Genomic DNA, 144,179 nt, shown 5'->3' on the forward strand with positions numbered 1-144,179 from the left:
GCACCCCCATCCTCCAAAATGAATATTAAATCTTCACGATCATCATATTCATTCTTGAGTACTGTAAGCTTAGTGTTTACTCCCATCCATATGTTGAAGCCCTAAGCTCCCAGTTTGATTATACTTGGAGATAGGGCTTTTAGGAGATAATTAAGGTTAAATGAGGTCATAGGTTGGGGTCCTAATCTGACAGAATTGGTGGTCTTATAAGAAGAGGGCTTCCCAGGTGGCTCAGTGGTAAAGAATCCACCTGCCAATGCAGGAAATGCAAGTTCCATCCCTGGGTTGGGAAGATTCTCCAGGGAAGATCCCCTGGAGAAGGAAATGACAACGCACTCCAGTATTCTTGCCTGGGAAATCCCATGGACAGAGGATCCTGGCGGGGTCACATGGGGTCCATGGGGTCACAAAGAGTCAGACACGACTTAGTAACTAAACAAGAACAACATACTGAGAGGGACAGAGGAGCTTCCCTGCTGGCTCAGTGGTAAAGACTCCACCTGCCAATGCAGGGGACACAGGTCTGATCCCTGATCGGGGAGAATCCTACATGCCATGGAGCAACTAAGCGCGTGCACAACGACTGAGCCTGTGCTCTAGATCTTTTGCTCTGCAACAAGAGAAGCCACCTCAGTGAGAATCCCGGGCACCACAACTGGGGGTAGCCCTCAGTCACTACAGCTAGGGAAAAGCCTGTGCAGCAACGAAGACCCAGCACAGCCGAAGATAAATACAATTTTAAAAAGAAAAAAAGAAGGATAGAGATCTCTCTCTTTCTCTCTGTGCACCCACCAAGGAAAGTGTTTGTGAGAACACAGCAAAGGAAGTGGTCCTGTGCAAGCCAGGAAGAGAGCCCTCATTAGGAATTTAATAGGTCCACACCTTGGTCTTGGATTTCCCAGTCTCCAGAATTGTGAGAAATAAATTTTTGATGTTGAGGTCACATAGTCTATAGCTTTTTGTCATGGCAGCCTGAGCAGACTAAGACAGGTTGAAATAGGAAGCATGCCCAAATGGTCTCTGATGATGGAGGTTCAGTGCTGGGACTCCTGGAACAGCATGAGGAGCCCCCTGTCACCTGGGCAGCCATTCTTGGTCACAGAGCTTCCCAGACAGGGATGATCTATAGGCTCATGGAGAAATAAAACAAAGGCTCAGCATGGATTGGATTATTGCCTACTCTTTAGCTAGTATTTACATTTCCTGGTTGAGTCCATTTGTCACTGTCCAATACACAGTGTCCTTCCTAGGCAGTTGGACACCAAGCTCTTTTTGGCCTCCTTCTGGCTAGCCCATTCCCATGGGACTTTGGCTCCAACCAAGTGTAGCCAGAGTAGTAGGGTTTGTTTCACCTGGCAAGAAATAGAACAGCTTTATGCAGAACAAACCGCAAACGGCCTATTTCTCAGAAAGGGGCTGTGGGCTTAAAAGGCACTTAAGAGATTCAAGGGTTTCTTCTTAGTATAGAGCCTGGACCTTTCTATAACAGAGCTTGAACACCCCATCCTATAATACTTGTACCAGTTTTCTGGGACTGCTGTAAAAAGCAGCATAAACTGAGTGGCTTTAAGCCAACATGAATTTATTCTCAACATGAATCAGCCATAGGTATACATATGTCCCCTCCGTCTTGAACCTCCTTCCCATCTCCCTCCCCATCCCACCCCTCTAGGTTGATACAGAGCCCCTGTTTGAGTTCCCTCATGTCGAGGTGTGACAGAGAACAACAAAATTCTGTAAAGCAATTATCCTTCAATTAAAAAACAAATAAATTAGAAAAAACATTTATTCTCTCACCCTTCTGGAGGCCAGAAGTCTGAAATCAAGGTGTCAGCAGGGCCACACTCCCTTTGAAGGATCTCAGGAAGAATTTCTTTTGTTTCTCCAACCTTTTGGTGGTCTCAGGCATTCCTTGGCCTGTGGCAGCATAACTCTAGTCTCTGCCCATCTTCATCTCAACATGGACTTCTCTGTGTGCATTTCTTGTGTCCTCTTGTATTCTCATGAAAACCCCGGTCACCACTATTATCTAGCACAAAAACCTCATCTTAACTAATTATATCTTCAAAGATCCTATTTCCATATAAGGACACGTTCTGAAGTTCTGGGTAGGTGTGACTTTTTTTTGGAGGGGGGAGCTATTCAATCCACTATGTTGCTTTAGCTAAGATTCTTCAGTTGCAAATTACAAAAAAAACAAAAACAAAAACGCTTGAGCCGTATTATGTAAAAAAAAAAAAAAAAAGATTTTATCTGTAGGACACAGGAGTGTTTTACAGAAACAGTAAAATAGTCAGGCCGCAGGAGGAAGATCCCAGAGCTGTACAGCTATCAGAAGTATTAACCTCTCTCTTCTCATTGCAGTTTCTCCCTTCCTATAAGCCTTATTCTCTCTCTAGGCAAGCTTTCTCTACATCTCCATACTCTCAGCAGGCAGCCTATGGCCAACCTAGTATGCCCGAGTTGACATTTCTGTTCAGATGACCATTTCTAATTGGATAATCTTGGTTCCAATTCTAAATTCTCAGAAGAGAGAATCTAATGGGTCCATCTAGGATTCAGTGTTCAATCCTGATCCGATCAATTGTAGGTAGTGCGTGGAGTGATGTGACAAATCCAACATGGGGAGTGGAATCATCCTGCTGGATGGTTAGGTGATGCTTGCAAACTGTGGTGCTAGAGACGACTCTTGAGAGTCCCTTGGACAGCAGGGAAAGCAAACCAGTCAATCCTAAAGGAAATCAGTCCTGAATATTCATTGGAAGGACTGATGCTGAACTGAAGCTCCAATACTTTGGCCCCCTGATGCAAAGAGCCGATTCACTGGAAAAGACCCTGAAATGCTGGGAAAGTTTGAGGGCAGGAAAAGAAGTGGGCAAGAGAGGGTGAGATGGTTGGATGGCACCATCGACTGAATGGACATGAGTTTGAGCAAACTCCAAGAGATAGTGAAGGACAGGAAAGCCTGGCATGTTGCAGTCCATGGGGTAACAAAGAGTTGGACATGACTGAGTGATTGAACAATGACAAAGAGAAAGAAAAGTCTGTGAGCTGGGTAGAAAGCACAGAAAAAGTCTGTACTTATGCTTCATAGCGTTTAACAGCATACAAAGTGTTTTCATGTATACTCAAATCCGATTCGTGCAAGTTCATCTGAAATAGGCATAACTGGCATTCTGCCCATTTTACAGATGTAGAAACTGACACAGAGAGATGAGATGACTAGCACATAGAGATGGTCAGTGTCAAAGACCAGACACAACATTATGTTGTCTGACTCCTGGCCTGGTCACCACACAAGACAGAAATGTAACTGACTTTGTAGTTTTTATTGCAACCAAATACCACTTATGCATAGTTATTACCCAAAATGTACTTTCGGAAGTAAAAATGTAATAGTCTGATGTTCACAGCCATTCTACCCTTGCTTTATTCATCCGAAGTTTTTCCCACTTCTCATTTTCCTTCTTCTTTTCCACTCCACAGTCTCTTCACAATTCTAACCCTCTCCACATTATTATTCTCAGAAAGTTTTCACTAGGATTTATATACTAAAAGAAAAATGGAAATCATCTTTCTTTTAGCATTTGAACTCAAATCCCTCCTTTGCATTTTAGAATTTCCTTCTTACTGGCATCCAATCAATTCACAGTGCTTGGGGAAATGGGGCTGTTATGGGGTGTAACATTTACAAAGGTGTAAACCTTTGAAATTCTTTTATTTATCTGATATTTTCTCTGAGGCTTGCTTTCCACAGTCACTGGTTCAAGCTCCCTCTTCTCATTTTCTCACTCATTGGATTCCCCAATCCGACAGCCTCTTAGTGAGTGGTTTTGCTTACTGTTCACTCTTAATTACCTTGTTTAATCCCCTAGAACTTTCTATTTCTGTTTTATATTCACCTTCTTTCCATTACCTCAGGAAAAAAAATCATTCCTGCTCTCCTTAGAGGTAAGAGTTTTCTCTCCTAAAGCTTCCTAAGGCCATTAACCTCACTGAAGTTCTTCTTTCTAACAATTAAACATTTTTTTCCCCCCAACAACTTTGTTTTCTTTAGTTTGCATTTTTAGCTTCTTATTTTTTTTCCCTCGGAGAAAATAAATAAATAAGCCAACAACCCAAGCCTTTGACAGGTCTTGCTGCCCTTTCAGTCTTTGTCATACATACATACTTAAGAAATCAGACTTCTTAAATAATCCGTGTTTGCCCACTATCTTCATCTTGCCCTCCTCATCCCTTCCCTTTTTTCGGTCTGATATCCCTTTCTACCACTTTGTTGAAACTTCATTTCTCTTTTGTTGAATGTCCTCCATTCCTCTCCTCACTGACCATGTTTTCATTTAAATAGTCAAACATAATAGCTGCTTTAACATTCTTGTCTGTGAATTCTATGCATCTCTATCATTCCTGGGTCTGTTTCTTTTGAGCAATTTTTCTCCTGGTTATAGGTCACATATTTCTGCTTCTTGGCATGTTTAGTAATATCTTACTGGATATTGTGCATTTTACACTGTTGAGTGTCTAGATTTTGTTGCTTTTCCTTAAAGATTTGTGTTTTATTCTGACAGGTAGTAAAGGGTACTTGATCCTTTGGGGGCTTACTTTTAAGCCTTTTTAGGGCAGATATAAAGTAGCCTTTCTTCCAGGACTAGTTTACTAAGACTCCTAAAGCATGGCCTTTCTCTAGTCACTATTGAATGTTCCTAGTGATCATCGAGAACACTCCTCTCTGGCTAGTCAGAACTTGAGCAGTTTTCCTTGTGTAAGCTCAGAAACTGTTCAGCTCACAGCTCCTAAACCTCTTTACCAAACTATGGAGTTTCACTGTATTCAGCAAAGATTCAAAATGAGCCTAAACAGATTTCTGGAACTTTCTTTCTAGGTAGCTTCCTCCTCCCTGCAACTCTGCCCTACAGCTTCCATCAGCTTTAGGTATCCTGAACTCCGACCTTTGCCTCCTCAATTCAAGACAATCATTGTGGTTTATATGGGTTCCCTACTCGATGGCCAGGCATGTGTCTCAGGGCAGAAAGTCAGGGCCATCTTGCTGCTGCTGCTGCGTCGCTTCAGTCGTGTCCGACTCTGTGCGACCCCATAGACGGCAGCCCACCAGGCTCTCCTGTCTCTGGGATTCTCCGGGCAAGAACACTGGAGTGGGTTGCCATTTCCTTCTCCAATGCATGGAAGTGGGAAGTGAAAATTGAAAGTGAAGTCGCTCAATCGTGTCCGACTCAGCGACCCCATGGACTGCAGCCCACCAGGCTCCTCCATCCATGGGATTTTCCAGGCAAGAGTACTGGAGTCGGGTGCCATTGCCTTCTCTGAGGGCCATCTTAGGGCCATCTTTTCTCAGGGGTCACAGTCCCACAATGCCTGTTGTACAAAGTCTGAGAACAAGTTGTTTCATATATTTTTTTCCATTTTCCAGCTGTTCAAGATTAATTACAGTTTCAATGATTTCATTTGGTCAGAAGTTGAAGTGTCTGAAATTGCTCTTTTGAAGAACACCAGTGATTGCTTCTAAGTAATTCCAACATCTTTTCCTTATTCCTCTTGTTCCTGGGGCAATATTTAAGTCACTGTCTTCTTAAAATTCTCCTCCCTTAAACCATCCTATCTCCTTTATCATTCCTTCCCTATTTCTCTTCTCCAGAGGGCCTTGTGATTAGGCAAACACAGTTATAAAATAGATCATAGATCAAACTGGCAATTTCCAGTTTGATCAGGGAACATGGCTGCAGGAGCCTAGGCAGTTGATCTCTAGGCAAATTCCCACAGGGAGCATTTAATAAACATTTGCTGATTGATTTGGGGTCTACTGTACCCTTATCCATTAGTAGGACAGTTAAGAGTTGACTGTGTTTCACATGTACATATTTCAGTATGAGTGCTATTATTTACCAATGTCTTTTGGGGGAGTTTTGAAAGTTTTTCTAGTCTCAAGAAAATATGGTTGCGTAATTTGAAATTCAAATTCAAATGATCAAGAATGTAATCTTTGCTAGATTTATCATGTCCTGTTTCTGTTTTGTTTTTCTTGATGGGTCTATTTCAACTTGTGCAACTCTGTCAGTCCTTTCCAGAGCAGACTCAGTTTTTCCTTCTGAGAAAATACTTGTTTCTGTTTTGCGTAGTTTAGCAGTATGCTAACATTTTGGTTAACACTTTGTTTCTTATCTTGGATAAAATTATTGTAGGTTAATATACTCAATTATGTCTTTCATTTATCCTGGTTAATGATTCCAGACCCCTACAGGTAGAGGTATTTATGAATTCAAGATGATTATGCTGCCACTGACATTGAAGCCTCATTTCCCCCCTTAAGGCTATTTTTATTAATTATATATAACTCCTACACATGTTCAATAGAAGACAATTTAACTGCATCAAAAATTGTCTGTGATTAACAGAATAATGCTTAAAAAATAATATAGTATCCACATCTGTCAAAAGAAAATAATTTGGATATTGCAATCACTTGCTATAGCTTTCATTAATATTAGATGACATTAAGATAACCAAACATCAAACAAAGGATAATTATGTATCTTTCATTTATTTTTCCAACCCTCTTTAAAGGAACTTGCCAAACAGGCTTGATGCCTTGAGAAGTAATGCCACTTAAAAAAATCATTGTCGAGTTCAAACTGACTATTTAATGTTTAAAGTCAAGGACAGTTAAATATTTACTTATCCTAGGAGTTCATTTACTGCCCTTGAGACCTTGTTTCCCCTCCTTTAAGAGTGTTTAAAAAATGGAGAGGCAGATTTTTGATAAATGTCCCTCACAGATAATAATTTACTTAAAACAAAAAGCTTTAAAATAAAATCAGGTGCATCCTTGCCTATGTTTGAAAGAGAATTCAAACTCAAGTGGCATCCACAAATATACAATATATGTATTTCAAATTTACAATAAGAAAACTGATTCTGAATAATAGAATCTTTGTCTTACCCTAGAAAACTGAAGTTGAGGAAAGGGTATATGCTTACTAAGTGGAAAGAAGGGAATACAATTCCAGAGCAGCGTGAGTGAATAAAAAGGAAGTTGATCAGGGATAGAGAAATAGCAAATGCAAAGTGGTCCTTTAGGGAATTGGCTCTGGCTTCCCCAGAAAACAGTGTGTTCCTTGGTCAAGCCATTTGGAATCATGGTGCCCAGAGTGGTCCATCGAGGTGGAAGGGGAAAAGGAAGGGAGTGCTGGCTCCTGTTTTTCTTCAATCAAACTAGACCACACCAACCTCAAAATGATTGCTGCAGCTCCAGTCATTACATCTCCACAGAGCAACATCCAGAAACAGAGGAAAGAAAGAGACGATAGAAACTTTCTTCTCAAGCATTTCCTTCTTTTCAAACAATTCTTTCTTGGAGGCTCCTTGTATGCATCCTTTTATACCCTATTAACCTAAAGTGGGTTGCACATCCCAACTTAGATCAATCAGTGAATGCTGCTGTGTTTAAAACAGATGACCAACAAGGTCCTACTATATAGCACAGGGAACTCTGCTCAGCGTTAGGTGGCAGCTCGGATGGAAGGGCAGCATACATATACATGCATGTATATGTATGGCTGAAACTCTTTGCTATCCACCTGAACTATCACAACGCTGTCAACTGACTGTTGTTCAGTCACCAAGTCGTGTCCAACTCTCTGGGACCCCATGGACAGCAGCACACCAGGCTTCCCTCTTCCTCACCTTCTCCTGGAGCTTGCCCAAGCTTATGTCAATTGAATTGGTGATGCCATCCAACCATCTCATCCTCTGTCACCCTCTTCTCCTCCTGTCTTCAATCTTTCCCAGCATCAGGGTCTTTTCCAACGAGCCAGCTCTTTGCAGCAGTGGCCAAAGTACTGGAGCTTCAGTTTCAGCATCAGTCCTTCCAATAAGTATTTAGGGTTGATTTCCTTTAGGATTAACTGGTTTGATCTCCTTGCTGTCCAAGAGACACTCAAGAGTCTTCTCTAGCACCACAGTTTGAAAGCATCAATTGGAGTAATTGGCTGTACTCTCATATAAAATAAAAAGTTTAAAAAAATCAGTGGATGGAGAGATAGAGATTGTCATTATTAACTTCAATCAATCAAGATATATCCTCCATGGCTGAGTATTTTTTGCACATACTCAACTGCAGATCAAAATTGGCCTCCTTCTTGACCTTCTTGCTTCTAGCCAGTATGCTCTTTCTAACAAACATGTCGGTGATGTCACTGTCATGCTTGACATTCTTCTAGGGCTTTTCCTCATCTATAGGCAAGTCCAGGTTCCATGACCATTCATATTTCTTCATGTTAACTCACCGATTTCATCTCCTCTCACTCTGCAAAGGGCACTGTGTTTCAGAAACATGGAATTAGCTGGAGTTCCCAGCGTACATCATGCCTGTTGTTACCTCCTGTGTTTTCTGTACTGTCTCTTTTGACTTTCCCCATTGTCTTCACAGCAACTACAACTTACTTTCAAATTTAGACTTAAATGCACCCTCCTCAGAAAGCCTGCCAAGACATTCCTCCTTTTCTCTCAATAGCATCACTTGTATGACATTGATAGCCTTGTGGTAATAATGTATTTCTTCCTCTACCCCCTTAATCTGACTGGAAATCCCCAGGGCTTATCTCAGCATCCAGAATGCAGAAGCCACTTGAAACATCTTATTAAATGGAAGGTTCCTGTAGATGTATGTGATCAATCTCAACCAGGTCTTTATTTGTTTAATTAGTCACTTGGTGAAGCCTGACACCAGGGACTATCACGAACACTCCCCACTCTCCCAAGGCCCAAGTGTGGTCTTCACTTCCCTCATCCTCAACAGGTAAATCTCTATTTCTTAGAGTCCATATATGACATGAAGTTCAAAATTTTTAATCTTCCCTCATTTGCCTCAACCTCCATTCACAACATTTAACATTTCTCTGTTTTCACTCTCTTCATCGCTGTCACCTGAAAGGAAAAGGTGTCTGTTTTGCCTAAAGATCTCATGCCTCTGACCTGCTCCTTGGACTTCTTGCTCCAGAATCTTTAATCGTCCCTTTGACACCAGCTAGCACTCCAGTCTCTAAGTCACCCATCAGACTGGTTACTCTTGCACTGCCTTATATACAGAAGACTCCTGTCCTGTGGTCAGTGTCTTCAAACCTAGTAGAGGTTGCTAGAACTGGTGGCTCAGAAACCAGATGCAATTGATAGAAAAATTCCACTTGACTCCCACAGAGTTTTTCCATTTGGAAAATTTAATTAAAAAAAAATAAGGCTTTTGGTCTTCTCTGTAAAGATCAGACAGCTGGCTGCCCTGGGCCAGCCTTTCCACGTGGCAACAATTGTCTAGGTACAGCTGCTGTGGATGGGGCATGTGATCAGTAGGTCATCATAGTCTCCTCTGACTCTCTTTGCTTACCTGCCAGGGCTTATCTGGTGGCTCAGATGGTAAAGAATCCACCTGAAATGCAGGAGAACTGGAATCGATCCCTGGGTCAGGAAGATCCCCTGGAGAAAGGAAAGGGTACCCACTCCCATATTCTTGCCTGGAGAATTCCATGGACAGGAGAGCCTGGCAGGCTACAGTTTATGGGGTTGCGGAGTCTGACATGACTGAAGTGACTTAGTACACACAGTATATCACCTGCCAGGTCCTTATAAGCATTTGAGTTTGCAGTCCCTTGCTGGAGTTTGATTTTGTCCCTGTCTTTCACCTGGAAGTTCCCTCTTGAAAGGAAGGGATTTTCCTGGTGATCTGCTAGTGATGAGATACAGCAGTGGATGCTCCATCCTCATTGTCCTTGAAGTTTCTACATCTCTCTATCCTCTCAAGAGACCACATCCAGTTTGGCTTTCTTAGCACATAAGCTCCTGGTTCTATTAGCTCCATAATGCCAGTTTTGCTGGCCATTTTATTTCCACCCACTACGTGAAAGCTTTTCCTAAAATTCCTATTATTTTCTATCCGGGTCCCCTTCATCTCCAAGGGCTCATCAAGTCATGTGACTTTTGTCATCTATCCCTTTAATGTGAAGAGCTGCCAAATATCTCTCTAACATCTCTTTCTCATATTCTTTTCACAGATCTCCAATGATCTGCTGGAAACATCCCCAGGATGTATTTTCAGCATCTCAGTTTTAATACATCTGAAACACAATTCATTATCTTGCCTTCCACCCCTCCTTCCAACTACCCAGGTGCTTAATTAACTATTGATGGAGTTTTCACGGCAATGCAGTTTGCAAATCACTCCACCCCTTTCCTTTGATATCCAAAGCATTTCTTCAGGTCCTCAAAACTTCTGGCCTTCCAACTGGCCTCCCTGCCTCCTGCCGCTCATTCCTATCTCATTCCTACACCCTGGCAAAATCATCCTTCTGAAACAGTGCTGTGACTATGCCCTTCTACTGTTCTGCATTCTGTAGCTGAAAGAATGAAACATGCAGTTAGTCAAGGTTCCTGTCCACATTCTTCTCAGCAATCCAGTTATATTTAAATCTCAAAGCAATGACAGTCCATCCTCCCCACACCATGCTTTTCAGAAACTTTTAGTAGTTCGCAATCCAGTTATATTTAAATCTCAAAGCAATGACAGTCCATCCTGCCCACAACCATGCTTGGTAGATCAGAAACTTATAGTAGTTTGCCATCTTTTGAAAAAGAAAATCTAAAACATGACTTTCAACCATTCAAACTCAATTAGGTTTGAATTAAATTTAATTTAATTTAAACTCAACCTTACCTCCCAACCGCTTCCTGACACCTACCTAACGTCACCTGGACAACCTGAAATTCACCAGACAGCTTGAAGGTACCTCATGCTTTCTCCCTTTGCTGATGCAGGTCCATTGTTTGTAAGGTTCTCCCCACACCTTTCCAGGCCCATCTCATACGTTTCACTGATAATGCCACTTGTCACACACATTATTACTTTGTATTTATGGCCAGGTCTTCTCTGATGCACTGTCTTGTATGCTCCTTGAGAGCATCTTTCATCCCATTGGAGTATTTGGCACATGGCACCATTTCAATCAACAAACATTCAGACAAGTTTTCTATAACAGCAGACACTGAGCCAGATGCTGGCATACAAATACAAGATACAGCCCCAGCCCTGATGGATTTCTCAAGTCTGATGAGCACAGTCGAGGTACACGCAAAGGAAGGAGGGATTTATTCATGGAGGGATGACTAAGAATGGGAAAGTGAGGCCTCACAGGATACGATACTTGAATTGAGCACCAAAAAAAAGAATAGTTAGAGAGGTAGGTGGGAGAAATGTTTGCAGTGAAACTTAGTTGAGTTCAGTCACGAGGTTATGTCTGACTCTTGAGATCCCATGGACTGTAGCCCACCAGGCTTCTCTGTCCATGGAATTCTCCAGGCAAGAATACTGGAGTGGGTGGCCATTTCCTCCTTCAGAGGCTCTTCCTGACCCAGGGATCAAACCCTGGTCTCTTGCATTGCAGGCAGATTCTTTACTGACTGAGCTACAAGGGAAGTGAAACTTAGGTCAGCCATATTTAAAACTTATTGGCAATAATGATGCTGTTAAGGTAGCAAGGTTGAAGGGTTAGCCCAAATATATTTAGATTATGTGGGTGGTACTTAGATATAAAACAGATGAACCAGAGTTAAATGTCGCTCAAGAATGGATTCTACCAAGGGAAATACGTGGAGGAAAAACCAACTGAAGTCACTCTAATTCTTGGTTGTTGACTCCCTCCAACACATACATCACTTTGTTGATAGGTATGTATTTTAGATCAGCAGTTATTTATTATTGACACTTTAAAAAGAGGGATGCTTCTGCTACTGCTGCTAAGTCGCTTCAGTCATGTCCAACTCTGTGCGACCCCATAGACGGCCTCCTACCAGGCTCCTCTGTCCCTGGGATTCTCCAGGCAAGAACACTGGAGTGGGTTGCCATTTCCTTCTCCAATGCATGAAAGTGAAAAGTGAAAGTGAAGTCGCTCAGTCGTGTCCGACTCTTAGCGACCCCATGGACTGCAGCCTACCAGGCTCCTCTGTCCATGGGATTTTCCAGGCAAGAGTACTGGAGTGGGGTGCCATTGACTTCTCTGAAAAAGAGGGATAGAGAATTGTCAATCAAGATTTGGTGCAGATCAGAAAACAAGTAAACTGCCTTATACAAATTGCAAACAGAGTATCTATAGTCCAAAACTGACTTAGATTTTGGAAGTCTTCCATCCTCCAAATAGGACTAGAACAGCATTATCACCTGCCAAGGCTGAAGTCACTGCTACTATGGCTTCCTAATGCAAGACAATCACCAGAAACGTTTTCAGACTGACCTTTGATTTCTTCACTAGAATACACAGCTTTATTTGACTAAGATAAACAAAAAGTCAGAAACTTTAAACATAACTGACTTTACTTGACCATCTTAACTGACATCTCTTTCTATATGAGAAAAGATTCCCCATCAGCACTTTTTAAAAGGGACATCTGGCTTCAAAGCTTTTACTATTTTTTTTTTCCTGTTGCAAAAATATTAAGTAAAGTATTTCTGGGGAGGCATGCAACAAAAATGCCAGCATCAAACTAAGCCCTGCTGATTTGCACTGGGACTGTTTCCACAATAACAAGTGGTTGCTGTTATTTTTACAGAGACGCCAATAAATAAACAGTCCTAGAAACACAGCACATGGACAATGATTGATAAAATGAAATAGTTCCCCTCTTTAAAGCTAGTCCTAAAACATCACAGAATTCCTAGTGGAGAACACAGTAATTGGACTTGAAAAGCAAAGAATTTAGTCACAGAAGTTTTAGCCTCCCACCCACGCAGCCTTTATACTTTAGTAGTTGGTCATCCTTTCTCATCTGCTCCAAAGCTTCGAAGGTATTCAGCCAAGATCTGATAATTCAGCCCTGATCAAACTAGGATCTAACCTTCCATCTCCCACCGAGTGTATTCTTACCATCAAAATTAAGCAATGGAAGTCGGTCACTACACATAGCCCTGAGAGGGGAGTGGACTGTCATAGGTACCTTGTGATATTGAATCCAGACCTTTTGGTGAAGCCCGCCTAGGTCATCTGATGGTGGTGGGAGGGTTGCAGGGAGGTGGGCAGGGAACGTGACCCATAGTGCGTATCGAGCTGCCCTTTGAACCACATCAATAGAAATCTTTCCTTACTTGTGATAAGTGCCTCCACACACTGATAAGCACCATTTGGAAATCTTCACCACTCTGATAAACATCACAAGGCCACTGTGAGTGTTACTGCATTCTGGGTCTTTCTCTGGGATCAGAAATCACTTTGCAATAAGCCTCTCCGGCAAACTCCAGTTCCCTAGCTAGAAGACTGTAAATATGACAATCCAGAGAATTTCTTCTTTTTTTTTCTTCTATTGCTTGCTAGATAGCAAATTAAACACACCAGAGGATTGAAAAACCTTAAATTGTTTGTTGTTATGTTGTTTTACTGGCAGGAGAACAGCTGATTACCCAGTTGAATTCTTTGTCCCTGTTTGCTCTTTGAAGCACAGTGTACAGGTGAGGCTTAGTGGGGGCATCCTTAAGAAAGCATGGAAACTGGATACGCTCTTCTTTCACTGCTGGGGGGACTGACTGAGGCCTGGAAGGTGCCAGGACTAGAGGATCGGACTGCCTTTGGCTTCTAAGGCTGGTGTAATGGCTCTGTTCTCACAGAAGTGCTGACAGAACATGACAAATAGAAAACAGATGTGAACTGACCTTCCAAAAATGTATTTCAAGGCTTCTTAATCTTTGCTGGAAGTGAGAGTGAGAGGTGCCACCTCCAGGCAGGGATGCACATGACATTGAGAGGAGGGCTGCTGCTCCCGCCTGGGGCCCCCAGCCAGTCCCCCTCCCCTCTCTCACCCCTCCCTTCCTGCACTGACTTTCAGACATCTTTCCCCTCACAGTCTGTTTCATCTATGGCCATCTCCTGGCCCCCGCGCTGTTCCTCCACTTGTCCCCCCAACACATGAGATCTTGGCTTTTATAGATATACCACCTTTTACCAAGCACTGAGGCCACTTCACTCCCAATTTTGCTTTGAAACCATCACTGTCACTGGGTTCATTACTAGCTTTATATATTTTTGTGACACTAAGTGTTGGTTTGGAACCGCTGAGTACACTGGACTTTTGTCCACTTAGAAATCCTGGAATAGAGGGGTACAAAGACCAGCTGGGGAAACAAGTTCTCCTGTCCCTCCCTTACTGCCTTCAGGGCCCCTGGCTCTGAGGGCAAAGTACCACTCCTTGTGCACGTGATGCGGGCTTGAACCATGCATGATTCTATGGGTTTTGAATCGCTCTGCTTATGCTCTTCATGGACATCTGTCTGCGTCCTGCAGGAATCTGGGTGGGATTTCCCAAAATTTTGCCCTTCTAAGAGCTACAATACTTAGTCAAAGACCTTTATTCCTTGACAAGTTGTTGATATCTCACAAAACAGTTTATGGCAACATTGTCCCTGAGAAAGAAAGTCACGTAAATTCATTCCCAGTGACGCTGAAGAGCAATCAACTGCATCACCCTGGTTAATCCCAAGCTAGTCTGGCTTCAAAGTCTGGTCACTTCTCAGTGGCCCAAGCTAGCTCTGACCCTGGAAATCTGGGGCATTATCTGCTCAAGAAGTCAGTGCATTCTCCTACTTTTAGACATCATGTGCCAAGACATTCCTATCTTATTTCGAAGTAAACCAAATAGAAAGTTCTGGACAGAAGTGGATTGAGTTTGTGGAACTCAAACATTTGAATCTTTTTCTATTCCAGTATCACTTAAGACTAAATCATTTGTTCAATTTGTAGGACAATCAAAAATGCACTGTTTATCAGAATATACCAGACTTCCATGTTACATTGGACAGGTACAGTTCAGTTCAGGTCAGTTGCTCAGTCGTGTCCGACTCTTTGTAACCCTATGAATCACAGCACACCAGGCCTCCTTGTCCATCACCAACTCTGGGAGTTCACTCAAACTCATGTCCATCGAGTCAGTGATGCCATCCAGCCATCTCATCCTCTGTCGTCCCCTTCTCCTCCTGCCCCCAATCCCTCCCAGCATCAGAGTCTTTTCCAATGAGTCAACTCTTCGCATGAGGTGGCCAAAGTTTTGGCGTTTCAGCTTCAGCATCATTCCTTCCAATGAACACCCAGGACTGATCTCCTTTAGGATGGACTGGTTGGATCTCCTTGTAGTCCAAGGGACTCTCAAGAGTCTTCTCCAACACCACAGTTCAAAAGCATCAATTCTTCGGTGCTCAGCTTTCTTCACAGTCCAACTCACACATCCATACATGACTACTGGAAAAACCATAGCCTTGACTAGACGAACCTTTGTTGGCAAAGTAATGTCTCTGCTTTTGAATATGCTATCTAGGTTGGTCATAAATTTCCTTCCAAGGAGTAAGCGTCTTTTAATTTCATGGCTGCAATCACCATCTGCAGTGACTTTGGAGCCCCCCAAAATAAAGGATAGGTACAGTGGAGAGGAATTCCGGGATCACTTCACAAGTCAAAAAACAAAAATCTAAACAACAATGGTATTTTCTTTTTTGTGGTGGGGGAAGGGGGTTGGTTTTGCTGGGTCGTCGCTGCACGCAGGCTTTCTCTAGTTGGGGAGAGCGACTTCTCTCTAGCTGCAGTGCGAGGCCTTCTAATTGCAGTGGCTTCTCTTGTTGTGGACTATGGGCTCTAGGTGCATGGGCTCCAGTAGTTTGACTTGTGAAGTGACTCTCTTTGGGGGACACTCATGAGAAGAACTTCATGCTCAGATGTGAATTGGATGGGAAACGAGTCCTTTGGTTGTTGTTGTTGTTTTAATTAATTTATTTGGCTGTGGGTCTTAGTTGCGGCCCTTGGGATCTTCATTGCACTGCTCGGGCTTCTCTCTAATTGCAGTATTTTGGCTTAGTTCACTGCAGCATGTGGGATCCTAGATCCCAGACCAGGGATTGAACCCGTGTTCCTTGCACTGGAAGGTGGATTCTCAACCACTGGACCACCAGGGAAGTCTCTGAGCACTACTGATTTAAATGAGATTGCATAGCAGGGATCACATCTGCATAAGGTATTAAAGAAACTGTATAGATAACTTGTTTGTTAATGTGTAGGAATAGCTGGAAAAGAAGATTGATAATGGAAAACTCCATTTACCTAACTTTATAATGCATCCCACCTCTAACAAAATGAATCAGCTTCAGTGTCACTTTCTCCTTTCATCCTTTCGTATGTCCCTATCACCCTTTTATATAACATCCCCATCATGCCCACCATCTCTAAGGGAGGCAGTCTGCAGCCCAACACCATGAGTTTGAATTCTTATCTTGCCTGATTGTGCAAGTTCGGGCTACTCACTTATCCTCTTGGTGTTTGACTTTCCTCACCTTTAAATGGGGACAACAGTGGCACCTGAGCTCTCGAGGTACGTCCATATTAACTGAGAAAATACCTCTCAAGAGCTTAGAGCCAAGCTGACTTGCAGCAAGCCCTCTGTCCATGTTAACGATTACCATTAGATGTTTACAGTAGTAGGGGAGGGACTGTTACTAGGCTGGTCACCACAGCATTCTGGCATACAGCCAGTATCTATGAATGTTTGCTGAATAAAATAAATCTCCAGTTGGACAAGCATAGCACATCCTCAGCCACCAAACCCAACCACCATCATCTCTTGTCTGGATTCTAAAATAAGCCCCTAATCAATGTTCCTGCTTCTCTCCTTTCTCCCCTGCAGTCCAGTCAGAGGGGTCTTTTCAAAAAATAAGTCAGATCAGGTTGCTTGTCTGGTCTTCATGTCCCTTGGAATAACAACTAAAGACCTTGTAAGGGACACCAAGACCCTACATGGCTTGGCTCCCTATTATCCACCTAACCTCATCTTCCACTCCTTTCCCCTTGCTCCATCGGCTCCAGCCACAGTGACCTCTGGGGTCGCCTTGAACACACCAGGAATGTTTTTGCTTTAGGGAGTTTACCATAGCTGTTCCTTCTGCCTGGACCACTATTTCCAGAGACATTTGCTAACTAAATCCATCTCCTCCTCTATGCCTGGCTCTAATGCCACCTTCTCAACAAGGCCTACACAGATCACCTATTTAAAATGGCCACCTCACCACAAGAAAGAAAGAAAAAAGGAGAGGAAAGAAAAAAGAAAGAGGGCAGGAAGAAACTTTTGGAGGTGATAGATACGTTTATGATATTGAAAGCAGTGATAGTTTCATTGATCTATACATATCTCCAGACTCATCAAGTTTCATACTTAAATATGATTAGCTTTTTGTATGTTAATTATACCTCAATAAAGTAGTTTTTTCAAAAGCAAAAAAAAAAAATTGCCACCTTATCCGCATGCACCCCCAACACTCCCAACCCCCTTACCTTGCCCTGATTTTTTCTAACTTAACACCTGACTTACAGCTCTAGTTAACTTATTTATCATTACTGTGCTTAGTGTTTATTTTCTGACTTTCTCTTTTAGAATGCTAATGTCACTAGCAGAAGGACCTTTGTTTATTCGTTGATATATTCCCAAGTGCTTAGAACAGTACCACATGGCACACACAATAAATACTCTTGAATCAATGGTTCCAAATGCACGCATATGTACAGCTGTGTATAGTCTTAGTTTGTAGTTACTATGGGATGGTAAGGTTAACAGCAGACCAACCCTTCCGGGTGAGAAAAGCAAAGACTTCACAGAACACCCTAGATAGACAGATTTCATCTAAATGGATTTTTTCAACAGAAGGGGCATGGTAAAAGCCCCATGTTTGTGGAAGCTCGACATTATCTTTGGCAGTTTGGATGCTCTGCCATCTAGTGAGGCCCCCACATCTGGTCTTGATGGAACGTCCTGGTTAGTTATCAGATATGCCCAGTCGCTCTGGGGACTAGCTTTTTAGTTTAAGTCTCACCAAAGACAAACGGTTTCACACTGGCAGTTTTACTGAAATCCTCCTCAGGCTGTCTCTGTCCTCCTGCGGCTCAAAAGAGCATTCTCCCTCATAGTTGGTCAATCTTTTTCCCTATTGATTACTAAGAACAAAGCGATCATTTCTTAAGTCATGATTACAATGCTCATTTTGACTGAGTATTTCAGTCCTATTCTAACTATTCTGGGGTACATGCAATAATTTTTGTCCTACTTATATTGCAAATAAACTGTAACAGGAATATGTTATTGTATAGAGTTTACGGGGCAGATCTGGGTTCAATATAAGAAGATATAATAAACAGGTTAAGTATAGAATGGGCTGACTCTTAATATAAAACATTTCTTAATCATTGGAGATTATTTATATGAGATGTCCAGAAAAGGCAAATCTATAGAGACAGAGAGGAAATTAGCAGTTACATGGGGCCAAACGTGGGAATGGGGAGTGACTGCGAGTAGGGACAAGGTTTCTTTTAGGAGTGATGAAAATACTCATCACAACTCTGTTAATTTACTAAAAATCACTGAATTAGACACTAAAATAGGTGAATGTTATGGCATGTGTCTTAGTTTGCTAAGGCAAGAATACCACAGGCTGGGTGGCTTAAACAATAGACATCTATTTTCTGATAGTTCTGGAAGCTGGAAGTCTGACAACAAGGTGTCAGCGGAGTGGATTTCTTGGCAGGGCTGTAAGGAAAGAAGCTGCTCCGAGTCTCTCTCCTTGACTTGCAGATGGCCATCTTCTCCCTTTATCTTTGTACCATCTTCCCTCTATATGCCTGTATCCAACATCCTCTTCTTATAATGACACCAGTCATGTGGGTTAGGGTCTACAGTAATACCTCATTTTAATCTAATTACACCTTTAAAGACCTTATCTCCAAATACAGTTCCATTCTGAGGTACTGGGGATTAGGACTTAACCTATGAAATTACGGGGTGATGTAATGGGGACACAATTCATCCCATAACAACATGTAAATTATGCTTCAATAAAGCTGTTTTTAAAACATTAATATATCAATCAACCACTTACTAGGTTCTAGGTTCTGTGCCAAGTACTTTACATAAATCATTTCATTTGATCTTCTCAATAACACTATGAGGTAAGCATAATCATGCCCACCTGAATCATGAGTAAAGTAAGACATGGGTTTGATCCCTGGGTCAGGAAGATCCCCTGGAGAAGGAAATGGCAACCCACTTCAGTATTCTTGCCTGGAGAATTCCTTGAACAGAGAAGCCTGTCAGGCTACACACAGTCCATGGGGTTACAAAGAGTGGGACACAACCGAGGAACTAACACTTTCACAAAAGTTAGATACAGGGAAGTTAAACAATTTGCCTGTGGTCACAAAGCCAGTAAGCAATGGAACCATGATTCAAACCTCGTAGTCCGACTTTAGAGCCCATGATTTTAATCCTTGTGATAACAAATGTGCTGAGCAATCAGGCCCTTTAAATCATTCCTCTGATATTGGTTTTATAATTTCAATTATGCAAGAGAACACTGAGGCTCAAGGAAATTAAGCAAACTGCCCCAATTCAGACAGTCTGTAATTGGGCTTTCTTCAAAACCCAAGCTGTTTCTAAATATTATGGTATTTCTAATTATGTGTGACTGTGGTTCTCACTGTTTCTGATAGGAGATCTCTAGAGCAAGAAAAAGCTTCCTGGCACACAACAGATGCTCAATAAATAGTTGTGGAATGAATGGAAAGATATCAAAAGGGCCTGGTCTGTGGTTTTAACATCACAGTGATGGACAAAGAAATCTGCTATGCTGGAGACCTGAGATGCCTCAAACCTGAAATTCTGGAGATCACTTGGGTTGCAGGTCAGGGGATCATCTTGCATGTGGAGTTATTGATACAAACTCTAGAAGTTACCTTTCAGTTGAGTTCTTTTGTATGGGGAAATGGTCACCCTCATAGACTCCTGGTGCAAATGCAAACCGGGAAGAATTTTTCATTGGGCAACCTGGCAATGTGTATCAAAAGTCTTATACATACACACCCTTATGTCCTGATAATTCCTCATCTAAGAATTTATGTGTTAAGAAAAAAATTGAAAACAATCTAAATATCCAGTAAGAAAAGAATATGGTCCCCAGGAGGGCCCAGGTGGTCCTGTGGTTAGGACTCAATGCTTTCACTGCCAGGGCCTGGGTTCAATCCCTGGTCAGGAAACTAAGATCCCTGAAGCTGTGCAGTGTGGCCAAAAAAGAAAAATATGGCTCAGTCAAAGAATGGGATAATAGTCAAGTCCATAAGCAAGGACTTTACTTTTTATTATTATTTATTTATTATTGTTCTAGATAAAGTTCACGCTATACAATATTAAGATAAAAAAACAAAAAAATAAAACCACTTGCAAGGCAGTTCACCAAAAAAAACCCCTCAAATGGCCAGTAAGTATATAGAAAGATATTCAATCTCACTCAGAATTTAAAGATGTGCAATTCAAAACAATGAAATATTTTTCACCTATGATTGGCAAAGAGTTGATCAAAAGATAGGGAAACACCCTAATACACAGTTGTTTTAAGTATATAAACTTGTTGATAAACTTTGGGGAGAAATTTGGTACTATCAGTAGAATTTCAAAATATTGAAATTTAAAATTAAAACATAAAATTAATATTAAAATTTAAAAATTGGACCTAGCAATGTTACTTCTAACAATTTTACTTTGTCTTATAGAAATACATATATATGCAAAGATGTTCATTATAGCACTAATTGTAATAGCAAAAAATTGAACATTCAAAAAATGAAACATGGGTAGCTGTCAAAGTAAATGATTTAGAGTTCTATGTGCTTATTTGCAGAGACATTTACATTAGTTTCAAGGTACAGCCAGGAGCACCAAAGTCACCTCAGATAACTCAATAGAGGGAATTTAACATAGGAATTAATTGCAAAATCAAGATTCAGTTCAGTTCAGTTCAGTCGCTCAGTCAGGTCTGACTCTGCAACCCCCTGGACTACAGTACGCCAGGCTTCTCTGTCCATGACCAATTCCCGAGCTTACTCAAACTCATGTCATTGAGTTGGGGATGCCATCCAACCATCTCTTCCTCTGTTGTCCCCTTCTCCTCCTGTCTTCAATCTTGCCCAGCATCAGGGTCTTTCAAATGAGTCAGTTCTTCGCATCAGGTGGCCAAAGTATTGGAGTCTCAGCTTCAGCATCAGTCCTTCCAATGAATATTCAGGACTGGTTTCCTTTAGGAAGGACTGGTTGGATCTCCTTGCAGTCCAAGGGACTCTCAAGAGCCTTCTCCAACACCACAGTTCAAAGCATCAATTCTTCCGCACTGAGCTTTCTTTATAGTCCAACTCTCACAAACATACATGACTACTGGAAAAACTATAGCTTTGACTAGAGAGACCATTGTCGGCAAAGTAACGTCTCTGCTTTTTAATATGCTGTCTAGGTTGGTATTAGCTTTTCTTCCAAGGAGCAAGTGTCTTAATTTCATGGCTGCAGTCACCATCTGCAGTGATTTTGGAGCCCAAAAAAGGAGTCTGTCACTGTTTCCATTGTTTCCCCTTCTATTTGCCATGAAGTGATGGGACCAGATGCTATCTATGATCTTAGTTTTCTGAATTCTGAGCTTAAAGCCAACTTTTTCACTCTCCTCTTCACCTTCATCAAGAGGCTCTTTAGTGCCTCTTCACTTTTGACATAAGGGTGGAATCATCTGCATATTTGTGGTTATTGATATTTCTCCTGGCAGTCTTGATTCCAGTTTGTGCTTCATCCAGCCTAGTGTTTCTCATGATGTACTCTGCATATAAGTTAAATAAGCAGGGTGACAATATACAGCCTTGACGTACTCCATGTCCAGTTCTAACTGTTGCTTCTTGACTTGCATACATATTTCTCAGGAGGCAGGTCAGGTGCTCTGGTATTCCTGTCTCTTGAAGAATTTTCCAGTTTGTTGTGATCCACACAGTCAAAGGATTTGGCATAGTCAATAAAACAGAAGTAGATGTTTTTCTGGAACTCTCTTGCTTTTTTGATGATCCAGCAGATGTTGGCAATTTGATCTCTGGTTCCTCTGCCTATTGTAAATCCAGCTTGAACATCTGGAAGTTCACAGTTCACATACTGTTGAAGCCTGGCTTGGAGAATTTTGAGCATTACCTTACTAGCTTGTGAGATGAGTGCAATTGTGTGGTAGTTTGAATATTCTTTGGCATTGCCTTTCTTTGGGATTGGAATGAAAACTGGCCTTTTCCAGTCCTGTGGCCACTGCTGAGTTTTCCAAATTTGCTGGCATATTGAGTACAGCACTTTCACAGCATCATCTTTCAGAATTTGAATAGTTCAACTGGAATTCCATCACCTCCACTAGCTTTGTTTGTAGTGATGCTTCCTAAGGCCCACTTGACTTCACATTCCAGGGTGTCTGGCTCTAGGTAAATGATCATACCATCGTGATTATCTGGGTCATGAAGATCTTTTTTGTATAGTTCTTCTGTGTATTCTTACCATTTCTTTTTAATCTTCTGCTTCTGTTAGGTCCATACCATTTTCGTCCTTTATTGTGCCCATCTTTGCCTGAAATGTTTCCTTGGTATCTCTAATTTTCTTGAAGAGATCTCTAGTCTTTCCCATGCTATTGTTTTCCTCTATTTCTTTACACTGATCACTAAGGAAGGCTTTCTTATCTCTCCTTGCTATTCTTTGGAACTCTGCATTCAAATGGGTAGATCTTTCCTTTTCTCCTTTGCCTTTCGCTTCTCTTCTTTACTCAGCTATTTGTAAGGCCTCCTCAGACAACTGTTTTGCCTTTTTGCATTTCTTTTTCTTTGGAATGGGTCTTGATCAAATCAAGATTATCTAAGCCACTTCTCCTACTCTTTCTGCTTTTCTTTGTGTATCAACTTCAACTTCTGTCTATAGACCAACTTTCAAATTCCTCTCCATGCACATAGACGCACGAGCTATAGTTCAAGCACCAGTAATGGTTGAAGATAATCCCAGGAGATAATCTGAGTCAGATAAATCCAATCCTTTCTAGCCATGGGCAAGGGCCACAGGACTCACCTCTGTGAGTGGAGATTGCAGTACTCACCAGAGGAACCTACCATGGGAAAAGCCTGTCTACCCTTAACAACTTGGGAAACTAGACTGGTACTGATGCAATCTATGAAAGCAGGGAGTTCATGACGGGGTAAAGATAGGGATGGAAGATGATAACTTCACTTTTGGACATGCTCAAAAGAGATGTTCACAGAACACCCAAATATACTTTAGGAAATGAATGTAAAGTCTGGAGTTCAGCATGAGAATTTGGACTAGAAATCCAGGCTTAAGACACTCAGCATTAAAAGTGTTTGAAGCTATGGGTAAGTGAGAAAAAAAAAATTGCTAGTTTAAGACAGAACCACAGAAAATAGAAAATACAGAATAAACACAGTAAGAGGAAACACTAAAAGAGACTGAAGAACACTGCTGAAAGGATTGGTGAAAAGAAAGAAACAACATAGTCAAAATCATGAAAGAAAATAAAGTGGTCAATTCTACTGGACAAGATAAACTCTGAAAATCTCCCAGCTGGCTATGGCCCCAAGGTTCTGATGATGGACATCAGAGTGAAGGAAAACTCTAAATGACAGTGAGTTTAGGAGGTTAGGAAATGAATTCCTCATGATTTAATACTTTTGTAGCCACTCATGGAACAGCAAGGTGACAAGCATTGGTGAAATTAAATGGAAGGAATAAGTTCATGTGCTTTTGATTCACAATTCTTCAGCAAATCTGTACTGTATAGAGTAACTTGGACTAACTTAGTTAACTGGGGACACTTACAAAGGCCCAATCTCAGGTTTTTACTCTGAATTCACAGAACAAATCCTAGAGCTCCCTCTTGGGGTTGGCAACTCTTGTATATTCCTCATCTTGCAAATATTAAAAGGATCAGCAAACTGCGGCCCTGTGGCTGCATCTGGTCTTCTGCCTCTTTTCGTATGGCCTGTGAACTAAGGATGTTTTTTTCACATTTTTCAATGTCTGAAAAAAAAGGACAGAATTATGTGATATAAAATTTATATGACATTCAAATTTCAATGTCATTAAACACATTTTCATTGGAAGACAGTGTTCATCTGTTTCAAAATAAATGCTTTCATGCTACAACAGCAGAGCTGAGCAGCAGTGACAGAGGGTATATAGCCTGCAAAGCCTGAAATATTTACATCTAGTCTTTTTCAGAAAACATTGTGGAGCCCTGTTCTAGAAGATTGGACAGGGTGGTCCTGAACTGAACTGAACTGAACAATGTATGAATACCAATTTCCCTTCACTCTCCGTGACATTGTATATGAAAAATCTTTAAATGTTGTCATTATAATAAATGAGGACAGTCTTATATTAATCTGTATTTCTCTGAATACTACTGAGTTCACACCATTTGCACTTTTCCTTTTGTGAATTACTTGATCATATTTTTTACCCATTTTTCTATTGCATTGACTTGATTTTTTAAGATTAATTTGTGGGTAATAAATATTATAGAACATATATTATATACTACATATCAATATATACTTTGTATTATATAGTATAATAATAGTATACATGTTATTGCATATATATACTACATCTATATTATTGCATATTTTCTATATATTGGTATGACACATATATATTGAAGTAATGTTTATGTATATGCACACATATAAATATTCTCTTTGAGTATTATCAGATATGTAACAGGAACTATTTTTTTTTTTTGGTTAGTCACAGATTTTATTCTTTCCTTATAATTATTTTTTAACTTTTTATTTTGTATTGGGGTATGTAGCAAATTAACAATGTTGTGATAGTTTCAGGTGGACAGTGAAGGGACTCAGCCACACTCACACATGTATCTATTCTCCTCCAAACTCCCTGCCCCTCCAGGCTGCCACTTGAGCAGAGTTCTGTAATGGGAACTATTAATCTTTGATCAGGGCAGCCTGGTGTTGGGAGTGATTAAATGCTGGGTCTTCGGAATTAGACCTGAGTCTCAGCTCAGATGTCTCAGCTCAGGTGCTTCCTTGGCAAAACACTTAATCTCCTGAAACTTAGGTTTTCTTATTTGTTAAATAGGAAGAAAGACATGTGCTCACTAGGTTGTCTTAGCTAAGTGTGGGGCCATGAAGCATTCAGTAAATGGTAACACTTAGCATTATTAGTTTTTTAAATTGAGATATAATTCACATACCATAAAGTGTACAGGTCAGTAACTTTTATTCACAAGTTTGTACAACCATCACCATCATCTAATACCAGAACAGTTTCATCATCCCCGAAAGAAATCCTTTCTCCACCACTCCCCACCTCCCATACGCCTTCCCCTGGTAACCCCTAATCACTTTCTACTTCTGTGGATTTGCCTATTTTGGACATTCCATATAAGTGGGATGATACAATATGTGGCCTTTGTGCCTGACATCTTTCATTTAGCATAATGTAACAAGGTTCATCCATACTATAGAAGGTTTCAGCATTTTATTCATTTTTATTCTGAATAATAACCCATTATATCGATATACCATGTTTGATTTATTCATTCATCAGCTGATAGACATTTGGGATGTTTCCACTTTTGGCTATTATGAATCATGCTGCTATAAATAGTCAGGTTCAAGTTTTTGTGTGGACCTGTATTTACAATTCTTTTAGGTGTATACCAAGGACGGAGAAGGCAATGGCAACCCACTCTGGTACTCTTGCCTGGAAAATCCCATGGATGGAGGGGCCTGGTGGGCTGCAGTCCATGGGGTCGCTAGGAGTTGGACATGACTGAGCGACTTCACTTTCACTTTTCACTTTCATGCATTGGAGAAGGAAATGGCAACCCACTCCAGTGTTCTTGCCTGGAGAATCCCAGGGACGGGGGAGCCTGGTGGGCTGCCGTCTATGAGGTCGCACAGAGTCGGACACGACTGAAGCGACTTAGCAGCAGCAGCATATACCAAGGAGTGGAACTGCTAGAACACTATGTTTAATTTTCTGGAACCCCCAAACTGTTTTCCTTAGCAGCTGTACCATTTAACATTCTCATCAACAGTACATGAGAGTTTCAATTTCTTCACACCTTTGCAAACACTTGTTATTGCCTGATTTTTTATTACAGTGATTCTAGTGACTATGAACTGATACATCATTTTGGTTCTGATTTCCCTAATGATAAATGATTAATATATATTACCCCAAAAAGCACACCTTTTCATGTACTTATTGGCCACCTTTATTTCTTTAGAGAAATGCCTATTCAAATATTTTCCCCAATTTTTAATTGGTGTCTTTTTCAGATATATAGTTCGCAAGTATTTTCTCCCAGAAAAGAGTTGTCTTTTTATTTTCTTGATAGTGTCCTTTAAAGTATAAAAGTTTTTAATGATACAGTCCAATTGATCTATTTTTTTTTCTTTAGTTAGTTAAGCTTTAGGTGTCATATTCCTAAGTATTTCAATCTTTTTGATGCTATTATAAATGGAATTGTTTTCTTAATTTTATTTTCAGTTCATCACTAGTATATCGAAATATAACTGATTTTTGTATATTGATCTTGTGTCTTGCAACCTTGCTAAACTCATCTATTAGCTCTAATACCGTGTATATATGTGTATTTCTTAGGATTTTCTAGGTACGAGAACATGTTATCTGCAAATAGAGGTAGCTTTACCTCTTCCTTTCTCATCTAGATGCCTTTTCTTTCATTTTCTTACCTAACTGCCTCAGCTAGAATCTCCAGTAGTACAATGTTGAATGGATATGGTGAAAGCAAACATCATTGTTTTGTTTCTGATCTTATGGGGAAAGCATCCAGTCTTTCACAGTGATGTATGATATTAACTGTGGGTTTTTCATAAATGCCCTTTATCAGGTTGAGGAAGTTTCCTTATATCCCTAGTTTGCTGAAAGTTTTTATCTTAGGAAGGTATTGTATTTTGTCAAATCTCTTTCTGCATCTATACAGATGATCATATGTGGCTTTTGTCTTTTATTCTATTAATATGGTGTATATATTAGTTGGCTAGGGCTGCCATAACAAATTACCATGGACTGAGTGACTTAAAAAACAGAAATTTTTCTCATACTTCTGGAGGCTAGACACCTGAGATCAAGCTGTTGACAGGGTTGGTTTCTTCTGAGGCCTTTCTCCCTCCCTGGCTTGCAGATGGCCATCTTCTCCCTGTGTCTTCCCATGGTCTTCCTAATCTCTTTTTACAAGAACCCAGTCATATTGGACTAGACCCGCCCTAATGAACTCATTTTAATTTAATTACCCCATTCAAAGACCTGATCTCCAAATACAAGTCCTAGGGGTTAAGACTTCAATATATGAACTTTGAGTTCATATACCATTCAGCCCGTAACAGTGTATTTCACAGACTGTTTTTGGGGAGGAGGGGGTTAAGGTTTTTTTCTTTCTTTAAACAGCCTGGTCCCTGATGGGGGCCTCTCCATCTCCCCTCTCCAGTTTGGCTACAGTTCTGAACATTGCTGGATTTTGAGCAGCTCCACCTAGAACACCAAGGCTGCACCACTTGGAATCTTTGGGGGAGCTCCCTGTGCTCCATAACCCAGCTCTGATGGAATCACCAGCTTCTGCTTTTCCCCTCACACATCCCTAGCAGCCCCTGGTCCCAGCCCTTGATGAGCTGGCCTGTGCCCAGAGAGAAGACAAATGGTTGGTTCCAGGGCAGGGTGCTGTCAAACTCCGTTCCATCTTCTAGCTTTCCCATGCAGTGCCTGTGCAGGATGTACCTTTTGTGCTATTTGATGAGACAGTGATCTACTCATTTCTTGACTCTGATCTGCAGCTTCTGGGGAGGCCACCTCAGCCAGGGTACAGCCCCTTTGCTCACCACCTGCCCTTCCAACCCTCCCAGTCCCCAGCTTTGCTTGTCAATTCCCACCCATCCCCTTCTGCAAAGTCCAGACCCTATCTGGCTACAGACTGGCTGCCCCAACCGGGAGTTGGGGGGACCCCCATTCACACTACATTCAGTTCCTTCCCTCCCAGTACACCCACATATCTGTGGCTGTTGCAGGGGATCGGCCCCAAGGCACCCACGTGTCTCCACTAGGTGGTTCCGGGGAGCCCCAGTCCTCCAGGGGTACACTCCAGGCTGGCCCTGTGCCTGCTCCTCAATCGCTGCCCCAACTTTGCACCCTCTGGGGCCTGCGAGACACCCAGACTGGTCCCCTGACGGCCACAGATTGATTTTTATATGCTGAGCCAGCTTTGTATTCCTGGAATAAATTCCACTTGATCATGAGATCACTTAATTCTTTCTATATGTTGCTGGATTTAGTTTGCTAGTATTTTGTTGAGGATTTCTATGAGCAGCTACTAACATTATTATGGTCTTTATTCCCACCATTCAAAGTATATTTATATGTGCTATTTCACTTAATTGCATGAGGTGAGTAGTCCAGTCATATTCACACTGAAGTAAACTGAGGCTCAGGAAAGTGAAGTGATTTTCCCCTAATTGTAAATTTGCAGTAGTACATAGTACAAATTGAAACCACAACTACAGATGAGAAGAACATTAGGGAGATGAAAGAAAGGAGGATTTGGTGATAACAAAGAGAAATTTTGTATGGCTAGAAGTTTATGGGATCCGTTTGAATGGCATCCATGATCTCGATGACATAAGAATTGAGGTCATCTGCTGATGTGCACAATAAGAGTAAATAGACTTGTGGTTTCAATTCATGCATATTATTAAACTAAGTAGGGGTGACAATTCTCATTAATTTCGAGATCATGATTTGGCCAGATAAACTGGAAGGGGAATAAACCAAAAAATTGATGATAGGGCTTTGACTGTATCAGTATCAGTGTATACTGCAACTTAGATTCCTTCTTTCTTGAGAAACTTCTCTCCAAGTAAACTATCAATTCATACCCTCCCCTCTAAGCCTTAGTGGAGCTATACAGTGATGTACCATGACTCCTCAGTCAATGGATACTGAGTTCAAATTCTACCTCTGGCCCCAGTGGACTGTGTGACTTTGCAAGTCATTTAATATATGCAAGACTTGCAGTTCAGCTCAGTCACTCAGTAGTATCTGACTCTTTGAGACTCCATGGACTGCAGCACACCAGGCTTCCCTGTCCATCACCAACTCCCAGAGCTTACTTAAACTCATGTCCATCGAATTGGTGATACCATCCAACCATCGTATCCTCTATCGTCCCCTTCTCCTCCTACCTTCACTCTTTGCCAGCATCGGGATCTTTTCCAAGTAGTCAGCTCTCCGCATCAGGTGGTCAAAGTATTGAAGCTTCAGCTTCAGCATCAGTCCTTCCAATGAATATTCAGGACTGATTTCCTTTAGGATGGACTAGTTTGATCTTCTTGCTGTCCAAGGGACTCTCAAGAGACTTCTTCAACACCACAGTTCAAAAGCGTCAATTCTTCAGTTGCTCAGCTTGCTTTACACATCCATACAGGACTACTGGAAAAACCATAGCTTTGACTAGACAGACCTTTGTTGGCAAAGTAATGTCTCTGCTTTTTAATATGCTGTCTAGGTTGGTCATAGCTTTTCTTCCAAGGAGCGTCTTTTAATTTCATGGCTGCAGTCACCATCTGCAGTGATTTTGGAGCCTAAAACATTAAAGTCTGTTACTGTTTGCATTGTTTCCCCATTTATTTGTCATGAAGTGATAGGACTGGATGCCATGATCTTCTTTTTCTGAATGTTGAGTTTTAAGCCAGTTTTTCTCTTTCACCAAATGAGGGAATTGAATTAGATGTTTTCTAAGCTACCTTTCCAGTTTTAGGACTCTATTAATTTGGTGAATAAGCGGAGTGGTGATCCAGTTGACCAAAAATTTTCAAACAGCATGGATGAGGAATTCACTAGGGGTAGATAAGGAATTACTGAAGAGCAATGAAGCCTGGTGGAGAACAGAGAGCAGGTAAGCTAGGGAGGGTAGAAAGTGAAAGTGAGAAAGTAAACACATTGGGGTGGGGGAGGCTACCCAGAGTTAGGGATGTCATGGGGCATATTACACAGGCTACTGGAATCTAGGTAGTTAAGTCATTAAAAACTGTTTTAATTAAATATAACTAAAGAAGGACTTCCCTGGTGGTCCAGTGGCTAAGACTCCATGCTCTCAATGCAGGGGGACTGGGTTCAATCCCTGGTCAGGGAATTAGATTCCACAAGCCACAACTAAGAGTTTGCATGCTGCAATTAAGATCCAGTGAGCCAAATAAATTAAATAAATAAATACATTTTAAATATAACTAAAGAAATTAAAAATCCAGATCAGAGAGTCCAGGCTGGGACAGAAGACAGATAAACCCCACTGCCTATTTTTACATCAGGATCACAATATTATTTATCTCATTTACTGGATGATGTAGTGAAGAGCAAGGACCTTACCCATAAGCTCCTTCAGCAAAGTTCCAGAAGCCCTGCCCCAAGAGCTTCTTGCTTCATTCACAGGTCACATTTCATTTCTCTGTCACATGACATTTCATAATAATCTGGTTCATAGAAAGCAATGTTCTGATAATGAAAAGATAATGGTTTTTGTATAGCAGAAAGTAACACATTGTAAATCAACTATACTCCAATAAAAATTTAAAAAACACATCAATTTTTCCTTTTCATATAAGTTTTGAACTACTTTAAAATTCTCTTTAATGCAAATAAAATGCACTCTTATTGTAAAAAATTCTAAACATGCACACACATAATGTAGATAGTGACAATCCCATTCCTTTTCCTACCGTCTCCTCCAAGTCAAGCTTTCTCTCTATACACTAATGTAATATTATTTACAAAAAATGGAATCATGAACACTGTTTTGCAAATTGTCTTTTTGTTTGTTTTCTTTTTTCTTTTAAATTACTTAATTTATTTAAATTAATTTAATTATTAATTTTAATTGGAGGTTAATTACTTTACAATATTGTGGCGGTTTTCGCCATACATCGACATGAATTTTTGCTAACCAACCACTATAATCCAGGTATTTTTTCATGTCACAGAATACACATGTGCTTTATCCATTTTGACAGCTACAGGGGAGTCCATCATATCACGATATCATAATTTATGCCATTCCTATTGATGGGCATTTACCTTGTTTCCAATTTTTGGATATGTAAACAATACTGCAGTGAACATCCTTTTATATATCTTGCATATTTGGGTAAATGTTTCTAAATAATACCTTCTTAAAACTAACTGCTTCAATAAAAAGTTAGGTGTACAAATGTAAATTTTAAAAGTAAGATTGCTGGCTCAAAGAGTATTTTAGTAGACAGTGCCAAATTATTCTCCAAAATGTTGAACCAATTTATAATCTCACCATTGTACGAAAGCAGATGCTTCCTCACTCTCTAGCTAGCACTGGGCAGTCTTTTTGTTTTTTAAAAAAATCTTTCTCATCTTATATAGATGGAGATGTCAGATTTAGCAAGTAAAAAGTAAAATGTCTAGATAAATTTGAATTCAGATAAAAGATCAACCATCTTCATCTGTGAACTGGCTTCCATGTCTGGTCTCTCCTTTGGTATCATCAGTGATCGTCTTCTCTGATTATCAACACTTATCGTAGACATTTTTCTCATTCTAAATGGATGAGAAAACTTGCTATTTAAATGTGCATATTCTTAAGACTTAGTGGGATCAAGGGAACTTCCCTGGCAGTCCAGCAATTAAAACTGTGCTTTTCAATGCAGGGGACTCAGGTTTGATTGCTGGTCTTGGAATAAAGATCCCATGCCACATGGTGCAGCACCCCCCCCCCAAAAATCTAGTAGGACTTAGTGAGAGCAGGTATAAGTATAGGCCACTTTCACGTCCTCTTTAGTGCACTATCTGTTTTTATATTTGTTCCTTTTGCCAGTGGTTTATTTGTCTTCCTTAATGATTTCTAAGAATGTTTTTATCATTAAGGAATTAGACACATATATAACTATTTTCCTTTTAACTATTTTTGTTTTATCCCCCATCTAGAAGTACTGTGTGTACCAGTTTATCAAGCCAAATCACTATGAATGAATGTGTGTGCTCAGCTCTGTCCAACTCTTTGAAACTCCATGGACTAGCCCACCAGGCTCCTCTGTCCATGAGATTTCCTGGGCAAGAATACTGGAGTGGGTTGCCATTTCCTCCTCCAGGGGATCTTCCTGACCCAGAGTCTTCTGTGTTTCCTACATTGGCAGGTGGATTCTTTACCACTGAGCCACCTGGGAAGTTATACTACTATGACAGTTTCTCAAATCACTTGGATGTTTTGTATAAGTACAAATTGCTACGTCTAGAATGGGTTCTAGATGTAGTCAATCAAATTTCTGGGAATAAAACTTGGGACTCTGTACTTAAAAATCTCTGTTGGGGGGTTTCTTTCTATCTCCTTCTTTTCTTTTTTCCTTCTTCCTTACTTCCCACCCATCCTTCCAGACTTTTATTTAGAGATCAAGAGTAAAAAATTTTCTAGAATTATTAAAATTAAAATAGAGGTAAACATGCAAACAATGTGATCGGAAGCTATATCTTCTGAGAAAGTGCACTGTGATTAAAATGACTATTCTTTATCAGTTCTTGACTTTAAGGAGAAGAAAAAAATTTTTTTAACTTTTTTCCCCCTAACATTAAAGAAGTCCCCATTATTATGGAAAATTTTAAGCACTTATAAAAGTAGAGGGAGTAATTCCCATGTCCCATTGTGCAACCTCAGAAATGATCAACATATGGTCTATCTTGCTTTACCTATGTGCCCTATTCCCCTCTACCATCTCCCATTTCCCCAGATTCAAAGCACATGCCAAGAGATTCCTAAACTCATTTGAGATCCAGAACTTCAGGATTTCAGGTTTCCGATTGTGTTTTACAAGTTCTTTCCAGGAAAATATTTACTCATGTTTTTTCTTTTTTTTTTTTACTCATGTTTTTTCTAGCTACTGCTGCTGCTGCTAAGTTGCTTCAGTCGTGTCCGACTCTGTGCGACCCCACAGACGGCAGCCCACCAGGCTCCCCCATCCCTGGGATTCTCCAGGCAAGAACACTGAGTGGGTTGCCATTGCCTTCTCCAATGCATGAAAGTGAAAAGTGAAAGTGAAGTTGCTCAGTCATGTCTGACTCTTAGCGACCCCATGGACTACAGCCTACCAGGCTCCTCCATCCGTGAGATTTTCCAGGCAAGAGTACTGGAGTGGAGTGCCGTTGCCTTCTCCGTTTTTCTAGCTAGTCCCTGTATAATCTCATTTTCTCTGGTTTCAACCTTAAGAACTTGAAGTCTACAACTTTTTTTTCATTTTTTTGAACCAAAGACAAAAATCAGCTGGGGACATTTGGGGTAATGCTAAGAAGTAAGTACCTGAAATGTCCTCACTAGAGATTTCAAATACCTCTTTGATATTCCATCAAACAGGACTTAACACCATAATTTTCTTAGATTTTCTTTAGTTCAGTTCAGTTCAGTCGCTCAGTTGTGTCTGACTGTTTGCAAGCCCATGAACTGCAGCACGCCAGGCCTCCCTGTCCATCACCAACTTCCGGAGTTCACCCAAACTCATGTCCATTGACTTGGTGATGCCATTCAGCCATCTCATCCTCTGTCGTCCCTTCTCCTCCTGCCCCCAATCCCTCCCAGCATCAGAGTCTTTTCCAATGAGTCAACTCTTCGCATGAGGTGGCCAAAGTACTGGAGTTTCAGCTTTAGCATCAGGCCTTCCAAAGAAATCCCAGGGCTGATCTCCTTCAGAATGGACTGGTTGGATCTCCTTGCAGTCCAAGGGACTCTCAAGAGTCTTCTCCAACACCACAGTTCAAAAGCATCAATTCCTCGGTGCTCAGCTTTCTTCACAGTCCAAATCTCACATCCATACATGACTACTGGAAAACCCATACCCTTGACTAGACGGACCTTTGTTGGCAAAGTAATGTCTCTGCTTTTGAATATGCTATCAAGACTGGTCATAACTTTCCTTCCAAGGAGTAAGCGTCTTTTAATTTCATGGCTACAATTACCATCTGCAGTGATTTGGAGACCAAAAAAATAAAGTCTGACACTGTTTCCACTGTTTCCCCATCTATTTCCCATGAAGTGATGAGGCCAGATGGCATGATCTTCTTTTTCTGAATGTTGAGCTTTAAGCCAACTTTTTCACTCTCCTCTTTCACTTTCATCAAGAGGCTTTTTAGTTCCTCTTCACTTTCTACCATAAGGGTGATGTCATCTGCATATCTGAGGTTATTGATATTTCTCCCAGCAGTCTTGATTCCAGCTTGTGCTTCATCCAGCCCAGCATTTCTCATGATGTACTCTGCATATAAGTTAAATAAACAGGGTGACAATATACAGCCTTGACGTACTCCTTTTCCTATTTGGAACCAGTTTGTTGTTCCATGTCCAGTTCTAACTGTTGCTTCCTGACCTGCATACAGATTTCTCGAGAGGCAGGTCAGGTGGTCTGGTATTCCCATGTCTTTCAGAATTTTCCACAGTTGATTATGATCCACACAGTCAAAGGCTTTGGTATAGTCAATAAAGCAGAAGTAGATGTTTTTCTGTAACTCTCTTCCTTTTTCGATGATCCAGCGGATGTTGGCAATTTGATCTCTGGTTCCTCTGCCTTTTCTAACACCAGCCTGAAAATCTGGAAGTTCACAGTTCACGTATTGCTGAAGCCTGGCTTGGAGAATTTTGAGCATTACTTTGATAGTGTGTGAGATGACTGCAATTGTGTGGTAGTTTGAGCATTCTTTGGGATTGCCTTTCTTTGGGATTGGAATGAAAGCTGACCTTTTCCAGTCCTGTGGCCACTGCTGAGTTTTCCAAATTTGCTGGCATATTGAGTGCAGCACTTTCTTTTTTTTTGTTTTGTTTTGTTTGAATCAAACCACCACATCATTTACAATTTTTACACGTTCTAATTATTCGGTTCCAAAACACCAAACTTGTACTGCACACGGTCCCCATGGAAAGGCCCCCTCAGCAGGACAGCCACAGATGCTGCCATGAAAGGGCAGCAGGGTGCCCTCCTCCCTTGTTTTCTGCCTGGGCGGCCACCGGGTTTTGAAACCCAGAGTGCAGCACTTTCACAGCATCATCTTTAGGATTTGAAATAGCTCAACTGGAATTCCATCACCTCCACTAGCTTTGTTCATAGTGATGCTTTCTAAGGCCCACTTGACTTCACATTCCAGGATGTCTGGCTCTAGGTGAGTGATCTCACCATAGTGATTATCTGGATTGTCAAGATTTTTTTTGTACAATTCTTCTGTGTATTCTTGCCACCTCTTCTTAATAGCTTCTGCTCCTGTTAGAAGGACATTTCTGTCCTTTATCAAGCCCATCTTTGCATGAAATGTTCCCTTGGTATCTCTAATTTTCTTGAAGAGATCTCTAGTCTTTCCCATCTGTTGTTTTCCTCTATTTCTTTGCATTGATCACTGAGGAAGGTTTTCTTATCTCTCCTTGCTATTCTTTGGAACTCTGCATTCAGATGCTTATATACTTCCTTTTCTCCTTTGCTTTTCACTTTTCTTCTTTTCACAGCTATTTGTAAGGCCTCCCCAGACAGCTATTTTGCTTTTTTGCATTTCTTTTCCAAAGGGATGGTCTTGATCCCTGTCTCCTGTACAATGTCACGAACCTCCATCCATAGTTCATCAGGCACTCTATCAGATCTAGTCCCTTAAATCTATTTCTCACTTCCATTGTATAATCATATGATTTTATTTAGGTCATACCAGAATGGTCTAGTGGTTTTCCCTACTTTCTTCAATTTCAGTCTGAATTTGGCAATAAGTTCATGATCTGAGCCACAGTCAGCTACGGGTCTTGTTTTTTCTGACTGTATAGAGCTTCTCCATCTTTGGCTGCAAACTATATAATCAATCTGATTTCGGTGTTGACCATCTGGTGATGTCCATGTGTAGAGTCTTCTCTTTTGTTGTTGGATGAGGGTGTTTGTTATGACCAGTGCATTTTCTTGGCAAAACTCTATTAGCCTTTGCCCTGCTTCATTCCATATTCCAAGGCCAAATTTGCCTGTTACCCCAGGTGTTTCTTGACTTCCTACTTTTGCATTCCAGTCCCCTATAATGAAAAGGACATCTTTTTTGGGTGTTAGTTCTAAAAGGTCTTGTAGGTCTTCATAGAACCGTTCAACTTAGCTTCTTCAGCGTTACTGGTTGGGGCATAGACTTGGATTACTGTGATATTGAATGATTTGCCTTGGAAACGAACAGAGATCAATCTGTCATTTTTGAGATTCATCCAAGTACTGTATTTAGGACTCTTTTGTTGACCATGATGGCTACTCCATTTCTTCTAAGGGATTTCTTAGATTTTCTTACGTTACTATTTTTAAACACCAGAATTTTCTTACCTGTTTCTTATCTCAGTTTCACATTCATGCCACCTGATGTTCATAAAGTCTTAAATTACTCCATTTAGTAAAGAAAGGAGATTTGAGGAATATTAGACATGAGCCTCAAGCAATTAAAAATGCTGAGACTGAATATGAGAAGTATTATTGAGGCAGAAAGATGGTCTCATTGTCGACTCAGCATCTAGCTACAGTCCCTTAATCTCCTACCTATAAAATATGGATAGCAGCGCCTACCACATTTCTTAGAACAATGAGACTTATACTTTGATCTTTAAAGAAGTGAGCTGCCTAATTAGATGAGTTTCCTTTAAGTATTCTTCATGTTTATCTCAATGAATTAATCTTTGGTGGGCTTCCCTGATACCTTGGTTGGTAAAGAATCTGCCTGCAAGGCAGGAGACACTGGTTCGATTCCTGGGTTGGGAAGATCCCCTGGAGAAGGGATAGACTACCCACTCCACTGTTTGGGGACTTCCCTTGTGGCTCAGTTGGTAAAGAATCCACCTGCAATGTGGGAGACCTGGGTTTGATCCCTGGGTTGGGAATATCCCCTGGAGAAGGGAAAGGCTACCCACTCCAGTATTCTGGCCTGGAGAATTCCATAGACTGTATAGTCCATGGGGTTGCAAAGAGTTGGACATGACTGAATGACTTTCACTTTAATCTTTGGTAAATATTCTCTTCTATTTGTAGAAGAATGAGGAAGTAGAAATCAAGACATGGTAGAATATTTTAAAAGTTTTTATCATTCTAAACAGAATTTGCTACTTAAATGTTTAAAAAATATTTTGAAATAAAATTCACATAGTACTCACTGAAATCATTGTAAAAATGTACAATTGAGGATTTAATATATGCACAAGATTGTGCAATCATCATCACTAATTCCAGAAAACTTCATCACCCCAAATTGGAAATCCCCTTCACATCACCTGGCAACATCAAATCAACTGTTTTTTGTTTAACAGATTTGCCTACTCTGGACATTTCATATCAGTGGAATCATAGAGTATGTGGCTTCTGTCTGGCTTCTTTCACTTGGCATATGTTTTCAAGATTCGTTCATTCTGTAGCACAGTCAGTACTTATTTCCTTCTTCTGAATGAATACTATTCCATGGTTTAGATATACTATTTTTACTCATTCATTCATCAGTTAATGAATGTATGTGTTGCTTCCTATTTGACTATCATAAAGAATTCTGCCATGAACACACATGTACATTCAAGTTTTCATTTAATGTTTTCATTTCTCTTTGGTACACATCTAGGAGTGTAATTGCTGGGTCATTAGAGTAACCAGTCTTAACTCCTTGAGATATAGCCAAACTATTTTTCAAAGTGGCTGCACCATTTTACATTACTGTCAGCAATGTATGAGTTTCATAATTTCTTCATATCCTCACCAACTTGCTTTTGGTTTTGTTTAAAATTACAGGCATCCTGGTGGGTGTAAAATGGTCTCTTGTTGCGGTTTGGCTTTGCATTTACGTAATGACCAAAGATGCTGGGCATCCCTTCATGTACTTACTGCTAAGTCGCTTAAGTCGTGTCCGACTCTGTGTGACCCCATAGACGGCAGCCCACCAGGCTCCCCTGTCCCTGGGATTCTCCAGGCAAGAACACTGGAGTGGGTTGCCATTTCCTTCTCCAATGCATGAAAGTGAAAAGTGAAAGTGAAGTCGCTCAGTCATGTCCGACTCTTAGTGACCCCATGGACTGCAGCCTACCAGGCTCCTCTGTCCATGGGATTTTCCAGGCAAGAGTACTGGAGTGGGGTGCCATTGCCTTCTCCGCATGTACTTACTAGCCATTTGTATTTCTTTGGATAAATGTCAATTTAATCCTTTGTTCATTCAAAAACTGGGTTGTTCTTGTTATTTTGATTATAAGGATTCTTTGCATACTTATGGAAGATCTTACTTTAAGCCAAAACAGAAATAAGACCTGACAAAGGGCTAGATCGACTCATGATTATGTATTTTAAACTCTTGTATTCATCCATGCATAAAGTCCGAATTACCTCTATGAACTTTAGCTTTATGAATACATTCTTAGGGGCTAATCTAATGGAATAATGGAGGGATGATCTCCCATGTCAGGGTTCAAGTAGAATGGGACTTTCCCGTTGTTTTTTCTGATCTATCCCCAAGCCTACCCCACACTGTGGGCACTGGGCTAGCAGTAGGGTAAAGTTGAATGATGCCTGGCATAACTAGAAGTGCCATCTTCAACACCCCCAACCAGATCCCCTGGCAGAAATTTCAGACCACAGAGAGTTTTGCATACCTCCATAATGTTTATAAATATCACAACCTAAAAAAATAAAGCAATAAGGTAAAAAAGTAACCAGTCCACCAAGGCAGATAGATTAAAAGTATCTTAAAGTACTAGTGCCTAGTTATCACTCTCCAGAAGGTAAAGAATCTGCATTAGGCACAGGCATAGCTTCCATTTTTAGGAACTTGTAACATATTAGTATTACGTTTTCCAAAATACTTTCCTACTTACTGTTGTTCCTAGGTTGCCAAGATGGGTTAGCCAAAAAGGCCTTAAAAATTAAGTACCACTAGTGTTCAAATTAGATGACTCAGAAGTACAGGGCTGGGATGTCCCTGGTGGTCCAGTGGCTAAGACTCTGTGCTTCCAGGGTAGGGGCCTTGGGTTTGATCCGCGGTCAGGAAACTAGATCCCTTATGCTAAAACTAACACCCAGCACAGTCAGGGGAAAAAAAAAAAGTAGAGGACTCACCATGTGGATTTGAACAAGACAGCCTGAGAGAGAAGGTAGAGAAAGCAGGGGTAGTGTACGAAATTGCTGCATAGATGCATCCTGTGTGTCTTTGGAACATGCACAAGGGATTGAATATTATTCTATGTGAAAACTAATGACACTGCGGTAGTTAGGCAGAACAATACTTCAGATATGATCTTGGCCATCTGAGAGCTTTGGTATGTTACAATGACTGCAAATCAGAGATACATGGTCACAATACTATGGAGATACATTAATCGTAATGAGAGAGTTCCACGGGCTTCAAGACAAAGAAACCCAAGAGGCGGAAATAGCATATGCAGACTACATTTATTCAGTGCTTACTGGACACTGGGCACATCAGATACAAAAGAGCTGGGATGGGGGAGGTAAAAATTTAATATACATGTTAATTTTACGACTAATTCTAACTACTAGGGGAAGTACAAAATTTGTATAAGTTATACTTTATAATGAAATTTCAATGCCTGTCAAAAGGATAAGCTATACATACAATGCAATAAAAATGTTTTAAAATTGTGCTTAACATCACAGAACTACTCCAAAATGGGTTGGTAAAATACCTATACACCATTCATTCTTATTATACACATATATTTCACATTAAAGATTGCTGGTAAAGTACAAATACTTTGACCCCATTGCTGAAAAATCTATGGTCGACAACTATATACAAACTTCCTCTTAGAAACACATGGCATCTGTAGTCCATCTCTCCTTTAAAGCCCACCTTATTTTCAGCTTAGCTTACTATCAAGTTGTCTTCAGAACTGTTTATATTTCTTTTGTCTGATCATCTTCTTCCAATTTCCTGATTTCATTTTTTAAACAATTTATGGTTTCACGACTTGCTTTTAATCTCTCTTTAAGCTCTGCAATTTCAAAGCTTGTTTTTTTTTTTGCAGCTTCTAATTTTTCTCTGGTTTTCACTTCAAGTTCTGCAACTAAAGAAAACAGACTGTTACTAATTTATTCCATTTTTCTCATATGTCCGAGATATGTCACAGAGTAATAAACGTGACATTCCGTTAAGGTCAATGTTTCCATGATGAAATGCAAACAACTTAAGATATGTAACTTTAAACACAGAAGGGTGGGTGAGAAAGTTTGAACTCTCAAGAGAGGATCTAAGATGTTTTCTATCACAAAGAATAAAATTCGGGCCACTAGTATTTTAATTCACACTTAAGATTTTAAGACATAATGTCCTTGTTTTTCTCTATTTACATATTAATCTGGAAATTAGGGAGTATATAGTCCAAGAGACTTCCAACTAATAAAATTTCACTAAAAAGAGGATTCTTAAGTTTATGTGTAGGTAAAAGTTACATAAACAAAATCACACTGGTAAACCTGTTTCTTTTTTCAAAACAGAGTAGTAACTATCTAGGCTTGAATTCTAGCTCTACTAATTGTACCACTCTGAATAAGCTATTGTTTTAATCTCCATGCTCATTTCCTCATTTCTAAAATACAGATTATAATTGCAAACACCTGTGATATTATTTGCTTAAAAGATTTAAAATGAATATCATTTGGCACATAAAAACATATTAAGTACTATTATAACAGAGGAACATTAAATACTTAAAACATTCTAGCTGGCTATGTAACAAATAACTAAAGAAAAATATCATTACTGCAAAATAGACTATATTTAAATATTCCACTTGGATAGTGTAGTACCATGTTTATAGAGAAAAAAATGTCTACTATCACCCAACATTTCCACCTTGTAGACATTTCAGGTAATTGCTGCTGATGACTGTTAAGGCACAGTTGTACTTTTGTTAATGTAAAATGATCACTAGTTGGAAGCAGTATGGATTGAAGGAAAAAAAAGTAAAACCCTTTAAAATCAGAAAGACTTGAGTTCAAATACACCTTTTGTCCCTTACTAGCTGAATGCTGATCTCTCACTTAATTTCTTCTTTCTATATAATATAGTTAAAACTTTGTATTTCACAGAGGATTTAGGATTAAGTAATACATGTAAAAAGCATCCAGCATGTTAAAACACATGTGTTCTTATTTTGCCCACTGCTGGTGACTTTCTTTTTGTGATACATTTTGTAACAGAGCTAAACTTTTACATTGCCAAAACAATCCACATTTTTCTTTGTAATTTTCCATTGCTTTTATTTTTAAAATTATTTTTGAAAATAGGTGGTACATACACCTGATACAAAATTAAAAGGTGGAAAATCGTGTGATAAATTCCTGTAAATAGTAATTGGTAGGTTGAAGAATAACTGTGCTTGTAATTTTGGAAGAATGCCAAGTGACTCTCAGAGGTTCTATTATTAATTTATAATCTCATTAGCATAGTATGTCTGTTTCCCTACTGCATCAACTTTTTGGTCTTAAATAATCTGGAAGGTTAAAAATTATATTTCAGAATAGTTTTAATTTGCACTTCTATTACTTCTGAGATTGATAATCTTTTAATATGGTTAGGGGATATTTCTCCCTTTCTTTCTATGAATTGCCTATTTATCCTTTCCCTTGACTGGCCCCTGCCTTTTAAAAAATTGAGGTATAATTGACATACAACATATGAGTTTCAGGTGTACAACATATGAGTCAATACTTGTATATACTGCATAATGATCAACACAGTAGGTCTGAAGTTAACATCTGTTATCGTATATACAAAAAAGATCTTGACGACCCAGATAATCATGATGGTGTGATGACTCACAAAGAGCCAGACATCCTGGAATGTGAAGTCAAGTGGGCCTTAGAAAGCATCACTATGAACAAAGCTAGTGGAGATGATGGAATTCCAGTGGAGCTATTTCAAATCCTGAAAGATGATGCTGTGAAAGTGCTGCACTCAATATGCCAGCAAATTTGGAAAACTCAGCAGTGGCCACAGGACTGGAAAAGGTCAGCTTTCATTCCAATCCCAAAGAAAGGCAATCCCAAAGAATGCTCAAACTACCACACAATTGCACTCATCTCACACACTATCAAAGTAATGCTCAAAATTCTCCAAGCCAGGCTTCAGCAATATGTGAACCGTGAACTTCCTGATGTTCAAGCTGGTTTTAGAAAAGGCAGAGGAACCAGAGATCAAATTGACAACATCCGCTGGATCATCGAAAAAGCAAGAGTTCCAGTTTTAAAAACATCTATTCTGCTTTTTTCTCCTTTGACTGTGTGGATCACAATACACTGTGGAAAATTCTGAAAGACATGGGAATACCAGACCACCTGACCTGCAGCTTGAGAAACCTATACGCAGGTCAGGAAGCAACAGTTAGAACTGGACATGGAACAACAGACTGGTTCCAAATAGGAAAAGGAGTACATCAAGGCTGTATATTGTCACCCTGCTTATTTAACTTATATGCAGAATACATCATGAGAAGCGCTGGGCTGGATGAAGCACAAGCTGGAATCAAGACTGCTGGGAGAAATATCAATAACCTCAGATATGCAGATGACATCACCCTTATGGCCAAAAGTGAAGATGAGCCTCTTGATGAAAGTGAAAGAGGAGAGTGAAAAAGTTGGCTTAAAGCTCAACATTCAGAAAACGAAGATCATGGCATCTGGTCCCATCACTTCATGGGAAATAGATGGGGAAACAGTGGAAACAGTGTCAGACTTTATTTTTTTGGGCTCCAAAATCACTGCAGATGGTGACCACAGCCATGAAATTAAAAGATGCTCACTCCTTGGAAGAAAAGCTATGATCAACATAGACAGCATATTGAAAAGCAGAGACATTACTTTGTCAACAAAGGTCCGTCTAGTCAAGGCTATGGTTTTTCCAGTGGTCATGTTTGGATGTGAGAGTTGGACTATAAAGAAAGCTGAGCGTTGAAGAATTGATGCTTTTGAACTGTGGTGTTGGAGAAGACTCTTGAGAGTCCCTTGGACTGCAAGGAGATCCAACCAGTCCATTCTGAAGGAGATCAGCCCTGGGTGTTCGTTGGAAGGCCTGATGCTAAAGCTGAAACTCCAACATTTTGGCCACCTGATGCAAAGAAATGACTCATTTGAAAAGACCCTGATGCTGGGAAAGATTGAGGGCAGAAGGAGAAGGGGAAGACAGAGGAAGAGATGGCTGGATGGCATCACCGACTCAGTTGACATGGGTTTGGGTGGACTCTGGGAGTTGGTGATGGACAGGGAGGCCTGGTGTGCTGCAGTTCATGGGGTCTCGGGGAGTCGGACACGACTGAGCGACTGAACTGAACTGAACCATATATAGTTATGAATTTTCTTCTTGTAAGGACAAATTTTAAAATCTACTCTCAGCAACTCTCAAACATGCAATATAATATTATTAACTATAGTCACTATCCTGTAAATCATATCACCTCTTATTTATAACTAGAAGTTTGCACCTTTTTGGCCACGCCTGCCACAACCCCAACCTCTGGCAACCACTAATCTGTTCTCTGTTATTTTTGAGCTTTTGTTTTTAAGCGTCTACACATAAATAAGATTACACTGTATTTGTTTTTTTCTGATTCATTTCACTTAGCATAATGCCCTTGTGGTCCATCCATGTTGATACAAATGGAAAGATTTCTTTTTAATGGCTGAATATTATTCCATTATGTTTGTGTGTGCATGTGTACATATGTATGTATGTATGTATGTGTGTGTGTATAAAAAACACTTCTTTATCCAGTCGTCTATTGATGGACACTTACGTTGTTTTCCTATCTTGGTTACTGTAAATAATGCTGAAATGAACCAGAGAAGGCAATGTCAACCCACTCCAGTACTCTTGCCTGGAGAATCCCATGGACCTAGAAGCCTGGTGGGCTGCAGTCCATGGGGTTGCTAGGAGTCAGACATGACTGAGCGACTTCACTTTCACTTTTCACTTTCATTCATTGGAGAAGGAAATGGCAACCCACTCCAGTATTCTTGCCTGGAGAATCCCAAGGATGGTGGAGCCTGGTGGGGTGCCGTCTCTGGGGTCACAGAGAGTCAGACACAACTGCAGTGACTTAGCAGCAGCAGCAGCAGCTGTAATGAAAATGGGGTGTATATTATCTTTTCAAGTTAGTGTTTTTGTTTTCCTTCAGAGCCATATCCAGGAGTGGAATTGATGGATCATATGGTAGTTCTACTTTTATTTTTTTGACAAAACTCCACACTGTTTTCCATAGTGGCTACACCAGTCAACATTGAGTAATGGTTTTCTTTTCTCCACATCCTTGCCAACACTTGTTATTTCTAGTCTTCTTGATATCAGCCATTCTGCTGCTGCTGCTAAGTCGTTTCAGTCATGTTCAACTCTGTGTGACCCCACAGACGGCAGCCCACCAGGCTCCCCCGTCCCTGGGATTCTCCAGGCAAGAACACTGGAGTGGGTTGCCATTTCCTTCTCCAATGCATGAAAGTGAAAAGTGAAAGTGAAGTCGCTCAGTGGTGTCTGACTCTTCTCGACCCCATGGACTGCAGCCTACCAGGCTCCTCCGTCCATGGATTTTCCAGGCAAGAGTACTGGAGTGGGGTGCCAGTGTCTTCTCCGATCAGCCATTCTAACAGGCATCAAATAATACTTTGTGGTTTTGATTTGCATTTCCCGGATGATAAGTGATATTGAACGTATTTTTGATATCTGTTAGCCATCTGCATGTCTTCTTTGAAAAAATATCTATTTAGCTCTTCTGTCCAGTTTTAATTGAATTGTATGCTTTGTTTGGTCATTGAGCTGTATGAGTTCTGTATATATTTTGGAAATTAACTCTTTATCAGATACATGATTTGCAAATATTTTCTCCCATTCAGTAGGTTTCCTTTTAATTTTGTGGTTGGTTTCTTTTGCTCTGAAGCTTTTTAATTACTGGTTATTGGCCTTTTAAAATGATGTGCAGGAGCTCTTTATATACAAAAGAAACAAGTCATCTGTAATAGAAGTACAATATTTCTTTTCATGGCTTGTCTTTAGACTTGGTTGACAATGCAGAAATTTTTACCCCCTTGCTCCCCTTCTCTCTTCATATCAATTAAAAGACATACACAGAGTGAAAGCAAGCTTTCCTGGTGGCTCAATGGTAAAGGCTCTGTCTGCAATGCAGCAGATGTAAGACAGGTAGGTTCAATCCCTGGACTGGGAAGATCCCTTCGAGAAGGAAATGGCAATCCACTCCAATATTCTTGCCTGTGAAATCCCATGGACTTCTGAGCTTCCCTGGTGGCTCAGACGGCAAAGAATCTGCCTGCAATGAGGGAGATCTGGGTTCTATCCCTGTGTTGGGAAGATCCTCTGGGGAGGGCATGGCAATTCACTCTAGTATTCCTGTCTAGAGAACCCGTGTGGACAGAAAAACCTGGTGGGCTAGTCCATGGGACTGCAAAGAATCAGACACAACTGAAGTGACTGAGCACATACATGGATTTCCAGAGAAGCCTGGCGGGCTAAAGTCCATGGAACCACAAAGAGTTGGACACGACCGAGCGACTAAACAACAGCAGAGTAAAAGGCACATTGACAGAGGCTGGGACACAGACGTAGGAAATAGACAAGAAAGAAAATGCATTACAGTGTCATGAGGTAATTAGGGAGCTATAAAGCAGACAGGATTCATTAACAAGGGGAAAGAGTACGTGTGTGTGTGTGTGTGTGTGTGTGTGTGTGTGTATATATCAAGGAATGCTTCTTGGCAGAAGTAAAATCTGAACTGAGTTTTAAAGAATAAAATAAGAATTAGATGAAGTGGGATACAGCAGGCTTTGGAAACAGTACAGAAAGATTTGGGAAACAACAAGGACTTTATGACAGTAACAGGTAGTTTTAAATCTAGTCAGGAAGACTTAATTTAACTCATCTGTTAGAGGACAGCATTCATTATAGATATAGATCTTTGTTCTTTGATTTAGTCACCATACTGTATTTGTGACAAATCGTAAAACTGCCAAGGGTACCATATATTGGAGAAATGGGTTAATTAATGAGGAGATCCTAGAAGAAAACATTTAAAAACTTGTTTTAGCCTGTTCTAGTTTTCTGCTTCCTATATATTAAATGTTTACACATACATTTAAGATATACATGTGCATATATGTGTGTCCGTGTGTGTATGTATGTATGTACACGTGTGCGTATGTATGTACGTGTGTGTGTGTGTTCAGTCGTGTCCAACTCTTTGAAATTCCATGGGCTATAGCATATATAAATATATATAAAATTTCTATTTTAAATTCCAAATGAAGCCTCAATTTACAGTAAACTAATCCAAAGAAGAATTATTAGTTTTGCAAAGCAAATGTAATGCACCAGTTAGAAGCACAGGCTTTTTACAAAGAGAAACAACTTATTGGTTAACAGCACAGACTCCGTGTGGGTTTAAATCCTGGCTCTGCTGAGTGATTTGGGGCAAGATCAAAACTCTCTATGCAAAATGGGGTTAACAGTAGTACCTCTCTCTGAGGGCTATCAAGGGAATTCCTAAGGTCTTCCTTTGTGGCTCAGCTGGTAAAGAATCTGCTTGCAATGGAGGAGACCTGGATTCAATCCCTAGGTTGGGAAGATCCCCTGGAGAAGGGAAAGGCTACCCACTCCATTATTCTGGCCTGGAGAATTGCATGGACTATATAGTCCATGAGGTTGCAGAGTCAGACATGACTGAGCAACTTTCACTTCACTTTAGAAATGTAAAGCACTTATCTAGTACATGTAAGCTCTATTAAGTATCCAATATCAGTTTAGTCATTCCTTGTAGAAGCAACTTCTATTAAAAGCTAGACCATTAGTGCTTAAGTCAATTTCTGCAGGTTTCAGTTCAGTTCAGTTGCTTAGTCGTGTCCAAGTCTTTGCGACCCCATGAGTCGTAGCACACCAGGCCTCCCTGTCCATCACCAACTCCCAGAGTTCACCCAGACTCACATCCATCGAGTCAGTGATGCCATCCAGCCATCTCATCCTCTGTCGTCCCCTTCTCCTCCTGTCCCCAATCCCTCCCAGCATCAGAGTCTTTTCCAATGAGTCAACTCTTCGCAAATATCTTTATAAACTTTTAATGTGCTTTATAATGAGCAACCTCTATCCTATTACTCTTATCTACAATGCTTTTAGACCCTAAGTTCTGAGGACTGCCTAGGAGACTGGGCTGTACCACTAACTCATATTAATTGGGCAAGTTTCTTACCAATGTGTGCCTCAGTTTCCTTTTCTAAACGGATTACCTAAAAAAGTTATTATAGATATAAATGAGCTTATACATGTACAGATTAGAAAAGTATAAATGGTAAGTACTCAACAAATCTGATATTATTACCAAATATTGAGTATAATGTTCTCAAACTGGTAAAAGTGCATCTATCTTTTTTTACACCTTTGATTAATATTACCAAATTGCTTTCCTAAAAGGCCTATTCACATAAACAATTCATGAGAACAGTGTTCACCACATCCTTACTAGGTACAACTATGATAGATTTCTTTTGCATATTTGATACAAATATAGCCATCCATTATTACTGGTTTGCATTTTAAAAATTACTAGCAGGGTCAAATATTTTACTTTTTATTTACTAACCATCTTTCTTCTGTCTGTCCACTCCGTTGTCCATTTATAATCTGAAGTTTAAAACTATATTCTATTTTTATTTTAGAGTTTTACAGCTTTTAATCCTTTGTCATATTTTCCAAAAATCTATTTTTTGTTTTTTTGCCCTTTTGAAATGCATAAGTTACATATCTTTTGCAAAAAAATCTTTTTGTCTTTCAATGTAATTTCTTCTAACACTTCAAATTTACAAAGTCTTCCATAGCCAGGATAGACAGTCATTTCTCTAATTTTTTAAACAGGTTAATTGATATAAAAAAAAATTTAGGGACTTCCTTGGTGGTCCAATTGTTAAGACTCTGCACTTCCAATACAAGGGGCACGGGTGTGATCCTTGCTTGGCCATATGCATATGGTATGGAAAAAAAACTCAAAAAACAATTAACTACCATTAATTAAAATGGAATTGATTAAGTGCCATGAAGCAATGATCTAAATTAAGTTTTCTTCTCAAAAGTTATCAACTGTGCCAATACCATTTACAGAATTATCTTTTTATTCCTTATAGACTTGATGCTGTTAAGAAAATAACCTCAAGATAGGTGAAAAGACAGCCTTCAGAATGGGAGAAAATAATAGCAAATGAAGCAACTGACAAACTAATCTCAAAAATATACAAGCAACTCCTGCAGCTCAATTCCAGAAAAATAAATGACCCAATCAAAAAATGGGCCAAAGAACTAAATAGACATTTCTCCAAAGAAGACATACAGATGGCTAACAAACACATGAAAAGATGCTCAACATCACTCATTATGAGAGAAATGCAAATCAAAACCACAATGAGGTACCATTTCACGCCAGTCAGAATGGCTGCTATCCAAAAGTCTACAAGCAATAAATGCTGGAGAGGGTGTGAAGAAAAGGGAACCCTCCTACACTGTTGGTGGGAATGCAAACTAGTACAGCCACTATGGAGAAGAGTGTGGAGATTCCTTAAAAAACTGGAAATAGAACTGCCTTATGACCCAGCAATCCCACTACTGGGCATACACACCAAGGAAACCAGAATTGAAAGAGACACATGTACCCCAATGTTCATCACAGCACTGTTTGTAATAGCCAGGACATGGAAGCAACCTAGATGTCCATCAGCAGATGAATGGATAAGAAAGCTGTGGTACATATACACAATGGAGTATTATTCAGCCATTAAAAAGAATACATTTGAATCAGTTCTGATGAGGTGGATGAAACTGGAGCCTATAATACAGAGTGAAGGCAGAAAGAAAAACACCAATACACTATACTAACACATATATATGGAATTTAGAAAGATGGTAACAATAACCCTGTATGCGAGACAGCAAAAGAGACACAGATGTATAGAACAGTCTTTTGGACTCTGTGGAAGAGGGAGAGGGTGGGATGATTTGGGAAAATGGCACTGAAACATGTATAATATCATATATGAAACGAATCGCCAGTCCAGGTTCGATGCAGGATACAGGATGCTTGGGGCTGGTGCACTGGGATGACCCAGAGGGATGGTACGGGGAGGGAGGTGGGAGGGGTTTCAGGATGGGGAACACGTGTACACCTGTGGTGGATTCATGTTGATGTATGGCAAAACCAATACAATATTGTAATTAGCCTCCAATTAAAATAAATAAATTTGTATTTAAAAAAAAAGAAAATAACCTCAAGATAATACAAAAAGTGCAGTTTACTAATAAAAACTGCCCAAGGTTGGGGCTTCCCTGGTGGCCCAGTGGTTAATTCAGCTGCCGATGCAGGGGACACATGTAGACCCCTAGTATGGGAAGAGTCCACATGCAGTGGGGCAACTAAGCACATGCTCCACAGCTACTGAGGCTGTGCTCTACAGCCTCTGCTCCCCAACAAGAGAAGTCACTGCAATGGGAAGTCCATGCACTGCAATGAAAAGTAACCTCCACTTGCTGGAATTAGAGAAGGACTTCCTGCAGCAACAAAGACCCAGTGCAGCCAAAAATAAATTTGAAACATGGACCAAGGAGTCTAACATGTGCGTGAGTCAGGGGCTCTGCACAAAAGCCAGGCGTGCAGGGAGATGGGGGTTGGAGTGGATCATGCCTGGGGGGTTTCAGGGCACGCCAGTTGGCGAAGCAAGCGTTCAGGGTGAGCGGTGATAATGTCAGCCACCCACCCACCTTGAAAAAATAAACTAAATAAATTAAAAAAAGAAACTTTCCAAGGTTATAAAGCTCCACATATAAGCTTTAATATAGCAAAAGTAGTTTGTGGAAAAGTCTTTTTATAAAACACATTTGTTTTTACCGTTACACACATATGAATTAATGATATTAGTCTTGTTGAAAACACGGAAATGCAGGCACTTGAATTTTAAAAGAGAATTTTCCTCTATGAATATGAAATGGGAGAAAGATTTATAATGAAGAGAAAATGACCATTAACAAATTAAAACAGCATATTACTGTGCTTTTTACCTTTTCGAAGTGATCATATACATTTCTGTTTTATGTTCACAAAAAAGTAGGCCATATTTTCAGATGTAGAAAATGAAGCATAAATCCTTTTAATGAGTGTGATTTGAAATTTTAAATGACTGCTGCTGCTGCTGCTGCTGCTGCTAAGTCGCTTCAGTCGTGTCCGACTCTGCGACCCCATAGACGGCAGCCCAGGCTTCCCCGTCTCTGGGATTCTCCAGGCAAGAACACTGGAGTGGGTTGCCATAACGACTACCAAGTGGCAATTTTAATCAGTATTCAGATCATTTAACTCCCAGTCATGGGTTTCATGAAAACACAAACAAAACACTCCTATAACCATTAATGGTTAAACAGCCATCTCTTTCCCCAGCACTGGATCACTTCTTTCAGCCTACACCTACACTTACTGGTCTACTTCCCCCGGAAAACACTGGCCTCTGGACCCCAAATCCTGCTGTTCCTACTGCTTCAAGAGCTACTTTCCCTTTACAGGTCAAACTCTAAGACAGGCTTATCCATAGCACCTGTCTCCAGTGTCTCATCTCATTCTCTCTGGATCCACTTCAACTGATGTTCTGTCCTTACTATTCTCCTTCAACTGCCCCGCTGAGGTCCGTGAAAAGGAATTTCACGTTGCCATCGCCTATTTCTTGGCTCTTATCTTACTTGGTGTATAAGAGGTACACAGCTAACAACTACTTCCTGATGAACCTTCTTCACTTGGCTCTAGGGTATTATGTGCACCTAGCTTTACTCCCTCCACACTCATGTTTATCTTTTTTTTTTTAACTAATTTCCTTAGCCGTTCATCTCCTTAATCTCTAAATTTTGGGAAAGCCTAGGGCTCAGTCCTTGAACCTCTGTTTATCTTCACTTACCCTATTGATGATACCATATGGCCTCACAATTTATAAATCCACCTATATGCCCAGACCCTTCCTTGAATACCAGACTTTGAGTACAATTCCCTTCTCAACATCTCCACTTAAATGTCTTACAGGCATTTCACACCCATCATGTCCAAACTTACTCCTAATCGTTCCCCTCAAAGCTGCCCCTCCCAGACTTCCTATCTCTATGAAAAGCAACAATAATTTTTTGTTTGTTTGTTTCCTTCTTTGGGCTCCAAACCTTAAGAGTCATGCTTTGTATTAACACACCTCCTTCTCTCACATCTTACTAAACCATCAGCAATCCTATTGTATGTATCTTTAAAACAGAACCTCCATTGCTGTCCCATTGGTACTACTCACAACTCTATCACATCTGGACAATTGCAACAACCTCCTAACTACTCTGCTTCTACTCTTTCTGCTTTATAGTCTACACTCAACATAGCAACCAGGGTGATTGACCTTTTGTAAATGTTACTCTTATAATGTCACTCTGCTGCTCAAAACCCACAAAAAAACTTCACATCTCCTTCCGTTTAAAAATCTAAAGTCCTTATAAGTTACCCCTAAGACCCTGTTTGACCTGGTCCTCTATTAACTTACTTCTTTGGCCTCGTCTCCCACTCCGTGTTCCCTCTACTCCAGTCACACTGGCTTTTCTGTTGTTCCTTGGATACGCCAAGCCTGCTCTTACCTCAGGGCTCCTGCCCTTGCTGCCTCTCTACACATAACATCCCTCCCTCATGCAGCTGCATGGCTCATTTCCCCACTCCTTTTGTTATTTGCTCGAATGCCACAATTTCAGGAAGCATTCTCTGACCTGATACTTAAAACTCTAACAATCTCCTTGCACCAGAAGCACTCCCTCACCTGCTCTAGGTTTCTCCATGCCATCCAATCACTACCTAACGTTTTATTGTTCTATTTATTGAATATTTCTCTTCCTTCCACTAGAATGTAAGCTCCATGAGGATAGGGCTTTTGTCTGGTTTAGACACTGCTTTATCTTCTGAACCTAGAACAATGCTTGGCATAGTACAGATGCTCAATATATATTGGAAACAAATAAATGAAAGATCAAAGGAACACCTGAATAAATGTCAACATGGGGTTGGTAAACAGGTTTCATCTTGAATGACAAATGCAAATGATTGATACAGCTGCATGAAATGCTGTGTAGAGAGAAAGAGACGCTAACCACAGTACACTAAAGTATAATGTTCTGCAAGGTTCTTCACACCAATCGTTAGCAAAGACTAGTACATACAGAAAATGATTGAGTGATAGGTTAAGCGAGATTAATGACAAGCTACACTTAAATGGAATTAGTGAATAAAAGACAAACAATATTTCAGAGTGTGTGAGCAGCTGTCTTTTACCTTTTTGAAAGTTGGCCTATTCTGAGAACTATTTAAAACATCCTTCTTATTTGTTCTTTAGTAATACATATTTTGTTTCCTCCTAAAAATTTTACCTATACATAATAAAAAAATTTAATAGTCACTTATCATACAATCCTTTCACCATCACTGAATACATTTTTCAGTTCAGTTCAATCGCTCAGTGTGTCCAACTCTTTGTGACCCCATGAATCGCAGCACGCCAGGCCTCCCTGTCCATCACCAACTCCCAGAGTTCACCCAAACTCACGTCCATCGAGTTGGTGATGCCATCTAGCCATCTCATCCTCTGTCATCCCCTTCTCCTCCTGCCCCCAATCCCTCCCAGCATCAGAGTCTTTTCCAATGAGTCAACTCTTCACATGAGGTGGCCAAAGTACTGGAGTTTCAGCTTTAGCATCATTCCTTCCAAAGTATTATCACTCAAGATTAATTATAAACTCATGGCACTTACATTCTGTTTCATGCTTATAGGCTCCTAAGGTAAGCTGACGAGATGTTGTCAATAATTGTTGCATCATTGCTGTTGGGTCTTGAAATATCTAATGGGACAGAATGGAAAAAAAAAGCCCTGTAACTTCAAAATCTACAAATTGAAAATGCTTTAAAAACTCTCATTATAAAATCTTACCATTTCATCATAAAACTCTGAAACCACTGTTTTTTTCCCCAGCATTGCATTGGTGTCTGACTGAAACAGCTTTAATAAATGATACAGTGTTACCTGTGAAACAAAAACAGATACGACATCCGTGGATGGTTTTTATCATCATCATGTGAGATTATCCTTTCTCTAACTGATTTACAGTTACAGAAATAACTACTAAAGTAAAGCAGTAAACCTATCAAATTCAGGATCCTGTCACAACTACAACTTACAGTGGCAGATCATCCAAACTCTGACTGTACTTTTATTTTCCTATTAGGTATTAACATCTATCCATTATCTATTCAATATGTATGCTACAAAGAGGGTAAGTAAAGACTGGCTACAAACCATTCCAGAGAGTGACTATATATAAAAACAGTACAAGATACAGCTATGCAAATTAAACTGGGAAATCACTAAGACAAAAAGTCTTTTACTTATACATATGAAATTTGCTTAACTGTGACAGATAAGGTTTACAAATTCACTGTGAAGAAAAAAGATTTGATTTCAAAAGGAACGATCAATACTAAAATACTCAAGTTTTAGAGGACAAGTTAATTTCTCTGGTGTAATATTAATTATAAGATTATAACATAAGTAGCATAATAAACGAAAAGTTAGCCACTGATAATTCACTTCGGCAAGAGCAACCTCTCTTCAAAATACTTGGAAACATATAAGACATCAATGGAAAAGCTTTGCAGCACAAGGTATGATTATTTGAACAAAACAAATTCTAGCAGGTAAAACATCAAGGGTTCATGCTGAAGTTGGAGAAGCAACTGAGAGGACTTGAAGAATTTTCCCAAAAAGTCAGCTAAAATCATCATAAAAAGCAGGCATCATATTTAAAGATAATTTGACAATTTCTAGGATGACAGAAAGCAGATGAGACTACAACAATAAATAAACCATAATAGGGAAATCCATAACCAAAAAACTTAGGGAAGAAAACTACATCAGAGGTGAGAGACGGTGGCCCCAGTGGAGCCCAAGAGAGACTGGAAGCTCAAAGATGGCAGGTGTAGAAATCAAGAATGCTTTGGGTGGCTGGGTTGGTTAATCTTCCTTCTTCTCCTTTTACTTACAGACAAGATAGCATATCCTCCTGTGGATCCTAGAATTCTTCACCCAATCAATCAAGTATGAAGTAAAAATAAAGATATTTTTAGAGAGCATTTACTCTGAAAATTTATTTCTTAAGCATCCTTTCTGAAGAAATTCCTCCAGCAAAATGAAAAAAAGAAAGAAATATGAAGATAAAGGATCATGTGTCATCCTCAGGAGCTGGGAGGCACTATCTAAAATTGAAAAATCCAAACTTAGGGATTTAAATACATCAGATACAAGGGAGTTAATTCCTAGAGGAACTGAAAACAGTAACTGTCATTTTCCTGAAGAAGGGGTCAGAAATGGGGTAACTTCTATGTTATGGGGTTAAATTATATCCCCCCAAAGATAGTGAAGAATCTATACTTATCCTCAGTACCTGTGAATGTGACCATATTTGCAAACAGAGTCTTCGTAGATGTATCAAGTTAAGATGAAGTCACAGTGGGGGGCGGGGGGCGCCCCCTAGCCCAATATGACTGATATCCTCATAAAAAGGGAAGAGACGCAGAGATGGGGAGGGAGAGACAGCCATGTGACAGTGGAGGCAGAGACTGGAGTTATGCTGCCACAGCCAAGGAACGCCTGGGGCTACCACAAATTAGAGGAGGCAAGAAAAGATCCTCCCCTAGAGGCTTTGGAGAGAGCATGGCCAACACTTTCAAACTGGACTTCTAGTCTCCAGAACCAAGAGAATAAACGGTTGTTTTCACCCATTCAGTTTGTGATACTGTTATGGCAGCCATAGAAACCTAATACAGGAAGCTTGCACATTTTATTTTTTAATCTTTTTAAAAACTATATATTATGTGTTTTATAATTTGAGCAGTATTGAAAACTACATCATAAAACTGTCCTTTCCCAAACTTATTCAGATTTTGCAAGGCATTCATGCAGATACCACGGAGAAGGCGATGGCACCCCACTCCAGTACTCTTGCCTGGAAAATCCCATGGACGGAGGAGCCTGGTAGGCTGCAGTCCATGGTGTTGTGAAGAGTCGGATATGACTGAGCGACTTCACTTTTCACTTTCATGCATTGGAGAAGGAAATGGCAACCCACTCCAGTGTTCTTGCCTGGAGAATCCCAGGGACGGGGGAACCTGGTGGGCTGCTGTCTATGGGGTCACACAGAGTCGGGCACGACTGAAGCAACTTAGCAGCATGCAGATACAGACAATGAAAAATTTCAAGACATATGTCTCTAATTAACACTGATGCTTGAAGATTCTTAGAGCAATGAAAATGCCTATACCTGCTGGCAATATTTCTAGGAATAAAACTCCAATATTAGTATTTTACTTTTACAAACAATCATTCCTTTTACATAGTGGCTTGACCTGTAATAGCTTACCAGATAATGGAAGCAAATCACAAGTTACCCATGTCTTTCTTTTATAATTTAAATAAATCTTCATATGACTTATTTTCTATAAGAGTCAACTGAAAAACTATAATAGTTTCATTACACTGAAAGAACACGAGAATAGTTTGGAGTGGATAATATTCAGGTTCATGTAGATCTACATGAAAACCTATCAATACATCAATCACTGCAGAAGTGCAAAAGAATGTATTACCTTCCCTTCCCAAGAGTAGACTTTGAGGACTGTCTCATAATGAGGTTACATGATATAATGATTTCTTTCAGAGATGTATTTTCCAAGGAGGGGCAGGGAGGTGAGATGGGGGAGACAGATGAGGCGGCAGACAGGTAAAGCAGCACATTCTCAAAATAAAATGAATTCAAAGCAACCTTACAAAGTTAACAAGAACCTCAGCTCTAATAACATTAACAATTTCTCCCTCTCCCCTATCTCAGTATCTGCCATATTCTGTGCTCTATATTCCCAAATAGACTATTTTGATCAAGGATAGGTAGTGTCTGATCTTTGTATCCTGCCCTCTGAGAAGTATCTTGCAAATATATTTAATAATTTTTTGCCAAATAGAGCATCTGTGAGAGTATCTCAGAAAGACAAGACTGGTAGGAGATGCCAAAACATTACCACATGGAAGATATTTAACTAACCATTTAGATGGCTCTTCAGGAGAAAAATAAAAACAAACTAATCTATGAATAGTTATCAGGAAAAAGTTCAAGGAAGCTTAATTTAAAGTAGAACTTTCTGAAAACCAGAACTTCTCCAAATCTGAACAGGATGTTTCACTTCATGATGGAAGCTAGTCTTCTTTTCTTACTATGCTGGAGGGGCTAAAGGAAACTTCTCTGGAGTGGTCTACGTCAACTGGTCCTAAATCTTACTGTGCATCAAAATTACCTGGGGGTGCTGGCCTCTCTCCAAACCTATGGATCACCATCCAGAGAATGGGGACTAGGTGTCTGAACTTCTAAAAAAATACCTCAGGCACTTCTGGCATAGTTAGTTAGGAACTAATTCTATCACTGGCCCAGGTGCTATTCAACTCCTTTACAAGCACAGTTTTACAAATGTAATCAGATAATTAAAGTGTAAATGTTTGGTGCTGAAGGAATGAACTCAATCTGTCAAGAAGAAAATTGATGATGATGAATGTTAAAACCCTGAAAGTGGAGTTAAACACTGACCATACAAATGTGCAATGAAATAGCCTGAGTTGTAACTCTTTGTGTTTAACAATACAACAGGCTTAGTGGTTTTAGTCAAAAGAGTAAAGGAAAGAGTATGACATCTGAATGCAAATATACAGGTTCAAAAACTAGCTCTACCACAATTAACTGTATTTTTGAGCACAAGACTTTATCTCTGAGCCTTAGTATCCTCATCTCTAAAAAAAAGGATCTCACCAACCTCACCAAGTTGCTGAGGGCTAAAAGTGAAAACTTTTGGGACTTTTTACATTAGCTAGCAACAATCGGAAGAAGAGAGCAAATGATGAAAAAGTCAGTAGTTATAATAAGGAATCTTGAATAAGATAAAGCTGCTAGTACTGATGACAGTATGAAAAGTAAAAAGGCATTCTAGGGTTTTTAACTAAAAAAACTGGACACTCCCATTTCAGAGACTGTATGGACTCAATTTGTTTATTACTAATAACCAAAAAATACTAATGAATTTTAGACATTTTTTTGCTGTAGTAATCATATAATTTCCATGATTTCTTTCAAATAACTGTTTGTATTGTATTCCTTCTTTTTATACTTAGAAAATAAAAGATTTTTGAAAGGCACTTTAAAAAAGAAAAACATTAATGCATGGCAAGATATAGCAAGACAAAAACTTATATAAACTATACCTGAATAAAAAAACGTCAACATACAGCTTGTATATGTTGTCTAATGTACTATTACATTTTCACAATTACTAAAAAAAATCCATTTTATATCTACAAAGAGTAACATTACTCACAGGTCTTTCATTAGGATCAATGAAAAATATTTTGATGATTATTTCAAATTCACCCCATCCTGTTTCAGTAATCTCATATGGAGGCTTAGTAACAACTAAAAGAAAGAAAAAAGAAAACAATTAGGAATTTTAAATTGCTGATACAGTTCCCTAGTTCTTTTATATTTTGTATGTTATGAATCACAGAACTACTGTACCTCTTAAAGGATTGCCATAGCTTTCATGTAATTTAAATTGGATTTTCTTCACATATGCTGACATATCCTAAAACAGAGAATTAATTAGTTCTGCCATCTACATATAAAAATTAGGAGGGAAATATATTGAACATATGTACTAATTTTATAGACAAGAAATGCCTAAGAAATATGAATTACAACCTGGAGGTTTGTTTTTTATTTTAAACAAAGGAAGCTTGTGCCAGATTCTTTCATAATTCATCATATATATAAATATATATGTCTCTATTCACTTGTGTTGCAAATCTTATGTTTATGTACCTCTGAGTATTGTTTGATATATCTCTGCTGACAACATCCAAAATCGATTCTGATTTTTCCATAAAAACAAATACATTTTTCCATGTGGTAGTAGAATGTATCATTACTTCATTTTATTGCTTAATAATATTTCACTGTATGAATACACCATATTTTATTTATTCACTTATCAGTTTGGAGACATTTGGGCAATTATGAATAATGTCACTGAATATTTACACACAAGTTTTTGTGTGGACTTTCAAAGTTTTTTGTCTTTTAATTTTGTTTAATACATGATAGTATAAATGCTGAAGAAGAAACATTATCAAGCTTAATTGGTTTCACCATTTTAATTCAGTCTTTTGGTGAAATATACCAAGAAAAGATACATAGAAATCAAAGGTCAACTAGAATCTTCTTTGCCCTTGAAATTAAGATAACTTTGGGTGGCATTACTACTTGCTGTGCTGTATTTTGCTCAATTTCAGCTCCAGCAGCCTACATTCAACTAGTCACCTTTAAATTGTGGCTGCACTGAGTTCTATGTGGGCGTCCCTGGTGGCGCTAGTGGTAAAGAACCTGCCTGCCAGTGCAGGAGATAAGAGATGTGGGTTCGATCCTTATGCGGAAGATCCCCTGGAGAAGGACATGGCGACCCACTCTGGTATTCTTGCCTGAAGAATCCCACAGACAGAGGAGCCTGGACAGCTACAGTCCATAGGGCTGCAAAGAGTCGGACACGACAGAATCAAGTTAGCATGCACGCACTGAGCTGAGTCACTATAAACGGTCCTACATGGCAGTTTAATGTGTGGCATATTGTGTTTTGTTTACTTCTAAATTGGTCATCTCTTAATTTATTAAACATGACTGAACACAGTGTGGGGTTACATGGGAAGACTACCCTTAAAACTGACTCTATAAAGTTATTTTGAATAGTTACTAGATTACTTCACAAAATGTGCCCTCTCCTTGATAAAGTATAAGTCCAAAATTCTTCTCGATTACATGTGGTAAAAATATTTGAAGCAGGATATCTTTATCATTATCAAGCTATGAATCTATCCTGTGGTTTTTGGCACCATTTTCAACTTTTCAGAAGTTAACATCTCTTCATGATGCCTCTAAATGCTTTTTCAGATGTTTCCAGATGGTAACAAATGATTACAATGATAATATAAATTCTCACTTGCGTTATTGCTTCCACTATATTGGATCAGTAACAGCTGACATACAGAATGAAGGGTTTTAAACAGAGGAATATTTATTCATTCAGTACCTACTGAATACCTACTATGTAGTGACTACATTCCAGGCATTAGAGATTCAGCCACAAAACCAAACTACCAGCAGCCAGATTATGTAGCAGTTTTGTCTTTCACCTTCTCTGATTATCAAATTACAACTTAAATTTGTCATTCCTGAAACATGTGATTATACACTAGGCTACCTTAAGAGGTGGTGATTAGAAGACATACTATGTATACTATGTTTACAGGACAGTTCTTGCTACCATTGTTGTTATTTAATCGCTAAGTTGTGTCCAGCTCTTTTGCGACCCTACAGACCACAGCCTGCCAGGCTCCTCTATCCATGGGCTTTCCTAGGCAAGAATACTGGAGTGGGTTGCCAATTCCTTCCCACGGAATCTTCCTGACCCAGGGACTGAACCCACCTCCTCTGCATTAGCAGGTGAATTCTTAACCACTGAGCCAGCAGGGAAGCTCATAACTTAATTTTAATTAGAAAACAGTTTTGGAAAACTGAGTTCTACTAACAAGTATACAAAGATGACAGCTCTTACTTTATTCTTTCAACTTTTGGGGTAACATTCTACAATGGGCAATTTTTTTTACCTTTTTTTAAAAAAAACTTTTTATTCTCTACTGCAGTAAAGCTGACTAGCAATACTATGACAGTTTCAGGTGAACAGTGAAAGGACTCAGCCATACATATACATGTACCCATTCTCCTCAAACTCCCCTCCCAATAACATTCAGCAGAGTTCCATGCACTACACAGTAGGACCCTGGTTATCCTACAATGGGACAATTTTATTATCAGTTACTATAAAATGATAGTACAATTTATCTTCAAGCAAAACAAACCATAGCTTCAAAAAGGTTTTAGGAAAAATAAATATTTACCTCATTTCTATATGGTTTTACATATACTGTCCACTGATGGGTGTGCCCATCTTCTTCTCTTTTCTTTCCAAAATATCGAGCAACATTACCATAAACTATTGGTTTAACGATAGTAACACCCTAAAAGAAAAACAATTTCAACATAAATTAACGTATCATTACCCAAATAAACAGAAGGAAAGCTTTGAAAGCCTGATTAAAGAAATGGCAGGCAGCCTAACAACCTAGGTTTGCATATACCATGGATTTCAGACAATTAGCCTCATCTGGTCCCATCACTTCATGGGAAATAGATGGGGAAATAGTGGAAACAGTGTCAGACTTTATTTTTCTGGGCTCCAAAATCACTGCAGATGGTGACTGCAGGCATGAAATTAAAAGACACTTACTCCTTGGAAGGAAAGTTATGACCAACCTAGATAGCACATTACTTTGCCAACAAAGGTTCGTCTAGTCAAGGCTATGGTTTTTCCTGTGGTCATGTATGGATGTGAGAGTTGGACTGTGAAGAAAGCTGAGAACCGAAGAATTGATGCTTTTGAACTGTGGTGTTGGAGAAGACTCTTCAGAGTCCCTTGGACTGCAAAGAGATCCAACCAGTCCATTCTGAAGGAGATCAGCCCTGGGATTTCTTTGGAAGGAATCATGCTAAAGCTGAAACTCCAGTACTTTGGCCACCTCATGCGAAGAGTTGACTCATTGGAAAAGACTTTGATGCTGGGAGGGATTGGGGGCAGGAGGAGAAGGGGACAACAGAGGATGGATGGCTGGATGGCATCACGGACTCAATGGACTTGAGTCTGAGTGAACTCCGGGAGTTGGTGATGGACAGGGAGGCCTGGTGTGCTGTAATTCATGGGGTCTCAAAGAGTCAGACAGGACTGAGTGACTGAATTGAACTGAACTAAACATCACAGTAATTACAATGTTCCCACTTTGAAAACATCTATTTAATTCATATTACTTTGAGACTTTCTATTTTTGCTTTTTTTTTTTTAATAAAGAAACAGAAAAGTTTCTTTATTTACAAACTTTAAAGAACAACCAGCAATTAATAGTCACTAACTTTGATTGTCATCACCTGATGGTAATGTCCTTATTAATCAGCTTACAGCAGGGTTTTCCAAAGCACAGTACAACAATTAAAGGCAGTTTGGAAGAGAATTTTTTGGTAGAATAAGGGAAGCATTTTCTTTTTATTACTTGTGCTTAATCTATATTAGAAAAACCAAAACTACAACTAGCAATTCAAATCACAATTTCAAGAATAATGCTTAGGAAGGGACTTTAAAAATTAGATTTAAACAAACAAGTTAAATATTACATTTGAATTCAGATAATGGCAGAGGCACTTGGAGGACTCAAGCTTGATAAACACTTGACTGATGGCATGTTTGCTACATTTGTGCACAGTTCTGTGATACATGTACATGTTTCTGCGCACATCTTAGAACTATAAAGGCAGATTCTGATGAAAAGGAGAGAGAAAAAAATTTCAGGAGAAAATGCTGAATGTTGCACATGAATTTGAGACTAACTGTTGAATAGTAGGAATGTACCTGAAGGTCAAGACCAAGATATATCATATGTAAAAAGTGTTGGGCCAATGTAATCAAGAAGTAATAAGAAGAGGAAGAGCGCTGAACAAATAGAAAACCTTTTTCTTTCGTTTTTTTTTTTCAAACTTGTTATTCTGTACTGTATAGCCGATTAACAATGTTGTGATAGTTTCAGGTGAACAGCAAAGGGACTCAGCCATACATACACATATATCCATTCTCCCCCAAACTCCCCTCCTATGCAGGCTGCAAAAGTGGCACCTGCTATACAGTAGGTTGGTCATAAAGAGAAAGACTTCATTGTGACTAGGTAATCCTCAAATAAATTCAATACCTATTAGCCTAAAATTAATTCAGAAGGCAAGCAGTTTGTATGGGAATTAAAAAAAACTCACAGCAAGTGCACTTTTGGGGCACACAAAGATAGGGCCTCACCTTTAAGGACTGAACGAATAAACACAAAGGAGCACTGACAAGGTGAGTAGGTAACAGATTCCACAGCGCCAGTGCTGACAGGAACTTGTAGAGTTCTTAAAATATTTAAAGGGCTTTCATTTGCCAGTGGACTTTCTACTAGGATGAAATTTATCTAAATTGGAAAAAGGTGCTTACAAGATCAGGTAATAATCAGCAAGGAGAAGAAACAAGTCCCTAATTTTAAGTTTTAAATGACTAACTCACATCCATTTTTGGTGGAAAAGCATTTGAGGACTACAAGTCTAATCTCCTTACTTCATTTTGGACTTAAAAAGACTTTTAGAACCTAACATGATTACAAATTGAGAAAGCTCTGTAAGTTCTCTGAAAGCTAATTTTATAATCCTCTTTTCTGTTTTCTCTTTTTTCCCTTATTTTTTATTATTATTTTTCAATCTTTTTATAATCCTCCTTTCTGTAGTACTTTCTTATCATTCCAAAATCTGGCCCCAAAGCAGAGAGAAAATATGTTTATGAAACTCCTGCTACTATAAATTTTACCTGGCCATCTCTTTCCCCTTCCATTTAATTTCAGTAGCTTTTGAAACTTTCAAAGAGCTCTCACATTATAAGAAACATTAAAGCACTGTGTATGACAACTGCATATACAGCATAAATTTATATGAACAATATGATATGGAGAAGGATTCTTAAAACCTAGAGCAACTAGATTGGTGCAAAAATTGGGTGGTTTCTTTTTGAAAAAATTTTTCTTTCTGTGGTAAATAAAAATCTGAAGGGGGTAAAAACCAATGTTATATCAGGAACCAGCCAGTCATGACATAAAAAGTTAATGTGCCAGGTAACACATTAAAGTGGGAGGGAAATTTGTCACGGTGTCAAACATCATGTTAAGCTCGATTATAACTTTAATTACCAACTAAGAAACTAACGTACTTAATGTTGCCTATGTGCCAGGCATCTTCTTTGCTTGATTAATTAGTATCCTGGCCGTAGCCTTGAAGCTTTATGAACACTACTAACTTGGGGAAGTCTTCGGAACTTTTCTATCCGCCAGCTCTATCGTTATCACACTTGTAAATACTGGGAGTAACATTGCTTTTTAAGGCTGCAATAGGGGCTGAGAGAATCCGATAAAGCATTCACCCACGTGCTTCCTTAGCACGGAATCGGCTGTTGTTATCCCACAATAGGTGGGTGCCCCCCCGACCCCGATTTACAGGTGACCTGGGTTGGCAGCGGATGAACACCAAGCCAGGATCTGCCAGCCCTCCAAGTGGCTTCTTCCTTGGCGACGACGTCCATCTCTCCCCCAGGCACCAAGGATTATGTCAGTTTATTTTGGCTGGGATGGAAGGAAGGGGGTTACACCTGAAGTTGGGGCCCAATGAAACCACGATTTTCCCTTTGGGGCTCTGAGTCGCCGTCCTCCTAAAAACCCCGGTTTCAGCCTGAGGCAAGAAGGAGCGAGAGGGAACAAGCTGACCCTCCCCAGGCCGCGCTAGAAAGAGCCGGGACTAGAAAGATAGTCCGTGAGGGGAGGCACCGGCCGCGCACTGACCTTCACTCTCCCGCCGGAGTCAGGCCCAAATTCGGCCATTCTCTTGAACATATTGTCTTACGGTAGAAGCCGCCGCCGCCAGGGAAAGAGACCGGGGCCGGCGGGCTCGCCGCTCCCTCAGAGACCCCACTCCTCCCGCGCGGGCCCAGGAGGAGGGTTTCTAGTCGAAGGAGGACGAGTCAGCGGGACTCCGGTCGCCTAGGAAGCGCCAACTCCTCGCCGCTGACGGCGTCCCGGAAACCCATTCAGCTCCGCTCTCGGTGAAGTCGGATCTGGAGTGGGCGCAGCGGCGACGTTGTGCGCAGGCGCGACAAGCTCTCTTACACTGCGCACGCGCAGGGCCGTTGCTGTGGGGTGTCGCTGGACCAATCCCTGTTGCCAGTGTCAGAGGAAGCCGGGAATTTCCAGTCAACATGTCGCCGGCCCAGACCACTTGGCTTCGCAATGACAGAAAAACTGGCTGTTGGAGGTGATATATTGCCATCGCCAAAGCATTACAGTTCTGAAATTATGTTCATGAAATCTCGTCTACTCACCACTTTTCTTTGCGTTCAACTAGCCGTCTCAGGGGAGAAGGCAATGGCACCCCACTCCAATGGTACTCTTGCTTGGAAAATCCCATGGACGGAGGAGCCTGGTGGGCTGCAGTCCATGGGGTCGCTAAGAGTCGGACACAACTCAGCGACTTCACTTTCACTTTTCACTTTCATGCATTGGAGAAGGAAATGGCAACCCACTCCAGTGTTCTTGCCTGGAGAATCCAGGGACCGGGGAGCCTGGTGGGCTGCCGTCTATGGGGTCGCACAGAGTCGGACGCGACTGAAGCGACTTGGCAGCAGCAGCAAGCGTCTCAGGGGACGACAGAGGATGAGATGGTTGGATGGCATCACCGACTCAATGGATATCAGTTTGAGTAAACTCCAGGAGTTGGTGATGGACAGGGAGGCCTGGCGTGCTGCAGTTCTTGGGGTCGCAGAGTCGGACACGACTGAGCGACTGAACTGAGCAGTCTCAGACTTCCATGGTTGCATCGATAATTTATTTTTTATTATATTTTATTTATTATTTATTTAAATTTATTTATTTTTATTGTTTATTATAATTTATTTACTGCCTTCTTCATCTCTTTCCTTCCTTCTTCTGCTCAGTTTCGATTCTAAGATCCCTAACGTGACAACAGACCTCCCCTCCTTTGTCCCTCCTGTGGTACTAACTACTTGGCAAGTTTTGTTGTTTGTTGTTCAGTCGCTCAGTCATGACTGATTCTATGCCATGGCATGGGGTGGCATACACCAGGTTTCCCTGTCCTTCACTATTTCCTGGAGTTTGCTCAAACGTCTGTCCATTGAATCGATGATGCCATCCAACCATCTCGTCCTCTGTTGCCCTCTTTTCCTCCTGCCCTCAATCTTTCCCAGCATCAGGGTCTTTTCCAGTGAGTCAGTTCTTTGCATCATGTGGCCAAAGTATTGGGCTTCAGCTTCCGCATCAGTCCTTCCAATGAATATTCAGGGTTGATTTCCTATAGGATTGACTGGTTTGATTTCCCTGCTGTTGAAGGGACTCTCAAGAGTCTTCTCCAGCACCGCAGTTGAAAAGCATCAGTTCTTCGGTGCTTAGATTTCTTTATGGTCCAACTCTCACATCTGTACATGACTACTGGAAAAACCATAGCTTTGACTAGGCGTACCTTTGTCAGCAAAGTTTTGTCTCTGCTTTTTAATATGCTGTCTAGCTTTGTCCTAGCTGTTCTTCCAAGGAGCAAGCATCTTTAATTCGTGGCTGCAGTCACCATCCACAATGATTTTGGAGTCCAAGAGAACAAAGTCTGTTACTGTTTCCATTTTTTCCCCATCTATTTGCCATGAAGTGATAGACCGGATGCCATGTTTTTAGTTTTTTGAATGTTGAGTTTTAAGCCTTCTCTTTCACTCTCTTCTTTAACCTTCATCAAGAAACTCTTTAGTTCCTCTTCACTTTCTGCCTTAAGGGTAGTATCATCTGCATATCTGAGGTTATTGATGTATCTCCCTGCAATCTTGATTTCAGCTTGAGTTTCATCCAATCTGGCATTTCATATGATGTATTCTGCCTATAAGTTAAATAAGCAGGGTGACAATATACAGCCTTGATGTACTCCTTTCCCAATTTTGAACTAGTCCATTGTTCCATGTCCAGTTCTATATGTTGCTTCTTGACCTGAGAAATATCCTACAGAAAATAGGCAGTACCAAGACTTCATCTGTCACTTAACTCTAAAATACTGGCAACCAGGCCTTTTTTTTTCTAGTAGAGAATAGGGAGAGGCTGCCCTGGGGGATGTGTCCAGTCTAAGAGGAGAGATCTAAGGAGCCTCAGTGAAACTGACTCAACCCACCAGGTCATCCTTCAGTGAAGTACATATGGTCAAATCCACATAGGCCCTCAGAACCTCAAAGGACTTTTAAAGTTTCCCAATCATAAATTTAAGTAGATAACCAAGGATTGCCAAATAACAGAGAAACTCCTCTAGTATGAAAGATATAATCCAAAGTAAACAAGCAAAATGGCAGATTAGAGGAAACAGAGAAGTCAACTAAAATCAAAATCAATCACACTCTTATTATTAATATGCTGTGTGCTGTGCTTAGTTGCTCAGTCATGTCCAACTCTTTGACCCCATGGACTGTGGCCCACTAGGCTCCTCTGTCCATGGGGATTCTCCAGGCAAGTATACTGGAGTGGGCTGCCATACCCTCCTCCAGGGGATCTTCCTAACCCAGGGATTGAACCCAGGTCTTCCACATTGCAGGCAGATTCTTTACCATCCAGGCCACCAAGGAAGCCCAAGAATACTGCAGTGGGTGGCCTATCCCTTCTCCAGGGGATCATCCTCACTCAGGAATCGAACCAGGGTCTCCTGCATTGCAGGTGGATTCTTTACCAGCTGAGCTCCCAGGGAAGCCTTTATCATACTATATCCAAAATAGAGTAAATATATTTATTACATATTATTACTATATAGTAAATATATTAATACTATATACAGAATAAGAAATAGCAAGCATGACACAAAACAAGGAGAAAAGAGTATTCAAAAATGAAAAGGAGTTGTTGGAAATTAAAAATATAACAGAAATGGAAAAAAAAAACCTCAGAGCAAGGTTAGACTAATGAAGTTCTCACTGCCTCTGAAGACCTGAGAGGAGATTTAAATGGAAGACGTAGAGCAGTGGGGATTTCGAGGTACAAACTAGCATATATAAAATAAACTGAGACTTCCTTGGCCGTCCAGTGGCTAGGACTCATCACTTCTACAGCAGGGTGCCTGTGTTTGATCCCTGCTTTGGGAACTAAGATCTCACAAGCCATGCAGCACAGTCCAAAATAAATAAGTTACAAGGATATATTGTACCATACAGGGAATATACCCAATATTTTATAATTAAATGAAATATAACCTATAAAAATGTGAATCACTATGTCGTACACCTCAAACTTAGTAGTATTGTACATGAGCCATACCTCAATAAAGAAAAAAGAGACCTAGAGTTTGGGAATTGAACTAATGATAGATACAAATAAAGGTAAGCTAGTATAACAATTATGTAGTTACTGGCTCTAGGGAAAATAAAATCTTGCATAAGAGAAGAAAGTAATTGTATTTACTGCTGCTACTGCTAAGTCGCTTCAGTCGTGTCTGACTCTGTGCGATCCCATAGACGGCAGCCCACCAGGCTACCCTGTCTCTGGGATTCTCCAGGCAAGGACACTGGAGTGGGTTGCCATTTCCTTCTCCAATGCATGAAAGTGAAAAGTGAAAGTGAAGTCGCTCAGTTGTGTCCGACTCTTAGCAACCCCATGGACTGCAGCCTACCAGGCTCCTCCATCCATGGGATTTTCCAAGCAAGAGTACTGGAGTGGGGTGCCATTGCTATGTAAATACTGAGTATTGATCTTAAAAAGTATATGTAATTACATTGGAAGGATGGGTTTTAGGGAAAGGTGCCATGTGTGATGAGATACAGAAGGAGGAAATAGAACTTAATCCTTAACTTCCACTGTAGGAAGCAGCATCAGGAACAATACAAGTCTGACACTTTAAACCATGGGAGAAAATATAAATTTTTTCTTTTTTCGGTCATATCTCATAGCTTCTGAGACCTCAGTTTCCAGACCAGGGATTGAATCCAGGCAATGGCACTGAAAGTACCGACCTAACAGGCCACCAGGGAACTTCCTAGGATTCGTTTTTAAATTTAATTAAATTTCTTTATTGGCTGCGCTGGGTCTTGGAGCTGCTCAGGGGCTTTCTCTGGTTGCAGCAAGCGGGGACTACACTCTAGTTGTGCTCAGGCTTCTCATATCGGTGGTTTCTCTTGTTGGAGAGCATGGTGGGCTCTAGGGCCTGTGGGCTTCAGTGGTTACAGCTGTGGCGTTCAGTAGTTGTGGTGCCTGCTGCCTAGAATTCCTAACATTAAGCTAAAAAAGTAGAAAACAGCTGCATGTGAAGAGGGAAAAATGGGGAGTTACAAAAAAATCTTGTAGAAGTATTGACTGTAAACATTGAGAATTTATAACCTCGTAAAAATTTTAAATGATTTAAAATTAATTTGTATAATAAACATGTATTTAAATGAAAAATATTTTATCTATGAATGATAATTAGTAACTCATGACTATGCTGCTGCTGCTGCTAAGTCGCTTCAGTTGTGTCCAACTCTGTGCGACCCCATAGACGGCAGCCCACCAGGCTCCCCGGTCCCTGGGATTCTCCAGGCAAGAACACTGGAGTGGGTACTCATGACTATAACTTTTCATAATTCCCTTTGTGCCTGCTAAGTCACTTCAGTCATGTCTGACTCTGTGCGACACTATGGACTGTAGCCTGCCAGGCTTCTCTATCCATGAGGTTCTCTGGGTAAGAATTCTGGAGTGGGTTGCCATGTTCTCCTCCAGGGGATCTTCCCAATCCAGGGATTGACCCCGCATCTCTTACATCTCCTGCACTGGCAGACAGTTTCTTAAGCAGTAGTGCCACCTGGGATTCCCCTTGCTGCTGCTGCTGCTAAGTCGCTTCAGTCGTGTCTGACTCTGTGCAACCCCATAGACGGCAGCCCAACAGGCTCCGCCGTCCCCTGGGATTCTCCAGGCAAGAACACTGGAGTGGGTTGCCATTTCCTTCTCCAATCCATGAAAGTGAGAAGTGAAAGTGAAGTCGCTCAGTCGTGTCCGACTCTTAGCGAACCCATGGACTGCAGTCCACCAGGCTCCTCCATCCATGGGATTTTCTAGGCAAGAGTACTGGAGTGGGGTGCCATTGCCTTCTCCGGGATGCTCCTTAGCAACTTAAAAAAAAAATTTTTTTTAAAGTAAGTCTGCTAAATACAAATGGAAGAAATACGCTCAGGGCTCAGTTATAATTAGTGCCACATGAAAGCCCAGTTTTAATCTGGAATATCACTCTGTGTTTCAAATAATATCCTGATGTGAAGGTAAGCAACATTGGAATTGAACTTCTTTTAAAAATGATGAAACTTTCATATTGATTTTTACTTTGTCCTCTGAATAAGGGTGAAAATTTGGTTTGGGAACTTGATTGTATTAAAATAACAGGTATAAGTAAGACATGACATTTATCAAAAACACAGCAAAATCTCCAACAAGAATTGCTTTCTCTCTTAGGCCAACTTTTACTAATCTCTGGTTGTTTCTTCAGTCAGCCATTGTTATGCATCAGTCCTGGTGCTTCTTAGATATATCCTATCTCTGCATCTGAACTCTTACTCTTCAAGCCTCTCTCCCCTACCTTGACTCATTCTTTGTACACCTCTGGATATCCTGTTATGAATAACCCCACATTCTTTCCTGTTGATTCATATCAAAATGGCCCCAGAATCTTGAAATCTGAGGAGGCACCTGAGTTGGGCCCCTCTGCTGTCCTCCAGGGGACTGGTCACATAGATTTGAGACCTGACCCTTGGAGCCACAGAAGCTGCTGTACTAGAATTATGTGAGATTGGAGAGTAAAAAACTCTCAGCATGCCCAGCGTAGGGGAATATACTAAATCATCAGGGAGATTCATTCAAGCAGCTGGTTTTTATTGACCATATATCATGTTACAGGCACTGTTCTAGGTATTGGGAATGTGGGCATAAAACAAGAGGAAAAACTTTCTTCCCTCCTTGCTGTAAAAACAGTGTCCCAGCATGGTATGTCAGAGATGAAATGCAGTAAAGATGTCCCGATGTGGAAGAAGAGCTGACTGCCTGAGGGGTATCAAAGCCTGAGTGGAGACCATCTATTCCATTGTGTGGCAGTGTTGGGAGACTGGTTACATACAGGCAAACTGATCAAATATGTGCATGTGCTCAGGACACATTTTAAGAATGTTTAGGAAAATGGGTACCTGCTTTCTGACTGTATAACAAGGAAGTTATCAACATAAGAAAAAAAAAAAAAAAACCCTACCATTAACCTTGTGGTATGGGATTGGAATTGGAGGTATTCTATGAACTCAATTTGAGTAGATAAATGTTAGGTAAATACATACATCCTCTAGCTCTGTCCTTTGATGGGACATGGGAACAGTTCCACTCTACTGCCCAGAATTGTTTTTTTAAATACTATTATCCACTGTGAGGGCTAAGAGCTTTTGGAGAAATAGCTGATTCTAGGCTGAAGCAGAAAAAGAACAAGGTGAGCATTAGGACAGCTTGTGCCAGAAAACAAAAAAGTACCCAAAGAATGATGAGGTCATGTCAAGATGACGCAGAAGCTAGCTTGCAGAGTCTCTCTGAAAGGAGAAAAATCAGGGACAATGAGAACATAAAAATAAATGATAGCAATGGATTATGACTCATTATGATTAGAATCAAGTAGGAAGCTAGGGGTCCATACTGATATAATAAGTGCATGCAAAAATTGACATTTTGATGAGGAAGAAAATTTCTCAAAGTATCTCATCCTCTCCCAAATACCTCACAGTGGAGGTGACTTACAGACATCACCTTAATCAAACGATCAATGTGAACATCACCCGTAACAGAACATTTCAAAACTGCATGTCAGCTGAAAGGACACAATGAGAAGAGGACAATATCACGTCCGTGGCATCCCTGCCAGAGATACATAACCTGATCTACTCCAGGGAACATCAGAAAAACCTTAGGCATTTTACACCATAGGTGGTTGAGGTCTTCAAATGGGTTAAAATCATAAAAGTCATGGAAACATGAAGAAGTTACCTAGATTGAAGGAAACTGAAAAATGTAACAACCAAATATAATGTGATTCTGAATTAGACCTTTTAATTAGAATTTGTGGGATACTTGATGAAATTGTATAGATCTGATGACTGGGTGGTCCTAATTTTGTCAGTGTTTATCTCCTGATATGGATGATGTTTCGAGGTTCTATAGAAATTACACACTGAAGGATTCGGAGCCATGGGCACCAGTTTCTCAAACTGTTCCGAAAACATAAAAGGCTGTACTGTACTTACAAATTGGGGGAAAGATTTAGATTATTTCAATCTCTTTAAAAAGTGGGAAAAACTCTATTCTTTTGAAAGTTATACTTCATCTAAAAGAATAATTAAAACATGTCTATCAAATGGTTACAGGTTTGAGTCCTGGGACACTCCAACACTTAAAAAATCAATCAGCAGAGAAACAGTCAGCCAAGAAGGACTGAGAAGGAGCCATCAATGACACAATATAAAGGAGGAGAGCTGAGGAAGAAAAAGTTTTCAGAAGTAGCAAGTGGTTCACTCTGTCAAATGCTGCTGAGAGATCAAGTAGATTGAACAGAAATCAGGTGATCACTAGAACTGGCCCCAGTGCATCCTGGGAGGAGTCATGTTTGAGCCGTTTTCAGCTGAGTGAGGACAGCAGTCAGATTAAGAAGAGATGAAAAGACAGGGAGGTGAGAGCATGGAGTGGGTTAACATAGATATCTCACCCCAGAAGTGTTACTGGAAAGGGAGCAGAGAATGATGTTGTAGTTGGAGGGTTCTGTAGAGCCCCCGGAGAGTTCTATGGAATAAGCCAGGTTACCAGGGCAGTATGGTGATGGACTGCATGTGGAGACACTGCCACTGGCTGGAGCAGAGGCCCTGCATCCTAGTAATAACGGGGAAGGAAGGGAAGGTGGGCCCAGGGAAAGATGTGAATTCTGTTTTGATGGCCAGCAGAGGAAAATTTTGTATGAGTTGCTTCTGTTCTGTCTTTGTAATATGAGGCCAGGTCATCTACTGAGAGCACATGTCAAATACCAGTGGTTGGGCATGTTTACTGGGAGTTTGAAAAGATTGGAGAAGTAAATAGTGACAGTCATTTTGGAGAGTGGGGACACCAATACAGAAGGATTGAAGAGAAGTGACTAAGATGATTAGGCTGACTTGAGGGCCCATTTGAGATTTATGTTTATGAAAGTAAAGTGAGGGGAATTCCTTGGTGGTTCCATGGTTAGGACTCCTTGCTTTCACTGTTAAGAGTAAGAATTCAAGCCCTCTTGGGAGTTCGAGAAGACTCTTGAGAGTTCCTTGGACTGCAAGGAGATCCAACCAGTCCATCCTAAAGGAGATCAGTCCTGGGTGTTCATTGGAAGGACTGATGCTAAGGCTGAAACTCCAATATTTTGGCTACCTCATATGAAGAGTTGACTCATTGGAAAAGACCCTGATGCTGGGAGGGATTAGGGGCAGGAGGAGAAGGGGACGATAGAGGATGAGATGGCTGGATGGCATCACCGACTTGATGGACATGAGTTTGAGTAAACTCCCGGAGTTGGTGATGGACAGGGAGGCCTGGCGTGCTGCGGTTCATGGGGTCGCAAAGAGTCAGACACGACTGAGTGACTGAACTGAACTGAAGTGGGAAACTAAGGTCCCAGAAGCTGTGTGGCATAGCCAAAACAGATTAAAAATTTAAAACATTGAGAATCAGCATGCTTATGGATTTCTCTAGCAGTATCCACCTGTTTCAGTACAGGTGAGGATGTAGGAAATACTAATTGTCAGATCATTATTTCCCAAATATACACATATGTATTTCTTCAGAGACATTAAATGGCTCTAAACAAAGGAAGACAAGGTATGAATTGCAAAGCTTTTAATGAAAATGTTTTTCTTTTACAACATGCATAAATTCACATCGGTTTAATAGCAATTAATTCAATGCTTACAAACTTATCTGCCTCTGAATTTAGTCATAATGGATGAATTTAAGCTAATAAAACTAAGGAAAATCAACAGCTCATCTAATCCTTCTTTATATTCCTTCAGGATCAGCAAGATGCATAAATGAGTTCTTTGCAAAGGCTAAAATAGGTTGATGTATAAATTGTAAGTTTATTTTTAAAATTCTGTGTTCATGCAACATTTCTATGAAAACATTTAAACCAAATGTCACAGTTATGAAAACAAAATTCATTGATTTGGGCTGTTTCCATTTTTGGCCATTTGACGTTCTGCTTTTTTTGACTGAACAGATGAGAGTTCACATGCCTACACAGGTGGGGCTTTGCCTAAGATCAATTTGCTTAGAGAGATTCTTTTGTTATATTTTGTTGAATATTAGGGAGTACTTATATCATTCAAGATTAAGTCTGGGTTATCTCTTTGAAGAACTAAATGTATCAGAGATACATTTGATAATGAAGATTTTAGACAAATATTCACCAGCATTAGTTCTGTTAGCAAGCTGAAAAATGTAGGCCTAATATCAAACAATAAACACGTGAGGTAAACGTCAGCCTCTTAGAAGAAAGACCATATGCTCCTGCTTCGGTAAAAACATTATTTGTTTGAAAGAGTGATAGTATAATCTTTTACTCAACGATTACTTCCTTAATATGAAAAAGAGACAAAATGAGCTGAAGACGAAAACTCCACAGTTACACTCTGCAACCCTGAACATAACTCCTGAGATCTCGGTTTTGACACTTGTTTCTCCATGCCACCCTGTAAAAAAAGATGAAACAAATGATAGTAAGATTGAAACATATCTTCATTGCGTTATACATACTTCAAATCCTTTGCAAGAACAAAATAGTTAATCAGTACATGAAATACAAGCTACAGACAGATGCAATTGTTGCTATTTATTAACTGGAGATGCGTATACAGGGACATCACATCTCCACAAGCCTGGACTATAGCACAGAATGCTGGACACAAATGTTGAGTCTTGTGAAGTCCCCAACAGCACTGCAAAGTGCATTCCACATTTACTTAAATCCAAAAATAGTTTCAAGGTATTGTGTAGAGAATTCAAAACCTCTAGAAATTCCCTAAAATAAACTGAGTAGTAAAAGAGTAAAAGATTCTGAATCAGGTAAAATAGATGGTTTCTATGTAATACACTGTTTAGCATAAATCTAAAGCTGCAATTTTCAATTTTCAGTAGCATACTGTAGTCTTTGGAATATTCTCTCACTTCTCTCACATCAGCAGGATAAATCAGCCCTCTTCTTTAATGTTTAATACATACCGTGCTCTTAACAGAAACTAAAGACTCATAAGATTAGTCTTATCCTAAAGACTAATCTACACCTGTTGTAGGTCCATTATACTTAAAACACAAACATACAAACAACCTCATAGGAAAGTGGTCAGATTTGTGGTTACCTGCTGTGGGGCTTGTAGGTGGGGTGAGAGGTAAGGAACTGGACAAAGGCAGTGGGAGGTACTATAGACTTGTAGTTATAACAGTAGGGATGCAATGTACCACAGGCCTATGCTGGTGGCTCAGTGGTAAAGAATCCGCCTGCAATGCAGGAGATGCGGGTTCAATCCCTGGGTGGGGAAGACCCTCTGGAGGAGTAAATGACAACCTACTCCAGTATTGTTGCCTGGGAAATCCCATGGACAGAGGAGCTTGGTAGGCAACAGTCCATGGAGTCGTTAAAGAGTTGGATGCAACTTAGCAACTAAACAACAACAGTACAATATACAACATGATAAATATAATTAACATTGATATATGTTATACATATACAAAGGATGCTGAGATTAAACTTTAATAAGACTTTTCATTCCACACAAAATTTTTTTTTCTTCTCTTTCTCTAATTTTGTATCTATATGAGATAAAGGATGCTTACTAAACTTATTGTGATAATCATTTCATGATGCATATAAATCAAATCATTATGCTATACACCCTAAACTTTTACCGTGCTCTATGTCAATTACATCTCAATAAAACTGGAAGGGGGAAAAAACATACCATGCTTTAATGCCTTGTGGATCTCTGACAACCCTCTTTGCACATGCTACAGCTTGAGTGATGTCATCTTTCAGCAAAGCTGAAAAAGAAGTGGTGAGAAATGAAAACAATCTTCATAGAAATTTCATTTTAAGTTTAGGTTCAGTCAGCTTTATTCTCTTATACTGAGGAAAGAACAACTAATATTATTTTTTAAGAGTCCTTATATCTGTATGAATTTTGGAGGAAAACTCTTTCTTCATTCCATCCCATTTGGTATGAAATAAAACATTCTGCTTCTCATTTACCAAAGTCAGTGGATGTTCAGGAGCTATTAACTAATGTGATACAAGGGTTTCTTTTTACTAGGCAGTGTAAAAACAAAACAAACAAGCAGAAACAGTCTAGGAGTTTTTTACTTAGCAATTCTCCTAATGGAAATTTATCCTAAAGAAATCATGGTATGTACCCAAAGATGTGTATACAAAATGTTTCATAGCAGTTTATATAAAAGGAGAAAATGGAAACAGCCTAAGTGCTTAACCCTGAGAGATAGACCGAGGGACTCCCTGGTGGCCCAGTGATTAAGAGTGCACCTTCCAGTGCAGGGGATGCTGGTTCAATCCCTGGTGGGGGAAGGAAGATGCCAAATGCTGCAGGGCAGCTAAGCCTGCACATCCCAACTGGAGAGAAGCCTGCCTGGCACAATGAAGATCCTGCCTGTTGGCAACTGAGACTTAACATGGCCAAAAAACCAGAACATAAGAAACAATAGAAGCAATATTTTAACAAATTCAACAAAAGTGATATTCAAAAATTCAATAAAGACTTTATTAAAAAATAAAAAATATATTATTTTTTATTTTTAAAGTATTATTTAAAAATATTTTTAAAATAAATTAACTGGATACAAAATAATATTCTAAAGACTATAGGATTTTGAATATTTAAAAATATAACTATCAGTTTTTCAATATTTTTTCAATATTTTATGCACTAAAGATTCATATGTTATCTCTACTTTAAAAGGAACTCAATAGATTATTTATTTCATCCCAATTAAACAAATCTTAAATTAGCTTGTTAGAATGATTATGCTTATAAAGGCACCGTATTTTTTGGAGATGCAAACCAAAGAATTTAGAAATGAAATGTCATAATGTTTCTAAATCAGTTTAAAATCACTCAGCAAAAAAAACCCCATATACATAAAAGAAGTAAATATGATAAAATGTAAATAACTGTAAAAGTACACAATGAGCATACTGATGTTTATTATGCTAATGTTTCTAATTTTCCATATATTAAAACATTTCATAATAAAAAGCAAAAATTATATTTTAAAAAAACCACACATATTTCTCTTCTTTGGTTAACCACTAATCCTTTCATTTTCCAATAAAGGAGTGTAGATTAAAAAAAATGAAAAACCCCTATAACCAAATTACCCCTAAACCTCTACAAACAAGGAAAGTAGGAGGAATGGCATTGTTCTCTACAAAGCATCAACATGTCCAGTTATGATGAAGTGATAGGTCACTCCAGATCTTTTATGATACCAGCTCTTTAATTTTTTACTTGAGGAATTATGAAGAGCAAAATAAGGAGTTTTAGGAAGTTAATATGGAATTTTTCAAGGTCCCTGATGAGCCCTTCAAGACCTTTTTATTTCTATTGACTCTTGACCTAAAGGATCATTCCAGTTTTCCCATAAGATGTTTACAGAAAAACCTGAACGAACTTTTTGGATAACCCAACAAGTATAACCAGGTGAGTCCTGTGCCATGACTCCACATTATCTTGTCTTACCGCTGCAGGGTATACGACAGGCGTTAACTGCTTTTGGGGTTTTGCCATCATTGCACCACCAGCGGCTATTGATTTGAAATATCCCATAATCAGTGCTTTTGTCTCCACGATTGTAGTTTGTAGCACGTGTGTTGTAATTGCTTTCCCATCTGGCCAAACACACCCCTGAAAAAAAATTAGTAATAAACAGCAACACGACATAACTTATACTTAACAGCGTAATTAGTTCTTTTTAATTCTACTTTACTAACAACTTGTTTTATAAGTAGAAAGATGTATCTTACTTGTAAAATATTTTAACATTTTTGTATTAAAGGGCCCTTAAGAGAATTCTTTTGTTAGCAAAACATTTGTTAATACTAATAAAACAACTAACATATTTTAAAAGATATTAAAATAGATGTTTCCTTCATTGCTATTACCCTTCCCCTGGTCCCATCGCTCACGTAAATTTCAGCCTAGAATAGAAAAATCAGCAGAGTTGAGTGGATTCAGTCATTAGCTGCATATGTGTGAAGTAAGTCGCTTTAGTCATGTCCGACTCTATGCAATGCCATGGACTGTAGCCTGCCAGGCTCTTCTGTCCACGGGATTTTCCCACACAAGAATACTGGAGTGGGTGGCCATGCCCTCTTCCAGGGGATCTTCTCAACTCAGGTCTTAAATCTATGTCTCTTGTGTCTCCTGCATCAGCAGTTGGATTCTTTACACTGCACCACCTGGGAAGCCCAATTAGTAGTATGCTGCTGCTGCTGCTGCTAAGTCGCTTCAGTCATTTCCGACTCTGTGCAACCCTATAGACGGCAGCCCATCAGGCTCCCCCGTCTCTGGGATTCTCCAGGCAAGAACACTGGAGTGGGTTGCCATTTCCTTCTCCAATGCATGAAAGTGAAAAGTGAAAGTGAAGTCGCTCAGTCATGTCTGACTCTTAGCAACCCCATGGACTGCAGCCCACCAAGCTCCGCCCATGGGATTTTCCAGGCAAGAGTACTGGAGTGGGGTGCCACTGCCTTCTCCGAATTAGTAGTATCTGCTTATGCTAATGGAAAAATACTTTTACCTGGAAAAATAAGGAGTTTTTGAGAGGAAAAAAAAATTCTTACGACACCTAAAGTTGAATTTGGATATCAAATTAGAGTCCTGAAAAGAGTTATAGAATAGGAAAGACATCCATCCATCTATCCACTCATTCATTCATAAATAGTTATGGAGGGGAAATGTCTGAATTCAGTCTGAAAAATACAGTAATGACATTGACAAATATGGACTAAAATACAGTCACTTTTCCTTAGGACATATCTTTAATTTTGTGGAAGAAAATTAAAAATAATTAATCAACTGGATGTAGAATAATAAAATGTCTTTCAGGCTGCATTTCAGGGATCCTTATATAGATACTGATTGAGGGGAAATAGGTTCCTTCTGTCCCTGTTTTAAGAGTTCAATGAAATGTATAAAAACTTTGCCCAGTGTCATGTTAGGGGGACTAAAAATGAGAAAATTACTGCCTTACTCAGGCTTGCAGAGCTCAAGTCCAAACTGGAAATGGCTAGAGTCAAACACCAAGGGCTTGACAGACATATCCCAGGTGCTGAAATATATTTTATAGTCTGCTTCCATATGCCAGCTGGCAAATTTAGTGGCTCTAGAGGAGTATAGCAGTACCTGGCATGCTTCTAATTGTATAGAATTTAACCCTCCTATACTTCAATCCTTTACCCAGTACATCTGATTCTAAAGGAACCATTGGTATTTTAACCATTGTAAATGTACAAACCCGCCAAGAAATAAGAAAAGTCCATTCATACAATATCCCTTATTATTCATCCTCTATTAGTATCTGTTCCACACCTGGCTAACTATTTGGAAGGAAGAAGAATAGTTAACTTACAGTTTGCCAGGCTGACTCCTCGATAGCCATCCAATCCAAGTTTCTTCAGAGTTCTGGCAAGCTCACACCTCTGAAATTTCTTGCCCTGGACAGCAACAGAAAGGAGGAGAAGCCCCACAATAAGGAGAGCCTTCATGTTGACAGAAGCCAAATGTCCAAGTTGACCAGGTGAGCTGGACTTGGTATTTAACATCTTTTTACTTCCCTCTTCTCTGACGAGTTTGGGGGCTCCACCCTTGGTGACATGTGGAAGGCAGGGCCTGTGTTTTGGTCCACTGACTTTAAAAGTTTTCTTCCTTATGTTTAAAGGAATATGCTGATATCCTAAGGATTAACCTGAAAGAAAATAATAAAATGAGATTGCTTAACGACCTTGCTCAGGAAGAACTGGGATTAGCACTATAGCCCAAAGAGGAACTTCCTCCTATATAAATATAAATTTGAGCAACTGTAAATAAAGGAATATGCTGATATTCTAAGTATTAACCTGAAAGAAAATAATAAAATGAGGTTGCTTAACGACCTTGCTCAGGAAGAACTGGGATTAGCACTATAGCCCAAAGAGGAACTTCCTCCTATATAAATATAAATTTGAGCAACTGTAAAGAAAAAAAAAACGGAATATTTTACACAACTGAAAATAAGCTCAAATCTTTCACTAAGTTTTTTTTTGTTACATTGTTTTATGTGCTTTCACTCTGTTGTCTTCAATTTTTTCACTTGAAATTGTTATATATATACATTTTCCACAAAACAACATGACACACTGCCTGGTGTTCTGACAGGTATGTAGCACCACACCATGTTGTTCAACCAGATTCCTCTGCCAACTTTTTTGGTGTCTATTGTAAATTCTTCATTTATAAATCCATATTTTCCTATGATAAGTAAGCTCATGAGAACAACATTCCTAACTCCTTTCTGACAATGCCTTACTTCACATTTCCATGTTAGAACATAAAAGGTCATTGCAAAGCAAAAGAACTTAACAGTAAAACCTGCAGAGGGATATCAGAATATGCCACCCAAAATCTTCCCCTTTGGCATAAGGATTATTTTGAGCTGAAGGCAACTGAGAGGAAGAAGATCCAAGAAAAATTCTCTGCCCTCTCCCTAGTTTCCTGAAAGCAGAACATAAATTTGTGCAGATATTAATCACCAACAACTATTGACACTTATCAGCCCCAAGACAGCACTAGAGGACTGACAAAACATTTACTGAGTAGCTAGTATCTTTCCTTAGCTTCTAATGTATTTATCGTCCCACAATCTGCCACCCTTGAAGCTAGAACTCTTCTCCTATGTCTTGTTGCTACTCTAAAAATATATTGTTTTTTAAGATAATCTGTAAGTCTCGGCTCTAGCCATGTTTTTGAGTTACTGCTGCCTGTATTTCACGTAAGTATATATGAAACGTACATGTTAACAAACATGTTTGCTTTTCTCTTAATTTTTTGTTACAGAGCCCCAGCCAAAAACCCTAAAAGGGCTTCAGTTTCAGTTTAGTTGCTCAGTCGTGTCTGACTCTTTGTGACCCCATAAACCACAGCATACCAGGCCTCCCTGTCCATCACCAACTCCCAGAGTCCACCCAAACCCATGTCCATTGCATCAGTGATGCCATCCAACCATCTTATCCTCTGTTGTCCCCTTCTCCTCCTGCCCTCAATCTTTCCCAGCATCAGGGTCTTTTCCAATGACTCACTCTGCACATCATGTGGCCAAAGTGTTGGAGTTTCAGCTTCAACATCAGTCCTTCCAATGAACACCCAGGACTGAGTTCCTTTAGGATAGACTGGTTGGATGTCCTTGCAGTCCAAGGGACTCTCAAGAGTCTTCTCCAACATCACAGTTCAAAAGCATCAATTCTTTGGCACTCAGCTTTCTTTACAGTCCAACTCTCACATCCATAAATGACTACTGGAAAAACCATAGCCTTGACTAGATGGACCTTTGTTGGCAAAGTAATGTCTCTGCTTTTTAATATGCTGTCTAGGTTGATCATAACTTTCCTTCCAAGAAGCAAGCATCTTTTAATTTCATGGCTGTGATCACCATCTGCAGTGATTTTGGAGCCCAGAAAGATGAAGTAAGTCACTGTTTCCCCATCTATTTTCCATGAAGTGACGGGACCGCATGCCGTGACCTTAGTTTTCTGAATGTTGAGTTTTAAGCCAGCTTTTTCACTCTCCTTTTTCACTTTCATCAAGAGGCTCTTTAGTTCATCTTCACTTTCTGCCATAAGGGTGGTGTTATCTGCATATCTGAGGTTATTGATATTTCTCCCAGAAATCTTGATTCCAGCTTGTGCTTCCTCCAGCCAAGCATTTCTCATGATGTACTCTGCATATAAGTTAAACAAGCAGGGTGACAATATACAGCCTTGACGTACTCCTTTTCCTATTTGGAACCAGTCTGTTGTTCCATGTCCAGTTCTAACTGTTGCTTCCTGACCTCCATACAGGTTTCTCAAGAGGCAGATCAGGTGGTCTGGTATTCCCATCTCTTTCAGAATTTTCCACAGTTTATTATGATCCACACAGTCAAAGGCTTTGGCATAGTCAATAAAGCAGAAATAGATGTTTTTCTGGAACTCTCTTGCTTTTTCCGTGATCCAGTGGATGTTGTCAATTTGATCTCTGGTTCCTCTGCCTTTTCTAAATCCAGCTTGAACATCTGGAAGTTCACGGTTCATGTAGTGCTGAAGCCTGGCTTGGAAAATTTTGAGCATTATTTTACTAGCATGTGAGATAAGTGCAATTGTGCGGTTGTTTGAGCATTCTTTGGCATTGCCTTTCTTAGGTATTGGAATGAAAACTGACATTTTCCAGTCCTGTGGCCACTGCTGAGTTTTCCAAATTTGCTGGCATATTAGTGCAGCACTTTCACAGCATCATCTTTTAGGATTTGAAATAGCTCAACTGGAATTCCATCACCTCCACTAGCTTTGTTCTTAGTGATGCTTCCTAAGGCCCACTTGACTTCACATTCCAGGATGTCTGGCTCTAGGTGGGAAATCACATCATCGTGATTATCTGGGTCATGAAGATCTTTTTTTGTACAGTTCTTCTGTGTATTCTTACTACCTCTTCTTAATATCTTCTGCTTCTGTTAGGTCCCTACGATTTCTGTCCTTTATCGAGTCCATCTTTGCATGAAATGTTCCCTTGGTATCTCTAATTTTCTTGAAGAGATCTCTAGTCTTTCTCATTCTATTGTCTTCCTCTATTTCTTTGCATTGATCACTGAGGAAGGCTTTCTTATCTCTCCTTGCTATTCTTTGGAACTCTGCATTCAGATGGGTATATCTTTCCTTTTCTCCTTTGCTTTTCACTTTCCTTCTTTTCACAGCTATTTGTAAGGCCTCTTCAGGCAGCCATTTAGGTTTTTTGCATTTCTTTTTCTTGGGGATGGTCTTGATTCCTGTCTCCTGTACAATGTCATGAACCTCCGTCCATAGTTTATCAGGCACTCTGTCTATCAGATCTAGTCCCTTAAATCTATTTCTCACTTCCACTGTATAATCATAAGGGATTTGATTTAGGTCATACCAGAATGGTCAAGTGGTTTTCCCTACTTTCTTCAGTTTCAGTCTGAATTTGGCAATAAGGAGTTCATGATCTGAGCCACAGTCAGCTCCCGGTCTTGTTTTTGCTGACTGTATAGAGCTTCTCCATCTTTGGCTGCAAAGAATATAATCAATCTGATTTCGGTGTTGACCATCTGGTGATGTCCATGTATAGAGTCTTCTCTTGTGTTGTTGGAAGAGGGTGTTTGCTATGACCAGTGCGTTCTCTTGGCAAAACTCTATTAGCCTTTGCCCTGCTTCATTCTGTACTCCAAGGCCAAATTTGCCTGTTACTCCAGGTATCTCTTGACTTCCTACTTTTGCATTCCAGTCCCCTATAATGAAAAGGACATCTTTTTTGGGTATTAGTTCTAGAAGGTCTTGTAGGTCTTCATAGAACTGTTCAACTTCAGCTCCTTCAGCGTTACTGGTCAGGGCAAAGACTTGGATTACCATGATATTGAATGGTTTGCCTTGGAAACAAACAGAGAGCATTCTGTCGTTTTTGAGATTGCATTCAAATACTGCATTTAGGACTCTTTTGTTGACCATGATGGCTAGTCCATTTCTTCTAAGGGACTCCTGTCCACGGTAGTAGATATAATGGTCATCTGAGTTAAATTCACTTATTCCAGTCTATCTTAGTTTGCTGATTCCTAGACTGTCGATGTTCACTCTTGTCATCTCCTGTTTGACCACTTCCAATTTGCCTTGATTCATGAATCTAACATTCCAGGTAAAAGGAAACAAATGTTTCCTCTTGTACAGTTTCTAGTGATGAGGATGAGACAGTGAAAGACTGGAACATTCCACTCTCCCTGGAGACTGCAGTTGAGGTACAGGATAACAGACAAGAGACCAGCAGAAAGTAAGAATTCTAACCATGTTAGTCTCGTGGACATGTTTTGGACAATGGACTGGTTCAAAACTGGGAAAGGAGTACGTCAAGGCTGTATACTATCACCCTGCTTATTTAACTTACATGCACAGTGCATCGTGTGAAATGCCATGCCGAGGTCCAGCCCTGGCTGAACCAGGGTATTCGAAGGGGAGACAGCTTCGGCGAGTTCACTGGATACAATAGCTTTATTTAAATATTCATCAAAGATATAAAGAGTAATAGAATGAGGATAGCTCAGTAGGAAAATTCAGCGGAGAAAAGAGGCTGAGTAGCTTGGTTTACACAGAAAATCAGTATAACCTGTGACATCAGGTTAGCTCTGACTACGGAGGCCACTGGCGCCCTCTCTAATAGCAGAAGGTGCCCTACCTTAGGCACCTTCTCGAGTGGGTCTTAGAAGCCCAGGCAAATAAATGTTCGCAGAGGACCTCCGTGCTCCAGATGGAAACCTCAGCCAGAAATTGAGAAAAATAATGACATGGGGAGACCAAGCTTTGGTGAGCAAGGCCCGTAGCGTTATTTTCAACAGGGGCTTTTATACCATAAGTTGTACATAGAGGATAATAGGGGGCGTGAAATCATGCAAAGTCAGCAGTCTTTGATCCTTATCAAAACCAGGGTTTCTTTCCTGCAAATTTATCATATACAAATGGTTTAGGTGATTTACATCATCTTCTGGCCAGAAGGCCTATTAACATTTTGTGACTCTTGACAAAGGTTTGTCAACCGTAAGACTTATTTTCTCTAAGAGTAATTATTTTAAGGTTTGGTGCCATCCTCCGGAGGTGTTAGATAAAGTTGCATTCCTATAGGGCAGAGGTGCAGTGGGTTTACAACAAAGGAAATAATTTATTACATTAAGGGTTTAAAGTTGCTAACACCAAGGTCACTACTTATTTTTTCTACATACCAACTATATTAATTAATTCAAGGATACAATACAGGGGATGTGGATACTTGGCAGCAAGCATTGGCTCATCAATGAAATCTTTTACTAGTTTTATTCTGACAGTTTCTAACTCTCTGAGAGGCTTTAAGCTATTTGAATATCTTAAGCTTCCCATGCCTCACTGAGAGACTGTACTGAGAGACTGTAAACAATCATATGCATAGCTGTAGGAGTCCGAGTAAACTTGTCAGGCGAGTTAGAGAGCTATCTGAGGGGTTTGGATTTAAACACTCCTAATGCCCAGGAACTTATTAACTGGAGCTGTAAGTTAACTCTTTATCAGAGAGAGTGAGATGGTGGTGGGGGACAGCCCCCAGTAAAGTCAGAGGTAAGAGCACAAAGCAGTAAAGTAGGCAGACTCTGGTTTTGGGGGGTAGATGCTCGAGAATATCCAGGGGGACTCCTGAGGCTCAATCCCGCCTTTGTGTATGCCGAGCCTCCTTCCTCATGACCTTTGCCATGGGTGGAGCTCCTCACGCTGGCTCCCGGCAATGCCAGGCTGGATGAAGTACAAGCTGGAATCAAGGTTGCAGGGAGAAATATCAATAACCTCAGATATGGCAATGACACCACCCTTTTGGCAGAAAGTGAAGAGGAACACAGAACCTCTTGATGAAGGATAAAGAGGAGAGTGAAAAAGATGGCTTAAAACTGAACATTGTAAAAACTAACATCATGGCATCTGGTCCCATCACTTCATGGCAAATAGGTGGGGAAACAATGGAAACAGTGACTGACTTTATTTTCCTGGGCTCCAAAATCACTGTGGACGGTGACTGCAGCCATGAAATTAACCAACACTTGCTCCTTGGAAGCAAAGCAAGACAAACCTAGACAACATATTACAAAGCAGAGACATTACTTTGCTTACAAAGGTCCTTATAGTCAAAGCTATGGTTTTTCCAGTAGTCATGTACGGATGTGAGAGATGGACAATAAAAAAGGCTGAGTGCCGAAGAACTGATGCCTTTGAACTATGGTGGAGAAGACACTTGAGAGTTCCTTAGACAGCAAAGAGATCAAACCACTCAATATTAAAGGAAATCAACTCTGAACAGTCATTGGAAGGACTGATGCTGAAGTTGAAGCTCTGATACTTTGGTCACCTGATGCATTGAGCCATTCCTTGGTAAAAACCCTGATTCTGAGAAAGATTGAAGGCAGGAGGAGAAGTAGATGACAGAGGATGAGATGGTTGGATGGCATCACCAACTCACTGGACATGAGTTTGAGCAAACTCTGGGAGTTGGTGATGGACAGGGAAGCCAGGCGTGCTGCCAACCATAAACAGCCACAAAGAGTCGGACATGACTGAACGATTGAACAACAATAATAACCATGTCCCAGCTCTCTGCCTGTAGTGCACAGTGAAGAGAGGAGGATAAAATTTCTCCTTGTGCCTTCCTTTACAAATTCACAGTGGCAGGAGAAAAACAGTTGTGAAAACAGATCTTAAACTGTGACTCTTGTGAATTTGTTTTTGGTAATCAACACCTACAGTTATTGATTCTTAGCCTCCCAGAAAGAATCATGCTTTCCTTTGTCTCTGTCATTTGTCATAAGGATGAAAAACCATGAGAAGAGAATCTCTATTTGTCTTGTTTTATATACTGAGAACTTTTGTAACGAGTGAGAATATTCCCCCTGTGCCAGGATCCAGCCCCGGCAGGATCCAGGGAATCCCTTGGGATGACGGCGTCGGTGATAAGGAAAGTAAAAGGGGAGAGAAAGAGGCTTGATCTTCCTTGGTTTACACAGAAAGCCAATAGAGCTTCTGACACAGAACTTGCTCTGTTCACGGAGGCCACAGGCACCCACTCCGTGGGGTGAGGACGCAGGATGCCCTCTCCCCAGTGAAGACACAGGGTGCCTTCCCAATCAGCTCTTAGAAGCCCAGGAAAAAAAGTGAATTCAGAGAGCCCCTGTGCCCCAAGGAGTCATCCTGAAAGAAGAAGAGAGAGAGAAAGAAAGAAAAGGAAAGAAAGAAAGAATGACACAGGGGGACCAAGCTTCGGTGAGCAAAGCTCACCATAACTTTATTTTCAAAAGGATCTTTTATACCTTGACTTGTACATAGAGGGAAATGAAAGATGCAAAGTCATGCAAAGTCAGCCCAAACATTACATCTGTTTTGTCTTTATCAAAACCAGGATTTTTTTCTGCATACCTTTCCCATAAACAATGTTGTGTACATTATCTTCTGGCCTTGGAGGCCTGTGGACATTTTATGACCCTTTTTTGATAAAGGCTGTTCAACCAGAAAACTTATTTTCCCTTGCAATGTTTTTTCTTTATATTTCTAATCTATGTCAGCCTCAGAAAGTGCTAAATAGAGTTACATTCTCACGGAGCAAAGGTGCAGTGAGTTACAACAAAGAAAGAACCAATTAGCTCAAAGGTCTGACGTGGTTAATTCCAAGGCTACTACTTGTTTTTCTTACATTCCAACTGTGTTAACCAATGCACTTCCAGGTGCACAATGGATAAGGGATACGGGCACTTGGCAGCAAGCATTGACTTAACAATGAAATCTTACACCAGCACTACTCTAATAGTTTTTAATTCTTTGAAAGGCTCTATATTTTTAGAATGTTTTAGGCTTCCCGTGTCTCTCACGGTTGGGAGGTTGTGAACAATCACATGTGTAGCTGCAAGAGTCTGGATAAACTTGTCAGGCAAGCTAGAAAGCCATCAGAGAGGTTTGAATTGAAACACTCCTATCATGCCCAGGAGACTTATTAACTAAAGCCCTAAGTTGACTTTTTCCAGAGAAAGGTGGTCGGGGATAGCCCCCTGTTATTGTCAGAAGAGTTGGTAAAAGGCACAAAATAGTAAGACAGACAGATTCTGGTTTTGGGTTAGATGCTCGAGCAGGTCCAGGGGGTCCCTCGAATCCTGATCTTCCTTGCTCGTCAGATCTCTTCCACATGACCTTGTCAGGGGTGGGATCTCCCGTGCTGGCTTCCGGCACCCCTGCTTTCTGCCACTTGGGTGATGCAGGTTGTCTGTCAGTCTTGTATTAGCAGCTAGCCAGCCAGCTACATGCCTAAGACATGAAGTTACAGGCAAGCTTCTTTTTGTCCAACCAGGCCAGCTGTCAGGGGAGTTTGTCATAAGGGGCCTTTATTGCTTCTACAAGATTAGGAGGGGAAGATCAGAGAACAAATGTCAAGAACTACAGATGGCACTCAGCCAGTGTAAAAAACTTATGTAAATACTGATAGCCAGGAAACTGCTTTAACAGAGGTCCAGAACATTTACAAAAAAGCTTGATTTATTGTCCCTTACTCTGTAAGCAGAACCTACCAGGTCCAGACTTTTGTGTATTTGGGGATGGCACTTAATACACAAAAAATACTCAACTAATCTTCCTATCATTAAAGAAAAGAAAAAGATTATAGCAATTATCCTGGATTTCTGCTAACAGGCAAATATGTCCCTGACTTCCTTCTTAGATAAAATCTACAATTCCTAATCCCTTGAAATATTGATCTTATATATTTGAAATGTAGGCATTCAAAAAGATAGTTGTTGGCTAAAGCAACCTTGGGACTGGAAAAAAAAAAAGAGAGAGATTTTAAAAAGCAAAATGCTATTTAATATTTTCATAACTCCAGTGCCATAAACTCCCTTGCCAGGTCCCCAATAAGATATCTATTAAAGACAAGTAATACTCTGGTTTCTCTTCCTATCATATAAATCTTTCACTTTTTACTAAAGATTTCTGTGGAGAAGAATAATTCTGAGATCAAGAGGGAGATGATATATGTATAATTACGTCTAATTTGCATCGCTGTAAAATAGTAACATTACAACACAACATTGTAAAGCAATTTTCCCTCAATTAAAAATAAATTTTTTAAAAAGACAAGTAAAAATCTTAAAAAGTCATCCCATAAATATTGGTAAAAGGCTTCAGCCATCTGAGGGGGTAAACTTAACTTGTTCCATCTGTCAGAAACAGCATTCATATCCAACTATTCTGTCTAGTCAAGGCTATGGTTTTTCCAGTGATCATGTATGGATGTGAGAGTTGGACTGTGAAGAAAGCTGAGCGCTGAAGAATTGATGCTTTTGAACTGTGGTATTGGAGAAGACTCTTGAAAGTCCCTTGGACTGCAAGGAGATCCAACCAGTCCATTCTGAAGGAGATCAGCCCTGGGATTTCTTTGGAGGGAATGATGCTAAAGCTGAAACTCCAGTACTTTGGCCACCTCATGCAAAGAGTTGACTCATTGGAAAAGACTCTGATGCTGGGAGGGATTGGGGGCAGGAGGAAAAGGGGACGACAGAGGATGAGATGGCTGGATGGCATCACCAACTCGATGGGCGTGAGTTTGAGTGAACTCCGGGAGTTGGTGATAGACAGGGAGGCCTGGCGTGCTGCAATTCATGGGGTTGCAAAAAATCGGACATGACTGAGCGACTGAACTGAACTGATTCTTACTTAGCTAGAGAAGGAAATGGGAGAACTCACTCGCTGGGAGAACTCTAAGGACAGGAGCCGAGCGGGCTACAGTCCATGGCATTGCAGAGCCAGACACAACTTAGCTACTGAAAAACAACAACAAATTCTTGCTTAATAGTTATAAGAATATAACTGTTCTCTTCAATATCTTTAAAAACTATTCTAAGTTCGGCCTAAGGTGCCAAACATTCCAAGGGAATGTTTTAGGATTTTTAATCCCTTAAAAGTAGTTAGGTTCCTGCCCTAGGAATTTGCTACCAGTTGATAATTGTCTAAATGAATATTCTTATGTTTCAAAATTAGTTCTCATGAATTTACACTATTCTGGGCCTCTGCCAGGTGATTTTTATCAGGAGTTTTGTGTTTTTGAAAGAAGAGAAGAGTCTATATACAGATCTTCCTTGATTTCCTGTGGGATAACATTCTGATACTGGACTTCCCTGAAGGTAAAAAATCTGCCTGCAACAAGAGAGACCCAGGTTCAGTCCCTGGGTAGGGAAGATACCCTGGAGAAGGAAATGGCAATCCACTCCAGTAATCTTGCCTGGAGAATTCCATGGACAGAGGAGCCTGGCAGGCTACAGTCCATGGGTTCACAAAGAATCAGACATAAAGCCATCATAAATTAGAAATAAAGTCAAAAATGGGTTCTATTCACCTAACCTACCAAACATCATAGTTCTGATCAGCATACCTTAAACTTTCCTAGGACGCATACATTTAGCCTACAGTCAGGCAAAATCATCTGACACAAAACCTATTTTAGAATAAAGTGTTGAATATCTCATGTAATATATTGAATACACTCCCCAAAATGGAAAACAGAATGGCAGTCTGGGTACAAAATAGTTGTATCAGTTGTTTACTCTCATAAACAAAAAATGTCACTAGTCTGGGATAAGATCACATTTCAAACTCCAAGTATATTCTCTACTGAATGCATACATCTTCCACACCATTGTAAAGTTGAAACACCTTAAGCCATCGTGAAGTTGGGGACTTTCTGTATTGTAATAGCAAATTCAGACACAGGGCTTGCCATGTTCCAGGCATTATGCTGAAAAGCTTAGTATGTATTAACTCACTTTCTCCCCTTGAAAAAGGTATTGTCAACATCCCCATGGCCCCTCTGGGAGTGAGTAAAAGGCCACTCTTCTCATGCACCACTATTTCTGTAAGCTCTACTCAATTTTTCAGTAAAACTGCCTAATAAGGGCCCATTCAGTTCAGTTCAGTTCAGTCACTCAGTCGTGTCCGACTCTTTGCGACCCCATGAATCGCAGCACGCCAGGCCTCCCTGTCCATCACCAAATCCCAGAGTCCACCCAGACTCACGTCCATCGAGTCAGTGACGCCATCCAGCCATCTCATCCTCTGTTGTCCCCTTCTCCTCCTGCCCCCAATCCCTCCCAGCATCAGAGTCTTTTCCAATGAGCCAACTCTTCGCATGAGGTGGCCAAAGTACTGGAGTTTCAGCTTCAGCATCATTCCTTCCAAAGAAATCCCAGGGCTGAACTCCTTCTGAATGGACTGGTTGGATCTCCTTGCAGTCCAAGGGACTCTCAAGAGTCTTCTCCAACACCACAATTCAAAAGCATCAAATCTTCGGCTCTCAGCCTTCTTCACAGTCCAACTCTCACATCCATACATGACCACAGGAAAAACCATAGCCTTGACTAGATGAACCTTTGTTGGCAAAGTAATGTCTCTGCTTTTGAATATGCTATCTTGGTTGGTCATAACTTTCCTTCCAAGGAATAAGCATCTTTTAATTTCATGGCTGCAATCACCATCTGCAGTGATTTTGGAGCCCCAAAAAATAAAGTCTGACACTCTTTCTACTGTTTCCCCATCTATTTCCCATGAAGTGAAGGGACCCGATGCCATGATCTTCGTTTTCTGAATGTTGAGCTTTAAGCCAACTTTTTCACTCTCCTCTTTCACTTTCATCAAGAGGCTCTTTAGTTCCTCTTCACTTTCTGCCATAAGGGTGGTGTCATCTGCATATCTGAGGTTATTGATATTTCTCCCAGCAATCTTGATTCCAGCTTGTGTTTCTTCCAGTCCAGCGTTTCTCATGATGTACTCTGCATATAAGTTAAATAAGCAGGGTGACAATATACAGCCTTGACGTACTACTTTTCCTATTTGGAACCAGTCTGTTGTTCCATGTCCAGTTCTCACTTGTTGCTTCCTGACCTGCATACAAATTTCTCAAGAGGCAGATCAGGTGGTCTGGTATTCCCATCTCTTTCAGAATTTTCCACAGTTTATTGTGATCCACACAGTCAAAGGCTTTGGCATAGTCAATAAAGCAGAAATAGATGTTTTTCTGGAACTCTCTTGCTTTTTCGATGATCCAGCGGCTGTTGGCAATTTGATCTCTGGTTCCTCTGCCTTTTCTAAAACCAGCTTGAACATCAGGAAGTTCACAGTTCACATATTGCTGAAGCCTGGCTTGGAGAATTTTGAGCATTAGTTTACTAGCGTGTGAGATGAGTGCAATTGTGCGGTAGTTTGAGCATTCTTTGGCATTGCCTTTCTTTGGGATTGAATGCCTCTAATGGGCAGTTCATTTGAAAGCAGTTGGGATCTGTGGGAAACGGAAGGACAGGCTTGATGTCAAAATGCTCTATCATCCTTCCTTTTATTGTTGCTGTACATTTAGCATTCCATTTAAGTGGTTATACTAAGTTCCATAGAAGCAGATGCCTACCTGTATTTTTGTTTATAGGTTCTGTTGCATGCAAGAAGCTGGCAGGGCAGATAATCAAACCCTGTGTTCATTGTGCTCATTGTTAGTAGGGGAATTCCCTGGAAGCAGGCGAAGAATAGCTCCAGGGGGAAGTCACAGTTTCTAGGAGCCACCAAACGCTTTCTTCCTCATCAAGAATGAGCCTCTCCAAAGAAACACAGGAAACTTGAGTATGCAAATTCCTGAAAGTATACCCTTGTCTGGAGTGAATCACTACTTGCTTAATTCAGTGCTTAATTAAGAAAGCAGCTGTATAAGGACTGGGGGAGAAGAGGGGCCGGTGTGGTGATGATGGAAATGGTGCTGGAAAGAAGTGGGCAGGATAATAAATAACTGTCAAGTGAACTGTATTAATTCCATCTGTAGGTTTTTGTGTTTTTTTTAATTTTTGTTGTTTTGGATTTGGGGGAGTTTTTGGGTTTTGGTTTCATTTTGGTTTGTTTTTTGCCATATCTTTCTCTTTAATTCTACAAGCTGAGAATGACCAGGTAGACGACAGACCTTCTGATCTTAAAGTTTCCAAAGTTATTTGTTACTCACTTGGTGGCTGTTGAACTCAGAAAGTTCCTCTTCCTCTTTCTGAGAAAGGTGAGTATTTGGCATTTTTATAAGTTTGCACACAAACAGAAAACATCAGGACTCTGTAAATTTTGGAAGCAGCTGGGTTTTGGCTTTGTGTCTGGGAGAGAGTTCCTTTATCCAGGAGAGTTGGTTTTAATTTTTCTAAGCTAGGAGGCTTACCGTGAATGCTCCTCTGTCTTCAGCAGCCACAGGTCTGCTTGTTGCCTAATGTGTGCACCCTCCCCTCGTTTTAGCCACCCGGTGTGGACACAGGAGATTAATTAATCCCCGTGCCATTCCTTTTCTCTGAAGAGTTCTAGGAGACTTTAACTGAGAAGATGTTCTGATTTTCAAGTGAGAAAATTTGCTAAAGTTCTAGTCATTCTGGAGCAGCACCCTGAGGCATCTTGCCACCAGTTAGAATCCTTGAATTATGGGAGGCAACAACTTAAATTCAAATCTTTTTCTTGCATGTGTGATCTCTCAAGGAAAATGTTCCTAGTCCACCACTTTTAGGTAAAACTGAGCATGTCACTACCTGCGTGATTGATAAAAGATGCTTATCTGAGAATACACAAGAAAATACTTCTGAGATACTTAGAAATTGAGAACATGTCTGTCAGCCTTCAGGGAAGCCCAAACCTCATTGCCTTTCTTCCAGATAAACTTTCTGTGGGATTTTGTGTGCTGGGGAAGGGTATGTGCTTCAAGGAAGACAAAGAGTTAGTGTGCAGGGTGTGGATGAGGCCAGGAATGATATTCCTGTCCCGTGTCATGTCTGTGTCACCCTCCACCCGCATCTTGCTTTTAAAATTTTTGTTCTTTTGCAAGTAAGGTGATCCAAGCAGAGGCATAGTAGGTCTCAGGAGAAAAGTTGCTATGAAGCTAGTAGTTGGAAAAGGGCAGTATCTAAGGTTTGTTGGATGATATTTCAAGACTAAAATGAAGCTATTATTATGTTTCTTTATGGACCACCTGCAGAATTACTAGAGGTGATTTTTCAAAGAAAGATTTTTCTGTACTCCACTCCAAAGCTACCACTAAGCCCTGAGAATCTGCTGCCTTAACAAGCACCGCATGATTTTTCAAATATTAACTGTAAATCTTAGAGCTCTGCAGAGTATTTGATAGATTGAAAGGATATATCCATGTGCACAGTTCTCTCTCTTTAAACAAATTACTTCCACATTGAGAGTAATGGCCAGGCTGCAAAGAGACTCTCTGCCTGCTTCATTTATCCCTGGAAAGGACCCTGTGCCTTGACCATGGCTAATTGGATTTTAGTTAGACTTGGATACAAGGCTGTTGATCATTTTATATGATTGACTTTCTTAAAATTTCAAGTTAAGAAACAAAGCAATTGTAGTTAGTCCATAATGGGTACTTATATACCAGGGGACTGAATACACCAATGGGCCTTTTATCAGGGGCAGAGAGAGACCGCAAAGACAAGTAGAGCCTCTACCACTGGACAGCTTTGCCCTGTCTGGGTACCTACAATTGGATAGGTTTTGGCAAAAGGTTTGTCCCAGTTTCTCTTGGTAAACCAGGTTTGGTCGTTATATTAGTCATACATTGCCATACCTAGTTACAAAAAGTTTTTCTTGTGTTTAGGACATTAAACATGTACTCTTAGCAAATTTAAACATGCAATAGAGTATTGTTAACTATAGTCACTGTGCTGTATGTCACATCCCCATGACTTCTTTTGTAACTGGAAGTTGGTACCTTTGGACCCCCTTCACCTATTTCTCCCACTCCCCAACCCCTTCTCCACCTTCTGGCAACCATTCATCTGTTCTCCAAACCTATAAGCTTGGTTTTCTTTCCTGTTGTTGTTGTTTATTTAGGCCATGCTGGTCTTTGTTGTGGCCCTGGGATCTTTTATCTTCACTGGGGCATGTGGGATCTTTAGTTGCAATATTTGGGATCTTTTTTTTTTTTTTTTTAAATCGTGTCATGTGGGATCTAGTTTCTTGACCAAGGATCGAACCTGGACCCTTGCAGTGGGATTGTGGACTCTTAACCACTGGACCACCAGGGAAGTCCCTGTTGGTTCATAAAGTATTTGTCTTTCTCTGACTAGTTTCACTTAGCATAATGCCTTCAGTTCAGTTCAGTCGCTCAGTTGTGTCTGACTCTTTGTGACCCCATGAACCGCAGCACGCCAGGCCTCCCTGTCCATCACCAACTCCTAGACTTTACCCAAACTCATGTCTGTTGAGTCAGTGATGCCATCCAACCATCTCATCCTCTGTCGTCCCCTTCTCCTCCTACACTCAATCTTTCCCAGCATCAGGGTCTTTTCCAATGAGTCAGCTCTTCGCATCACGTGGCCAAAGTATTGGAATTTCAGCTTCAACATCAGTCCTTCCACTGGACACCCAGGATTGATCTCCTTTAGAATGGACTGGTTGGATCTCCTTGCAGTCCAAGGGACTCTCAAGAGTCCTCTCCAACACCACAATTCAAAAGCATCAATTCTTTGACACTCAGCTTTCTTTACAGTCCAACTCTCATATCCAAACATGACCACTGGAAAAAACATAGCCTTTACTAGATGCACCTTTGTTGACAAAGTAATGTCTCTGCTTTTCAATATGCTGTCTAGGTTGGTCATAACTTTCCTTCCAAGGAGTAAGCATCTTTTAATTTCATGGCTGCAATCACCATCTGCAGTGATTTTGGAGCCCCCAAAAATAAAGTCAGCCACTATTTCCACTCTTTCCCCATCTATTTGCCATGAAGTGATAGGACCATATGCCATGATCTTAGTTTTCTGAATGTTGAACTTTAAGCCAACTTTTTCACTCTCCCTCTTTCACTTTCATCAAGAGGCTCTTCAGTTCTTCACTTTCTGCCATAAGGGTGGTGTCATCTGCATATCTGAGGTTATTGATATTTCTCCCAGCAATCTTGATTCCAGCTTGTGCTTCTCCAGCCCAGTGTTTCTCATGATGTACTCTGCATATAAGTTAAATAAGCAGGTGACAATATACAGCCTTGACATACTACTTTTCCTATTTAGAACCAGTCTGTTGTTCCATGTCCAGTTCTCACTGTTGCTTCCTGACCTGCATACAGGTTTCTCAAGAAGCAGGTCAGGTGGTCTGGTATTCCCATCTCTTTCAGAATTTTCCACAGTTTGTTGTGATCTGCACAGTCAAAGGCTTTGGCATAGTCAATAAAGTAGAAATAAATGTTTTCCTGGAACTCTCTTGCTTTTTTGATGATCCAGCAGATGTTGGCAATTTGATCTCTGGTTCCTCTGCCTTTTCTAAAACCAGCTTGAACATCTGGAAGTTCACAGTTCATTGTGAATTGCTTAAGCCTGGCTTGGAGAATTTTGAGCATCACTTTACTAGCGTGTGAGATGAGTGCAATTGTGCGGTAGTTTGAGCATTCTTTGGCATTGCCTTTCTTTGGGATTGGAATGAAAACTGACCTTTTCCAGTTCTGTGGCCACTGCTGAGTTTTCCAAATTTGCTGGCATATTAAGTGCAGCACTTTCACAGCATCATCTTTTAGGATTTGAAATAGCTCAACTGGAATTCCATCACCTCCACTAGCTTTGTTCGTAGTGATGCTTCCTAAAGCCCACTTGACTTCACATTCCAGGATGCCTGGCTCTAGGTGAGTGATCACACCATTGTGATTATCTGGGTCGTGAAGATCTTTTTTGTAGAGTTCTTCTGTGTATTCTTGCCACCTCTTCTTAATGTCTTCTGCTTCTGTTAGGTCCCTACCACTTCTGTCCTTTATTAAGCCCATCTTTGCATGAGATGTTCCCTTGGTATCTCTTGGTATCTTGGTATCTATTTTCTTGAAGAGATCTCTAGTCTTTCCCATTCTATTGTTTTCCTCTATTTCTTTGCATTGGTCACTGAGGAAGGCTTTCATATCTCTCCTTGCTATTCTTTGGAACTCTGCATTCAAATGGGTATATCTTTCTATTTCTCCTTTGCTTTTTGCTTTCAGAGCTATTTGTAAGTCCAGTCAGCCATATTGATTTTTTGCATTTCTTTTTCTTGGGGATGGTCTTGATTCCTGTCTCCTATATAATGTCATGAACCTCCATCCATAGTACATCTTCTCTTTCCATTCATCCATTGATAGATACATAGATTGTTTCCACACCTTGGCTATTATAAATAATGTTGCAATGAAAATGGGATTTCAAATTAGCATTTTTTTTTTCAAATAAATATCCAGCAGTAGGATTGCTGGATCATATGGTAGTTGTATTTTAAATTTTTTGAGAAACTCCATACTGTTATCCATAGTGACTATACTAATTTACATTCCAACCAACAGTGCACAAGTGTTTCCTTTTCTTCATATTCTGGTCTCTCTTTATTTTCTCCTGCCGCAATGTACAGCTTGCAGGATCTTAGTTCCCCAACTTTGAATTGAATCTGGGCCGTGACTGTAAATGCATCGAGTCTTAACTGGCAAGAGTTGTCATCTTTGTCTTGTTCCTCATCTTAGGGGAAAAGCTTTCAGTGTCTCATTATTTAAGAGGATGGTGGCTGTGGACTTGTCATCCATGACTTTTTATGTTGAGGTACACTGTTTCCTCTATACCCACAATGGAAATTTTTATCATAAAGGATGTTTAATTTTATTTATCAAATTCTTTTTCTACATAAATTGAAATGATCATATTTTTTACCCTTTATTTTGTTAATGTGGTATATCACAATTGATTTGTGTATATTGAACCATTCTTACATCCTTATACTAAGGATCATGGATTGTGTACCTTTTAATGTGTTGCTGAATTCAGTTTGCTAATATTTTGTTGAGGATTTTTGCTCTATATTTATCAGGGGTTTTGGCCTATAATTTCCTTTTCTTGTGGTGTACTTGTTTGGTTTTGGTATGAGGGTAATGCTGGCCTCATAAAATGAGTTTGGAAGTGTTTCTTCCTCTTCTACATTTGGAAGAGTTTGAGAAAGACTGGTATTAGTTCCACCTTGAACGCTTGGTAGAATATACCAGTGAGGCTTCCTGGTCCTAGGCTTTTGTTCATTGGGAAGCTTTTTGATTACATGCAATCTCCTTACTTCCCAGGTAGTGCTAATGGTTAAGAACCCACTTGCCAATGTAGGAGGCTTAAGAGATGTAGGTTCAGTCCCTGGGTCGGAAAGAGCCCCTTGAGGAGGGCGTGGCAACCCACTCCAGTATTCTTTTTTTTTTTATTAATATAAATTAATTTATTTTAATTGGAGGCTAATCACCTTACAATATGTATTGGTTTTGCCATACATTGACATGAATCCACCACGGGTGTACATGTGTTCCCCATCCTGAACCCCCTTCCCACCTCCCTCCCCGTACCATCCCTCTGGGTCATCCCAGTGCACCAGCCCCAAGCATCTTGTATCATGCATCGAACCTGGACTGGTGATTCATTTCACATATGATAATATACATGTTTCAATGCCATTCTCCCAAATCATCTCACTCTCACCCTCTCCCACAGAGTCCAAAAGACTGTTTTGTACATCTGTGTCTCTTTTGCTGTCCCACATACAGGGTTATCATTACCATCTTTCTAAATTCCATATATTTGCGTTAGTATACTGTATTGGTGTTTTTCTTTCTGGCTTACTTCACTCTGTATAATAGGCTCCATTTCATCTACCTCCTTAGAACTGATTCAAATGTATTCTTTTTAATGGCTGAGTAATACTTCATTGTGTATATGTACCACAGCTTTCTTATCCATTCATCTGCTGATGGACATCTAGGTTGCTTCCATGTCCTGGCTATTATAAACAGTGCTGCGATGAACATTGGGGTACACGTGTCTCTTTCCCTTCTGGTTTCCTAGGCATGTATGCCCAGTAGTGGGATTGCTGGGTCATAAGGCAGTTCTATTTCCAGTTTTTTAAGGAATCTCCACACTCTTCTCTATAGTGGCTGTACTAGTTTGCATTCCTACCAACGGTGTAAGAGGGTTCCCTTTTCTCCACACCCTCTCCAGCATTTATTGCTTGTAGAGTTTTGGATAGCAGCCATTCTGACTGGCATGAAATGGTACCTCATTGTGGTTTTGATTTGCATTTCTTTGATAGTGAGTGATGTTGAGCATCTTTTCATGTGTCTGTTAGCCATCTGTATGTCTTCTTTGGAGAAATGTCTGTTTAGTTGTTTGGCCCATTGTTTGATTGGGTCATTTATTTTTCTGGAATGGAGCTGCAGGAGTTGCTTGTATATTTTTGAGATTAGTTGTTTGTCAGTTGCTTCATTTGCTATTATTTTCTCCCAATCTGAAAGCTGTCTTTTCACCTTGCTTATAGTTTCCTTTGTTGTGCAGAAGCTTTTAATTTTAATTAGGTCCCATTTGTTTATTTTTGCTTTTATTTCCAATATTCTGGGAGGTGGGTCCTAGAGGATCTTGCTGTGATGTATGTCGGAGAGTGTTTTGCCTATGTTCTCCTCTAAGAGTTTTATAGTTTCTGGTCTTCCGTTTAGATCTTTAATCCATTTTGAGTTTATTTTTGTGTATGGTGTTAGAAAATATTCTGGTTTTATTATTTTACAAGTAGTTGACCAGTTTTCCCAGCACCACTTGTTAAAGAGATTGTCTTTTCTCCATTGTATGTTCTTGCCTCCTTTGTCAATGATAAGGTGTCTATAGGTGCATAGATTTATCTCTGGCCTTCTATTTTGTTCCATTGATCTATATTTTTGTCTTTGTGCCAGTACCATACTGTCTTGATGACTGTGGCTTTGTAGTAGAGCCTGAAGTCAGGCAGGTTGATTCCTCCAGTTCCATTCTTTCTCAAGATTTCTTTGGCTATTTGAGGTTTTTTGTTTTTCCATACAAATTGTGATATTATTTGCTCTAGCTCTGTGAAAAATACTGTTGGTAGCTTTATAGGGATTGCATTGAATTTATAGATTGCTTTGGGTAGTATACTCATTTTCACTATATCGATTCTTCCAATCCATGAACACAGTATATTTCTCCATCTATTTGTGTCCTCTTTGATTTCTTTCACCAGTGTTTTATAGTTTTCTATATATAGGTCTTCTGTTTCCTTAGGTAGGTATATTCCTACATATTTTATTCTTTTCGTTGCAATGGTGAATGGAATTGTTTCCTTAATTTCTCTTTCTGTTTTCTCATTATTAGTGTATAAGAATGCAAGAGATTTCTGTGTATTGATTTTATATCCTGCAACTTACTATATTCACTGATTAGCTCTAGTAATTTTCTGGTGGAGTCTTTAGGGTTTTCTATGTAGAAGATCATGTCATCTGCAAACAGTGAGAGTTTTACTTCTTTTCCAATTTGGATTCCTTTTATTTCTTTTCTTGCTCTGATTGCTGTGGCCAAAACTTCCAAAACTATGTTGAATAGTAGTGGTGACAGTGGGCACCCTTGTCTTGTTCCTGACTTTAGGGAAAATGCTTTAATTTTTTACCGTTGAGGATAATGTTTGCTGTGGGTTTGTCATATATAGCTTTTATTATGTTGAGGTATGTTCCTTCTAGTCCTGCTTTCTGGAGGTTTTTTTTTTTTTTATCATAAATAGATGTTGAATTTTGTCAAAGGCTTTCTCTGCATCTATTGAGATAATCATATGGTTTTTATTTTTCAATTTGTTAATGTGGTGTATTACATTGATTGATTTGCAGATATTGAAGAATCCTTGCATCCCTGGGATAAAGCCCACTTGGTCATGATGTATGATTTTTTAAATGTGTTGTTGGATTCTGTTTGCTAGAATTTTGTTAAGGATTTTTGCATCTATGTTCATCAGTGATATTGGCCTGTAGTTTTCTTTTTTTCGGCATCTTTGTCAGGCTTTGGTCTTAGGGTGATGGTGGCCTCATAGAATGAGTTTGGAAGTTTACCTTCCTCTGCAATTTTCTGGAAGAGTTTGAGTAAGATGGGTGTTAGCTATTCTCCAAATTTTTGGTAGAATTCAGCTGTGAAGCCGTCTTGTCCTGGGCTTTTGTTTGCTGGAAGATTTCTGATTACAGTTTCAATTTCCATGCTTGTGATGGGTCTGTTAAGATTTTCTATTTCTTCCTGGTTCAGTTTTGGAAAGTTGTACTTTTCTAAGAATTTGTCCATTTCTTCCAAGTTGTCCATTTTATTGGCATATAGTTGCTGATAGTAGTCTCTTATGATCCTGTGTATTTGTGTGTTGTCTGTTGTGATCTCTCCATTTTCATTTCCAATTTTATTGAGTTTAATTTTCTCCCTTTGTTTCTTGATGAGTCTGGCTAATGGTTTGTCAATTTTACTTATCTTCTTGAAGAACCAGCTTTTGGCTTTGTTGATTTTTGCTATGGTGTCTTTTGTTTCTTTTGCATTTATTTCTGCCCTAACTTTTCTGATTTCTTACCTTCTACTAACCCTGGGGTTCTTAATTTCTTCTTTTTCTAGTTGCTTTAGGTGTAGAGTTAGGTTATTTATTTGACTTTTTTCTTGTTTCTTGAGGTATGCCTGTACTGCTACGAACTTTCCCCTTAGCACTGCTTTTACAGTGTCCCACAGGTTTTGGGTTGTTGTATTTTCATTTTCATTCATTTCTATGCATATTTTGATTTCTTTTTTTATTTCATCTGTGATTTGTTGGTTATTCAGCAGCGTGTTGTTCAGCCTCCATATGTTGGAATTTTTAATAGTTTTTCTCCTGTAACTGCGATCTAATCTTACTGCATTGTGGTCAGAAAAGATGCTTGGAATGATTTCAATTTTTTTTAATTTACCAAGGCTAGATTTATGGCCCAAGATGTGATCTATCCTGGAGAAGGTTCCGTGTGCACTTGAGAAAAAAGGTGAAATTCATTGTTTTGGTGTGAAATGTCCTATAGATATCAATCAGGTCTAACTGGTCTATTGTATCATTTAAAATTTGTGTCTCCTTGTTAATTTTCTGTTTAGTTGATCTATCCATAGGTATGACTGGGGTATTAAAGTCTCCCACTATTATTGTGTTATTGTTAATTTCTATTATTGTGTTATTATCTCCCACTATTATTGTGTTAAAGTGGTAAAGTCTCCCACTATTATTGTGTTATTTCCCCTTTCATACTTGTTAGCATTTGTCTTACATATTGCTGTGTGTCTATGTTGGGTGCATATATATTTATAATTGTTATATCTTCTTCTTGGATTGATCCTTTGATCATTATGTAGTGTCCTTCTTTGTCTCTTTTCCCAGCCTTTGTTTTAAAGTCTATTTTATCTGATATGAGTATTGCTACTCCTGCTTTCTTTTGGTCTCTCTTTGCATGGAATATCTTTTTCCAGCCCTTCACTTTCAGTCTGTATATGTCCCTTGTTTTGAGGTGGGTCTCTTGTAGGGGTCTTGTTTTTGTATCCATTCAGCCAGTCTTTGTCTTTTGGTTGGGGCATTCAACCCATTTACATTTAAGATGATTATTGATAAGTATGACCACATTGCCATTTACTTTATTGTTTTGAGTTCAAGTTTATACACCCTTTCTGTGTTTCCTGTCTAGAGATCCTTTAGCATTTGTTGGAGAGCTGGTTTGGTGGTGCTGAATTCTCTCAGCTTTTGCTTGTCTGTAAATCTTTTGATTTCTCCTTCATATTTGAATGAGATCTTTGCTGGGTACAGTAATGTAGGCTATAGGTTATTTTCTTTCATCACCTTAAGTATGTCCTGCCATTCCCTCCTGGCCTGAAGAGTTTCTTTTGAAAGATCAGGTGTTATCCTTATGGGAATCCCCTTGTGTATTATTTGTTGTTTTTCCCTTGCTGCTTTTAATATTTGTTCTTTGTGTTTGATCTTTGTTAATTTGATTAATATGTGTCTTGGGGTGTTTCACTTTGGGTTTATCCTGTTTGGGACTCTCTGGGTTTCTTGGACTTGGCTGATTATATCCTTCCCCATTTTAGGGGAGTTTTCAACTATTATCTCCTCAAGTATTTTCTCATGGTCTTTCTTTTTGTCTTCTTCTTCTGGGACTCCTATGATTCGAATGTTGGGGCATTTAACATTGTCCCAGAGGTCTCTGAGATTATCCTGATTTCTTTTAATTCATTTTTTCTTTTTTCCTCTCTATTTCATTTATTTCTACCATTCTATCTTCTACCTCACTTAACCTATCTTCTGCCTCCATTATTCTACTGTTGGTTCCCTCCAGAGTGTTTTTGATCTCATTTATTGCATTATTCATTATATATTGACTCTTTTTTATTTCTTCTAGGTCCTTGTTAGGAGAAGGCAATGGCACCCCACTCCAGTACTCTTGCCTGGAGAATCCCATGGATGGAGGAGCCTGGTGGGCTACAGTCCATGGGGTCGCTAAGAGTCAGACACGACTGAGCGACTTCACTTTCACTTCTCACTTTCATGCATTGGAGAAGGAAATGGCAACCCACTCCAGTGTTCTTGCCTGGAGAATCCCAGGGACAGGGGAGCCTGGTGGGCTGCCGTCTATGGGGTCACACAGAGTCGGACACGACTGAAGCGACTTAGCAGCAGCAGCAGCAGCAGGTCCTTGTTAAACCTTTCTTGCATCTTCTCGATCCTTGTCTCCAGGCTATTTATCTGTAACTCCATTTTGTTTTCAAGATTTTGGATCATTTTCACTATCATTATTAATAATTCTTTATCAGGTAGATTGACCATCTCTTCCTCTTTTGTTTGGTTTAGTGGCCATTTATCCTGTTCCTTTACCTGCTGGGTATTTCTCTGCCTTTTCATCTTGTTTATATTGCTGTATTTGGGGTGGCCTTTCTGTATTCTGGCAGTTTGTTGAGTTCTCTTTATTGTGGAGTTTCCTCACTGTGGGTGGGGTTGGTCGGGTGGCTTGTCAAGGTTTCCTGGTTAGGGAAGCTTGTGTCAGTGTTCTGGTAGGTGGAGCTGGATTTCTTCTCTCTGGAGTGCAATGACATGTCCAGTAATGAGTTATGAGATGTCAATGGGTTTGGAGTGACTTTGAGCAGCCTGTATATTGAAGCTCAGGGCTATGTTCTTGTGTTGCTGGAGAATTTGCATGGTATATCTTGCTCTGGAACTTGTTGGCCCTTGGGTGGTGCTTGGTTTCAGTGTAGGTACGGAGGTGTTTTATAAGCTCCTATCAATTAATGTTCCTTGGAGTCAGGAGTTCTCTGGTGTTCTCAGGATTTGGACTTAAGCCTATGGTTTTCAGTCTTATTCTTACAGTAGCCTCAAGACTTCTCCATATCTATACAGCACTGATGATAAAACATCTAGGTTAAAGATGAAAAGTTTCTCCACAATGAGGGACACCAGAGAGGTTCACAGAGTTACATGGAGAAGAGAAAAGGGAGGAGGGGGATAGAGATGACCAGGAGGAGAAGAGGGGGAATCAAAAGGGGCGAGAGCAAGCATTAATCACTTCCTTATGTGCTCTCCACAGTCTGGACCCCTCAGAGATGTTCACGGAATTACACAGAGAAGAAAAGAGGGAGGAAGGAGACAGAGGTGGCCAGGAGGATAAAGAGGGGAATCAAAAGGAGAGGGACAGATCCATTCAGTAATCAGTTCCCTAAGTGTTCTCCATAGTCTGGAACACACAAAGAGATTCATAGAGTTGGGTAGAGAAGAGAAGGGGGAGGGGGGAGATAGAGGCGACCTGGTGGAGAAAAAGGAGAGTCCAAAGAGGGAAAGAGCAGTCAAGACAGTAATCTCGCTCCCAAGTAAAAATGGGTACTGAAGATTGGGTTCTTAAAGGTACAAAATTGATAACAAATACCAAAAAGCAAAGATTAAAAATCTAGAGTAGAGGTTGGATTCTCAAAAATACAATATTGAAGAAAAAAACAAAGTCACAAAAATTATAAAATATATATATATATATGAAGTTTGCTTTAAAAAATAGTCTTTTTTTTTGCAAAGTAATAATAGGTTACAGAAATGAAAATTAAAGGAGTAAAATAGAGGACTTAAAAATTAAAAAAAATTTTTTTTAATTTAAAGAATGATAATAGTAAAAATATACCTAGGACTCTCTCTGGTGTTGTGTTCAGTGTGGGGTCAGTTCATTTTCAGATAGTTCCTTGATCCGGCTTATACTTCTCAAGATCTATAGGCCCCTTCCTATGTAGTCGGTGCAAACTACAGGATTTTAATCTATTGCACCTGTCACTTCCAAGGCGGTTCCCTCTGTTTTAGCTTCTTCTGTTTGCTGGTCTCTTCAGTGTCTAATTTCAGCCTTGACACAAGGGGGCGGTGGTGGACACTCTTTTAGGCTCACTTGTTCAGTTGTGCTGTGGGGAGGGAGGAACACTGCAAACAAATAACACTGGCGTGTGCTCCCAGTGTCTCGGCCACACTGGGTTTGCCCCCGCTCATAGCATGTGTGCTTTCCCTGTCTACACTGCTCAGGCTCTAGGTTGCTCTGCTGGGAACTGTCTGAGGCAGGCCTTGGGTTGAGTGCACTTCCCAGGTCTAAGCCACTCAGGTTCAGGTACTCAGGTACTCCACAAAGGCGCAGACTCCATTGGGCCTGCGTTTTGTGCTCTTCCCAGGTCCAAGCAGCTCAGGTGACCAGGTGCTTGGTGAGCAAGGTCACTGTGACTTGTGGTCACTATGACTTATTGCCTTCCCCATCCCTGCTGCTCGGTTTTCTGGGTGTACAACTGGCACACCTTCTCAGGTGTGCCGTGTGTCTCTTCTGGGGAGCTGATCTCTGGCTGCAACCCTTCCGGCGGGTGTCGACCGTCCAGAATCCCAATAAGTCTTGGTTAGCAGTGAAGCCTGCTTGCAGTTTGGTAGATGATGCCTCTCTGGGGCCGCAATTGCTCCCTTCTGGCTCTGGCTGCCCTCGCCTGCCTGTCACCGGCAGGGGATGGGCCAGTCCGCAGCCGGCTAGCTCTGCTCAGTCCTTTGTTCTGTGAGCGGGCCTGGTGGTGTCTTAGGTTAGGGCTTTTCACGGGATAGCTATCCTACAGTCTGGTTTGCTATCTCAAGTTAGTTCCCTCTGATTGCCCTATGGGCATTCAGGCCTGGTCCTTACTCTAAGCAATGCAGCCCATGCCTCCCTGCCCAGCCCCTGCTTGCTAGTGGCAGACTCGGGGCATCTGCACTGCTTCTCCACTGAGTGTTACCTTTCGGCATGTAATCTGTGGGTTGTAATTATTTATTTATTTATCCTCTCGGTTATGTTGCCCTCTGAGGTTCCAAGGCTTGGCACAGACTTGCCAGTGAGAGTGTTTCCTGGTGTTTGGAAACTTCTCTCTTTTTAAAGACTCCCTTCCTGGGACGGATCTCCATCCCTACCTCTTTTATCTCTCTTTTTATCTTTTATATTTTTTCCTACCTCCTCTTGAAGACAATGGGCTGCTTTTCTGGGTGCCTGATGTCCTCTGCCAGCATTCAGAATTTGTTCTGTGAAATTTACTGTGTTCAAATGTTCTTTTGATGAATTTGTTGGGGAGAAAGTGGTCTCCCCGTCTTATTCCTCTGCCATCTTAGGACCGCCTCCCCACTCCAGTATTGTTGTCTGGAGAATCCCACGGACAGAGGAGCCTGGCAGGCTATGGTCCATAGGGTTGCAAAGAATCAGACATGACTGAAGCAACTTAGCACGCATGCAATCTCCTTATTAGTGATCAGACTGTTCATATTTTCTATTTATTCATGATTCAGTCTTGGAAAGTTGTATGTTTCTAAGAATTTATCCATTTCTTCTGTGTTATCCAATTTGTTGACATCTACTTGTTTGTGCTACTCTCTTATGATCCATTGCATATCTGTGGTATTAGTTGTAATATCACCCCATTCATCTCTGATTTTACTTGAGCCCTTTTTATTCTTGGTGAGTCTAGTTAAAGGTTTGTCAGAGGAGATCTTTTTCACTTTATTTTCAAAAATCAGGCTGTGGAGCAGGACAAGAAATCATTTGAATGGTAGTGTCAACTCCCCTTCTTAGTCTGAAACTGTGTTTTCCCTGTAAATACAGATATCAGGGATAAGTTTTCTTTCAATCTACATGATAATGTCCTGGAGGTCAGAAAGAAAATAATTTCTTCATAACCCAGCTCATTTCCAGGCAGAGTAGGCACTCAGATATATAAGGGAGGGTAAAGTACTTAGATCACAAAGACAGCAGTTTAGTAGAAAGATGTCTTCAAAACCAGATCTTTGAAATCTTGACTTTTTGACTAATTAGCTTTGTGAGCTTGAATAAATGAAGCTGAGGAAAAAACCTAGTCTACAGGGCCCTTTTTATCACAATAAATGCTAATCACAACCATTCTTTGTATTTCACTGCCCTTTGAAGACCTATCAGCATTTCACAGCATGTCACGAAGATCTAGATCTCAGGTCTCACCAGCTGAAAGTGTCATGAAATCTTCCTCTCAAACTGAGATTTAGAACTGTCATCTGCTCTGTGTCCTCCTGAAGCCAGCTCCCATCTCCCATATGTAAATCTTGTCTTATGTAGGAATCCCTAGGCCATCAGTAAAGGTCTCTGCATCAAGCTTTCAGCTTGGGGCCTTACGCTGCTCTTGCCACAACAGACTTCAAGTTATACATATGACTATCCCATTAAACCCATGGTGGGTAGAGAAAGATGAAACAAATACTATATCTCTATGGTGTTTATTTCCAGAGGGCAGGGTACAGTCTCAGTGGGAACAGAGAGGGTGCAAATTAGAAAAAATGGATGGAGTAGTCTGTACTTACCCTCACTTTGAGTCTATGCAAATAAACATTCTCCTCTCCCTTGGTGACTTGATATTGTGATAAACCCAAGTACTTGTTTTTCTGATGGTAGTCTGGAAACTTAATGGGTGTCTTTTCACCTCCTGTTTTTCTGCTTGGTGTTCAGAACTTCTAAGAGGCAATCTACTAGGTCTGGGATTGGCAAATTATGGCTTTTTTCTTTTTTTGGGTAAAGTTTTGTTGGAACATAGTCGTGCATATTCATTTGTGTGTTGTCTGTGGCTACTTTTGTACTGAAACAGCCGAATTAAGTATCTACAATAGAGACATGTCCTGCAAATGTAAAATACTAACTGTTCCTTTAAGAAAAAGTGTGTCAACCCCAGTAGGACTTCACTTCTCATTTAAGGCAGTGGATTATGTGACTGGACATCAAGGCAAGGGACCTCTGAAGGTGAGCTTCAGTTCAGTTCAGTTGCTCAGTTGTGTCTGACTTTTTGTGACCCCATGGACTGCAGTACGCCAGGCTTCCCTGCCCATCACCAACTCCCAGAGCTTCCTCAAACTCATGTCCATTGAGTCGGTGATGCTATCCAACCATCTCATCTTCTGTTGTCCCCTTCTCCTCCTGCCTTCAATCTTTCCCAGCATCAGGGTTTTTTCCAAGAAGTCAGTTCTTCACATCAGGTGGCCAAAGTATTGGAGTTTCAACTTCAGCATCATTCTTCCAATGAATATTTAGGACTCATTTCCTTTAGGATTGACTGGTTGGATCCCCTTGCAGTCGAAGGGACTCTCAAGTGTTCTCCAACACTACAGTTCAAAAGCATCAATTCTTCGATGTTTAGCTTTCTTTATATTCCAACTCTCATATCCATACATGACTACTGGAAAAACCATAGCCTTGACTAGATGGACCTTTGTTGGCAATGTAATGTCTCTGCTTTTTAATATGCTGTCTAGGTTGGTCATAGTTTTTCTTCCAAGGAGCAAGCATCTTTTAATTTCATGGCTGCAATCACCATCTTCAGTGATTTTGGAGCCCCCCAAAAACAGTCTGTCACATTTCCATTTTTCCCCATTTATTTGCCATGAAGTGATGGGACTGGATGCCATGATCTTAGTTTTCTTAATATTGAGCTTTAAGCCAACTCTCCTCTTTCACTTTCATCAAGAGGCTCTTTAGTTCTTCTTCACTTTCTGCCATAACGATGGTGTCATCTGCATATCTGAGGTTATTGATATTTCTTCTGGCAATCTTGATTCCAGCTTGTGCTTCTTCCAGCCCAGTGTTTCTCATCGTGTACTCTGCATATAAGTTAAATAAGCAGGGTGACAATATACAGCCTTGATATACTCCTTTCCAGATTTGGTACCAGTCTGTTGTTCCATGTCCAGTTCTAACTGTTGATTCTTGACATGCATGCAGATTTCTCAGGAGGCAGGTCAGGTGGTCTGGTATTCCCATTGCTTTAAAAATTTTCCACAGTTTGTTGTGATCCACACAAAGGCTTTGGTGTAATCAATAAAGCAGAAGTAGATGTTTTTCTGGAAGTCTCGATGATCCAAAGGATGTTGTCAGTTTGATCTCTGGTTCCTCTGCCTTTATTAAAACCAACTTGAACATCTGGAAGTTCATGGTTCACATACTGTTGAAGCCTGGTTTGGAGAATTTTGAGCATTACTTTGCTGGTGTGTGAGATGAGTGCAATTGTGCGGCTGTTTGAGCATTCTTTGGCATTGCCTTTCTTTGGGATTGGAATGAAAACTGACTTTTTTTTAGTCCTGTGGCCACTGCTAAGTTGTCCAAATTTGCTGGCATATTGAGTGCAGCACTTTCACAGCATCATCTTTTAGGATTTGAAATAACTCCAGTGGGATTCCATTGCCCCCACTAGCTTTGCTCATAGTGATGCTTCCTAAGGCCCACTTGTCTTCACATTCCAGGATGTCTGGCTCTAGGTGGGTAATCACACCACTGTGGTTATCTGGGTCATGAAGATCTTTTTTGTATAGCTCTTGTGTGTATTGTAATGTCTCTGCTTTTGAATATGCTATCTAGGTTGGTCATAACTTTCCTTCCAAGGAGTAAGCGTCTTTTAATTTAATGGCTGCAGTCACCATCTGTAGTGGTTTTGGAGCCCAGAAAAATGAAGTCTGACACTGTTTCCACTGTTTCCCCATCTATTTCCCATGAAGTGATGGGACTGGATGCCATGATCTTCGTTTTCTGAATGTTGAGCTTTAAGCCAACTTTTTCACTCTCCACTTTCACTTTCATCAAGAGACTTTTTAGTTCCTCTTCACTTTCTGCCATAGCATATTCAAAAGCAGAGACATTACTTTGCCAACAAAGGTTCGTCTAGTCAAGGCTATGGTTTTTCCTGTGGTCGTGTATGGATGTGAGAGTTGGACTCGGAAGAAGGCTGAGTGCCAACGAATTGATGCTTTTGAACTGTGGTGTTGGAGAAGACTCTTAAGAGTCCCTTGGACTGCAAGGAGATCCAAGCAGTCCATTCTGAAGGAGTTCAGCCCTGGGATTTCTTTGGAAGGAATGATGCTAAAGCTGAAACTCCAGTACTTTGGCCACCTCATGTGAAGAGTTGACTCATTGGAAAAGACTCTGATGCTGGGAAGGATTGGGGGCAGGAGGAGAAGGGGACGACAGAGGATGAGATGGCTGGATGGCATCACTGACTCGATGGACGTGAGTCTGGGTGGACTCCGGGAGTTGGTGATGGACAGGGATGCCTGGTGTGCTGCGATTCATGGGGTCACAAAGAGTCGGACATGACTGAGTGACTGATCTGATCTGATCTGTTCTGTGTGTGTTGTTACCATCTCTTCTTAATATCTTCTGCTTCTGCTAGGTCCATACCATTTATGTCCTTTATTGTGCCCATCTTTGCATGAAATGTTCCCTTGTTATCTTTAGTTTTCTTAAAAAGATCTCTAGTCTTCCCCATTCTATTGCTTTCCTCTATTTCTTTGCATTGATTCCTGAGGAAGGCTTTCTTATCTATCCTTGCTATTCTTCAGAACTCTGCATTCAAATGGGTATATCTTTCCTTTTCTCCTTTGCCTTTTGCTTCTCTTCTTTACTCAGCTATTTGTAAGGCCTCCTCAGACAACCACTTTGCCTTTTTGTATTTCTTTTTCTTCAGGATGGTCACTGACTCCTGTACAATGTCAGGAACCTCTGTCTATAGTTCTTCAGGCACTCTAGCAGATCTAATCTAAACAAGGCTGTGGTCCATGTGATCAGTTTGATTTGTTTTCTGTGATTGTGATTTTCATTCTGTCTGCCCTCTGATGGATAAGGACAAGAGGTTTATGGAAGCTTTCTGATGGGAGAGACTGACTGAGGGGGAAACTGGGTCTTATTCTCATAGGCAGGGCCATGCTCAGTAAATCTGTAATCCAATTTTCTGTTGATGCACAGGGCTGTGTTCCTTCCCTGTTGTTTGATCTGAGGTTAAACTATGGTGGAGGTAATGAAGATAATGACAACCTCCTACAAGAGGTCCCATGCCCCCGACCCTGCAGCAGGCCACCACTGACCTATGCCTCTGCCAGAGACTCCTGGACACTCTCAGTCTCTTGTCGGGTCACTGCTCCTTTCTTCTGGATCCTGGTGCACACAAGATTTTGTTTGTGCCCTCCCAGAGTCTGTTTCCCTAGTCCTGTGTAAGTTCTGGCAGCTCTATGGTGGGGTTAATGGTGACCTCCTTCAAAGGGGTTTTGCCATACCCAGGTCTGCTGCACCCAGAGTTCCTGCCCATGTAAGGCCACTGTTGACCCATACCTCCACAGGAGACACTCAAACACTCAAAGGCAGGTCTGGCTCAGTCTCTGTGGGTTCTCCTAGTGTGCACAAGGTTTTGTTTGAGCTCTCCGAGCATCTCTGGCAGTATGGGGTTTGATTCTAAACGTGATTTTGCCCCTTCTGCTGTCTTGTTGGGGTTTCTCTTTTGCCTTTGCATGTGGGGTATCTTTTTTTGGTGGAATCCAACATTTTCCTTTTGATGGCTGTTCAGCAGCAAGTTGTAATTCTTGACTTCTCTCAGAAGATGAGTGCAAGTCCTTCTATTCCGCCATCTTGGATATTATATGAAGGTGAATTTAGTTTATCTAATTAAAGCTGGTCAAGGTAAGTTTTTCTTTTCCTTTTTTTCTTCAAACTGTAAATGCATAAATATTTATCAGGAAGGATTTTATGCATGGTGCTTATCAAAGAGACTGGTCAGCAGGGATACATATATGAGCTTTCCAGGGAGGGACTATAGTACCCCATAGAAACAGCTTGTCTCCAGTACTAGGTGAATGATTTAAGCATTAAACAATTTACAGCAGAAAAAAAACCCCACATCTTGTCAAATTTACTACTCGTGGACTAAAACTAAGGACACATTCCCACTAGAACAGAAATAAACTTTAATTCATTGAAAAGTGCAGCAGTGAACAGGGTCCTATGAAGAGCACTTTCTAAATCAAATGACTCAGATGACACAGAGCCAGGGCAGAAGAACTTCCAGGAACAGATGATGCAAACACAGGAATTTCACAAAGTCAGTGGGACTTAAGTGGGGGTAAAACAAAAGAGCCATATATTCCCACCAAGTTCTACTGGTGCATCAGTTTAAATACTCTTTGCTTCCTCTTAATAAGGATCCTGGACATTTATCTTCTTATGTTAACAACACTAGTCCTTAGACATTTAAAACTAAATTTAAGAACATTTCTCACAGATTAAGGAATAACTTTCCATGAATACCATTACTACTTTGTACAAAAACCCTAATGCTGTCAATTAAAATATACTTTGCAACAGCACTGTTGGTCAAATTCAAAGATTTTGAGTGCCTCAAAAGGCATTCTCTACTTTTCAGTTGTAGGGAATGTTATTGTATCTGAGGGAGGAAGAGCTTTGTAATAGGAAATCTTATAAGGCAAAATCTCTATTCATTCCCAGGACCTCTGTTTATTCCGAATGGTCACAGTTTCCTATCACCATACATATGGACCTGATCTTCCTAAAAGGAAAAATAACCAAAATTCAAATCAGTATAATTAAGAGAGAAATAAAGCAAGCCTTTTGCAATGGAGCCCTTGAACATATCATTCTGAAAATTTTCGGTGCATTATGTGGTCTGCTAGACACTTAAAAATAAATTTTTAACTATAAACTGAGGCTTCTTTATGAAAGATGATTTTAGCATAGATCTAGAATGAAACCAGTCCAAAAGAAAGTCCCATCAGAGGCCATTCAAAAATGAGAGATGCAGTATTTGCTTTAGCAGCACATATACTAAAATTGGAATGATATAGACATTAGCATGGCCCCTGCACAAGGATGACATACAGATTAGTGAAACGTTTCATACTTTTTAAAAATTAGAGATACAAAAAAAAGGGCTTCAGTGTACCCCCCACCCCCTCAACAAAAACAGAAGTCTGCTGAATGTAAGAGCAGCCCACGATCTGAGTCACTCTTATGACTTCATCTGCTTTCAGGAACCAGCATCATAAAATTGAATAATATGACATCACAGTATGAGACCTGGTAAGAGTTGGTTTCTTTTTATTCTGGAATAACTAGGCCAACTTTCATTAATGTGAAAGCTGACTGATTAATGTTAAGAATCAAAGGATAGAATAAAGCCAATACCCATACTCAACATTGTAGTTTGCTTTTAGTTACAAAACTGTTAGAATTTCTTTTCCTAAAATGTTCACGGCAGAGGTATTCATTTCACTTCTAATTACTACCAGGGTTACTGGGATTGTGTGAAGTAAAGGAATAACCCAATGGGTATTAACCTAACATGGAGATCTGAAATTGTGATAGAAAGTTACTTATGGCCATGTCTTACAAAGTGCTAAATGCTCAACCTAGGACCTTACATAAAGCTAAAATCAATAACTGCCTGTGTTGGTCAGATTATAAACCACAGTGTCTCCTCTCCCCTGCTGCCCCACTACCAATTAGCCTTCTTGTGAAGACAATATAAGAAATGGTCTTCAAGCCAAGAGACAGAAATGTAGGCATTCTAAACAGTGAGAAAATGTCAAGATCTAATTTTGACAGAGGAATAGTGAACGAAGCCCAAATTACACAAGATTCCAAAAACTCAGGAAGAAGTTATCTGAAAGGGAAGAAGCTACATAGCTGGTATTTTGTTGTTGTTTAGTCGCTAAGTTGTGTCTGACTCTTTGTGACCCACAGACCAGAGCCCACCAGGTTCCTCCATTTATGGGATTTCCCAGGCAACAATACTGGAGTGGCTTGCCATTTCCTTTTCCAAGGGATCTTCCCAACCTAGGGATTGAACCTGCATTGGGGTCTCTTGCATTGGTAAGTGGATTCTTTACCACTGAACCACTAGGGAAGACCAGTTGGTACTTTACATCAACCCTAAGAAATTCTTATATCTTTTAACAAATGAACTGAATGTCAGCAAAATGCAGAGAGGGTGTCACAACTTCACACATGGCTCCCAGCTGGGCAGGCACTTACTACACCTAACTTACAGCCCTTCATCAACCTGTTAAAAGCCCTACCTACAGAGGGCCCTTGGAAAACACAGCTTTCACTAACCTTTGGAAGTTCTTCTCTGCTGAAATACTTAACCCACTTTATTTTTCAGATCTCAGAAGACACTCCTTTGATACCCCTGGTGTTAACTGGCACTCCATGTGGTTAGCAGTCACTGGCAAGTAGATGTCCATTCCCTTCAGTAACTACCTGGAATTAACCTGTACTAAGAGAGCGCTACTGTTCTATTTTAACAGAGTACCAGTACAGAATTCCCCCCAAATGAACAAATTTTGAATTTGTGACCTTACCATATTTTATGGATATTATAAACAGTGTATTTCTATTAATCTAAAAAACAATGGCCTTTGTTCTTAATCAGATGGTTCAGATCTGATGGTTCTTCAAGCCAGATGATATTAGTATTTTTGATAGTGAAGTGCTCAATCTGGAATGCTATGCAGGTCCTCTTGATTTTAGGTCAAGCTGGATACCAAAAACATCCCCCCCCCCTCAAAAAAAGCACTGTCATTTATCTGAATGGATTTACAAGTCCAGACTTTGACCACATGGGGACTAACCAAAAACTGGCCCCAGGACAAAAAAGGTTTGGTGAGAACAAAGACCTCAGGAGTCTGACAATACCCAGGAGTATTGTCATCAGCTGAATAAAGGAACCAGGGACAGCCACTCCTGACACTCAGGCAAAGTTCACAGTTTAACACATTGCACAAGGAAGTCAGCTGATTGGGTCGCTTTTTCAAATAGGACTTAAAGCCAGTCCAAAGACCCCTTCCAGGCATGGTCTTGAAGACTAGCTACAGACAGCTACTCCAATCACTTCCTCAGAAAGAGGTGAGCAGGGATCCAACCGCAGAGGTACTACAGAAGCTGTTTTGAAAACCTTCGAGTCCTGACACTGCTATGATTGCTAAACATGAAACGAAGGTCAAACCTATACCTGGGGACAGAAAAGGAAAAAAAAACAATGTGACATTAATTGTTATGAGCCACTGAGTACTTCATTCAGAATATTAACTGGAAAGACTGGCAGAAAGGGATACAAAAGGAACAACTAAATCACCAGAAGAGGATCTAGTGGGAAAGTCTAGTACAAAGCAGGAGTTAGTAATTAAGAGCAATTCCATCATAAGTCAGCAAATACAATGAAAGTGAAGAGGAGTGGAAAAACAGAAAACTAATCTTGATAAGTGTTAGGAGGAAAGGTTTGAGCTTTTGTGTGTGTATGTGTGTGTGTGGGAGGCAATCCCTAAAGTATAAAACAGCCTGGTGGAAGAGTCTAGTCCTTGCTTAAAGCCCTTCTAGTATTTTCAAAGCCCTGTCATCTTTTACGTTTAGACACACAGACTGTGGTAGGTATGAGTACAGGCGTGTGCCTCAGACAGGAGGTTGAATCTGGCTCATTATGAACTTAGGTAAGTCACTGACCTCTTCCAGCCATTGATAAAGCAGGAGGGCAATTCATGTAAAATGTCTGGCATACAAAAGCACTTATTTCTCACCTGAGGGGACATCAGAGTCAATGCCGATGGTAACCTGAGTAGAGACCTGGCAGACATAATGAACACAGACTGGCTGGAGGTTGTGTGGTCTGGAAATAACATTGTATTTTATTTTTATTTGCTAACTTGTGGGACAAACTAACTCTCTTAGCACTATTTTAGAGCAGTGGTTGGCCAACTTTGTTCAAAAAGGATCAGATAATAAGTATTTTAGGGTTTGTCAGTCACACAGTCTCTGTTCCAACTAATCAACTTTGTTGCTGAAGTGTAAACGCAATTTCAGGCAATACATAAATGAATGTGTGCATTGTGTTCCAACAGGTAGTGGCTGCAGTGGGCCTGTGATATCTAGTCTGCTGACTCCAACTCTAGAAAATTCTATAAGCCTAAATGTTTAGTAGGTAAGAATAAGCTAAAGTCAAGGAATTTGAAAGAAAACCAGGTGGAGTTTAAATAGCTCAGGCTAACATCAGCAAGGCCAGAATCTAGAATCTTAGCTATAAGCTGTCAGAATGTGAGCAAGACAGTTAGTTATAATTAAAAAAAACAGGGACTTCTCTGGTGGTCCAGTGGTTGTAGTTAAAGAATCAGTCTTAAATTCAGGGGTAGCAGGTTTGATCCCTGGTCGGGGAACTAAGATCCCACATGTCATCCCGCACGAAGAAACTAAGCCAGCATGCCACAACTACTGAGCACCCAGGCAACAACTAAGATCCAATGCGGCCAAATAAATAAATAGACACTAAAAATCAAACAAACCAATTTCATGGAAAAGGGCTTGAGAGATAAGGTGTTGTTGAGACCATCTGGACTATGTATGTGATGGAGCTCCATTAAAGCCTCTGTATAGGCCTCAAGATTCTATTGAGTGGGTGCAGAGATCTACTCATCTTGAGGCTGCCTAAGACAAGCCTCTCATACAAGGAAGCTGAGGCTTGTTGAAGTAAGAAAATGTGCTGAAGATCAACAGTTGTTTTGAGAATGGAGACAAGATGGCAGAATAGAAGGATGTGACCTCATCCTTTCTCATGAAAACACTCAAATCACAACTAATTGCTAAACAACCAAAAGACACTGGAACCTACCAAAAAGATATCCTGTACACCCAAAGACAATGAAGAAACCATAGCAAGACAGTAGGAGAGGTGCAACTGTGATAAAATTAAATTGCACACTTACCAGGTGGGTGATCTACAAACTGGAAAATAATTGTATCACAGAGGTTCTCCCACAGAAGTGAAAATTCTGAACTTTGTGTCAGACTCCTCAGCCTGGGGTTCTGGCGTCAGGAGGAGGAGCCACGAGAGCATTTGTCTTTCAAGGCCAGGGTTTGATCACAGGAAATCCAAAGCACTGGGGAAACAGAAGCTCCACTTTTGGAGGGTGCACACAAGGTCTCAAGTAACTTGAATTGAGACATGGCAGACATAAGGAACACAGACTGGCTGAAAGTCAATCACAGGACCCAGGGGAAAAAGCAGGGACCTCATAGGAGTCTTGGCAAGACCTACCTACTGGTACTGGAAGGTCTCGTGCTGGTGTTGGCAGAGGTGGGGGGCAGCTTTGGCTCACTGCAGGCATGAAGACACTGGAGACAGTAGTTCTGGGGAGTACTCATTGGCATGAGCCCTCTCAGAGGCCACCATTTTTTCAACAAGGCCTGGCCCCCCCCAACAGCCTATAGGCTCCAGTGCTGGGACACTTCAGACCAAACAACCAATATGGCAGGAACACAGTCCCTCCCATCAGTATACAGACTGCCTAAAGTCTTCCTGAGCCTATAGCTGCCCGCTAAACACACACATTGATACAGCACCCCCACCAGAGGGACAAGACCCAGCTCCACCCACCAGTGGGCAGGCATCAGCCTCCCTGACCAGGAAGCTTGCACAAGCCTCTTAGACCTCATCCACCAGAGGGTAGGCAGCAGAAGCAAGAAAAACTGCAACCCTTTGGAACAGAAACCACAATCACAGAAAGTTAGACAAAATGAGACAGCAGAAGAATATGTCCTATATGAGAGAACAAGATAAAATGCCAGAAGAACAGCTAATTCAAATTGAAATAGGCAATATACCTGAAAAATAATTCAGAGTAATGATAGTACAGTTGATATAAGATCTGGAAAAAGAATGGAGGCACAGATGGAGAAGACACAAGAAATGTTTAATAAAGAACTAGAAGATCTAAAGAACAAACAGATGAACAATACAAAAACTGACATGAAAAATATACTAGAGGGAATCTATAATAATAAATGAGGCAGAAAAATGAATAACTGAGCCGGAAGACAGAATGGTGGAAATCACTACCATAGGACACAGTAAAGAAAAAAGAAGGAAAAGAAATAAGGACAGTCTAAGACCACTGGGACATTAACATACCAACATCCACATTATAGGGGTCCCAGATGGATAAGTGAGAGAGAAAGAGCCCAAGAAAATATTTGATGAGATAATAGCTGCAGATTTCCCTAACGTAGGAAAGGAAACAGTCACCCATATCCAGGAAGCACAGGGAGTCCCACACAGGACAAACCCAGGGAGGAATACCCTGAGACACATATTAATCAAACTGACAAAAATTAAAGACAAAGAGAAAATATTAAGAGCAACAAAGAAAAAGCAACAAATAACATACAATGGAATTCCCATAAGGTTATCAGCTGATTTTTCAGCAGAAACTCTTCAGACCAGAAGGGAGTGGCACAATATATTAAAGTGATGGAAGGGAAGAACCTATAATCAAGAATACTCTACCCAGCAAAGATCTTATTCTGATTTGACAGAGAAATCAAAAGCTTTATAGACAAGCAAAAGCTGAGAGAATTTAGTACCACTAGACTATCTTGCAATAAATGCTACAGGAATTTCTCTAGGTGGGGAAAAAAGCCCCAACTGGAAACAAGAAAATTACAAATGAGTCAGCTAACCGATCAAGGCAAATAGAGAGTAAAGGTAGGAAATCATCCATATACAAATATAATATCAAAACCAGAAGCAGTGAGAAGGCTATAAGCAGATATTGGAAAAACATTAGAAATTAAAAGAATAGCAACTTAAAACCATCTTGTTTATATATAGACTACTGTATCAAACCTCATGGTAAATGCAAACCAAAAAGCTACAATAGATACACACACACATACACAAAGGAATCCAAGCACAACACTAAAAAGTTAGTCATCAAATCACGAGAGAAGAGAAAAAAAGAGGAAGGGGAGAAGCAAAGACCTACAAAAATAAGTCCAAGACAATTAACAAAATGGCAGTAAGCATATACATATTAATAATTACCTTAAATGTAACTGGATTAAATGCTCCAACCAAAGACATAGACTGGCTGAATGGATACAAAAACAAGGCCCATTATATATGCTGTCTATAAGAGACCCACTTCAAATATAGGGACACAGAACTGAAAGTGAGGGGATGACAAAAAGTTATTCCATGAAAATCATGACATATCAGACAAGACAGACTTTAAAATAAAGATTATTAAAAGATACAAAGAAGGACACTACATAATAATCAAGGGATCAATCCAAAAAGAAGATATAACAATTGTAAACATACGTATGTACGTTTTTTTCTTCATCTCTATTTCGTTTACTTCTGCTCTCATTTTTATGATTTCTTTCCTTCTACCAACTTTAGGTTTTGTTTGTTCTTCTTTCTGTAGTTGCTTTAGGTGTAAGCAACTAATGCTGCTGCTGCTGCTGCTAAGTCACTTCAGTCGTGTCTGACTCTGTGTGACCCCATAGATGGCAGCCCACCAGGCTCCCCCATCCCTGGGATTCTCCAGGCAAGAACACTGGTGTGGGTTGCCATTTCCTTCTCCAATGCATGAAAGTGAAAAGTAAAACTGAAGTTGCTCAGTTGTGTCCAACTCTTAGCAACCTCATGGACTGCAGCCTACCAGGCTCCTCCGTCCATGGGATTTTCCAGGCAAGAGTACTGGAGTGGGGTGCCATTGCCTTCTCCAATGTAGCCAACATAGGAGTACAAATATAGGGACACAGAACTGAAAGTGAGGGGATGACAAAAAGGTATTCCATGAAAATCATGACATATCAGACAAGACAGACTTTAAAATAAAATAAAAATAAATATATAAGACAAATGCTAACAGCCATAAAAGGAGAAATGCACCGTTAACACAATAAGAGTAGGGGACTTTAACACCCCACTTTCATCAATGGGTCATTCAGATGGAAAATCAATAACAAAATACAGACCTTAAGTGACACTTTAGATCAGATGCACTTAATTGATATTTATAAAGCATTCCATCCAAAAGCAGCGGAAGACACATTCTTTTTAAGTGCACATGGAACGTCTTCCATGATTGATCACATGGATCAATAAATTTAAGAAAATAGAAACCAGCATCTTTTATGTTCACAACTCATGATTCTCTTTATTTCACAAGGAGATTAGAAATCAACTACAAGAGAAAAAAAATGTAAAAATCACAAACATATGAAGGTTAAACAATATGCTACAAAACAACCAACAGATCACTGACGAAATAAAAGAGGAAATAAATATCTAGAGACAAATGAAAATGAAAGCACATCGATACAAAACCCGTGGGATACAGCAAAAGCAGTTCTAAAAGGAGATCATAGCCGTACGATCTTACCTCAAGAAACAAGAAAAATCTCAAATAACCTAGCCTTACACCTAAAGCAACTACAGAAAGAAGAACAAACAAAACCTAAAGTTGGTAGAAGGAAAGAAATCATAAAGATGAGAGCAGAAGTAAAGGAAATAGAGATGAAGAAAAAAATAGAAAACATCAGTGAAACTGAAAAAGCTTGTTCTTTGAGAAGATAAACAAAATTGATAAACATTTAGCCAGACTCATCAAGAAAAAACAGAGTGTTCAAATCAATAAAGTTAGAAATGAAAAAGAAGTTACAATGTACACCACAGAAATATAAAGGATCATAAGAAACTACTGTAAGCAACTATATGCCAATAAAATGGACAACCTGCAAGAACCGGACAAATTCTTAGAAAGGTACAATCTTGAAAAACTGAACCAGAAAGAAATAGAAAATATGAACTATCACAAGCACCGAAATTGAAAATGTGTTTAAAAAACTCACAGTGAACAAAAGTCCAAGACCATATAGCTTCACCAGCAAATTCTAACAAACATTTAGAGAAGAGTTAATGCCTATTCATTTAACATGTATAATATCATATATGAAACGAGTCACCAGTCCAGGTTCGATGCACGATACTGGATGCTTGGGGCTGGTGTACTGGGACGACCCAGAGGGATGGTATGGGGAGGGAGGAGGGAGGAGGGTTCAGGATGGGGAACACGTGTATACCTGTGGTGGATTCATGTTGATATATGGCAAAACCAATACAATATTGTAAAGTTAAAAAATAAAAAAAAAAAATTGCAGAAGAAGGAACTCATTCTATGAGGCCACCATCATCTTGATACTAAAATCAAAGAAAAATACCACAAAATAAGAAAATTACAGGCCAATATCACGGATGAAACTGAATGCAAAAATCCTCATCAAAATACTTGCAAACTGAATCCAACAATATGTTAAAAGGATCATACACAAGTGATCAAATGGGACTTATCCCAGAGATGCAAGGATTTTCCAGTATTCATAAACCAATATATGATATACCACATCAATAAACTGAAGAATAAGAACCATATGATCATCAGAATAGATGCAGAAAAAGCTTTTGACAAAATTCAGCACCCATTTATGACAAAAACTCTCCACAAGAGAGAACATACCTCAACACAATAAAGGTCACACACAACAAACCTACAGCTAACATCATACTCAGCATCAAAAAGCTAAAATATTTCCTCTAAGATCAGGAAAAAGACAAGGATGTCTGTTCTCACCACTTTTATTCAAATAGTATTGGAAGTCCTAGCCAGAGCAATTAGGCAAGAAAAAAATAAGAGGAATCCAAATTTGAAATGAAGAATTAAACTGTGATTATTTGCGGATGACATATACAGAAAATCCTAGAGACCAAACAAGGAAACTGCTAGAGCTAATAAATGAATTCAGTATAGTTGCAAGATACAAATATTAATATACAAAATTTTTTGTTTCTATATAGTAATAAACTATCAGAAAAAATTAAGAAATTTAATAAATAAAATTTAATATTTGTATTTATAATTGCATCAAAAAGAATAAAATAGTGCAGCCTTGGCAAACCAACAAGGTGAGCACAGCTGCCTTCCCAAAAGAATAAAATACCTAGGAATAAGTTTAATCAAGAAGGTGAAAGACATGCATACTGAAAATTAAAAGACACTGATGAAAGAAATTGAAGAATACACAACACAGATAAATGGAAAGATATTCTGTGTTCATGGACTGAAACATTAATATTGTTAAAATGTCCATACTACCAAACTACTATACAGATTCAATGCAATACCTCTCAAAATTCCAAAAGCATCTTTCAAAGAAATAGAACTAACAACCCAAAATTTGGATTAAACCATGAAAGACTCCAAAACAACAGCCAAAACAGTCTTGAGAAAGAAGAGCAAATCTGGAGGCATCATGCTTCATAATTTCCAACTATCAAAGATACATTAATCAAAATTTTATGGTTGCTGTTTAAGTCGCTCAGTCATGACTATTCAGTTGCTCAGTCATGTCCGACTCTTTGTGACCACATGGACTGCAGCATGCCAGGCTTCCCTCTCCTTCACTATTTCCTGGAGTTTGCTCAAACTCATATCTATTGAGTCGGTGATGTCATCCGACCATCTCATCCTCTGTCGCCCCTTCTCCTCCTGCCCTCAATCTTTCCCAGCATGAGGGTCTTTTCCAGTGAGTCAGCTCTTTGAATCAGGTGGCCAAAGTACTGGAGCTTCAGCTTCAGCACCAGTCCTTCCAGTGAATATTCAGGGTTGATTTCCCTTAGGATTGACTGGTTTGTTTACATGCTGTCAAAGGGACTCTCTAGAGTCTTCTCCATCAGCACCATAGTTTGAAGGTATCAATTCTTCGTTATTCAGCCTTTTTTTTTTTTTTTTTATTGTCCAGCTCTCATATCCATACATGACTACTGGAAAAACCAAAGCTTTGACTATATGGACCTTTGTCAGCAAAATTATGTCTCTGCTTTTTAATACACTGTTTAGGTTTGTCATAGTTTCCTATAGACATAAAAACAGACATATGGAGCAATGGAACAAAATAGAGAGCCTCATATATGTATGGTTTGGTAATTTAAGACAAAGGAGCCAAGAATATACAGTGGGGACAGGATAGTATCTTCAATAAACAGCTCTGGGGAAACTGGCAACCACATGCAAAAGAGTGAAACTAGATTACTACCTTACACCATACAGAAAAATTAACTCAAATGGATTAAAGAATGCAAACTTGGCAACCATAAAAATCCTAGAAGAAAATATAGGCTGTATGTTGCTAGACATCAGTCTTGATGATGATTTTTTGGGATCAGACTTCATAAGCAAAAGCAACAAAAACAAGCGGAACTACATCAAACTAAAAAGCTTCTGCACAGCAAAAGGAAATCACTGACAAAATAGAAAGGCAACCTTTCACCCATTCACCTACTGAATGGGTGAAAATTTTTAGAAATCCTATATGAGAAGGGGTTAGTATCCCAAATATGTAATATATATATATATATATATATATATATATATATATATAACTTAATAGCAAAAACCAAAGAATTAAAAAATAGGCAGAAGATGTGAATATTTTTTCAAAGAAGACACGCAGATGGAGAACAGTTACATGAAAAGGTACAGGTATCTTTTCAACTCCACTACTCATCAGGGAAATGCAAATCAAAATCACACTGGAATATCACCTCATACCTGCTAAAATGGCTACCCCAGCAGTCCATTGGTTAGGACTTGGTGCTTTCACCACAGTGGTCTGGGTTTAGTCCTTGGTCTGAGAACTAAGGTCCTGCAACCTGTGCAATGTGGTATGGCCAAAACAAAAAACAAACACAAACAAGCAAAAAACAAGGATGTGAAGAAAAGGGAACACTTGTGCACTCTTGGTGGGAATATAAATGGATATAGTCACTACATAAAGCAGTATGGAGGTTTCTCAAAAAATGAAAAATACAACTACCATATGATCCAACATTCCCACTACTGGGTATTTATCTGAAAATAAAACACCAATTTGAAATTCCACTATCACTGCGACATTATAATAGCCAAGGTGTAGAAAAACATCTATGTATCTAGCAATGGATGCACGGATAAAGAATACATACAAATACAATAGAATACATACGTACAATGAAATACTTTTCTGCCATAAAAAAAGAATGAAATCTTGCCACTTGTGACAATGTGGATACCCCTTGAGGAAATTATGTTAAGTGAAATAAGTCAGAGAAAGACTGATTTCACTTATATGCAGAATTAAAAAGAAACAATAACTGTAACAGGAAAGAAAACCAAGCTCGTATAGGGAGAACAGGTGGATGGTGGCCAGAAGTGGGGTAAGTGGGTGGGGAGTGGGAGAAATAGGTGAAGAAGGTCCCAATGTACCAACTTCCAGTTATAATCCAAGTCATGGGGGTGTAATACACAGCACAGTGACTACAGTTAACAATACTCTGTTGCATGTTTAAAATCTGCTGAGAGTACATGTTTAACATCCTCATCCCAAGAAAAAAAATTTTTTTAACTAGCTTTGGCAATGTATCAGAGAAGGCAATGGCACCCCACTCCAGTACTCTTGCCCAGAAAATCCCACGGACGGAGGAGCCTGGTAGGCTGCAGTCCATGGGGTCGCTAAGAGTTGGACACGACTGAGCAACTTCACTTTCAATTTTCACTTTCCTGCATTGGAGAAGGAAATGGCAACCCACTCCAGTGTTCTTGCCTGGAGAATCCCAGGGACGGGGGAGCCTGGTGGGCTGGCGTCTATGGGGTCACACAGAGTCGGACATGACTGAAGTGACTTAGCATAGCATAGCATTGGCAATGCATGACTAATATAATGACCAAACCTGGTTTACCAAGAGAAACTGGGACCAACCTTTTGCCAAAACCTATCTGATTGTAGGTACCTGGACAGGGCAAAGCTCTCCAGTGGTAGAGGCTAAAATTGTCTGCAGCCTCTCTCTGCCCCTGATACAAGGCCCACTGGTGCATTCAGTCCTCTGGTTTATGAGTACAATTGCTTTCTTAACCTGACATTTTAAGAAAGTCTAATTGATCAACAGCCTTGCAACTGAGGTCTAACTAAAATCCAATTAGCCATGGTCAGGGCACAGGGTAACATATACATAGAACTATCCTTTCTAGGGCTAAGTGAGGCAGGACAGGGAGTCTCTTTGCAGGCTGGCCATTGCTCTCAACTGTGGAAGTAATTTGTGTAACAAGAGAGAACTGTGTACCTGGATATATCTCTTCAGTCTATGAAATACTCTGAAGAGCTCTAAGATTTACAGTTATTAGTATTTGAAAAAACATGGGGTGCTTGTTAAAGTAGAAGATTCTCAGGGCTTAGTAGCAGCTTTGTGGTGGGGTACAGAAAAATCTTCCTTTTAAAAATCAGCACCTCCAGTAGTTCTGCATGTGGTCCATAAAGAAATTGAGTAATTGCCTCACTTTTGTCTTGAAGTATGATCCAACAGATCTTAAACACTGTCTTTTCCCAACTATAAGCTACATAGCAACTTTTCCCCTAAGAACTACAGTGCCTCTGCTTGGCTCACCTTGCTTGCAAAACAACAGAAATTTGAAAAGCAAGCCAGGGGTGGAGGGTGGCACGAAGGTGACACAGGTGTGACACAAGGGACAGGAACACCATTCCCGGCCTCACCCACACCCTGCACGCTAGCTCCCTGTCTTCCTTGAAGCACTTACCCTTCCCAAACACACAAACGCCCACAGAAAATTTATCTGGAACAAAGGCAGTGAGGCTTGGGCTTTTCTGAAGGATGACAGTCAAGTTCCTGGATTTCTGATCCTACCATGTAAATTCTCAGACAAGCATGTTTCATTGTTGCTGTTGTTATGGTCACTAACTCATGTCTGACTCTTTCATGACCCTATGGCCTGTAGCCCACTAGGCTCCTCTGTCTGTGGAATTTCCGATTCAAGAACACTGGAGTGGGCTGTCATTTCCTTCTCCAAGGGATCTTCCCAACCCAGGAATCAAACCTGCATCTCCTGCATTGGCAGGCTAATTCTTTACCACTGAGCCAACAGGGAAGCCTCCATCTTTTATTAATCAGGCATTCAATGACATGCTCATTTTTACCTATAAGTCATGGACTTGAAACATTTTCCTTGGGAGATCACACATGCAAGAAAAAGATTTGAATTTAAGCTATCGCCTCAGAATTCAAAGATTCTGACTTGTGGCAAGACACCTCAGGGTGCTACTCCAGAATGACTAGAAGTTTAGCAAATTTTCTCTCACTTGAAAATCAGAACGTCCTCTGGAGCAGAGTCTCCTAGAACTCCAGTTCAGAGAAAAGGAATGGCATAGGGTTTACTTAATCTCCTGTGTCCACACAGGGTGACTAAAACGAGGAGAGGGTGCACACACCAGGCAACAAGCAGACCTGTGGCCATTGAAGACAGAGGAGCATCCAAGGTAAGACTTGTTGCCTAGAAAGATCAAAACCAACTCTGCTAGATAAAGGAACTCTCTCCCAGACACAAAGCCAAAACCCAACTTCTTAGGACGTTTACAGAGTTCTGATGTTTTCTGTTTGTGTGCAAACTTTTAAAAATGCAATTCTCACCTTTCTCGGAAAGTAGAAGAGGAGCTTTCTAAGTTCAGCAGCCACCAAGTGAGTGACAAAGAACTTTGGAAACCATAACTAAGATCAGAAACTGTAACTAGTATAGGAAGGTCTGTCTTCTACCTGGTCATTCTAATCTTGTAGAATTAAAGAGAAAGATATGCCGAAAAACAAACCAAAATGATACCAAAACCCAAAAACTTTCTCAAATCCAACAAAAATCAAAAGCTAAAAACCCTGCAGATGGAATTAATACAGTTCACTTGACAGTTATTTATCCTGCCCACTCCTTTCCAGCATCATCTCCACCATCAACCCCCGGCCCCATATCTCCCCCAATCCTTATAAAAGCTGTTTTCTTAACTCAGCACTTAATTAAGCAAGTAATGATTCACTCCAGACAAGTGTATACTTTCAAGAGTTTGCATACTCAGTTTCCTGCATTTCTTTGGAGAGGCTCATTCTTGCCTTTGCAAGTATTTGGTGGCTCCTGGGAACTGTGACTTCTCCCTGAAGCTAGTCTTTGCCTAGATCCAGGGAATTCCCCTACTAACAATAAGCACAATGAACACATTGTTTAATTATCTGCTCCATCATTTTCTTGCAGGAAACAGAATCTATATACGAAAACACAGGTAGGCCTCTCCTTCTATGTACCTTAGTATGACCCCTTAAATGGAATGCTCTTTGCCAACAAAGGTCCGTCTAGTCAAGGCTATGGTTTTTCCTGTGGTCATGTATGGATGTGAGAGTTGGACTGTGAAGGCTGAGCGCCGAAGAATTGATGCTTTTGAACTGTGGTGTTGGAGAAGACTCTTGAGAGTCCCTTGGACTGCAAGGAGATCCAACCAGTCCATTCTGAAGATCAGCCCTGGGATTTCTTTGGAAGGAATGATGCTAAAGCTGAAACTCCAGCACTTTGGCCACCTCATGCGAAGAGTTGACTCACTGGAAAAGACTCCGATGCTGGGAGGGACTGGGGGCAGGAGGAGAAGGGGACAACAGAGGATGAGATGGCTGGATGGCATCACTGACTCGATGGATGTGAGTTTGAGTCAACTCCGGGAGTTGGTGATGGACAGGGAGGCCTGGCGTGCTGCTGATTCATGGGGTCGCAAAGAGTCGGACACGACTGAGTGACTGAACTAACTAAGTGAACAGCAACAACAAAAGGATGATACAACACTCTGACATCAAGCCTGTTCTTCCATTTCCCACAGATCCCAACTCTACTAACTGGTCTGCTTTCAGATCAACTTCCTGTTAGAGGCACTCTGATGGGCCCTTAATAGGTAGTTTTACTGAAGTGTTGGGTAGAGCTTACAGGAAAAGCAGGTGGACAGGCAGGGGGGCCTTTTACTCACTCCTAGAGGGGCTTTGGGTGAACTGCTGGACTTCAGTGAATTTCTGTTTCCTCATTGGTAAAATGCCAATGTTGACAATACATTTTTCAAGGGGGGTTAAGTGAGCTAATACATATTAAGCTTTTCAGAATAACACCTGGAACATGGCAAGCACTGTCTGAATTTTCTATTACAGTACAGAAGGTCCCCAACTTTATGATGGCTTACGACTTTTCAACTTTATAACGGTGTGAAAGTGGTATGCATTCAGTAGAAAATATAAAATGTGATCTTTTCCCAGGCTAGTGATATTTTTTTTTTATAGGGGTAAACAACTGTCACGCAAGTGTATGTTCCTCAGTTCTTTGTCTCATCACAACAAAGATTTGGAGTGATGGACATTAAAGCCCCCTCAGCATGTCACAGCTCTCGGGCCTTGGATAGACTGTGTTATAGCTCTCAGGTCTTGAATGGACCATGTTATAGCTCTTAGACAAATCAGTGTTACAGCTCAGTGTTACAGCTCTGTTTTATTTAGAAGATAGCAGGAAAACCCATCTTCGAAGAGTTAGGGCACGTCGATCCACAGACACGAGGAGAAAAGCGCCCCAGCACGTGGGGGAGAGAGAGAGAGAGAGAGCTAGCTTTGACTCCTCTATTTATATGTTTATCTCTCTCTGGGCCTGTCCTATGTAAATTGGGCCAGCCAGGAGTGTTGTTTATTTTACCTGAGGTCCTCACTCTGGTCCTCGGACCTTCTTTTGTTCTATTTTCGTGGGCTTTTCCCTTACTTGTCTTTTAGCCACCGCCATTTTGGACTCCTTTTCCCTATTCTACCTACCTAACATTCCCTCCTCAAGAGATGAGAGGCCCAATTCTTTGGGAATTGGGGCGTCGAGGTCTTTCTGGCTACTTCCTGCTGAACTGGGATGGTGAGGGGTATTGGGCCTCCCCCTCTTGCTAGTCTCAAGCCTCAGAGTCCTTATAGCAGTGTCTATCTAAGGGTGAGTGATATTTTCCGTGGTCGGCTGTAGTTTTATATCTTTGTTGAACTGGCACTGAATGTTGTAGCTGGATGACCTGGGCAGAGACAAAACAGGTTAGACAATTGACAGTACATGGAATAATCATAAGCATCATCAATATAGCATAACAAGGACTAGTAGGGACATTAGTCAATTTTAAATTCACATCACCAGGATGGCTCAAGTCCCTCCTTGTTCAGGGATCAGAAGATCTATCTCCTGTCTGTTTTGGAGTACAGTCTCTGTCAAGCTGTGTTGGCTCTTTAGAGTTATCCTGATAAATTTTATCCCCAGAATCCAGATTTTGGGGGTGTTCATTAGAATGGCACTCATTGGTAGTCCTGAATAGGTATCTGAGATCTTTCAGGGGCTCACGGGTGTATTGAATATCTTCTTCTATTTTCTTCCATGGCTTGACCCGTGAGTAGTGGATCCAGGAGTCATGTCCTGGTACCTTGACTGCTGTGGGGGTAGAAAGTATTACAGGGTAGGGGCCCTTCTACGTGGGCTGGAGTTGAGCCTTTGGGGACCCATCTTTCCAGACTTTAGTTAGGACTTGAGTCCCTGGACCATATAGTGGTGACTCTTTAGAATCTTTTGGGTCCTGGTTCATACCCCACAAGTGTATATCCTGTTGGAATTGCCCACTGGCTATGATATAAGACTGGAGGGTCTGAACCTCTGGATCTAGGAAGAGGTCATTGACATAAACAAAAGGTCTCCCATATAGCATCTCATAAGGACTAAGACCAACCTGTTCCTTAGGGGCAATGCGGGTGCAGAGGAGAGCTACTGGTAAAGCCTCCTTCCATCCGAGGGAGGTCTCCTGGGTTATCTTTTTTATCGCTGATTTTAAAAATTGATTGGCTCTTTCTACTTTTCCTGAAGATTGAGGCCTCCAGGCACCATGGAGATAATAAGTAATGCCCAATGCTTTCGAGACCCCTTGGGTGACCTTAGAAGTAAATGATGTCCCATTGTCACTTTGTAATGACCTGGGCAGACCAAATCTTGGAATGATTTCATGGAGCAGTTTTTTTTACCACCTCCTCAGCCTTCTCAGTCCGGGTAGGAAAGCCTTAAATCCATCCTGTAAATGTATCTATCATGACTAATAGGTGTTTATACCCTTGAGAAACTGGCATCTGGGTGAAGTCCATCCGCCAGTCTTCTCCTGGGTAGGCCCCACGTCGTTGGACGGGCTGGGCCAGCTGAGGTCTTCGAGCTCCTTGGAGGTTGTTTAATTGGCAAATGAGACAAGAGGAGACCACCTGTCTTATAGTTGTTTGGAGGCCTGTTCCTCTGAAGGACCTTTCTAGTAATCTTTGGAGGGCCTTTTTCCCTAAATGAGTAGTGGCATGTAAGGAGTTAACCAGCTTCCATTGGAGGTTCCCAGGCAGAAAAAGGAGTCCCTCCTTTCAGAACCACCCCATATGATCTTCTTGAAAGCCCTCGCTCTTAGCTTTAAGAGTCTCACCTTCAGTATATGAAGGAGTTTCTGGCAAATTAGTCTGTGGAACTAGGGTGGCAATCCCTATTAGTTCATGGTTCTGTAATGCTGCTCCCCTAGCTGCCTGATCAGCTGCTTGGTTCCCTCGTGCCACTTCCATGCTCCCTTTTTGGTGCCTTTTATAGTGGGAGACTGAAACCTCAGTGGGCAGATGGACTGCCTCCAAGAGTAGAAGAATCTGATCACCACATTTGATTGTGGACCCTCGGGTGGTCAAGTGGCCCCATTCTTTCCAAATAGCTACATGTGCATGTAGCACCAGACAGGCATACTTGGAGTCAGTGTAAATGGCTATTTTTTTTCCTTTTCCCAGCTCTAAAGCTTGAGTCAGGGCTATGAGCTCAGCTAATTGGGCTGAAGTACCTGGTGGCAAAGGCTTAACCTCTATGGTCTCAAAATTGGAGACTACTGCATACCCAGCTCTTCTTTTTCCACCCAAGACAAAGCTGCTTCCATCAGTGTACCAGATTTCCTCAGGATTGGTCAGAGGATCTTCTGACAACCCCTCTCGGGGTTTTGTCCAGTGGTCCAAGGTTTCTAGACAAGAGTGAAAGGGAAGAGAGCCCTCGGGGGTAGGCAGGAGGGTGGCTGGGTTAAGAACCTCACAAGGGGATATAGTGAGGCCTGGATTTTCCATCAGCATTACTTGATATCTGAGGATTTTTTGATCAGACATCCATAAATGGCCTCTCCCATTTAGGAGTTGTTTTACTTGGTAGCTGGTAAAAATAGTTTGCCCCCAAAGGAGAGTTTTAAAGCATCTTCTATCATGATTGCAATAGCTGCAAGATTTCGAAGGCAGGGGGCCCAGCCTCGGGTAGTTGGATTGAGCTTTTTGGATACATAAGCTACAGGCTGGGGCTCAGATCCCAACCTTTGAGTTAACACTGTCAAGGCTATTCTCTCTCTTTCATGGACATAAAGTTGGAATGCTTTTTCTGGGTCTGGCAACCTCAAGGCAGGTGCCTGAGTTAAGGCCTGTTTTAGTGTAGTCTCTGCCTTCTTTTGAGGAGTTCCCCACATCAGTGGGGTTGAATCATCTCGTTCCTTTAAGCTTTCATATAAGGGCTGGGCAATTAGAGCATAGTTGGGTATCTAGATTCTACAATATGCAGTTAGCCCCAGGAAAGCTCGCAATTGTTTTCGAGTCATGGGGGAGGGCAACTGGAGGATTCCTTGTACCTGATCAGAGGACAGCCTCCTGGACCCATGTGTAATCTGAACTCCCAGGTAAGTGACCTTTGTCTTGACCATCTGTGCCTTAGCACGGGAGACTTTATATCCCCTTTCTGCCAAGAAGTTTAGAACCTGAATTGCATGTTGTTGGGCACTTTTCTCATGTGGAGAGCAGATTAGTAGGTCATCTACGTATTGTAATATTTTCCCATTGGGTCCCAGGTCCAGATCTAGAAGGTCCTGGTTAAGGGCCTGTCCAAACAGGTGGGGGCTATCTCTGAACCCCTGAGGTAATACTGTCCAAGTCATTTGTTGGTGTTTTTCTCCTGGGGCCTCCCACTCAAAGACAAAAAGATATTGGGATTCTTTAGCTAGTGGTATGCAAAAAAATGCATCTTTGAGATCCAAGATTGTAAACCACTTGGCACTGGGTGGGATTTCTCCCAAGATTACATAGGGATTGGGTACTGTGGGATGGAGGGGGACTACAGCTTCATTTATGATCTGGAGATCTTGAACCATTCGCCAGGTTCCGTCTGTTTTCTTTACTGAGAGCATTGGGGTGTTACATGGCGAACTGGAGGGGACCAATAGCCCACAAGCAAGGAATTTATTTATTAAAGGCTGTAGTCCCTCTCAAGCCTCTCTTTTGAGAGGGTATGGTTTCCGGTTAGGAAACCGAGTGGGATCTCCAAGGACAATGATGACCGGTTCAGCTTGGTGGGCTCGTCCAGGAATCGTCTGGTCCCACACCTGGGGGTTAATTTTGTCTTCCCATAGTTTTTGGCCCCTCTCTATTGAAGGTGTAATGGGTTCTTTAGTAGTAACCAGGAGCTGTAGAGCTTTAGGGGCTGAAAAACTTCCCATCACAAGGGAGTATATCTCTTCCCAATAAGGGAGTAGGACACTCAGGGACCACCAGAAACTGGTGGGAAAATATTTGTCCATCCCAGCAACAAAGAAGTGCTCGGGTGAATCTTTTAGTAGTTGCTTTTCCTGTAGCACCCAAAATGGTACAGGTTTGGGAGGAGAAGGCTCCGGAGTAGGAGATCAAGACAGAGTAGGTAGCCCCTGTGTCAACCAAGAAATTTTCGGACCTACCTGCCACATCCAGTTGCACCCTTGGCTCCAGCCCCGTGATGGTTATCTGTGTCAGGCAGGCTGGCTGGAGTGGGCCGCTTCAGTCCTCTTGAACCATCATGAGGGTAGGCTTGGCACTTGACCTTGAGGCTCTTGGGTCTCGAGGGCAGACTGCCGCCCAATGTCCCAGTTGATGGCATTTGTGGCAAGCCATTCTAGGAGACTGGTCACGGTTTGGACACTCTTGGCCCAATGCCCCGCCTGTCTACAGATCAGGCATTTGTCTCGTGCCTTGTCCTTCAAGGACTCAGGGTTTGCCATAGGGCTTCTCTGGAGAGCGGCCAGCATCTGGGCATGCCTTGTCTCTTTCTTTTTCTCCCTCTCCTGGGCCTTGGCCTCCTTCTCCTGTTCTCTGTTATAAAAGGTATTGGTGGCTGTCTGGACCATCTCATCTAAAGAGGCAGCAGGGTCCTGCTGTTGTAGCTGTTGTAACTTAATTCTGATATCTGATGCACATTGGGACAGGAATTTGTCCTTTAAAATCACCTGTCCTTCGTAAGAGTCTAAGTCCAGATTGGTAAACTTTTGGAGTGCCTCTTTTAGCCTTTCCAGAAAGGCAATGGGGTTCTCATTGGGCTCTTGAGTTATTGTTGAGACCCGGCCATAGCTAATTACTTTTTGTTGGGCTGTTTTCAGTCCTCTCTTCACACAGATTAGAAAATGATCTCTTTCCCAGGTGTGCTCAGGGTCATTATAATTTCAATTAGGATCGGAGGCAGGAACTGCGGTTTCCCCTACTGGATATCTATCACTGGACATGTGAAGCCCTGTTGCATATCTCTGGGCTTCCTTTAAGACCCTAGTATGTTTAGGGTCAGATAAAGTTTGAGTAAATATGACCACGATGTCTTTCCATGTCAAGTCAAAGGCCAAGGTAATATGTTGGAATGTATCTATATATTTGCCTGGGTCATCTGTATAGCTTCCCAGGTCTTGTTTGATCTGTCTTAGTTCTAAAAGGGAGAAGGGCTTATGGACCCGGGTTGGTCTGAATTCTTCTCCAGTTTCAACTAAGGGACATACTCGAGCTGGCTTTTGTGGAGGGGGTGCTTCCAGATATGGGGGCACGTTTGGATACAAGGAAGGAGCACCAGGCAACTCGGGAGCTGTGGGAGGTGAGCCTTCACGAGGGCGTTCCTTTTCTTGGTTGCCTGTGCCTAACACCATTTGCCTAGTGGGCTCACTTTTAGGGTGTACAACAATCCCATACTTAAGACAGAGTTCCTGTATGTCTCTTAGTCGGAAGAAAATTTGGACATAAGGGATCTCTGTCCACTTCCCTTGTCTTTTGCAGAATAATTCTAATTGCAGGATGGTATTGTAATTTAAAGTTCCATCCTCAGGCCAGTGTTCCTCGTCCCCCAGTGGATACTGTGGCCACACAGTGGCACAAAAGAATTTCAAGCGACTTCTCCTTAGAGCTAGAGGGTTGAACAGCTTCCATTTATCAAGGATGCATCTCAAGGGCATCTGCTGGGAGGTGGATTGGTTATTTCCCATCTGAAAGACAGTCATGACAGGGAGAAAAGAAAATGACATCTTTCGATTTTTATGGGTGGACTTCCTTAGGGGTGAGTCTTTCTGAAGCTTATCCTACCCAGAACTGTTGCAACCTGAGAGCCAGGCGTCCCTGGGTCAGGGATCAGATCCCCAGGCAGGCTGAGGCATGACAGCCTCCTAGAGATCCAATCCCTGGGCAGGTCGAGGCGTGACGGCCTCCTGAGAATTGGGTCCCTGGGCAGGTCGAGGCATGATGACCTCCTGGGACCCCTGGGACTGGCGGATCCCCGAGCAGGTTGAGGCATGACAACCTTTTGAGGACCAGATCCCTAGGCATGTCAAGGCGTGATGACCTCCTGGGACCCCAGGACTGGAGTTGGGTGTCCCCAAGGTCTCCAGTGTGACCAGTACTGGGTAGGATTAGGGGATTGGATATTATAAAATATTTTCCTACCAAGGCCAGATATTTTCTGATTGTCTCTCCAGAAGATTGTAGAGGCAACCTTATGGGTCTGGATGGGGCTCAAGAAAAGAGCATGAAACAGGAGGGAAGGGGGCAGAGCACAACCTTTGAAAGAATGATATAGCACAAGGGTATAATGTAAACCAATTAAAACCATTTGGGTCCAGATGACAAGTCAAATTCAAGTAAACCTTAATCCCCGATCTATAAGCCAACAGACACACCCAGAGGTGGCAGGACAGCTCCAAGGCACTGTCAAAAGATGGAGGAGTGGGTGGGTCCCCAATGGCCGGGATGATCCTCTCACTCATTAGCATGTGAATTCACCACGCTCGCAAAACCTAGCCAGGCTGCCATTCCACGGCCAGTACCCTGTAGAGTGGGCGCTTCTCTCTGAATCTTAACAAGTCTCAGTTCAGTTCAGTTCAGTCGCTCAGTTGTGTCCGACTCTTTGCGACCCCATGAATCACAGCACGCCAGGCCTCCCTGTCCATCATCAACTCCCAGAGTTCACTCAGACTCACGTCCATCGAGTCAGTGATGCCATCCAGCCATCTCATCCTCTGTCGTCCCCTTCTCCTCCTGCCCCCAATCCCTCCCAGCATCAGAGTCTTTTCCAATGAGTCAACTCTTCACATGTGGTGGCCAAAGTACTGGAGTTTCAGCTTTAGCATCATTCCTTCCAAAGAAATCCCAGGGCTGATCTCCTTCAGAATGGACTGGTTGGATCTCCTTGCAGTCCAAGGGACTCTCAAGAGTCTTCTCCAACACCACAGTTCAAAAGCATCAATTCTTCGGCACTCAGCCTTCTTCAGAGTCCAACTCTCACATCCATACATGACTACAGGAAAAACCATAGCCTTGACTAGACAAACATTTGTTGGCAAAGTAATGTCTCTGCTTTTGAATATACTATCTAGGTTGATCATAACTTTCCTTCCAAAGAGTAAGCATCTTTTAATTTCATGGCTGCAGTCACCATCTGCAGTGATTTTGGAGCCCCCCAAAAATAAAGTCTGACACTGTTTCCACTGTTTCCCCATCTGTTTCCCATGAAGTGATGGCACCGGATGCCATGATCTTCGTTTTCTGAATGTTGAGCTTTAAGCCAACTTTTTCACTCTCCACTTTCACTTTCATCAAGAGGCTTTTTAGTTCCTCTTCACTTTCTGCCATAAGGGTGGTGTCATCTGCATATCTGAGGTTATTGATATTTCTCCCGGCAATCTTGATTCCAGCTTGTGTTTCTTCCAGTCCAGCGTTTCTCATGATGTACTCTGCATTAACAAGTCTACCTCTTATCTATCGCTTTGACTCTCAATGAATTTTTGCAATGAGACCTCAGAGCCTGAGCTTTATTAGGTCCTGAAGCCGGGCACCCTGGGGTTTTGGTCAGGTTCAAGTCCCGACCCGGAAAGAGAGCTGAAGGACAGGAGGAAAAAGCAGTGGGAAAAACGTGTCAAGGAATCTCCTTCATAGCCCGCCAGAAAATTTGCTAAATATCTGACCGGTGCTCAGTTTCATTGGTCTGATCCTTGGCACAGAGAAGAGAAAGGACAAAAGAACCCCTACCTGCTTGTGTAATAGCTACTGGAGCTCAGCAGATAGCGCCTTTGGGACATGTTGAGGAGCAGTCTCTCCAGAGTCCCTCAGTTGTGTTCCCTGTCGTCTGCTTGTTCGCAGGAGGTTTGAGGAAACAAGAAACGAGAGATTGTAAAGGAATTAAGACTTCGTTAGGCATGTCCCTCCAGCCATAGGAGCAAGGACCTCTTACCTTAACCAGAGGTCTTTTGGAATCTGAGACTGGGCCGCATGAGCTTTCTACTGAGTTTGTTTTTCTCTGTCTCAGTTTCCAGCACGATGGGCCTTCCCTTGCTCTGGGTTTCTTCGCCTTCCACATCTAGCATGGGAGCTTTGCTGAGTTGGGCTCCTGCTGTGCTTGGCCTCTTCCACGCAGAGGTGGTTTCAGCCAGGTTAAACCCAAGTCACGGCACCATAGATGTCACGTAGTGTATGTTCCTCTGTTCTTTCTCTTGTCACAACAAAGATTTGGACTGATAGACATTAAAGCCCCCTCAGCGTGTCACAGCTCTCAGGTCTTGGATAGACCGTGTTATAGCTCTCAGATCTTGAATGGACCATGTTATAGCTCTTAGACAAGTCAGTGTTACAGCTCAGTGTTACAGCTCTATTTTATTTAGAAGATAGCAGGAAAATCCATCTTCAAGGCGTAAAGGCACGTCGATCCACAGACACGAGGAGAAAAGCGCCCCAGCGCGTTGGGGAGAGACAGCGAGCTAGCTTTGGCTCCTCTATTTAAACATTTATCTCTCTCTGGGTCTGTCCTATGTAAATTGGACCAGCCAGGAGTGTTGTTTATTTTACCTGAGGTCCTCACTCTGGTCCTCAGACCTTCTTTTGTTCTATTTTCGCGGGCTTTTCCCTTCTTTGTCTTTTAGCCACCACCATTTTGGACTCCTTTTCCCTATTCTACCTACCTAACAGGGATCAAGCCCATCCCCATGGAAAAGAAATGCAAAAAAGCAAAATGGCTGTCTGGGGAGGCCTTACAAATAGCTGTGAAAAGAAGAGAAGCGAAAAGCAAAGGAGAAAAGGAAAGATATGAGCATCTGAACACAGAATTCCAAAAAATAGCAATAAAAGATAAGAAAACTTCTTCAGCAATCAATGCAAAGAAATAGAGGAAAACAACAGAATGGGAAAGACTAGAGATCTCTTCAAGAAAATTAGAGATACCAAGGGGACATTTCATGCAAAGATGGGCTCGATAAAGGACAGAAATGGTATGGACCTAATGGAAGCAGAAGATATTAAGAAGAGGTGGCAAGAATACACAGAAGAACTGTACAAAAAAGATTTTCACGACTCAGATAATCACGATGGTATGACCACTCATCTAGAGCCAGACATCCTGGAATGTGAAGTCAAGTAGGCCTTAGAAAGCATCACTAGAACAAATCTAATGGAGGTGATGGAATTCCAGTTGAGCTATTTCAAATCCTGAAAGATGATGCTGTGAAAGTGCTGCACTCAACATGTCAGCAAATTTGGAAAACTCAGCAGTGGCCACACAACTGGAAAAGGTCAGTTTCATTCCAATCCCAAAGAAAGCCAATGCCAAAGAACGCTCGAACTACCACACAATTGCACTCATTTCACATGCTAGTAAAGTAATGCTCAAAATTCTCCAAGCCAGGCTTCAGCAGTATGTGAACCATGAACTTCCTGATGTTCAAGCTGGTTTTAGAAAAGGCAGAGGAACCAAAGATTAAATTGCCAACATCTGCTGGATCATGGGAAAAGCGAGAGAGTTCCAGAAAAACATCTATTTCTGCTTTATTGACTATGCCAAAGCCTTTGACTGTGTTGATCACAATAAACTGTGGAAAACTCTGAAAGAGATAGGAATACCAGACCACCTGACCTGCCTCTTGAGAAACCTGTATGCAGGTCAGGAAGCAACAGTTAGAACTGGACATGGAACAACAGACTGGTTCCAAATAGGAAAAGGAATATGTCAAGGTTGTATATTATCACCCTGCTTATTTAACTTATATGCAGAGTACATCATGAGAAATGCTGGGCTGGAAGAAACACAAGCTGGAATCAAGATTGCTGGGAGAAATATCAATAACCTCAGATATGCAGATGACACCACCCTTATGGCAGAAAGTGAAGAGGAACTAAAAATCCTCTTGATGAAAATGAAAGTGGAGAATGAAAAAATTGGCTTAAAGCTCAACATTCAGAAAATGAAGATCATGGCATCCGGTCCCACCACTTCATGGGCAATAGATGGGGAAACAGTGGAAAGTGTCAGACTTTATTTTTGGGGGGCTCCAAAATCACTGCAGATGGTGACTGCAGCCATGAAATTAAAAGACACTTATTCCTTGGAAGGAAAGTTATGATCAACCTAGATAGCATATTCAAAAGCAGAGACATTACTTTGCCAACAAAGGTTTGTCTAGTCAAGGCTATGGTTTTTCCTGTGGTCGTGTATGGATGTGAGATTTGGACTGTGAAGAAAGCTGAGTACCAAAGAATTGATGCTTTTGAACTGTGGTGTTGGAGAAGACTCTTGAGAGTCCCTTGGACTGAAGGAGATCCAACCAGTCCATTCTGAAGGAGATCAGCCCTGGGATTATTTGGAGGGAATGATGCTGAAGCTGAAACTCCAGTACTTTGGCCACCTCATGCAAAGAGCTGACTCATTGGAAAAGACTCTGATGCTGGGAGGGATTGGGGGCAGGAGGAGAAGGGGACGACAGAAGATGAGATGGCTGGATGGCATCACTGACTCAATGGATGTGCGTCTGAGTGAATTCTGGGGGTTGGTGATGGACAGGGAGGCCTGGCGTGCTGCAATTCATGGGGTCGCGAAGAGTCGGACAGGACTAAGCGACTGAAGTGAACTGAACTGAACACAACCAATATACTTACAACCATTCTGTACCCAGACAACCATTCTGTCTTCCAATTTCCGAAGTGTATTCAATATATCACATGAGATATTCAACACTTTATTTTAAAATAGGCTTTGTGTCAGATGATTTTGCCTGGCTGTAGGCTAATATATCTGTCCCGGAAAAGTTTAAGATATGCTGGGCAGAACTATGATGTTTGGTAAGTTAGGTATAGTATACATTTTTTGACTTACTATATATCTAACTTACGATACGATTATCAGAATGTAACCTCACCATAAATCAAGGAAGACCTGCAAATAGATTCCCCCTTTTTTCAATAACCCAGAACTCCTGATTAAGATCACCTGACAGAGTCCCAGAACACTGAAACTTCTTGAGAACTAATTTTGCATCATAAGAATATTCATTTAAACAATTATCAACTGATAGCAAATTGCTAGGGCAGGAAGCTAACACCTTTTAAGGGATTTAAAATTCCAAAACATCCCCACTACACCTTGAGATGAACTTACAAAAGAATAGTTTTATAAGAGTAGTTATATTCTGTTTGTGTTATCCCTAAATTCAGATGTTGACATCCTAAAGCCCCAAAGATGATATATTAGGAGGTGCGGCACTTGAGTGATTCTCAGGTGATGAGGGTGCAGCCTTCATGAATGGGATTAGTGTGCTCATGAGACAGACCCCACAGAGACCCTTCCGCCTTGTGAAGAGCAGCAAGAAAGCCCTGGTGATGAACCAGGAAGAGGACTTGCAGAAGAATCCAGTGTGCTGGCGCCTTAATCTTGCACTTCCCAGCCCCCAGAGCTGTGGCAAATAAACTTTTATGGTTTATAAGTTTAAAATAAAAGTAGAATAGTTATTTCTTGTAACTATTATAAAAGAATAGCTGGATCTAAACGGTGTTTCTTGCAAGATGGAACAAGTTAAGTATACCTATTCAGATGGCTGAAGCATTTTACCAATATTTGTGGAAAAAACTTTTACTTGTCTTTAATAGATAATCTTGTGGAAGCTGTGGACAAAATCTGAAGAAATGGAGCTTACAGAAATATCAAATAGCAATTTGTTTTCTTAAAAAAACCTGTCTCTTATTTTTTTGTTTTTTCCCAGTTCCATGTTTGCTTTGGCCAACATTTATCTTTTTGGATGCTTAGATTTCAAAGACATGGTAAGGTCAATATTTCCAAGGGACTAAGAAAGAATTTCGAAAAAGGAACTCAGAGGCATATTTGCCTATTACCAGAAATCTAGGATTATTACCATAATGTTTTTCTTTTCCTTAATGGTTGGATAAGAGTGTTCAGTAATTTTTTTTTCTGTAGTACCTGCCCCAAATATGGGAAGGTCTGGACCTGGTGGAGTCAGCTTACAGGGAGGGGACAGTCTATCAAGCCTTTCTATACATTTTCTTGACCTTCGTCAAAACTATTTCCTCACTATCAATATTTCCATAAGTTTCACACCAACTTGAGTGCCATCTTCAGTTCTTGACATTTGGTTCTCTGATTTTCCCTTCCTAAACATGTTAAGGAAATGTTTTGTATATATACAGCCAAGGTATTCTGTATATACTTCTATCTTCTTTCTTTTCTTCTTCCTTTCTCTTTCTTTTTTTTCTTTAATCTGATCTTCCTATAGGTACCAAGAGGACATTTGTTTAAGAGTAGAGCTCTCTTTAAAATCCTTTAGCAGGCTTACCTAATGATTCAGTGGTAAAGAATCCGCCTTCCAATGCAGAAGACATGGGTTTGATCCTTGATCCAGGAAGACCCCATATGCTCCAGAGCAACTAAGCCTGTGCAACATGACGACTGAGCCTATGTTCTTGAGCGTAGGACCTGCATTACTGAGCCCGTGATCCCAACTACTGAAGCCCATGTGCCCTAGAGCCTGTGGTCCAAAACAGGAGAAGCTACCACAGTGAGAACGAGAAGCCCACACACTAGAGAGTAGCACTTTCTCTGCACGATTAGAGAAAAGCTCGCGAGCAATGAAGACCCAGGACAGCCAGAAATAGAATAAATTAATTTTAAAAAATCCTTTTAGAGACCCCTGGTGGTAAAGTAGTTAAGAACCCTGCCAACACAGGGGACACGGGTTTGATCTCTGATCTGGGAAGATTCCACATGCCGTGGGGCAACTAAGCCCATGCGCCACAACTACTGAGCCCAGGCTCTGCAACTATGGAACCTGGGAACCTGGATGGAGCCCATGTGCATAACAAGAGAAGCCCCTGCAACGAGTTCACCCACTACAACTAGAGATAGCCCCCGCTAGCAGCACCTAGAGAAAGCCTGCGTACAGCAAGGAAGACCCAGAGCAGCCATACATAAATAAGTGAATAAACAAATAAAATGTAAAAAGTCTTTTAGGTGTACAAGTCCAAATCTTCAATGTATCTATTTCAGTTCTGACTCCAGCCAGTGAGTATTTTTACGGCTTAAAACCAATATTAGGGTTTACCCATGGACACCAGTGGTGTTCTCTAAGAAATGTAGCCTTCTCAAGATGCAGAGCCTCTGCAGAGAAAGCCTAAGAAAGCAAAGACCTTCCTCATCTCAGGTGACAAACCTCTATCTCCCACAAAGTGAGATGTCTTAAATCACTGACCTCCTAACCTGGGTTACCAGAAAAGTGATAATGCTGTGTGAATTTTCCCCTCAAAACCAGGCAATGAAATTAGAGACCAAAAAGGCCCCTTATGAATTTGGACACTTTATTAAGACACACTTCCCTGAGAGCCAGCATGTTTGGACAGAGAATGCTGCCTGTCACTTCATGTCTTAGGCTTCTAGCTGGCTGCAGATGCAAGTGTGACAGAAACTGTACCCTGTAAGGGCAGAAACCGGAGGGCACATTCTCACTGGTTATAAAGCCAAGCTCTCAATACATAAAACAAAACAAATGGAGAGTCTCATCTTATAGTTTTTCATCCTTATGATAAAGGAAAACATGACTCTATCTGAGAGGCCAAGAATCGGTCACCATAGGTGTTGATTACCAAAATCAAATTCACAAGAGTCATGATTCAATATCCATTTTCACAAATGTTTTTCTCCTGCCGCTGTGAATTTGGAAAGGGACAAACAGAAATCTTTATCCTTCTCTCTTGACTATGCTCTATAGACAGAGATTTGCGAGACTGACATGGTAAGACCTCTTACCTTCTGCTGGTCTGTTGTCGGTTATCCCATATCTCAACTGCAGTCTCCAGGGAGAGTGGAGTGTCCCAGCCTTTTGCTGTCCCATCCTCATCACTAGAAACTGTACAGGAGGAAACATGTGTTTCCTTTTACCCTTTTCAGCTTTTCACTGTGGCTCTGTAACCAAAGACAGATTAACAAGAGAAAAGGAAACAAGTATATTAACATATACATCTCATGTATACTTGTAAGAAATGCAGGGATGACTAACTCGAGGAGGAAGACAGAATTTGGACTTACAGATTATCTTAACCAAAGAACAATATACTTTTAAGTGAGCAACAAGACAGAGGAACAGAGTACTAGGCTTCCAAGAGTGGCAAATTGTGGGACAATAAATACATTAGAGAATAATGGAAGATAATAGCTAGTCAGCAAAGGCTCTTTTGCAGAGTCCTCAGGTGCTGTCTTGGGGCTGATAAGTGTCTAGTGTTTCAAATGATAAATTTCTGCACACATTTATGTTTTACTTTCAGGAAAATAGAGGGAGGAAGAGGACTTTTCTTGAATCTGCTTCTTCTCAACTGCCTCAGCTCAAAACAATCCTTGTGCCAAAGGGGAAGATTTTGGGTGACACAATTCTGCTATTCTTTTGTAGGTTTTACTATACTGTTTCTTGCTTTACAATGACACTTTATGTTCTAACATGAGAAAGTGAAGTAAGACATTGTCAGAAAGGACTTAGCAATGTTCACATGAGGCTTACTTATAACAGTAAAATATTGATTTACAAAGTAACTACTGAGAAACAACCAAAAGAGTCAGCATAGGAATCTGTGATCAACGTGGTGCTTTGCTATCCACCTATCAGAACAACAGGCAGTGTGTCACATTCTTTGTGGAAAGTGTACATAAAATACTTTTAAGTGAAAAAGATGAAGACATCGTAATGAAAGCACATAAAAAAACTTAGTGCAAATGAATATTAATCAAAGATGGGAGCATGTTTTCCATTGTGTAATATGTTCATTCAGGGTTTTTTCCTTTCTAGTTGCTCACATTCATAATCAAATAGGAGGAAGTTCCTCTTTGGGCGATAGAGCTAATGCCAGTTCTTTCTGAGCAATGTCTTCAAGCAATATCATTTCATGATTTTCTTGCAATTAACTCTTGGGACATCAAAACTTTTAGCGTAAGTGAAGCAATAAACATTCCCTGCTTTCCACGTGTCTCCAAGGGTGGAGCTCCCAAACTGGTCAGAAAAGACGGAAGGGAAAAGATGTTAAATAGCAAGTCCAGCTCACCTGGTCAACTTGGACATTTGGCTTCCGTCAACATGAAGGCTCTCCTTATTCTGGGGCTTCTGCTCCTTTCTGTTGCTGTCCAGGGCAAGACATTTGAGAGGTGTGAGCTTGCCAAAACTCTGAAGAATCTTGGATTGGCTGGCTACAAGGGAATCAGCCTGGCAAACTGTAAGTTAACTATTCTTCATCCTTCCAAATAGTCAGCCAGCTGTGGAACAGATACTAACTGAGGAAGAAGAATAAGAAAGGGACTTTGAGTGAATGGCTTTTTTTTTTCCTTGAAGGGTTTGTACATTTACAATGGCTCAAAAACATCAGCTCAGAATCAGATGTACCCAGGGAAGGATGGAGGCATGGGAGGGTCAAATTTTATACCATTCTAAGCATGCCAGGTCTTGCTGTATTCCTCTAGTGCCACTAAACTTGCCAGCTGGTACTTGTAGGGTGACTACAAGATATATTTCAGCCCTCAGCCATTTTCCAGCTTGCAATTTGGGTTCTGCAAGCAAGAGTAAGGCAGTATTTTTGTCATTTTTAATCCCCCTACCATGATGCTGGGTTTTTAACAGCCAAGTTTTTTTAAAAGTTACATTGAACTCTTAGAACAGGGACTGTAGGAACCTGTTTCTCCTCAATCAATAAGGATCCCTGAAATGTAGCATGCAATATCATTCTATTATTCTGACTCTAATTCATTAGTTATTTGTCATTTTCTTCCACAGAATTCAAGATGTGCCCTAAGGAAAAGTTCCTTTGTATTTCAGTCCATTGTATTTTTCAGAGTGAATTCAGACATTTCCGCTCCTTAACTATTTTTTAATACACGAGCAAATGGCTAGATGAATGGATGGATGATATAGTCTTTCCTATCCTATGATTCGTATTGTCTGGATTCTAATTTGATATCCAAATTCACCTTTAGGTATCATAAGAAATTTTCTTTCTCCTAGTAAATCCTTGGAGAAGACAATGGCACCTCACTCCAGTACTCTTGCCTGGAAAATCCCATGGACGGAGGAGCCTGGTAGGCTGCAGTCCATGGGGTCGATAAGAGTCGGTCGCGACTGAGCAACTTCACTTTCACTTTTCACTTTCATGCATTGGAGGTGGAAATGGCAACCCACTCCAGTGTTCTTGCCTGGAGAATCCCAGGGACGGGGGAGCCTGGTGGGCTGCCGTCTATGGGGTCGCACAGAGTTGGACACGACTGAAGTGACTTACCAGCAGCAGCAGCAGTAAATCCTTATTTTTCCTAGTACAAATGTTTTTACATTAGTATATGCATCTGCTGCTAGTGACCAAACCCATTTAACCACTCTGTTGATTTTTCTATTCTAGGCTCAATCTTACCTGGGGCATGGGAGCAATGGAAGACACAGCTATTTTAATATTTTTTACAACATGTTATCTTGTTTCATTAGTATTAGCAAATGATTTGCTAACAAAAGAATTCTAAGGGCCCGTAAAACCAAATGTTAAAGTATTTACAAGTAAAATATATCTTTATGCTTCTAAAATAAGTCATTAGTAAAATAGAATTGTGCTATGAAATATAAGTCATATGATGTTGCTGTTTATTACTAAAAATACATTTTTTTTTTCAGGGATGTGTTTGGCCAAAGTAGAAAGCGGTTATAACACACAAGCTATAAAGTATAGTAGTGGAGGCAAAAGCACTGATTATGGGATATTTCAGATCAACAGCAAATGGTGGTGTAATGATGGCAAAACCCCAAAAGCAGTTAACGGCTGTGGTGTATCCTGCAGTGGTAAGACAAGATACTGTTGAGTGATGGCACAGGTCCCATTTGGTGGTACTTATAAGAGGAGAGATTTAATACAAATGAAAAGGTCTTGAAGAGTTCATGAGGGACCCAGAAACACTCTATCTTAACTTCTAGAAACTGCTTTATCACCTACCTCATAATTCCTTAAGTA

At 40.6% G+C, this 144,179-nt stretch overlaps 3 protein-coding genes, 2 long non-coding RNA genes and 3 pseudogenes across 5 annotated transcripts in view; 3 read left to right on the forward strand and 5 right to left on the reverse strand.

Annotated features, from left to right (window-relative positions):
- Positions 1-13,984: 13,984 nt before the first annotated feature.
- On the reverse strand, positions 13,985-39,214 carry LOC139183121 (peptidyl-prolyl cis-trans isomerase FKBP2 pseudogene; annotated as a pseudogene).
- A 141-nt stretch (positions 39,215-39,355) lies between these two features.
- On the reverse strand, positions 39,356-63,916 carry YEATS4 (YEATS domain containing 4). Its single transcript, XM_019960831.2, has 7 exons — positions 63,630-63,916; positions 60,072-60,191; positions 57,640-57,706; positions 57,443-57,537; positions 52,962-53,054; positions 52,785-52,872; positions 39,356-40,009 (listed from the first exon to the last, which is right to left on the reverse strand). The coding sequence occupies exons 1-7, from the start codon at positions 63,678-63,680 to the stop codon at positions 39,840-39,842; spliced, it is 684 nt and encodes a 227-aa protein (XP_019816390.1). The 5' UTR covers positions 63,681-63,916; the 3' UTR covers positions 39,356-39,839.
- An 8,791-nt stretch (positions 63,917-72,707) lies between these two features.
- LOC109559236 (lysozyme C, milk isozyme) lies at positions 72,708-78,706 on the reverse strand. Its single transcript, XM_019960832.2, has 4 exons — positions 78,519-78,706; positions 76,628-76,792; positions 74,840-74,918; positions 72,708-73,573 (listed from the first exon to the last, which is right to left on the reverse strand). The coding sequence occupies exons 1-4, from the start codon at positions 78,652-78,654 to the stop codon at positions 73,507-73,509; spliced, it is 447 nt and encodes a 148-aa protein (XP_019816391.2). The 5' UTR covers positions 78,655-78,706; the 3' UTR covers positions 72,708-73,506.
- An 8,900-nt stretch (positions 78,707-87,606) lies between these two features.
- On the forward strand, positions 87,607-87,712 carry LOC139183380 (U5 spliceosomal RNA; annotated as a pseudogene).
- A 23,926-nt stretch (positions 87,713-111,638) lies between these two features.
- On the forward strand, positions 111,639-111,738 carry LOC139183406 (U6 spliceosomal RNA; annotated as a pseudogene).
- Positions 111,739-125,011: 13,273 nt separating this feature from the next.
- The window catches only part of LOC109558397 (lysozyme C, tracheal isozyme-like), a 23,390-nt gene continuing 4,222 nt past the window's right edge, over positions 125,012-144,179 (forward strand). Inside the window, exons 1-4 of the mRNA XM_019959829.2 lie at positions 125,012-125,032; positions 141,474-141,591; positions 142,175-142,409; positions 143,846-144,010. Coding sequence (XP_019815388.2) covers positions 142,217-142,409; positions 143,846-144,010 — 358 coding nt within the window. The 5' untranslated portion in view covers positions 125,012-125,032; positions 141,474-141,591; positions 142,175-142,216. The remainder of the gene's footprint in view (positions 125,033-141,473; positions 141,592-142,174; positions 142,410-143,845; positions 144,011-144,179) is intronic.
- Positions 132,781-142,324, reverse strand: LOC139183123 (uncharacterized). The gene is made up of 3 exons (XR_011566608.1): positions 142,242-142,324; positions 140,959-141,114; positions 132,781-132,877 (listed from the first exon to the last, which is right to left on the reverse strand). It is a non-coding gene; the product is annotated as an uncharacterized lncRNA (long non-coding RNA).
- LOC139183122 (uncharacterized) overlaps positions 142,352-144,179 on the reverse strand; it is a 57,424-nt gene continuing 55,596 nt past the window's right edge. The window contains exon 3 of the long non-coding RNA XR_011566607.1: positions 142,352-142,467. This is a non-coding gene — a long non-coding RNA (uncharacterized lncRNA). The remainder of the gene's footprint in view (positions 142,468-144,179) is intronic.

The sequence above is a fragment of the Bos indicus genome, chromosome 5, assembly GCF_029378745.1.
Source record: "Bos indicus isolate NIAB-ARS_2022 breed Sahiwal x Tharparkar chromosome 5, NIAB-ARS_B.indTharparkar_mat_pri_1.0, whole genome shotgun sequence".
Taxonomy (NCBI): Eukaryota; Metazoa; Chordata; class Mammalia; order Artiodactyla; family Bovidae; genus Bos; species Bos indicus.

Excerpts from the sequence above, each read along its gene's own strand:
- YEATS4 (XM_019960831.2), bottom strand. The coding sequence starts at position 63,680 with ATGTTCAAGAGAATGGCCGAATTTGGGCCTGACTCCGGCGGGAGAGTG. Across the intron at positions 57,538-57,639 it reads CTATGGCAATCCTTTAAGAG|TTGTTACTAAGCCTCCATAT; the intron begins GTACAGTAGTTC and ends TCTTTCTTTTAG. Across the intron at positions 53,055-57,442 it reads TTGATCCTAATGAAAGACCT|GTAACACTGTATCATTTATT; the intron begins GTGAGTAATGTT and ends TTTGTTTCACAG.
- LOC109559236 (XM_019960832.2), bottom strand. The coding sequence starts at position 78,654 with ATGAAGGCTCTCCTTATTGTGGGGCTTCTCCTCCTTTCTGTTGCTGTC. Across the intron at positions 76,793-78,518 it reads AGGAGTCAGCCTGGCAAACT|GGGTGTGTTTGGCCAGATGG; the intron begins GTAAGTTAACTA and ends ATTTTTTTTCAG. Across the intron at positions 74,919-76,627 it reads CTGTCGTATACCCTGCAGCG|CTTTGCTGAAAGATGACATC; the intron begins GTAAGACAAGAT and ends CTTCTTTTTCAG.